A 144,179-nucleotide genomic window follows, 5' to 3' on the forward strand; every position below is an offset into this window, starting at 1 on the left:
CCCGAGATCACTTGGTTATGATAATGCTGACCTACACATCCAGCTATATCTTTTACCCAAGTTAACGGACGTAATTAAGCTGCAATTTTACCTCATTTGCTATGTTTCTCGTTTGCAAAGTGGTTTGGATTTTATTATTTGTTATGCCTTTCGTTCTTGGCAGTTGGCATCATTGAAATATTAGAGCAAAGTTGAGCTTTTATACCTTAGATCTGAACCGCTGCCTTACTGGATCCAGATCAATTAAGAATCAAGTGGATGCTGCCAACCAGTTTTTATGCATAATTAAACAGGATATGTAAGAGTTTTTTTTTTTTTTGCCAAGCTGGGGTTGGCCCGATCCTGACCAGTTTACATATGACTTCACATTTGCTCACATGACAAATCTAAAGGAGATCAATGGGATGGTTTATCCTTCCAGCATCTATCAGCGCCAAGGTTCCTAACTCTGCTAACATTCTAGGAATGTAATTACATTCTTTAGAAAATTCATCCAATCATAATAGTCTTTGAGCGCATAGTCAGGAATAACTCTTCGGTGCTCTCTTCGCTCAATCGCTCTTTGAACCGTGTATACCACATTTCGCCTTGAGGATTCCACCTTCACTCTTAAATGCATCAATGCCTACAATGATATCAATCCACCACTTCCATTCTCTGCAATTCAATTCTCCCTGCCTCATCAAACAACCAGCTTCAGTGTAAAAACCATTATGGTTCCTCAAAGTGAATCCAATCTTACATGGAGGAGAGGAGCAACTGTATATTGATAACGTCACCCATCCCTAAAGAGAGGGGCACCATCTTCCTGCATAGATCCAGTTTAATGGTTCACCACATGATTTGTTGCCTTTAGGATGTGCATTAGACTTCTGCTAACGCCTGTAATGACTTCCAATATTACTTTTTTCTGTAGTGATGCTTTTGTTTTCAGAGATGATAATGTTTCTTCTTTTCTTTTTTTGACGGACGGGTTAGGCAGACCCCCCACCAGTTATACAACTCATACCATTGGGTTTCGAACTTGCAACGTCCCAACACAAGGTGACGTGCACTAACTGCTCCTACCAAACAAGTGGAGCCCCGGTTGGTAGATGATAATGTTTCTTATCTCCCATATCTTTGCACCACTAATTGAAAAGCAATGAGCCAGGTCTGTTAAAGGCAAGCTGGTGTTAGGCAGACCCCTATCAGTTGTACAACTATACCATTGGGTTTCACCCAAATGAGATTGTATAGAGAATATTTTATGCCTTTCTCTCTGATGGACTCCTATGCTAATCGAAGGTCCATGTATTGCATGCGCTTCTATTGAATATTATTAGGCAGCTGCACACTAAATAAAGACAAATAATGCGCAGTTAAAATACAATGCATGAAAATATTTCTCAAGGATTTGTAAAGATCTCTTGATAAGTTGCTCTCTAGGATATTAATGAGTGAAAATTGGCCAGCCTACGGCACAAACCAGAATTCAATAGAACTTGAGTCTCCCACTTGCCATATCACATTCTCTTTTATAATGTGAAAATTAAACTTGATCAATTTCTAACCCCATGATCCAGATATACCTCTCTATTCACTAATTAAAATATAGTTATTTACTCCGAAATCAAGGATGCCCACGGGTTACTTTATAACCCAGAATCCATCCCATCTTTGATAAGAGAGCCCTATTAACTTCCATTAATTTCTTTAGGCCCAAACCTCCTTTATCCTTTATGAGGAAGGCACTGAATCCCAACTAATAAGCAAGTGAATGTAACTTTCATTATTTACATCATCCTAAATTGGTTTGGCTACCAAACAGAGAAGGCCATCCCTCCCCAACTCCCTTCCATAATGGGACTATTCCAAGTCTCTTTTCTTTTTTTATTTATAACCCAAAGAAACCGCACTCAGCATGAAGACCTGATTGCGCTGGATCAGCTTGCTATACCTACGGTCATCGTGCCGGCAGCGTAAAACTCCAAGGCTAGGACCCCTACCCTGGGGCCAATGCTACATATTGGCTTGTGCAGAGAGGCAACTCCCATGAGAATCAAACCTTGACCGCCCTTCTAGCAGCCAAGGCCCCACCCCACTACACCTCCCTCCCTTGGGGCCTATTCCAAGTCCCTTGAAATGCAAACGGATGTGTTACACCGGTATATATATGTTATATTAGACTTCTCTTTCATTTGCTTGCCCCAATTCAAACCCTCATCTCTCTCTCTCTCTCAAAATATATATACATATTTATGTTTTGATTTCAAATTTGCCAAAATTTTCCAAAAAAAAGTTTGTTTTCTAAAAAATATCCTGAGTTATTTTTTATTTGCCAAGAATACCCAGAGAATAAGATTTGTGACTATGGTTCAAAGGACGTGTTTTATTTTATTTGTTTTGTAAAGAATTTTAGATAGCATGACCAGCTTAATCACGAAGAAAGTTGCTGCTGCCTGCAGTCAGGTTGACCTAGGAATAAAGATTGCAACTTTCAAACAACAACCATTCCCATGAGCATTGCTCCTCTGCGCAAGCCAACACATAGCATAGGTCCCGAGGGCAGGTCCTAGCCTATGACCATAGGTATGGCAGGCTGAGCCAGTGTGCCCATGTCTTCGTGTCGGGTGGCGGTTTCTTCGGGTTATACAACAAAACAACAACAACAACAACTACGCCTTCATCCCAAAACAATTGGGGTCAGCGATATGAACCAAAAAAGAAATTCATTTTGGGTCTTCCACATGAATCCTTTTCCTCCAATCATTTCTATCCAACGCCATGTCCTCGGTGAGGTTCAAAGCATTCATATCCTTTCCTATCATCTCCATCCAAGTCTTCCTAGGCCTACCCCTACCTCTTTTAACTAATATATTTTCCCATTTCTCCAACCTTCTAACTGGAGCATCATTAGGCCTTCGCCGAATATGTCCAAACCACCGTAAACGATTCTCTCGCATCTTATTCTCAATGGGTGCAACACCTACCTTCTTACGTATCTCTTCGTTCCGAATCTTATCTTTTATTGTATTTCCACACATCCATCTAAGCATCCGCATCTCAGCTACACTCATTTTTTGAATATGATGTCTCTTGGCAGCCCAACATTCCGTACCATATAGTAAAGCGGGTCTAATAGTCGTCCTATAAAACTTTTCCTTCAACCGCAATGGCATTCTACGATCGCACAGCACTCCAGTAGCACTTTTCCATTTCATCCACCCAACCTTTATCCTATGATTTACATCTCCATCAATTTCTCCATACTTTTGAATGATGGATCCCAAATATTTGAAATAATCATTCACCGGTATATCTTGCTCACCAAGCTTCACTACACTCCCATCACTACTTCGTTGCTTACTAAACCGACATTCCATATATTCAGTCTTACTCTTACTCAACTTAAAACCTCTAGCTTCCAATGTCTGTCTCCATAATTCTAACTTAGCATTAACCCCAGCTCTAGACTCATCAATCAAAACAATATCATCAGCAAACAACATACACCACGGTACATTTTCTTGAATTGATCTCGTAAGCTCATCCATCACTATCGCAAATAGGAAAGGGCTTAAAGCAGATCCTTGATGTAACCCAACCGTTATCGGAAAATTGGTTGTCACCCCTCCACAAGTGCGGACATTGGTTACTACTCCTTCATACATATCTTTAATTATACTAATGTACTTGAGAGAAACACCTTTCTTCATCATTGTCCACCAGAGAACGTCCCTAGGTACTCTATCGTATGCCTTCTCTAAATCAATAAAAACCATATGCAAATCTTTGTTCCTCTCTCTATATCTTTCAATAAGTTGTCTAAGAAGATGTATAGCTTCCATAGTTGATCTTCCAGGCATAAAACCAAATTGATTCTCCGATATCATGACAACCTTCCTCAACCTAGACTCAATCACCCTCTCCCAAAGTTTCATAGTATGACTCATGAGTTTTATACCACGATAGTTTGTGCAATCTTGTATATCACCCTTATTCTTATATAAAGGCACCAAAGTACTCTTCCTCCACTCATTAGGCATCTTATTTGTTCGCCAAATCAAGTTAAAAAGATTTGTCAACCATTCTAAACCTTTCTCTCCCAAGCATTTCCAAGCCTCGATAGGTATACCATCTGGGCCAACTGCCCTTCTTGACTTCATTTTCTTCAAAGCCTCTGCAATTTCTTTCTTTTGAATCTTGCGCATGAAGTCACGATTTATCTCATGAAAAGGAATGGAGAAGTCTCCAAGATCTTGAGCATGACTATCATTAAATAGCTTATCAAAATAATCTTTCCATCTCTCCTTAATCTCCTCATCTTTGACTAAAACCCTTTGCGTTTCATCTTTGATACATCTAACCATACCCAAATCCTTCGATTTCCTATCTCTCATCTTTGCAAGCCTATAAATATCCTTCTCGCCTTCTTTGGTATCCAACTTGTCATAAACCTCCTTATATACCTTAGCCCTCGCGTTTCGAACAACTTTTTTAGCTTCCTTCTTTGCTATCATATACTTCTCCAAATTCTCATTATCACGACTCTTACTTAGATTTCTATAACACTCTCTTTTAACCTTAATAGCTAATTTGACATCCTCGTTCCACCATGATGTATCCTTACCTAGTGGTGCACCGCCTTTAGACTCACCCAATACCTCCTTAGCTACTTTTCTCATACCACCCGCTATCTTATTCCACATTAATTCTGAATCCTCCTCGAGACACCAATCAACTTCCTTAACTACCTGCTCTACAAACATTCCTTGTTTAGCTCCTTTCAGTGCCCACCACTTAATTCTAGGATCTATCCTATGTCTATTCCTTTTGCGGCATTGTCTAATTCTAAGATCTAAAATTAAGACTCTATGTTGTGTAGCTACACTTTCTCCTGGTATAACCTTACAATCGATGCAACAACCCCTATCTCTCTTTCTAAGTAGGAAAAAATCTATCTGACTCGAATTAACCCCACTTTTAAATGTTACTAGGTGAGACTCCCTCTTCCTAAACCAAGTGTTTGCTAAGATCATATCATAGGACAAACAAAAATCTAAAATCCTTTCTCCACTTTCATTTCTTTCTCCTATACCATAGCCTCCATGGATATTCTCAAATCCATCCCTACTAATGCCTACATGTCCATTAAGGTCACCGCCGATGAAAAGCTTTTCTCCATAAGATGTCTCTTGTACTACTCCATCTAAATCTTCCCAAAATTGATGCTTAATGGAATCATCTAAACCTACTTGAGGTGCATAAACACTAATAATATTAATAATATCCGTACCTAATACTAATTTAATAAGTAAAATTCTATCACCCTTCCTACGGACCTCAACTACATTATCTATAAACTGACGACTCATAACAATCCCTACTCCATTCCTATTCCTATTTATTCCTGTATACCAAATCTTATATCCCCAAGGTTCTATCACTTTAGCTTTCTCACCTACCCATTTGGTCTCTTGAAGACATAAAATATCAATATTTCTCCTACACATAACATCTACTAACTCTACCAACTTACCAGTTAAAGACCCTATATTCCAAGTGGCTAACCTAATTTTATGGTCTTGGACTAACTTCTTTACCCCCACCCGTCCAACAAAGTGAGGGAACCCTTGCCTATTTGACACCACACCCGGGCGCCGGTGTGACGCGTCGCTTCTGGGCGACGACCTAGCAACCCTTACACATTTATCACTGCCTCCGAGCCTAGAGAGTACAGCGCGTCGCTCAGTAGGGAACGCCCCAACGAAATTCTCATATTGGTTCATTTTCATAGGATATGACAAAGTTTTTATGCTGGCTGTCACAGGCCTACCGCAACCCTCCTCCTTTATCCGGGCTTGGGACCGGCAGTGTATAACTACACAGGCGGAGTTAAAATTAAAAACGATAGAAACTTTGGGTTATAAATCCAAAAAAAAAAAAACAACCAGCCAAAACATGATTTTTGTTTTTAAGATAAAAAACATTTAAACAAAACAGCAACCCAAAGATCTCATTGAAAACTCATAACAGCTTTGCCAAACATAAGAGTTTATATTCACTGAAAATACATATAAGAAAATGCTAGAGTCAAATCAGGTCAGATCAGATATTGGATAAAAATAAAAAACCAAACCTGACCTGAATATTACTTGGTTCGGGTTTAGGTAGACCCAAATAATACTTGGGTCGACATTTGTTATGCCCCATACTCGGTTATTGGGGTATGGGGTCAGATCAGGTGGGTACCCGATACAGACCCTACCTATTGACAGCCCTAGTTTTAGGTAATGCGGCACTGACAGAGAGTTCCCCTATAATATCCTTTTGCAATTTGTTAATTTCGCAAGTATTTCTATTGGTATACATATGGCGATATGACAGGTCACCATATCATTGCCAGTGTGGCAATTTTATCCTCAGGCTTTTCTCCACAGGGAAAATCTAGTGATATTTTTTTCAAAAAGGTTAAGAAAACCTTGACCAAATTTAAAATAATACTAAGAAAAGCTGATGTATTCAATTTATTTTCTTAGGATCAAAACCCAAACCTAAATTTAAGTCCAATTCCAAAGCCAAAGCCAAATCCAAATCCACGGTCTCTAGTTTGAAGTTCAAAATTCAATTGATATGATCGTGGGCCTTGCCTATAAATGCAACTCTATACTATTTAAAGCCAAGTGAAGTTCTAACACTCTTCAATGTAGGACTAAACTTTTGAAAGGTTTATAAATACACAAACTTAGGTAATCGTAGGACAATGAGTAGGCTACTACACTAGATTCTAACATAATAGTTTTGAGACAAAACCCCAACAATCCCCTCACATGGATCAAAACTATGAAAAACTCAAATGACTATTCACAAAGATCCAGTGCATAAACGAAGATACTTTTCGGGTTTTAACCTTCACATTACCATTACTTAATTATAGTTATTTTGGGACCCTAATAGCATTAACTTTGAATTGAAAATTTTAATCGATTCACTTTAGGTGATCATTGTGTATCTATCAGTATATAGAAGCCACACATTAAAGGTCATGTGTTGTATTTCAATTTCATGAGTGTTGTAAAGACAAAGCTCAAGTCTCATAGAATGTAACCCCTACCTTCACACTCATATAGGTAATTCCATCAAGAGTATAAACACGTTTGAAACATCTGAACTATAAAGCCTATGGATCTCATTAAGGGTTCAGTTTGAACTCAATACACAGGCTTGACATCAGGAATGAAAAAATATTATAGCTCAACCTAATCACCCAGTGATTTTGTTCTTCTCATTGAACTACTATACTTGGTTTGACTCATATTATGTGGTTGAGTTCTCATCAATGTTGATTATTTTTATAGGCTTTAACTCCATTACTCTCGATGTTTTGAAGACAATTTCTAAAAAAAGTTTATTTTTCAGCGAATCAGCTAAGTTTTGACAAGATTTCATATACTCAATAAATATTACTCATTGATTGAGTAAACTATTCATATATGCGTACTTTAGATTGATATGTCTAGATTTTTTACCATAAATATTACTTCTCGTTTTATATATAGATGCTTAACTATGACAATGCATAGTTATCGAAGGTATCAACTTATCTCCTTATGGTATCTCTATCAAGAGATTTTTCATCCATTCAACTTACATACTAGTTGAGGCTAGTGCTATCAACTATTTTTCTATTGTAGAACGGATTATCACAATTTGCTTCTTAGATCTCCAAGCAACTTCTCCAGATCCAAGAGTAAATATTTATCCACTTATAGATAATGACTCATTGGAATCAAAATTTTACTTTGCATTATTGTACCCTTCAAGCACAATGACTTCTCACGTATAAAATATCTCATAGTCTCGAATGCATCCCAATGCTCTTGTCCTAAATTGCTTATATATCAGCTTAACTTGCTTATGCAAAAGGCTATGGTTCTATTCATGACATAGATGAGACTGCCAATAATACTTGCATACTCTAGTTGAGATATACTTCTTTCAGTGTTAATTGATAATTTAACACTAGGGTCAAATGGAGTAACAACAAATTTACAATCATACTAATTATATTTTCTCAAAATTTTCTCAACGCATTGAGATTTAGTTAATGATATTTATTCTCATGCCTAATCAATTTAATATCAATAACACATAATAAGCTCATGTCTTTCACATCAAATTTAGATGTCGTCTCGTTTGAAAAGATCAACCATGCAACTGTAGTGCTCTAACTTGGGTGAAATGCTATATCTGTTCTTCATGAAATTAAAATACTACCACCACCCCTGCTTCACCAACCCCCATGGGTGCATGCACATTAAACACCAACAAATGTGATATCATTTACAATGAAACCTCGACTTTGCATATCCTCAAAGAAAGAAAGAGGTTCTTTCCATTTACCATGCATGATGCATGTTGTTGTGTCCCACAAGACATGCTTAGAATAGATCCAGTTTGCGGGGCTCACGGTCCAAATATAACACACCATGTTGTGCATCTCGAGAAGATTACATTGCATTTGACCAACTATGAATGAGATTACCATTCCCAAAGAAGATTGCATGGCTTTTAACTGTTAAATATGATAGATCTAGATTGATAGAAAATCTTATTTTGGTCATAACTTTGAATTTGGGCATCTGTTTGAGGTGATTTTTGGTTTTTTAGAAAAGCTTATGATGTCTTCTTCAATTTTTCTTTTAGATGAAAGCTTGAAAACATCATTTTCTAGACTAACAATTTATTTGAAATAGATCTAATAATTTTTGATAAGAAATGTCAGTGTTAAAAAAAAACTATTTGGATAAGATCCATGAAATAATGATTGCTCAAAATTGGGGTGTCTACAGGTCCTTCATGAGCTTAAGTTATTTATGCATTCTACATTATTTCTCATAATTAGCATGTCATCCACATATAAGCAAATAAATATAACATTTTTATTCTCTACTTTGCTATATATGCATTTATCAAAATCATGAATCTTGAATCCGTTTGATATAATTACATTATCAAAATTTTCATGCTATTGTTTAGGTGATTGTTTTAAACCATATGAAGACATTAGCAATCTACAAATGTTCTTCTCTTGGCCTTGTAGTAAATAACCTTCAAACTATATCATATAAATCTCCTCTTCTAAGGCACAATTTAAAACACAATTTTAACATTCATTTGGTGAATCCCAAGTTTGAAAATCTATGCCAAAGCAATCATAGTTCTAATAGATGCAGTCCAAATAACAATATCATAAGTGTCAAAATAATCAAGTTCAAGTTTCTGTCTAAAACCTTTAGCAACAAGTCTAGCCTTAAATTTCTTAATAGAATCATCAGGTCAAAGTTTTCTTTTGAAAATCCAATTACATACCAAAGGTTTAAAACCAAGTGTAGGACTAACAAAATCCAAATTCTATTTTCAAGGATAGAATCTATTTCACTCTCAATAGCCTCTTTTTAAGAAGGGGCATATGGAGAGGCCATAGCTTCTGAAAAAAAAATTGTCTCTATCTATCATGTTGAGATGAAAATTGAGACCAATTTTTTTTGGTTTTCTCAATCTTTTACTTTCTTCAATTTCAGGATTTTTAGGCTCACAAATTTTTCTTGAAATTGGCTCATTTTTAATATCTTTTAAAAACTTAAGAGATTTTAAAGTTAAATCTTCTCTAAATTTGACTTGGATGGATTCTAAAATCATTTTGGTTTCAATATTCATAAATCTATACATTTTGTTGTTTTGAAAATATCTAACAAAAATACATGTTCAATTTCATAGACTAAGTTTGATTAATTTTGGCTCAGTGAACTTTATATAAGCAATGCAACCCCAAACTTTTAAATAACTTAAATTTGGTTTTTGACCTTTTTAAAGTTCATAAGGTGTTGTATTTGAATAAGAATATAAAACTTTATTTAGGATATGACACAAACAAAGCAAAGCAACACCCCAAAGATTATATTCAATTCTGGAACTAATAAGCATTGCATTAACCATATCAATCAGAGCCATATTCTTTTGTTCAGCTACACCCTTATGCTGAGGAATATATAGATCAATATTTTGTGTGTCCTATGAATTTCACAAAAAATGCTAAACTCATTTCAAAGATATTCACCACCTTGATCATATTTAAAAAAATTTATATTATAATTATGAAAATTTTCAATATCTGCTTTAAAAATCTTAATTTTTTTTAAAAGATTCATCTTTAGTTTCCATGTGATATATAAGAATATTTTAAAAAATCATCAATAAATGTTATAAAATAGTTGTTAGTATAATGACCCAAACTCATCCTCGTTGAAAAGTAATTTTTTTTTTAAATAATTGCAGAAATAATCCCAGAGACCCTAGAGTCTTACAGTCATAATACAACCACGCCACAAGGGATCTTACACCACGATTATCCAAACCAAAATAACTTTACTCATTAATCAATAGAGTTTAAGAACAATAAGTAAAAGAAAGTTAAGACAAAATATAGAGCCACTCTATCTCAAAGTAGAATGTCAAGTAGTCCCATGATCCTCGTAGATCACACTAGCAGTTCGTCTCATCACTAGGCATTAGAGTCTGTGAAAAACATAAGAAATATGGTATCAGAATCATAAATCTTGTGTATGAATTCCTCTAATGAATCAAATAAGCAAGAGGAACATAAATTAGATTTATGCAATATTTTAGAAGAAATATGACAACTACCTCATAATCTAAATAATCATTCATGCATTTTAAGAACAAGAATCACGTAACAAGAATATATCACAAGTAGAAAATAGTAAAAATGCATGATCTAATACAAAATAGTAAATATGCATGAAATCAATGCACATACATGAATAACTTATTAAGTTATTATCAGAGTTTTCTTTTGTATGCATGTCTCTATTAAATGCACACAATTTTAGTTTCACTTTCATTAAAACCTGCAAATACTAAAAAACATGCACAATAAATTTTTGAGTTCAAGTTAGGTTCCGAGTTGCAGCTTAACACATAATTTGTATTTTATTACTAGGTTCCACACTTGGCCCTCGACCAACATCAGTAATCAGCACCATCTATCAAAACATTAGAAATCAATATCTAATGTTGAGACATTAGGAAAACTAACATCTATTGATGCCACTATCTTAGTATACCAATAACAACAATAATGTCTATACACCACTCTCAGGCAAAGTGTTAGAATCTTTCTAAAACCGTAGCCGGTGGGTGAACCACCTAGTTGGGTTCAAAGATACAATTGCACACAAAGTTTTAGTATCCTCACGGTTCTCCAAAACCATAATCTAGGATTCTCACACTGTGGAAGGAGGATCTAGAAAAAAACATTAATTACACTATTTTCTTTATTTTATCTTTTTATCAAAAGACAAGTTCTTTACACAATATTTGATTTGCAAATCAACATGCAAAACATCACACAAGACCTCAACCCGTTACGATATTTAATAATGTAATTTGTTTAGAAACCAATAATTTTTTATGGAATTTGCAATGCATTCAATAAAAACTTAGAACAACACTTTTTCATGGCCCACATGGCCTACAGTAGTTCACATTACACCACTGATACATATCATGAAAAAACCACAATGAGCATGCCCCTTATGCAATCATTCAACATGCTCTCACATGCACATTCATATACACAAAATAACAACGTACATGAATAAATTTCATATGCATATGAACACATCATGTTTTATCCTATGCATGTTATTCAAGTACGCACATGACTATATGTTGATGCAACATTCAACTAACTAACTGCAGAATTAATATGTCATGATATGCACATATATACCAACATGATATTCAATTTCATGATCATGCATAACCAATAAACATCTTTACAATTTTAAGCATTATCAGGGTGTAACACATACCCACCGAGTCCAAGTCATTGCTGCCTGCACACATGACAACATTGGCGGTCACAAGAATATAATTCAAATGTTCATATGCAATGTGAAAAAACAGCCCGGTTATCAACATGCAAAAATCTGAACATGTACAAGCAACCAATTTGCATGACACCTGTATATTTCTACAATCAACATATATCAAACCTTTACTTTTGACCTATGTAATTCAGTCTATAAATGTGGTCGTTTTAGCGTATAGATCTGAACTCAACTATGAGCATTCTACGTATGTGAATCTGGACAAAACCATAAGCATCCAACATGTAGTCATCATGAATATATAACTCTAATCATACTAGAACAGTTAAATCAGAACATACATCATAGGCAAACATTAACACATTTAACTAGTATGAATATGCATAGATTTCGCTTAGTGTCTGACATCTCTTTTTTATCAAATCTGCTTAGTTTATGTACCAATTTTACATATATTATTTTTTTCCTGATTATGCCCAGCCGATGCAGTCGGTTGGGCTCATTAGCTTAAGAATCTGCCCATCGGCTGGGCTCAACGATTTATGAATCTGCCCAGCCAAACTGCTGTCGGCTGAGCTTAACAGTAACATGAAAACTGCTCAGCCGATGCAGTCGGCTGGGCTTGTCAGCATATAAACCTGCCTAGCCGACTACAGTCGGCTAGGCTTAATAAAGCCCCTTTAACTTATATATATATATATATATATATATATATATATATATATATATATATATATATATATATATATATATATATATACATGTTAAAAAAAAAGTCAAATTGAGTGAATTAATTTTAGATTCAAATCATACTTAACAATGACTCAGTTCTAGGTATTAAATTCCAGATTTAACATATACTTAAAACTTCTTGTTTAATAAATCCATTCCAGACCCAATGTGTATTAAGAAGATAATAAGATTGAGTTCCAAAAAAACAATCAAGAAAACGTTCAGACGTTACTTAGTTTAGCAAGACGATCATATTGTAAAGGTAACCACAAATAAAACAAAAAGTTGGATCATAAGAGTTGCAAAAGAATTCAGATCCTTTAGGGACAATAATAACAAGAAAACCCAGATCATAAGGTAGACACGATAATAGGAATATTCTGAACAAAACAAAGCTAATACTATCAGGTAAATAAAACAACTCAAGTTCTTGGATTTAGTCCAAAACAAATCTGTACACAACCCTAAAAAAAATCTATTCCTGATCCAGTCCAAAACAAATCTGATTTTAACCCACATGAACTAATTTTTCCCTCTTTTCTTTTCCTTACTCTTTTAATCTTTTTCCATCCAAAAACATCACATGAAACTAATTTATGCTATTTCTTCTCCATTTGAATTAAGAGAGAAAATATGTACCTCTTTGAAGTTAAAAAAGGATGGAGAAAAAAACATCTTCTTCTTCTCCTTTTCTTCTCGTACCACTACTAAACAAAAAGAATCACTACAGAGCCATCACGTCTTTACTGTTAAAGGAAAATCAAATGGAGTTTTACTTAGTGCAAACTTGAAAAGCTGACTTAAGACTGTCTGAAAACAACCTAACGTGAAGGCTCAAGATTGTTCAAGCTTGAGCTCATAAATGTGTATATAGAAATTTATATGTCTTGCTGGATTCATTTTCATATGAGTACTAAGATTGTACCCTGCAATGCTCTTCTTTATACAATTGGTTGCATGTTTGGATATTACTATGCACTTTTACCTATTATCTAACTTTGGTTTAAAACATGATAGTGATAGATATAACAATTATAATAGTAGTGGTAGTTATAGTAGGAGTGGCAAAGGAAGGTCCAAAATCTACAACTATATATATATATATATATATATATATATATATATATATATATAGAGAGAGAGAGAGAGAGAGAGAGAGAGAGAGAGAGAGAGAGAGAGAGAGTAATGGGTCTGTGCTAAATCAAATGTGCTTTCATATTTATATTTACTATCACGTTAAGCTACTTGTCTTCTCGAGAAACAATTATGTGTGAAATAATGTTACCTAATTTGAGAATAGAACTAATTTTTTAAATACTCTTATTTACTTATTTATTTTTTATGGCATTCTTGTTCAATTGATAAATAAGCCACATTTTTCTCAAGGCATGTTCAACTTTGACTACAAGGTAAAGCCTCTATCAAGTGTTTTGTTGGTATATATTAAATTCTTATTAATGTATAGCAAGTGAATAATATTTTGGTGTGTTTTTCTTTTACTTTGGCATCACAAAATTCCATCTTTGAGATGGTAAAACATCAAAGCCTCACATTTACTTGAGTGTTTGCGATTTTGAGCATTATGTTCTTAATAGTTGTCATAGGTACTAATATGTTGTTTTATTTTTTTTATGGTAGGGAAGCAAAGAGAAGTAGGATTAGTTCATTGGCACATGAAACTGATTGGTTGATCAATTCACTATTGAGTGATTCCATTGGGCCAATGATGAGAGAGATTCCAGCCAATCATGTCAATGATTGGGTAACTTGAAATTTTGTTTTTGTTAATGAATATTAAAAGCTATATACTTTCATTTGAGTGTGTAATTGTTATTGTTTGAGTGATTTCATTTGCATTGTTATTGTTTGAATTTTGTTGAATGTAATGTTTTAAGATGAATATGTGTTTCATATTCAAATTCAATAAAAAATAAATTAAAACTAATATTAAAACTTATTTGTGCAGGTTTAAGGCCTATAACAGTGACATTCTTGTGTCACCGTTATAGGTCTTAACCCCATTAAAGCCTATAACAGTGACTTTATGCTTACCGTTACCGGCTATAACAAAATTTAATTCTCATTATCTCCTATAATGGTGACTATGAAGTCGTTGTTAAAGGCTAGTCATTGTTATAGGCTAAGTCGCCGCTATTGGGATGTATCCTTTAACGACAACATATAATTGTTGTCATTATTACGTAACAATGGACTAAACTAGATGGTCACTTTTTGTTGTTGTTATAGGTATATAACAGTGACAAAGAGAGCAATAGCAGTGACTTTCATTGCCATCATTCACCCTCATCCTTGTAGTATTATGTTCTAATTTATTTCTATAATCTTTCTGAGATGGAGGTAATGTACTAATAATCACAACCACTTGAAATGATTCATCAAGGTGAATACCCTCAGACTTCATTTGATTAGCCAAAATTTGCATCTCATGGACTTGAGGCAGCAATGACTTATCATCGAAGAATATGAAATTCATAAATTTATTAATAAAAAACTTATGATTTTTTGTATCCTCCATCTTTCGAGTGCATGCCACAACTTATTAGTCATATTGACTTGCAAATATAGGTTGAACAAGGAGTCCAAGAGTGCATTTAAGATGTGATCGCAACACAAAGTTATCGTCCTTCTATTTCCTCCTTTTTTTATTCTCAACAATGGTCTTGTTCTCCCATTCTTTTGGACATGCCTCTATGAGCACGTACACCACATTTGCAATTCTAAGAAAAATGTGAACCTTATGCTGCTACTATCATCGAACTGAGATAACCTGATTTTCAACCTTCATTGTTGCTATTTTACATAATTATCGCTTGAAAATTATTGAGAAATTAATTGACTTAGTGGATAAGGCAATTGAGCTTGAACCAGGTGCACTTTGAGGCACATGTTATGTGCACTATCTTTCAAGTGATAGTTGCTCCCACTTAGGATCAAATCCTTGGTGCAATGGTTATTCATGCAACTTCTTTTCCCGAATAACACAGGAGAGAGAGAGAGAGAGAGCAAACTCGTGGGAGAGAGAATATAGAGGAGAGTAGGGATGTACAAGAGACGAGTTCAAGTTGAGCCTGGGCTGTTCGAACTCAGCTCAGTTCAAAATGTCTTTGTTCAAGCTCAGCTCAAGCTTGGAGCCTAGCTTGTATGGCATTGCCTAGACTCGGCTCAGTTTCAAGCTTGAGTCGAGTCCAGCTTCAATGATATTTTATAAAGAATCTCATAAAAAGATAGCCAGAGCACACTTTTTGACTATTGTCACTGAAAAATGTATACATGTTAAAAATTCTTTAGATCAACGTACAATGAAAAAGGCAAAAGACAGGATTCAAACCCAACACCTTTTGAAGAAAAGTCTAACGCCCTACTCATTACAGTAACCATGACCATTTGGTTTTATTTGCAAACATATTTTATATATTGGGTTTACAATAGACCAAGCCTTATCGGGCTCGACAAGTCGTTCAAGCTTGGCTCAATAGCTCGTTTGAGCTTCATACACCAGTTCAAGCTTGACTCATTTACAAAGCGTGTGAGCTCAAGCCGAGCTCGAGCAGGCGAGCCCAAGCAAAGCTCGAGCGGGCGAGCCCAAGCCGAGCTGGGTCGATTTAGTGTGCATCCCTAGAGGAGAACTGAGTGATGATTAAAATGGGAGGGGGTTGGGTATATATAGGCCCCAACCCAACAACTAGCAATAAATAAAATGGCCAGCAAGGACCAAGGGCAAATAGTCTTGATCAACTGGACTGAAACGGCCTTGTCGAGGTAAAAAACATCCAGAAATAGGGGCAAAGTCAATGGTCAATGTTTTTGGGTGGCTAAGGAATGTTGGACTATAAATGGGATGCATGCAGGAATGTTATAGTCAAAGGGGGGTAGGAATGGTCCACTGTGATCAGGTCAAGGCCCTAAAATGGTTGGTCAACATAAAGAACATTGCAGGTCAAAGACTTGGAGATAAAATCATCTCAAGTTCCAAAAAAATTGTTCAAGGTTCAAGCATGACCATAACCATAACCAAGACCAAACCAAGCCGAAATAGATCTAAACCTAAACATAAACCCAAATCCAAAGCCTAGTCCAAGTCCAAGGTCCAAAATGGAAAGTTTAAAATCAATTGATATGCCTCTAATGGAACTTGCCCATAAATACAACTCTACACTATTTAAAGCTAAGTGAAGTTCTCATACTCTTTAATGTAGAACTAAACTTTTAAAGTGTTTAATAAACACACAAACTTAAGCTACACTGGGTTCTAAACAAATAGTTTTGAGACAAAACCCCAACAGTCCCTACCAAATGATCAGATCCCTTGTGGGCGTGGAGGCATATTTTCAAACAGGAAAATATTGACTACCCTACTTGAAACTCACAGGGGAGGTCATTTTGACCAAAATCTGCCTTCACGGATGTGTTCTACATGGTCAAAATAGTAGGAATCTTCTTCTAATTTACATTTTTTTTACATAAAGATATGATTTTTTTGAAGGTTGAAAATTTAGTATATTATAAGCCATTAAATTTTCAATCCCTGAAACATCTGATGTATATGCCTGAAAAACACAAATCAAGGGCTGATTTCTATTAGTGTTCACATCATATGCAGTGTTCAGCACCACTGCCAGCCACCCATCTTGGCATTTTTGGAGATGGGCGTGGTCTCCATCTGGAGAAATGTTGAGATGGGTGGCCGTCAGTGGTGACAATGGCGCTGCATAAAATATGCCCTCTTTCTATTAAATCAAACATGTAGATCATATGTAAACGGACATGCTTGTTAAGATTTGATAAATAACAAAGTTGGTTCCATTGAACTCTACATGAAAGGAGCCTTTAGTGGCATTAAAAAATGCCACTTAAGACCTAAAAAATCGTTGCCAATTGTGGAGTGGTGAGCACGCATTTGCCACTGTAAGTATGTAGCGACAATTAAAACAGATGTAGCGCAATCAAAACTGCCACTTTTCACAACAACATTTAGTGGCAATTTTGCAATGCCATTAAACCTATAAATATGAGTGGCCCATCCAGAACAATAGTGACACTGGAAAATTGCCACTACATATTCAGTGGCATATCTAAATGCTGCTAAATATGAAGCACCGGTTCACATTGAACACAATTGTTGGACTATAGTGGCAGTTGATAATTGCCACTATAGGTTATTAATGGCAATATAAAACACCACATGGTTTAGTAAATTTTTGTAATTGTTTTACTGTACAATTTCGATGGCATTATAATCCTTACACATGTAATAAAATATACAAAATATGCATTTTATATTGATTGTGGCATTCCATTTAAACTAGGATAATTTGAATGATTCAAAATCAAACCATCAAACGTAAATAGTTTTGTGTAAACTTCGCAATATACACTTGCTATCTAGACAAAGAAATATTGTATGTTAATTTTAGTTGTTCAAATGAACCAAATTTTATATATATATATATATATATATATATATATATATATATATATATATATATATATATATATATATATATATATACATGGGTGCTTCTATGGTGGCACTGGTACAAACTTGTTTTACATAGATCTAAGCACCAAAAGCAAAACCTAACCATGGGTCATGTTTAGCATATTCTATTTAATATTTTCATGTGTTAAAGTTGACTCCAATATGATGTTTTATACCATTTTTAAACCACCCTTATTTTCATGAATTGTGGGTTGTTGATTTTCACTGTCAAAAATGAAATCTTATGGTATATTAAACATGATAAAATCTTATAATATACTAAATAATTCATGCTAAGCACGTCTGTATGGTTGAAATTATCATTTGATGGCTAGATCTATGCAAACAAGAGTGTATCACCGTATGGTATTATGGTATCACATGCACGTGATGGATGCTCAACACTTAAAAACGCAAAACACCCTTTTAACAGCACTTTTGAAGCTAAAATACATTTCTTTAATACCGAGCATGTCCCTGCAGGGGCCTTTAGCAGCGTTTTTGAGTGCTGCTAAAGGGTATTTTTTGCATTTTAAGCATTGAGCGTCCATCACATGTGTGCGATGGACGACCCAGCGTGAGTGCATTTAGTTTATTAAGCAGTTATATATATATATATATATATATATATATATATATATATATATATATATATTAGCCCCACCAAAGCTCTCTCTCATTCAACTTTTATGGAGGTATAGGTCCACGGCAATATCGGCAATAGAAGAGATGCCCCTTTGGCGACTTTCTCGGAATCTTATCATATAATCCCTGCCTCAAGAACATCATCATTGTGGACACATTTTCACGACAAAATCAGCAACAAAGGAATCCTATAACACCTGAAAGTAAGAAATGAAAAATTTAAGTCTAAACTAGGCTGAAATTGCTCAATTAAAGAAGGTAACAAAATAAAGAAAAAATAGATGCATTTTACAATCTAATAAATACTAGTTGATAGGTATGATTAACTCAAAGATATCACGACATGGAAATCCCTTGTACACGTTATCACAGTCTAGCTTGTCCTGCCATATTCATCTGTCATCCTACTTGTCCCCTCCCATACCTTCTGCAAACAAGAGGAGAAGGGTCTCCCCTCCACCTCATTGGTTGCCATGGCGTAGGCAGCTAGCACAGCGTTTCCAGCATACTCCATTGGATAGCCACCACAAAAAGTTTGGCTTTAGAGTGCAAGTCTAGCAGATGCCCAACCTAGCATATGAATGAAAGGTAGTCGTCATATAGTATTGATACAATGAAGGTAACACGAAGAGGAGTTGTTAATTAGTGTAATAGTAACAACAACAAAAGCCTCACAAACTTGGGGGGGGGGGGGGTAATTCTATATTTTTACCCTAGATTTGCAACGCTAGTAGACTCCATGTAAAGTTTGTATACTCCTATTTAAGGAGGCATTCTCCTTTGTATTGGATATCTCAATCAATAAAGAAGAAGGCTCAGTGTGGTTGTAGACGTAGGAATTTATTATCAAACTACATAAAATTTTTGTTCTTCGTGTGTGGCCCTCTTTGTTGTTTGTGCACTTGACTCGCTTTGTCGTTTGCGTACACATGGAATTGTGCATTGAACCAGAATATATCAGCACTAAGATAGACAATTGACCCATTCTACTTAGCACTCTCATCGTTTGTGGTATCTCCACACCGGCTAGTGCATGGTATGAAATCTTCATAACCTCCTTTAGAACGTCAGCACCCTGGGCAAACAACTCGGCCTCGATGGTCTCGCCATCCTCAGCTTCACTATCACATAAGATTCATGACCTTACACTTGTGGTCCCTTGTCTATACCTCATTGCAATAATAATAGAGGTCCTTTTGGAGGGCGCTTATCCGTATGATCACGAGAGAGCCACTTTACCTGAACCTTAGGGTGTGATTCCAGCTTTCGCCCTAGTTGTAGAGGGTGATCCATCTCCAGATCTGTAGGCCTTTGAGGAACAATCACGTCCCTACTAGGGGATGGTAGGAGATGGGCTTACCTAGTGCATGAACCTTTGGTTGGACATCTCACTAGTACGGGTCCACCGTGACCGCATCCTAGAGAGTTTCTCCTCAACCACATGTGTCAATTTGAAACCCTGCATCAGGGAGATGAGTCTCGCGACCTGAACTCAATCTACAGATCTGGCTTGAGATCCACAATAAGTCTTAATCAATAATTCTTGGGACCATCCGGTAATGAGGTTGCTCAACCTCTTGAACTCTGTCTGGTAGTCAATGATGCTGCCCTGCTGGCAGATCTTCGACAACATAACATGATGGTTGATGTAGGCAGGCGATACAAACCTTATCATCAAGGCTCTAAAAAAAGCCTCCCAAGAAGGCATCCTCAACTGAGTTTCTAACTAGTGGAACCAACAAATAGCCTTTTCCTCTACGTAGATCGAGACAAAGGCAACTCGATCCTCCACAGGCATCTTTGGGATCCAAAAATATTGCTTGAACTAAAACAACCAGCTCATGGGTCCACTTCAAAAAAATTTGAAAACTCTAGCTTGGGTTGGTGGGCTTGATAGGGTCTCTTTGTGGAACCCGAAGACTGGCCACCTAAGATAGACTCTCTATTACAATTGTTTCAATCATTCATCTTGTTTTGGATAGCTTCCTTAACCGTGAGGAGTTGCTGGAAACACTTGTCCGGTTTCCCATTGAGTGAATCCACATGCTAGGCGATGCCACCTATGCCCACGTCAAGTGGGCCATTTGGGCATCCACTCGATCAGATCGAGTCTAAAACTCCGTACTTAGTTTTCCTACCATATCTCGAGCTCTCATCATGTCTTGGGTTTTGATGTAGGGATGCCTGGGGTTTTTTCCGGCGACGGCAACCAATTTGGCCTCCCATGTAGTGGTAGCCCTGCATAACAATCAGAAAAGCAGAGCTCACGTACATGAGGCGGCCATTACTGAAACTGCTGTGCTTGCCGGAGAGGGACGATCTTCAACTCAGCCAGTCTGCAGCCACTACAAGCGCAGGCCTCCGAATGCTACCGGTGAGTCGACCTCTTCCCTCCTAAAATTTATGTATTTGCGCTCTCTAAAAGGGTTGCTCATGAGACCCTTTTATAAGCACAAAATGGGAACGGTTGAGTAACTGTTCCCTCTGATTGCAGGTTTAACGAAAGTAACATATTCATGTGGGGAAGCGTTACCCACATCGTGGGTAACCACCACCAACGTGGTGGTTTAACCCAACATTCTCCCACTTGTTTCGACGATAAACCATTTTAACCAGAAAAACTTATGGGAATAACTTGATGAATAGAATAACCTTTTTATTCTATTCTAAAGGTCCTTAGTTGAATCTCTAATCCTTAGGAGATTGACAACAACCATAATGAGAATCAAATCTGAAAGTGATCACTTTATTTACATGTATATGTCAAAAATAGTTTAACAATCTCATCCTCATTACATGTTCGGAATATAATCTCGGTGCTAGCCCTTTAGTAAGAGGATCAACGATCATCTCTTTGGTACCAATATTGACAATATGCACTAAATGATTCTCCGTCCTTCTTTTAACAACAAAATACTTCAATTCCATATGCTTGCATGACGCAGTACTTTTGTTGTTGTTCGAAAAAGACACCGCAGCTTCATTATCACAGTAGACCTTCAGTGGCTTCCCAATGGAATTGACCACCATTAACTGTGATATGAAGTTCTTTAACCATATAGCCTGGGAAGTAGTCTCGTATAATGCAATGAATTCTGCCTCCATGGTGTGGGCAACAATGGTCGTCTGCTTTCCACTCCTCCAAGAGATCGCTCCCCCAGCAAGTAAGAAGACATACCCAGTAGTAGACTTTCTACTATCAAGACATCCTCCTAAATACGCATCTGAGTAGCCAATGACCTCGAGGTGATCAACTTTATGATACGTTAACATATAGTCTTTTGTCCCTTGCAAATACCGCAAGACTTTCTTGGCAGCCTTCCAATGGGGTAAACCTGGGTCAGACTGAAATCTGCCAAGTACCCCTACTGCAAAAGAAATATCTGGTCGAGAACATGTCTGCGCGTACTGCAAGCTGCCAACAACTGATGCATATGGATAAGCACTCATCTGTTCTTTGTCAATATCGCTCTGTGGAAAATCCTTTAGGCTCAGCTTATCACCTTTTGATATGGGTGTAGAAGTAGGAGAACAATTCTCCATCTCATATCGCTTTAACACCTTTTCTATATAGGATCTTTGAGAGAGGCCTAGAACACCTTTTGCTCTGTCTCGACGAATCTCAATGCCAAGAACATAAGCAGCCTCACCCATATCTTTCATATCAAAATGTGATGCAAGAAACAATTTAGTCTCTGAAAGTAACTTTATATCGTTGGTTGCAAGTAAGATGTCATCCACATACAACATCAATATAATGAACTTACTCCCACTTTCCTTAAGGTATATACATTGATCAATAATGTTTTCTGTAAACCCGAAAGTCACAATGACTTGGGAAAATTTAATATACCACTGTCGGGAGGCCTGTTTAAGTCCATATATTGATTTGTTAAGCTTACAAACCAAACGATCATTTTCAGAGAAACCAAGAGGTTGTTCCATGTATACCTCTTCATTCAGATCCCCGTTGAAGAATGTTGTTTTCACATCCATCTGATGTAGCTCTAAGTTATAATGAGCTACGAGGGTCAGAATAATCCTCATTGACTCCTTAGTTGAGACAGAAGAAAATGTCTCATTATAGTCAATGCCCTCCATCTGGGTGAATCCTTTAGCAACCAATCTTGCTTTATGTCTCTCTATGTTACCTTTGGAGTCTTTTTTGGTCTTAAAGACCCATTTACACCCTACGGGCTTTACTCCTTTAGGTAACGTGACAAGATCCCACACTTGATTTTTAGCCATAGAGTCTAACTTTTCTTTCATGGCTTCAATCCAGTGCAAAGATTGTTTGCTTTCAACAGCTTCCATAAAAGTCAACGGGTTATCATCCATATCTATGAAATCACCAGGCTCCTGAAGGTACACCACATAATCAGGATGTATGACAGATCTCTTAATCCTTGTGGATCTCCAAACAGGTCGTTCCTCAGGCTCAGATGGAACCTGATCATCCTGCTCGTGCTCTTTCGCATTGTCCACAATAGGTTCACTTTGGATTTGTGCATTAACAATCGAATGATCAACCACACCATCATTAGGAATAACAATGTGGTATCTTTCAATGTTTTCCTTAACAGGTGATGATACTCGATCATGTATTTCCTTAAAACCAATGCTTTGAAGTGCACTTAATCCTACTGAACCATCTTTTAGGAATTTAGCCTTATACGTTTCAACAATCTGTGGTGAGTGAGATGGGCAATAAAACCTGTACCCTTTTGATCTTTCTGGATAACCAATGAAATATCCACTGATTGTTCTTGGATCAAAGGCTTTAATGTGGGGGTTATACAGTTTAGCCTCTGCAGAACATCCCCATATGTGCATATAAGACAATGATGGTTTCCTACCTGTCCACAGCTCGTAAGGAGTTTTAGGCACAGATTTCGTAGGAACCTTATTCAAAATATGCACAACAGTCCTTAAGGCTTTGCCCCACAACTTTATGGGAAGTGTTGAATAGTTCAACATAGTCCTGACCATTTCTTTAAGTGTACGATTTCTCCTTTTAGCTACATCATTCTGATAGGCACTACCAGGCATGGTATATTGAGACACAATGCCTTCCTCTTTAAGAAATCGCGCTAATGGTCCTTCCCTTTGCCCCATCTCAGTAAACCTACAATAATATTCGCCACCTCTATCAGACCTGACTATTTTAATAGCTTTATCGGTTTGTTTCTCTACTTCTTTCTTAAATTCCTTAAACATCTGAAAAACATCAAATTTTTCGAAAATCAAGTAGAGATACATATACCGAGAATAGTCATCAATAAAGGTGACGAAATATTTTTTGCCTGTGTAACAGGGAGAAAACGGTCCACATACATCCGTATGGACTATTTCTAATATCTCACTACTGCGTTTGGCACCCTCTTTATATGTGTTTGTATGCTTAGCCTTTATGCAATCAACACATGGGTCATTGTCAGTAAAATCTAGAGATTGCAAGATCCCTTCATTTACCAGTCTCTTTATTCTCTTTTCAGAGATATGACCCAACCTTCGATGCCAAAGCATGTAAGATTTATCATCTGTCATGCTACGTTTATTTCCAACCAATGCGTATTTAGAAGTTAAATACTCCTGAGTTTGGATCTTCACATTCAATCTATATAAACCATCATAAACTGATGCAGAACCAATTTCAATTGAATTTCTGAATATGAACAATTTGGAATTTTCAAACTTAAAACAATATCCAAATTTATCCAACTTTGAAATTGAAATTAAGTTTCTACTATACGATGGAATATAAAAGACATCATGAAGATCTAAAACTACGTCTGTATCCAGAGCAATCATGCAGGTTCCAACACCCTTCACATGTGAACGCATCTTGTTTCCCGAATAGATGCTTTTCTCATGTATTGTTGGTTCCCTTCTGCTCAGGAACAGCTGTAGACAGTTGAAAATATGAATAATAGCACCAGAATCAATCCACCAGCTATTTTCAGGAATTTGTAATAAATTACATTCATGAGAAACAAATGACAAATTACCTCTCTTTTCCAACCACTTTTTGTACTTTATGCAATCTGCCTTTATGTGTCCCTTCTTCTTGCAAAAGAAGCACTTTATGGGAGCAGAGTTAGATTGCTTGTCTTGGGATGACTTATCTCCAGTTGGCTTCTTCCTAGCATTTCTCTTAAATGCATTCTTCCTTGGTCCTACCTTAGACGTATGAGAAGCCATATGTGCACTCTGCACTTTCTCACCTTTCAGCCTCTCTTCTTCTTCAACACACTTGGATATGAGTTCATTAAATGTTCATTCATCATTATGTGTATTGTACGAGATTTTGAAAGCTCCATATTCCAAGGGTAAGGATGTTAGGACTAAATGCACTAGGAAAGAATCAGAGATAGTGAGCTTCATGTCATTCAGCTGAGACGCTATGTTTCTCATCTCCAAAATGTGCTGGCGAATGTTTCCCCCTCCAGTATATTTCATAGATATCAATTTTGACATCAGGGTACTGGCTCTGGCCTTGTTTGAACTCACAAACTGTGCCTCAATGGCATTCATGAATTCCCTCATTGTTCTGCATTGTGGGATATCACTTCGAATGTTCTTAGCTACTTTAGATTGCAAAAGCAACAAGCTAAGCCTATTCGAGCGCTCCCACTTCTCAAAAGCAATCTTTTGATCAACAGTACTCTGATCAGTGAGGGCAGCGGGTTCATCTATCCTTAGGGCCAGATCTAGATCCATATACCCTAATGCAAATAAAATAGTTTCTTTCCAATCACTAAAATTAGATCCATCTAGAAAAGGTATAGAGCTAGAGCCATCTAAAATCACAGAACTAGAAACTGCATGACAAAAGACACGTATCAGGAAGCATTCTTACGAGACTAAAACTTTAGTGGAAAAAGAAAAATAATAAAGGCCCTTGATATGCTTCTTTCCAGGCGAGTGAAAGGGGTCATCAGAGTCCTACTTTGGTAAGAGCTCCGACACGCGAAACCACTTCGCCTACCGACCATATTCGGTAAAACTAACGTTCTTATGAAGATAGACCATCAACACAAGGTACCTTTGGATACTCATGTGTGATGTATCTCGACACATTTACCTTATTCTACCCTACTTAAATTCCAAACACGATAAAACTACCTTTGGGTCGTCTATCGTTTCATGAATCTAAGTACAATATGCAAATCGACTTAGGAACTTTATGATAGTATAAAATTCATTTATGACTCACGTGTATTCAGTCACTTTGGTGACATGAAAAACACTGATTCATCTAACTATCTTTAATGCTAATATGCAAAATTATATTTTAAGATGGTTCGTAAATCGAATGGACCAGACATACTATAACGCCCCAAAATCGTGGACTTGAAACCTTTTATGAAAAAGGTTGAAAGCTTTGAAATCAATCATTTATCAGAGTTTAAAACAGAAGTTCAGTGGAAGATCAAGTTCAAAACAATAAGTCCCTAGACCTTGGGCACATTACAACCAAAAGCAGATTCCCCCTTACAAACAGATTTGCAGTTCAAATATATATTTTATTGAAATGAAAAAAAGAACCACATTTTGGTAATACAGTTTTAGAAATCCAGAGTTAAAATCAGGAGAGATGCTTTCAAGAAACCTTATACCACATCTATCAAAAGTATCCCCACGAGCGCAACGTCAGGAAAGGGCATTACCTTGAATGCATCGCGTCATCGTGCCATCGCAAGCTGTATATCCTGTTCACCACCTGCCCATGAAATGGGCCAGTCTCACAACAGACGAGTAGGGGTGCAAAGGACAAGAAAGAGCAAAGGCTACAATAAGCAAGACTAGCAGATCTAACCAAATGTGTTGTGGAGTAAGCAAAGCTCTAATAAAGCAAACAGCTACACACAAGAGCAGGAAGAATCAGAGTGCTAAACAAACAACTATAGCAATCCCACAGATATAATAGGTGAAGAGTAACTAACTCTATCCACCAGCCAAGCAAAACAATTGCATAAGACAAGTATTCATAACAACACTCGTAATACATATACAAGTACCATAGGATGGCTCACTCCATCGCCAAGTGATTACATTAATCGTGAGGCACAAGCTATTGCATCACAAGCAATTCATAAGCTACACAGGATAAGCAATCAACTAGTATGAGAAGCTAGTTATTACTAAGCAAGGAACTGCGTAAGCAGTTTAACCAATAAGGGTAACGCCTCGACAGACGTACCTTGCTCAACGAGTAGCATACCGAACTACCGAGCTAACAAGCAAGCAAGCAACGCACGTCACAACATGCATATTTCATGATCATGTGTAAGTTATATCTTGTCTCATTATTGAGCAGGCCGTTGTGGGTACGCACAAGGCAAAACGTAGAAACAGCCGAGATCGATTCGGTTGTCCATTATGCTATGTATTTTATTATACCCCGAATGACTGACTGAGTCCGCTTCCTAAGGGGATGGTCTGTGACCAAGAGAGTGAATCCCCAAAGGCAAACAAAGGCCCAATGGATGCGCATTCGTACTTCTGCAGAAGTGGCCCGAAGGATTTCCCCTAACCTCCAATGACTGGGGAAGGTCGGATTTTTGCCCGAGATTGACATTAATGACTGTCCATCGGAGTTTTGTACCATCCATCCTCTCTCTTGATGAACCGTCCCGAATGAGCACGATAGAGGGTTTCTTAACCGCCGTTCCATTCTCATGCTCTGGTCTTTCAACCCAATCGAGCATCTTACCTGTGAAGGCGCATGATTATTATTTAGGTGAGTTATACGCGCCATTGCGTGTTCGAGGTAACCATACAATTCACATCCTACTCACCGCAGTATGCATCGTATCTATTCAAATGTACAACCAAGATGAAAGTGGTCAATCCATAGTGAGGGTAGCAACATCACTCTTGTGATCTCAAATACATGTCATTGCAGGTTCGAGGCAGACATAGGCCTCTCATCCTACTCATCGTAGTACGCAACGTACCTGTTCAAAAGTACAACCACGATGAGAGGGGTATGGATCTCTCGCAGGAAATCCCAATGCTTCTACTTTATAGAAGCCCGCAGTGAACTCATTCCAGTACCAACTGATCGTGCTCGGGTCCTTTAGACAATCGCTAGCAATCAGCCTATTAGGCGAAAACAACATAACAGGATTAGCTTAATGTGTCAATACATGCTTAGAGGTTATTATAGACCTCTCATCCTGCTCTTCGTAGTCCAAACATATCGTACGTGACTAAGGGTACAACTACAAGAGAAGGAACATGGATCCTTTGTAAGAGATCCAACAATACCTTCACAAAGGAGGGAAGGCGCTACAATCTTGGTTGAACCAGAAAGCCTAGAAACTAGGTCTCGGATCAAAGGTGAGGTAACGCTTATCTAGCGATGGCCCAAGTACCTCGAAAGGATTCCCGTCCTACTCGTGCACAGGCTCCTAAACAAGGTTATCTGAGTCGTATCGAATAGGCGAACTGAGGTTGTAACACATGTATCCCAAATACATCGATTTGGGAGGTTCGACCGCTACCTCTGCTTTACAAGCTATACATCTTAAAAATAGGTTTGCACCTAAGACGATGTCTTTGGAGAACCGAAGTGCATAAGTGTGTGTCGTGGCTTATAAGACAAGTGAAACGATATACACTATACATTCGAAGCTGCACTCAGGTAGTGCAAGCTAGCAAGAGGCAAACTCATGCACTTACTAATACAAAGGCAAAACGAGGGACAAGACTCGTTGGGCGGAGCTGCACCGCGAGGGTAGATCGCTAGGGCTACTCACGAGCTATGATGATCATACCTCGATTATCGTGACGCACAAACAAGAAACTACGTAAGCAACTCGTGAGGTATGAGATCCTATACAGACTACGCCAGTGTAAAGGACGACTCACGAGGCATGGGGTTGCACCTTGATAGATCGATAAGCGTAAACAAGTAAAGAAGCATACGACAAAGATAGAATACATGGATGAGCAAGGCATATACACAAAGTGCGACAACAAGGTAAAGCCGAATACAAAGGATAAGGGCAAAAGCAAGCACGGCAACACAGGAAGGTAAAGCACGAGAAGTAAAGCAGAAGCAAGGCCATGGCGCATAAATCGCGGGGAAACAAGTAAATGCAGGAAGTAAAGTGCAAGAACGTAAAGGAGGACCAGGATGTCCTGGAGTAAAGACAGACATGTACAAGTAAAGGTCAGGGCGCGAAACCACGTCCTTGAGTTAAAAGACAAGAAATGTAAAGACAGGAATGAAAAGCCTAGGCATATATAATGCGACGGTGACAGAAAGGAAAGTGCAAGAAAGTAAAGAGGACAAGGATCGCGAAACCGCATCCTTGAAGGTAAAGACATATGTATATACATTATACGTATACATATATCGTCCTCTTTTAGTTATCTTTTTTATTTTAGCATTTATCAGTTCATTGTCCTTTCACGCAAGAATCCTCTACCTTAAGGGGTTGCGGGTCCTCGTACGCATGCAGCGTAGGCAAACAAGAGCTCGAGCCACAGAGGGCGAGCTAGATCCACCGTACAACCTGGAGAGCTTAGAACGTTAATATATGCTGAAGATAAACAAGAAGAAACAAGGCAGCAAGGCCTCCTGCCTGCAGGAGGCAGAGGCAAGAGCTCTGCATCCTGCAGACAAGGGTGCCAGAGGCAGGGGCCTCAACCCTCCTTGGCAACAACAACAGAGGCAGGGAGCAGAAGCTCCCTGTCTGCCAGGCATAAAGAAAGGCAAGGGAGGGAGTAAATGCTCCCTGCCACACCTGCCACAACAAGGCAGGGGGGGACACCCCCTGTCAGAACACGAGACAGGGGCGCAGCCCCCTGCCGGCAGCAAGAACAAGGCAAGGGGGCAAAGCCCCTTGTCGGATAACAATGAAATGCAGGGGGCAAGCCCCTGCTCAAAAACAAGAAAGCAGGGGGGCTTCGCCCCCTGCTGGCACAGCGCAAGAGGCAGGGGGACATTACCCCCTGCCGAAGAGCAACAGCGGGTGCAGGGGGCTCCGCCCTCTGCATGAGAGACAACAGAAGGCAAGGGAGGAGCCTCTCCCCCCTACCAGAAACAACAAGGGAGCACGGGGCTCGCCCTTTGCCAGAAAAGAAATGCAGTGGGCCTCTCCCCCTGCCAGAAAACAAATACAAGGGGCCTCACCCCTCTGCAGGCAAACACAAAAAGGAACAGGGGGAGAGGGACCCCCCTGTCAACAAAACAAACGGTAGGATGACAGAGCCCCCTACTCGCACAACAAGAATGGCAGGGGGAAGCAGAGCCCTCTGCAAACAAAACCAACAAAGCAAACGGCAGGGTGACAGAGCCCCGCCATCATCAAAGCAAAATAGGCAGGGGGGCGATCCCCCTGCCGAGAAGCAACGGAGGGCAGGGGGAGCTTCTCCCCCTACCCAAAAACGATAAGAGTGCAAGGGGGCTCGCCCTTTGCCGGGAAATAATCGCAAAGGTAGGGGGACCCCGCCCCCTACCGAGGAACAAGGAAAGAGTGACAGAGGGCGAAACCTCTTTCCACGAAAAGTCAACGACAGGGGGCTCACCCCCTATCGACCAACAACAAACAGGGAGGTAGGGGGGGTTCTAACCCCCTGTCAACAAGCGGTGACGACAGGGGGCTCAGCCCCCCTGTCGATCCATCCTGCACAAAGGAGAAAGAGAGGGGAGGGTTTACCTCCGAAGACGGCCGCAGCAGGGGAGTCGTCGGGGAACGAGGTCGTCGGCACGATGGAGGCCGAAAGCGGCAGCAGCAGGTTGATGACTAGAGGAAGACAAGAGGAGTCTGATAGAGAAGAGGCGCATTCGACAACAGACAAGGTCGGCGGTGAGTCACCGGCGGCAGCACTCACCGATGACAGTGAAACGAGGGAGAGGAGTGGAGATGGTCGCCTGAGCTCAAAGGCCGCCGTTGGCTGAAGACACCGATGACAGGGAGGTCGACAACAAAAAGGGGGAAATGCCGATGACTGCGATCGCCGGCGACGGGGAGGCAGCGAGGGATGCCTGCGTCGCTGGGAAGGCTGCCGGAACTCAGAGGGGAGGCGGCCTGACGGAATCGCTCGCCGGCGCCTCCGATCGTCGACGGCAGCGTGAGGGGGGAGGCGGAGCAGATGAGAGAGAAGGGGCGAGGGGTTTTGCCCCTCGCCCGAGACACCTGCGTCTTTTAAAAGACGCAGGTTCTCGAGGATTCGAGAACCCGGGTTCGGGTTAGGCTTGGGTCCGGTTCAGACCCGGCAAAGCAGCCCAGACCCCGACACGTGCGGGGCACGTGAATAACACGAGTCAGACACAAATTTTTTTTTTCAACGGGCTTTACATCCAACCTCCCTTAAAAGAATTTTGTGCTTGAAATTTCATAGGAAGGTGATCTGCCTAGATAGCAGCCTAAGGGAACTTGGTATAGATCAGGATGCATGTGCGCACACAAGGCCCCCAGACACATAAGCTTCTAAAGGGATCAGGACAACACATAATGAGTCCCAGAGAAATGTTCGAAGCCAACAACTTAATCGAACCAAACGTATGTGTGAATTCATTATAAACTTGTCTTCGCAAGAGTTTGCAAGAGTTCATATGGAGAGCCATAAAAGGAGCAGTTTAGCATAAGACTATAAGAATGCTTATTCTCTATCTTCAAGGATGAAGAGACACGACGAGTCATCAAAGAAAATGAGTCTAGTAGAAGACCATAGAAAAGGTTTAATCATTAACTTCTACTTGATGCGACAAGGGATGAAGAGATAAAACGAGACATTGCTCTAGCTTACGTTCCTTGAACGGGGTCTCTAAATCATCCTCAAGACGTCGTGTGTCACACTCGCAACTTCTAACAAACTCTGTGTCATGAGTAATCACAATCCATTCCTATCATGACTCACTTAAGGCGTCATACTTTCTTATAAAAGCTCACCCTTCCAATAGAAGGTCGAAAACATGATCGAGATCTAAAAATCAATAAATATCTAATTCTCACATCTGAGCTGGGCATATAATCATGCTAAAACAGAAAGCCAAATCTATAGATTCATAACAGGCTATACTCATCAATATCAGAAGATCAATACAGTTCACCATAACCTTTCATGGAAATCAAAGTCCACAAGTTCCTCGCCGGACCTCCTGATCTGGGAAACGTACGACCTCACAAGGGATTATCGCTCTAGATTATCGCTCACAGTTCACCGTCTTCGCGGCTCCCCGCTCTTGGATAGTGTATATCATCACAGAGATTCTACCACTCTAGCCGGGTTACCAGATCTTGGTCATACGAACCCTCACAGAAAACCCTTGGGAACCCAATCCTCAACAAAAGCCATAATCAAAGAAAATCATTGCGATACACGTATCAGCACAAATGACCGCTCACTGGGTTGATAGCCACTGATAATCAATAAGATACACGCCGAATCACCTGGTCTGGGAAAATGTACGACCTCACAAGGAATTACCGCCCTAGATGGTATACTTGGTCTTGGACCATACACTTCCTCACAGTTCACCGTCTTCGCGGCTACCTGATCTTGGATAGTGCACATCCTTACAGAAATCTACCACTCTAGTGGGTCACCTGATCTTGGTCATACACCCCCCTCGCAGATAATCCATTGGAGATCAGATTCTCAACAGATACCATACACAGTGATACATGCATCAAAACAATCGACTGCTCAGAACAATTGACCGCACTCGGGGTCAGCAACCACCAATATAGGCATAAGCATATATGTCAGCAATATGCATCGTATCATTTCTCATGGCAGAACAAAACACAAAATCACACATTCTTCCAACAAGGTTTCACGAACCATAATCATATATCGAATATAAACATTCATCGCATGCTCTCAACAATTTTATTCAGGTGGCATGATAAACACATCATATAGAAGATTTACACTACGCAACTCATCAATGCCACAAGAAACATTATATCCTCAAATAGGACCTCAAAGCATGCGCAATCAAAACATGAATTCTATACACAGAAACACACAGATAATGTATTATGAATCAACTTAACTTCAACTTACGTAACTCCTACGTAATTCAATAAATTCACAAGATTCAAGTTACATGTGCAATCAAGACAATTCAAATCTTTGCACCATCATATGCATCCATAATTCTTACCTCGAAGCACATCGCAATTGACCACTTCGGCGTAAAATACACGCACATATCTACAAGACATGTTAGTCCAATATTCATGATATTCGCCAATCATGCTATACAAGGATGATAAAAATCACACAACCAATCATAATGCGAATCTCTGCAACACAGTTACGTAGGCGTGATGTATCATCAAAAACTAATCGTTTGTAGTCGTGAGGTGTCATACATCTAAATGATCTAAACTAATGATTTGTAGGCGTACAAGTCAACCACCTAAAATAATCAGTTATAGGCGTGACACGTCATTCACCTAATAAGCATCATAATCATTAAGATCACAAAGACACCAAAGTCATACATAATTCCATCGATAAGCTTTGACTTAACAAAAATACACAACAACACACACAAAAAGCCTTAAACTAAGACTATCAAAGGTGTCTATTCGATGTTTTCTATGTGTTCTGTCATAAGAGAGTAGACATAGATTACTGCCTGAGTAGTTCATGTTGCTATTGCTGAGGAGGTTGGGGTATACTACCCACTCGCTGGAGCTCATCAACCTTCCTTATGCGACAATCACGAATAAAGTGGCCCATCCTGCCACAATAAAAACAGCCACCAGAGGCTCAGGGACATGCCTGTCCACGGTGAACACGATCGCATATTAGACATTTTGGGTTTAACGGTCGTTGAGGCTCATTTTCTTTGCTTAGTTTTTGTCTTTTAGCAGGTCGACGCTTGTTATCAGCACTATCTTCGGCAGTCTTTCTGTCGCAACGTTGCTTAAAGTGGCATACTTCAGCAGAATGACCCACCTTTCCGCAAAAATGACAATCAACGGGGTTCCGAAGGCACATCGGATCAGACAAAACATGAGGGTCAACACCTCGCTCTAGATTGGTGCTCGTGCAAAACAACCTATCAACCTTATGATCCAAGTTCTGGATCATCGCTTGGAGCTCCTCAACTGCTCTGGTTAATGCGTCAATAGATTTGATCAGTTTATGGAACGACATCTAAGCAAAAACACATTCTTTAATTACAATAAATACAAAATAAGTTAAGAGAAATAGATACTCACAGTGCGATGTAGATGTCGGATGATCAAGGTTTACCACTTTCCCTATTGCTCTGATACCAAAAGTTGTAACGCCCCAAAATCGTGGAATTGAAACCTTTTATGAAAAAGGTTGAAAGCTTTGAAATCAATCATTTATCAGAGTTTAAAACAGAAGTTCAGCGGAAGATCAAGTTCAAAATAACAAGTCCCTAGACCTTTGGCACATTACAACCAAAAACAGATTCCCCCTTACAAACCGATTTGCAGTTTAAATATATATTTTATTGAAATGAAAAGAAAAACCACATTTTGGTAATACCATTTTAGAAATCCAGAGTTAAAATCAGGAGAGATGCTTTCAAGAAACCTTATACCACATCTATCAAAGGTATCCCCAGGAGCGCAACGTCAGAAAAGGGCATTGCCTTGAATGCATCGCGTCATCGTGCCATCGCAAGCTGTATATCCTGTTCACCACCTGCCCATGAAATGGGTCAGTCTCACAACAGACTAGTAGGGGTGCAAAGGACAAGAAAGAGCAAAGGGTACAATAAGCAAGACTAGCAGATCTAACCAAATGTGTTGTGGAGTAAGCAAAGCTCTAGTAAAGCAAACAGCTACACACAAGAGCAGGAAGAATCAGAGTGCTAAACAAACAACTATAGCAATCCCACAGATATAATAGGTGAAGAGTAACTAACTCTATCCACCAGCCAAGCAAAGCAATTGCATAAGACAAGTATTCATAACAACACTCGTAATACATATACAAGTACCATAGGATGGCTCAATCCATCGCCAAGTGATTACATTAATCGTGAGGCACAAGCTATTACATCACAAGCAATTCATAAGCTACACAGGATAAGCAATCAACTAGTATGAGAAGCTAGTTATTACCAAGCAAGGAACTGCATAAGCAGTTTAACCAACAAGGGTAACGCCTCAACAGGCGTACCTAGCTCAACGAGTAGCATACCAAACTACTGAGCTAACAAGCAAGCAAGCAACGCACGTCACAACATGCATATCTCATGATCATGTGTAACTTATATCTTGTCTCATTATTGACCAGGCCGTGGTGGGTACGCACAAGGCAAAACGTAGAAAGAGCTGAGATCGATTCGGGGGTCCATTATGCTATGTATTTTATTATACCCCGAATGACTGACTGAGTCCGCTTCCTAAGGGGACGGTCTATGACCAAGAGAGTAAATCCCCAAAGGAAAACAAAGGCCCAATGGATGCGCATCTGTACTTCTGCAGAAGTGCCCCAAAGGATTTCCCCTAACCTCCGAGGACTGGGGAAGGTCGGATCTTTGCCCGAGATTGACATTAATGACTGTCCATCGGAGTTTTGTACCATCCATCCTCTCTCTTGATGAACCATCCCGAATGAGCACGACGGAGGGTTTCTTAACCGCCGTCCCATTCTCATGCTCTGGTCTTTCAACCCAATCGAGCATCTTGCCTGTGAAGGCACATGATTATTATTTAGGTGAGTTATACGCGCCATTGCGCGTTCGAGGTAACCATACAATTCAATCCTACTCACCGCAGTACGCATCGTACCTATTCAAATGTACAACCACGATGAAAGTGGTCAATCCATAGTGAGGGTAGCAACATTACTCTTATGATCTCAAATACATGCCATTGCATGTTCGAGGCAGACATAGGCCTCTCATCCTACTCATCGTAGTATGCAACGTACCTGTTCAAAAGTACAACCACGATGAGAGGGGTATGGATCTCTCGCAGGAAATCCCAATACTTCTACTTTGTAGAAGCCCGCAGTGAACTCATTCCAGTTCCAACTTATCGTGCTCGGGTCTTTTAGACAATCGCGAGCAATCGGCCTATTAGGCGAAAACAACATAACAAGATTAGCTTAATGTGTCAATACACGCTTAGAGGTTACTATAGACCTCTCGTCCTGCTCTTCGTAGTCCAAACATATCGTACGTGACTAAGGGTACAACTACAAGAGAAGAAACATGGATCCTTTGTAAGAGATCCAACAATACCTTCACGAAGGAGGGAAGGCGCTACAATCTTGGTTGAACCAGAAAGCCTAGAAACTAGGTCTCGCATCAAAGGTGAGGTAACGCTTATTTAGCGATGGCCCAAGTACCTCGAAAGGATTCTCGTCCTACTCGTGCACAGGCTCCTAAACAAGGTTATCTGAGTCATATCGAATAGGCGAACTGAGGTTGTAACACATCTATCCCAAATACATCGATTTGGGAGGTTCGGCCGCTACCTCTGCTTTACAAGCTATACATCTTAAAAATAGGTTTGCACCTAAGACGATGTCTTTGGAGAACCGAAGTGCGTAAGTGTGTGTCGTGACTTGTAAGACAAGTGAAACGATATACACTATACATTCGAAGCTGCACTCAGGGAGTGCAAGCTGACAAGTGGCAAACTCATGCACATACTAATACAAGGGCAAAACGAGGGGCAAGACTCGTTGGGCGGAGCTGCACCGCGAAGGTAGAACGCTAGGGCTACTCACGAGGTATGATGATCATACCTCGATCATCGTGACGCACAAGCAAGCAACTACGTAAGCAACTCGTGAGGTATGAGATCCTATACGGACTACGCCAGTGTAAAGGATGACTCACGAGGCATGGGGTTGCACCTCGATAGATCGATAAGCGTAAACAAGTAAAGAAGCATACGACAAAGATAGAATACATGGATGAGCAAGGCATATGCATGAAGTGCGGCAACAAGGTAAAGATGAACACATACAAAAGATAAGGGCAAAAGCATGCACGACACCACAGGAAGGTAAAGCACGAGAAGTAAAGCAGAAGCAAGGCCATGGCGCATAAATCGCGGGGCAACAAGTAAATGCAGGAAGTAAAGTGCAAGAATGTAAAGGAGGACCAGGATGTGCTGGAGTAAAGACAGACCTGTACAAGTAAATGACAGGCCGCAAAGCGCGAGGCAGCAGGAAAGTAAAGTGCGGGAAAGTAAAGAGGACAAGAATCGCGAAACCACGTTCTTGAGTTAAAAGACAGGAAATGTAAAGACAGGAATGAAAAGCCTAGGCACATATAGCGCGACGGTGACAGAAAGAAAAGTGCAAGAAAGTAAAGAGGACAAGGATCGCGAAACCGCATCCTTGAAGATAAAGACATATGTATATACATTATACGTATACATATATCGTCCTCTTTTAGTTATCTTTTTTATTTTAGCATTTATCAGTTCATTGTCCTTTCACGCAAGAATCCTCTACCTTAAGGGGTTGCGAGTCCTCGTACGCATGCAGCGTAGGCAAACAAGAGCTCGAGCCACAGAGGGCGAGCTAGATCCACCGTTCAATCTGGAGAGCTTAGAACGTTAGTATATGCTGAAGATAAATAAGAAGAAACAAGGCAGCAAGGCCTCCTGCCTGCAGGAGGCAGAGGCAAGAGCTCTGCATCCTGCAGACAAAGGTGCCAGAGGCAGGGGCCTCAACCCTCCTTGGCAACAGCAGCAGAGGCAGGGAGCAGGAGCTCCCTGACTGCCAGGCATAAAGAAAGGCAGGGGAGGGAGCAGAGGCTCCCTGCCACAACAAGGCAGGGGGGGACACCCCCTGTCAGAACACGAGACAGGGGCGCAACCCCCTGCCGGCAGCAAGAACAAGGCAAGGGGGCAAAGCCCCTTGCCGGAGAACAATGAAATGCAGGGGGCAAGCCTCTGCTCAAAAACAAGAAAGCAGGGGGGCTTCGCCCCTTGCTGGCACAACGCAGGAGGCAGGGGGACAAAACCCTCTGCCGAAGAGCAACAACGGGTGCAGTGGGCTCTGCCTCCTGCATGAGAGACAACAGAAGGCAAGGGAGGAGCCTCTCCCCCCTACCAGAAACAACAAGGGAGCAGGGGGGCTCGCCCCTTGCCAGAAAACAAATGCAGGGGGCCTCGCCCCCCTGCAGGCAAACACAAAAAGGAACAGGGGGAGAGGGACCCCCCTGTCAACAAAACAAAGGGTAGGGGGACAGAGCCCCCTACCCGCACAACAAGAATGGCAGGGGGAAGCGGAGCCCCTTGCGAACAAAGACAACAAAGCAAACGGCAAGGGGATAGAGCCCCCCATCGTCAAAGCAAAAGCGGCAGGGGGGCGATCCCCCTGTCGAGAAGCAACGGAGGGCAGGGGGAGCTTCTCCCCCTACCAGAAAACGATAAGAGTGCAAGGGGGCTCGCCCTCTGCCGGGAAATAATCGCAAAGGTAGGGGGACCCCGCCCCCTACCGAGGAACAAGGAAAGAGTGACAGGGGGCGGAACCCCTTGCCATGAAAAGTCAACGACAAGCGGCTCAGCCCCCTGTCGACCAACAACAAACAGGGAGGCAGGGGGGTTCTAACCCCCTGCCAACAAGTGATGATGACAGGGGGCTCAGCCCCCCTGTCGATCCATCCTGCACAAAAGAGAAAGAGAGGGGAGGGTTTACCTCCGAAGACGGCCGCAGCAGGGGCGTCGTCGGAGAACGAGGTCGTCAGCACAATGGAGGATGGAAGCGGCAGCAGCACGTTGATGGCTAGAGGAAGACAAGAAGAGTCTGATAGAGAAGAGGCGCAATCGACAGCAGACAAGGTCGGCGGCGAGTCGCCGGCGGCAGCACTCACCGATGACAGTAAAACAAGGGAGAGGAGTGGAGATGGTCGCCTGAGCTCAAAGGCCACCGTCGACTGAGGACACCGATGACGGGGAGGTCAGCAACAAAAAGGGGGAAATGTCGATGACTGCGATCGCCGGCGACGGGGAGGCAGCGAGGGATGCTTGCGTTGCCGGGAAGGCTGCCGGAACTCAGAGGGGAGGTGGCGTGACAGAATCGCTCGTTGGCGCCTCCGATCGTTGACGGCAGCGTGAGGGGGGAGGCAGAGCAGATGAGAGAGAAGGGGCGAGGGGTTCTGCCCCTCGCCCGAGACACCTGCGTCTTTTAAAAGACGCAGGTTCTCGAGGATTCGAGAACCTGGGTCCGGGTTAAGCTCGGGTCCGGGTTAAGCTCGGGTCCGGTTTGGACCCGGATCCGGGCCCGACAAAGTAGCCCAGACCCCGACACGTGCGGGGCACGTGTCTGACACGAGTCGGACATGATTTTTTTTTCAACGGGCTTTACACATATGAGTTTCGAAATGGTTCTAAAACTGAATGAACCTGTCATATGTTCCACGAACCGGTCTTAAAGCACTCTGAACCAGTATGAAACAGTCCCGAACCAGTCATTCAAGGGTCCGGACCGGTTCTAAAACTTTATGAACCGGGTCAAGTATGAACAAAAGTTCATAAAAACCCTATAACCGTAAGCCAAAATCCCTATATTTTCTTATATTTAAGAAAATAGGGTCTTAGCATCTCGGAACCGGTGAGAAACTGGAAGGAACCGGCCAAAAATGGCTCTGAACCGGTCCCAAAAAGGAGTTGAGTCAGTACCAGATCCGGTTCTGGCCAAATAGTGCCTGGACCCTCCTGGATCTGGGCCAGACCCAACTGCAAACTGGATCCGGGTCAGACCCGGGGTTATCCGGATCCGTGTCGGACCCGGTACAGTTCGGATCCAGGTCGGACCCGGTATGGTCTGGATCCGGGTCAGACCCTGGGTGGTCTGGATTCGGGTCAGACCCGGGGTTATCCGGATCCGGGTCGGACCCGATACAGTTCGGATCCGGGTCAGACCCGGTATAGTCTGGATCTGGGTCAGACCCGGTAAGGACCGGATCCGGGTCAGACCCGATATGGTCTCGATCCGGGTCAGACCCGGGGTTATTCGGATCCGGGTCGGACCCGATACAGTCCAGATTCGTGTCGGACCCGGTATAGTCTGGATCCGGGTCAAACCCGGTAAGGACCGGATCTGGGTCAGACCCGATATGGTCTGGATCCGGGTCAGACCCGGTTAATACCCTTATCTAGGTCGGACCCGGTACTTACCGGATCCGGGTCTGACTCGGGGTTCTTTGATACGGGTCGGACCCGGGGCATACCAGATCCGATAAATGGATCCCGATAAAACACATGAAATACGAAATAGGGTTTTTCAAAAAACCCTATTTCGCAGTTTCACTCACCGCCGCCGCCTGCCGACAACCAACGTCGGCGCCTGTCGGCAACCAATGTCGCCGTCCGTCGGCGACCAAACGCCGCCGCTTGATGGCGCTTCTTCTCTGGCAAAAGCAGCCATCCGTCGGCCAAAAATGAAGCTGCAGAAACCTTTAGAAATCCGGCGACTCAATAGTCGCCGGCGACGGCTCCTGCAGTCTTCTAATGGCGGATGGAGAAGTAGACGCCGACGGGGTCCTCGCCGACAGGAAAACCCCAAAAAATAGAGGTAAGCCCCTTTTTTTTTTAATCAGTCTGTCGCCCAACGGCGACAGTCGCCGGTGCCGGCGACAGGCGTCGGTGACCAGCAGCAGCGTCACCCCACGGTGACCTGCGTTGCTGGTCAAACCGAAGCACATCCCGCAGCGAAAGCGGGGTGTGGGCCCATAACCCAATGTAGGGATGCCTGGGTTTTTTTTTCGGCGACGGCAACCAATCCGGCCTCCCATGTAGTGGTAGCCCTGTATAACAATCAGAAAAGCAGAGCTCACGTACCTGAGGTGGCCATTACTGAAACTGATGTGCTTGTCGGAGAGGGACGATCTTCAACTCAGCCGGTCTGCAGCCACCACAAGCGCAGGCCTCTGAATGCTACCGGTGAGTCGACCTCTTCCCTCCTAAAATTTCTGTATTTGCGCTCTCTAAAAGGGTTGCTCATGAGACCCTTTTATAAGCACAAAATGGGAATGATTGAGTAGCCGTTCCCTCTGATTGCAGGTTTAACGGAAGGAACATATTCATGTGGGGAAGCATTACCCACATCGTGGGTAACCACCACCAACGTGGTGGTTTAACCCAACATTTGAGGGTTACAAATTCAAGAAGGGCTTGGGCCCTCACTATATAGGTTCAAAATAACAGGGGTTTTCATGGTCGTTGGGACCAGTCCCAGGAGAACACGACCTCAGATGAAACACACACTCAATGTGCATGTGACCGAGTAGGTGTGGGGCTCCTGCACATAAGCCAGACAAGTTCTGAGACAACTGTCAAATGTCTGGGTTGGTGAGACCCTCCAAAAATCATATAGGTTACACTGGAATATGAATCCAGACTTAGTGTGGGCTGGGAAAAAATTTAGCCACATCCATTACAAAAACTATGAATTGGGTCATCCTGGTAATTTAGAAGCATGACTTAGTATGCAAAAGTGGATACAAAGGGAGCCACATCCATTACAAAAAAATGCGGGTATCAAATGTTTTTCATAAAAAATTCACCATCAATAATCACACAAGGAACAAGTACAAATTTTAAAGTAGCATGTATCTAAGGCAAAATATACATAAAAAGTTGAGCAGTTTGTAGGCACAATCTTGTCTCTCATCCCGAAAGCATCTAAGCAGTGGGAGGGTGACTCATCAGCTGGCTATAAGGTTGTTTCTAACCTCAATGCCTAGATAAATGAAGTTGAAGATGCAACCACTTGTAGTGGCAGTGGTAAGAGGGCAGAGGAGGTACCTGACCAAGAGGCTGAGTTTAATGTGGACCCACCTCAAGAAGTAGATATAAGTAAAGGTCACGTCGTTGGGTCAGATGTTAACACCGCTCAAGAGTTCGATGATGCTCTCCATGCACAAAAGAAAGTGCATGCTCTGACGAAGAAGTCACAATAGGGAAGAAGGTCCAGTGCTTATGGACATGTATCTTATTCATTTATTATTTTGTAATAATCATTGATTAAATTAAAATTGCTACTATACATAAATATAATTGATTATTTTGTTATATATGTGTACAATATGTAGAAATTCATTGCAATTGACTAATTTCATTGATATATATATATATATATATATATATATATATATATATATATATATATATATATATATATATATATTGCTATTATACATAAATGCAATTGATTAGTTTGCCATGTATCTATGCAACATATAGAAATTCATCGCAATTGACTAATTTCATCGTGATTGACTAATTTGAGTAATATTAATTTGGATTGCTGGATTCTCAGTCAATTGATTCAGAAGAGCCAACATCTTGCATGCAACGGTTCTACTGGAACCAAGTATACCAATGGTTTTTAACACTGATGAAGGAAGCAAAGAAGTTGTTGGATCGAATGCATTTTCACAAATTCTTAGAGATCACACCATGGAACATCAGTCACTCTCTCTTAGAGGTTGTTATGCAATTTTGAAATCCGTCTACTAATACGTTTTAGTTCAAAGATCTTGAGATGACCATCACGTTGGAAGAATGACACGAATCACCTGACTGAAGTGCTATGGAGAGCCATTGAGTAGCACGAGGTGAAGAGATTTTAAGCAATTGTATGATATTTATTTGCAAGCAAATGATAATGCATTCAAATACGATAAAATCGAGTTTTCATAGCTTAGGAGCTATTATGACCCTAGTAAGGCAAGGAGGATGAAGGTGAAACTACCATGTGTTGGTGGGAAGGGCAATAGTAGGGTGAAAAAGATGGTGAGAGTATTTTTGCTATAGTTTTTTGGCTCATGCTTATTCGTTGATACTGGCGAGAAGTCGATCCATGCATTGTACATTAAACTATTGGAAGACTTGTATCATGTTAATCAATATGTATGGGGAGCAGCTGCACTTATACACCTCTATGCAAGTTTGAGTAGAACGAGGAGTGGAAGAAAAAAACTTCTTGAAATGTTGATATTGTTAGAGGTATTTATTCCTTCATTGTGCATAAATGTTTGATTTATAGTTATTTCTACACTTACATATTGTGTATTAATCTTTGTTAATAATTGATATGCATGTTTAGATATGGGAGAACATATCCATTGAAAGGCTCCAGATGCGTGATGTTGCCCATAAATTTTCATGTACCACAATGTGCAATGGATCATGCAACAAAAAGGGTTGTGATCGAAGATTAGTGGGTCCTTACATGTCATGTGCTGACTTCGTTGTATTGTTTTGCAGGCTGACTAGGACAAATGTAAGTATTATTGATATTTTGTATGTTTTTAATAAATGCATGTCTATAGGCCTAACCATAAAGGACATGTAGGTAAATTGGTCCCCATATGAAGGCACGTTGGAGAAGGAGGAGAATGCCAATGTGGTTGTGGGGGTGAAGAACATCACCAGGAAGGACATTTGGATATACACCATGAATGAAGTTGAGTGACAAATAGTCAGTCGAGTTGTTCGAGAGTTTGAGTTCAGCAACCAACTAATCATCCTCGCGCAATTAGCAAATCTCTATTGCATGCTACAAAGGATTAGACAAAGGATTACCCCACAATATTCCTACCCAAACTTCAAAACTGATGCAAGGGAAACAAATACATTGGCTTGTCATGCATGAAATGTACCACCAATGACGATTTTGTAGCAGCCAAGCACATTGCATGTCCTTCAACAACAAAGAGGGTCTTTCAGGGGTGAAGAATACAGGAGAGAAACATAAAAAGGGCATAAGTGGATCGGAGGGAGAGTTGGCTCTTGCACTTGAAAAAATCTGCATATTGAATAATATGGTACATACTCAAGAGAATACCTTCTGAAGAACACAAATAAGGTCATCGAGGATACCTTCATAGCTTAGGAGCTATTACGACCCTAGTAAGGCGAGGAGGATGAAGGCGAAACTACCATGTGTTGGTGGGAAGGGCAGTAGTAGGGTGAAAAAGATGGTGAGAGCATTTTTGCTATAGTTTTTTGGCTCATGCTTATTCGTTGATACTGGCGAGAAGTCGATCCATGCATTGTACATTGAATTGTTGGAAGACCTGTATCATGTTAATCAATATGCATGGGGAGCAGCTGCACTTATACACATGTATGCAAGTTTGAGTAGCACGAGGAGAGGAAGAAAAAAACTTCTTGGAATATTGGTATTGTTAGAGGTATTTATTCCTTCATTGTACATTAATGTTTGATTTATAGTTATTTCTACACTTACATATTGCGTATTAATCTTTGTTAATCATTGATATGCAAGTTTAGATATTGGAGAACATATCCATTGAAAGGCACCAGATGCGTGATGTTGCCCATAAATTTTCATGTGCCACAATGTGCAATGGGTCATGCAACAAAAAGGGTTGTGATCGAAGATTAGTGGGTCCTTGCATGTCACGTGCCGACTGTGTTGTATTGCTTCGCAGGCTAACTAGGACAAATGTAAGTATTGTTGATATTTTGTATGTTTTTAATAAATGCATGTTTATAGGCCTAACCATAAAGGACATGTAAGTAAATTGGTGCCCCTATGAAGGCATGTTGGAGAAGGAGGAGAATGCCAATGTGGTTGTGGGGGTGAAGAACATCGCCAGGAAGGACATTTGGATATACACCATGAATGAAGTTGAGTGATAAATAGTCAGTCGAGTCGTTCGACAGTTTGAGTTCAACAACCAACCAGTCATCCTCACACAATTAACAAATCTCTATTGCATGCCATGAAGGATTAGACAAAGGATTACCCCACAATGTTTCTACCAAAACTTCAAAACTGATGCAAGGGCAGCAAAGACATCAGCTTGTCATCCATGAAATGTACCACCAATGATGATTTTGTAGCAACCAAGCATGTTGCATGTCCTTCAACAACAAAGAGGGTCTTTCAGGGAAGAAGAATATAGGAGAGAAACATAAAAAGAACATAAGTGGATCGGAGGGAGAGTTGGCTCTTGCAATTGAAAAAATCTGCATGTTGAATAATATGGTACATACTCAAGATGATACCTTCTGAAGAACACAAATAAGGTCATTGAGGACCTATGATCATGACAATCACAACATCCTCAACCATAGAAATTTATTTGATTATTTTTTGTTTTTTTGTATATATTCAAAGATCAACATTGTAACTCATTGATTTGTATATAATGTCATTTGAATATTTTTATGAATGAATTTTTATATAAAGTCATTTGTTTGTCATTGATTTGTAAATAATGTCATTAATTGAATATTTAAATTATTTGAATGTAAAACTAAAACCACTATTTAATGTTTAAATGATTTTAATGAAACTAAAACATTGTAGAATGTTTAAACTAAAACCAATATTGAATGTTTAAATGATTTGAATGTTCAAACTGAAAGCATTGTTGAATGATTTGTATATAACATTACTATTTATATGTTTTCAAATTATTTGAAAGTTTAAATGATTTAAGTGTATATTTGCTTACATTCATGGTTATTTGGGCTGTTAAATGCAAAAATTCACTTAAAAAACTTAAACTACTAAAATCGCAAATGTTTGTAGAAATTTATTTAAACATATGTTCACTTAAACTGAAACCACTAAAATTGCATATATCATACTTTTTTATATATTAATTCATAAATTCGCAAAAAAATATTTACGAAAATTCTATTGATTCACACGAATCCAACAATTTCACAATAATCCTATTTTTCACATAACCATTAAACAACTAAAATCACAAATAATGAATTTATTTATGAAACAAGAAGATTTTTGCGAAATAGTAGGATTTTCATAAATATGTTCATGCACAACCATGAATTATATCCAAAAATGAATTATATCCAAAAAGTATGATTTATGTGAAACAATATAATTTTAGTGATTTTAGTTTAAGTGGATTTTCACAAATATTTTTAGGTGAAATGTTGAGGTATATGTAAAAGAGTTGGATATTTGCAATTTTGGTGATTTCAGTTTCATAAAAAGTTTGCAAATAAATTTATGTGAGTTCGTAAAGTCTACATTTTCGCATAAAAAATGTAATTATGGATTTAAGTGAGAGTTGGAACTAACTGATGGAAAGTACAATTTATTGACAATAAGGCATAAATTCGCAGTTGCAAAAGGTAAAAGAGCCCTAACAATGTCAGATATTGCAATTTTGGACATCGAGAGAAATATCGGATGTACAATTTTTAGGAAATCAGGTCAAATTATCTGTAAAGTAGGATCATTTTTCATATATATATAATACAAAGCAAATCAATATATATTTAACATAACACATATGGTGTATGATCAGCTAAGATCAGGATCAGCTTTAATCTGACCAAAACCCGTATCGTGCTTAATTTCCACTGACCAAATCAACCTAAACACTGTAACCTTTGAAAACAAAATCTTTTACTGTTAAACGCAATTAAACTGGCACTCTGAAAAACCGAAGTTTTTCCAGCAACTCATAAAGCAAAAAGATTTAGACATGGTAAGGATACCTACATGTCCCAAATTAACTGTTTTGTTCAAATACACTTTCAAAAACAACAGTAGTGGTTTTCTATTGGTTAACTAGCCTTTTCCTTATGTGCATCGGATTTGTACATACAAGTAGAAACAAACTAGCCTTTTCATTATGTGCATCGGATTTGTACATACAAGTAGAATTCAAAATCATCGACAATCTTTATCAAGCCAATTATATTACAATGGTCAAAAGGACAGATGAACGGTAGAGCACAACTCGCAGCTGACCACCACACAGACACTCCTGCAGACTACTGATTCAATTCATCAAAAGAAGACACGAAAGAATTGTGCACAATGTCTCCATTGTACTTGGTGATTCTGGAGAAACAAAAAAGAATAAAGAATGAAGGGAATGAACTTCAAACAGACCATGGTTCTTCTCAATCTTCAACAAGAGCATCTGTACTTCTCTAACAGCAAATAGCCATCAGCAGGTTCTGAACAAGCTTCCCACAATGCAACTGGAAGATGAGCCAAGTGTGGGCACCTCAACTTAGCCATAAACAAAATTCCAGCTAGAAATTCTTGAAAATCCTTTAATCACTTCCCCGTCTCAACAGCCAGCAGCTTTAAGAAAATTATCATATGGGCTTGATGCTGGCAGCCTAAAGAAAGGAGCTGGATGCTGGTGTTTGGCTGAGCAAGAGAGTGAAGCAACATCACCATCTGATTTGTTTGGATCTACTGTGGAGATCTCATCGATAAAAGGATTCCCGTTCTGCAGAAGCAATTGCTCATACATAAATTAATTGAATAGGAGAGTAATGAGCAAAAATAAATGGATACACGCACCTTGTGAATGACCTGATCCACTTGCCAATAAGACAGGCTTGGTTCCTCAAAACCTTGCAGTGAGCTGAAAAGTGGAACTTCCACTATCTGATCGCTGTCCATGAAGCTGGACAATTTCTGCTGTTTTCCCAACATGACGGCCTCACACTTACTAGCCATCTCAGTGAACGGCACATCAGGCGCATACGATACAGAAAATCTTCCAACTTCATGTGCTGTCTCTAGAACCTGAAAACATTTCTAGTTGAGCATATATGAACCTGAATTCAGAAGTATTTATGTTCAAGGAGAACAAGATGGCTTTATATTTGTATAATGGCCACCTCACTAGGTCACTTTGTAGATAACCATCATCACATAAGCACCAAAATTCCTGGTTTGAGACTAAAGACTTTTATATGTAAAACTGAATCCAAACCTGAATACTAATTGGGTGCGAGTTCCCTTACCAAATCCAATGCTAGGCAAAATAAGTCATAAAAAGAAACAGAAATCACAATCTAATCACGATTTTATTGTGATTTCATGATAAAAACATGATAGTTGACCAAACGAATATACACTGGACATAATCACTATTTGCAACATAGACTAAAACATTATTTTTTCTTCGACACCTGTAATCTCCATGATAGTTGAATGCCAAGAAATATTGCTCCATAGATATTTGTATACGACACTTATCTAAAAACTTACTGAGTCTAGCAGTTGATTGACACTCAACAGAGATGGAGCCTGCAAAGATGAGTCCACATTGGACTCTCTTTGTCTTTCAAATGGTTCACAGATTGTGTCATCGTCCATTGAAACAGCTGAAGGTACAATCTGCATGAAAACTTATCCATAGTAAGTGTACATGAGTTTTTAACACAAAATCCCTGAAAACTTTTGTAGGGCATTAATCACCTCATCAAGACAATGATACTCTATTGGTTCAAATGGAGATCGCGGCCTTGGAGTGTCCAGAAATAACTGTGCCCCCAGTAGGCAAATGTCATCATGTGAGAACTCATCAAGCATCTGCTGCATCATTGAAGAGGACTCTGACTGCACAAGCAGATGCAGGTAAAAATAACTCAGACCTGCCAAAGTTACAGATTATAAACCAATAACCATCATTCTCAAAAAATCATTACATCTGATAATTTTCCCAAGGACTTCACTATTATAGAAGCCATGGATTCTTTTGTCTGATCATCTGAGATTGCAATTGCTGAGAGTGATTTCAATGCAAAAATATCATCTTCCTTTGATCCATAGCTTGGAATCCTGCAGTCGGTAGAGGCATTTACAGCCTGTAATCTGCCATCTTCAACTAAATGAAGAAATGGATCAACCTGATAAAAGCATCAAACAATTTAAAAACGGATTGTTCACATTGAACTAACAAAAGAAAAAATGTGCAATCATCAACTAGCACATTTCTTGTTGAACATGAACTAGAATGTGGAATAAGCATGAGAGCATAATGAGGAAATCAAAAAATGAGAATTAAATCTATGATAATAACGCATAATAATAGTAGCACCCAAGATAAGTCTTCACCGTTGTGTCCGTAAGGCAAGTCTTCACGCAAGGTATGAGTGATAGGATATTATATGCCCTTGCTAGAAACACAATCATAGATGTAGCCAGTGTAAATAGAGATCGCCGTCGAGATGGCTGCAGTGAGCCTGAAAATGTTCTAAAGAGATCAATCACTTGAATAGAGTTATTAGATGTTAAATTTTGCATTGTAGAATGAATGAAAAAAGAAAACAACAAAAGGGCTTATAACATGCTATGAAATCATATAGTGGAAGAAGATATACACTTGTTTTCGATACTGGATATACATAAATACATATAAAAGAACATATTAAAAGAGTCATGGTTGCCCAAAATACAAATTCAAGAAAAAAGCAAAGCAAATCATGCAAAGAAAATAGAAAGTAATCAAAGTATACATTACCAATAAGAAAAGTGACTAAAATCCATGTGCATAAGATTAAAAAAAGAAAAGCAGCCAGATTCCTGCAGTTATTTCATTGCCCAAAACTACAAAAGTACAAATCTATCCTAGCATGTAAATTTTCAAGAACACTAGTTTTAAATTTTCCAAAATAGTATTGAGCATTGTTAAACAAAGTTGGAGCTATGGTTCAGTAGATTGGAAACAATGACTTTGGTTGCAAATTAAAACATTGAAAACCCTTCAGAATGGTTAGTACTAGAAGGTGTCTTCTACTATGCAAATGACCAAGTCTGCTAAGTATAGCATGTTTCAACCTGCAGAAGTGACAGATAAAAGAAAATTTATGCTACATAATGCTCACGAAATCTGCTATTTTAAGTTGATGAATGCAAGTTGATAGTAAGGTTATTTGTGCTTAGTTACCACTAGTTTCTTTTTTTCTTACATATAGGAATATAATCAATTCTCATAAGCCTGACACACAAGGTAAGAGACAGGACACTGGCCACAAAGTTTAGCAATGAAATATCAAAAGTAAAACATTGATTTGTAAATAATGTCATTAATTGAATATTTAAATTATTTGAATGTAAAACTAAAACCACTATTTAATGTTTAAATGATTTTAATGAAACTAAAACATTGTAGAATGTTTAAACTAAAACCAATATTGAATGTTTAAATGATTTGAATGTTCAAACTGAAAGCATTGTTGAATGATTTGTATATAACATTACTATTTATATGTTTTCAAATTATTTGAAAGTTTAAATGATTTAAGTGTATATTTGCTTACATTCATGGTTATTTGGGCTGTTAAATGCAAAAATTCACTTAAAAAACTTAAACTACTAAAATCGCAAATGTTTGTAGAAATTTATTTAAACATATGTTCACTTAAACTGAAACCACTAAAATTGCATATATCATACTTTTTTATATATTAATTCATAAATTCGCAAAAAAATATTTACGAAAATTCTATTGATTCACACGAATCCAACAATTTCACAATAATCCTATTTTTCACATAACCATTAAACAACTAAAATCACAAATAATGAATTTATTTATGAAACAAGAAGATTTTTGCGAAATAGTAGGATTTTCATAAATATGTTCATGCACAACCATGAATTATATCCAAAAATGAATTATATCCAAAAAGTATGATTTATGTGAAACAATATAATTTTAGTGATTTTAGTTTAAGTGGATTTTCACAAATATTTTTAGGTGAAATGTTGAGGTATATGTAAAAGAGTTGGATATTTGCAATTTTGGTGATTTCAGTTTCATAAAAAGTTTGCAAATAAATTTATGTGAGTTCGTAAAGTCTACATTTTCGCATAAAAAATGTAATTATGGATTTAAGTGAGAGTTGGAACTAACTGATGGAAAGTACAATTTATTGACAATAAGGCATAAATTCGCAGTTGCAAAAGGTAAAAGAGCCCTAACAATGTCAGATATTGCAATTTTGGACATCGAGAGAAATATCGGATGTACAATTTTTAGGAAATCAGGTCAAATTATCTGTAAAGTAGGATCATTTTTCATATATATATAATACAAAGCAAATCAATATATATTTAACATAACACATATGGTGTATGATCAGCTAAGATCAGGATCAGCTTTAATCTGACCAAAACCCGTATCGTGCTTAATTTCCACTGACCAAATCAACCTAAACACTGTAACCTTTGAAAACAAAATCTTTTACTGTTAAACGCAATTAAACTGGCACTCTGAAAAACCGAAGTTTTTCCAGCAACTCATAAAGCAAAAAGATTTAGACATGGTAAGGATACCTACATGTCCCAAATTAACTGTTTTGTTCAAATACACTTTCAAAAACAACAGTAGTGGTTTTCTATTGGTTAACTAGCCTTTTCCTTATGTGCATCGGATTTGTACATACAAGTAGAAACAAACTAGCCTTTTCATTATGTGCATCGGATTTGTACATACAAGTAGAATTCAAAATCATCGACAATCTTTATCAAGCCAATTATATTACAATGGTCAAAAGGACAGATGAACGGTAGAGCACAACTCGCAGCTGACCACCACACAGACACTCCTGCAGACTACTGATTCAATTCATCAAAAGAAGACACGAAAGAATTGTGCACAATGTCTCCATTGTACTTGGTGATTCTGGAGAAACAAAAAAGAATAAAGAATGAAGGGAATGAACTTCAAACAGACCATGGTTCTTCTCAATCTTCAACAAGAGCATCTGTACTTCTCTAACAGCAAATAGCCATCAGCAGGTTCTGAACAAGCTTCCCACAATGCAACTGGAAGATGAGCCAAGTGTGGGCACCTCAACTTAGCCATAAACAAAATTCCAGCTAGAAATTCTTGAAAATCCTTTAATCACTTCCCCGTCTCAACAGCCAGCAGCTTTAAGAAAATTATCATATGGGCTTGATGCTGGCAGCCTAAAGAAAGGAGCTGGATGCTGGTGTTTGGCTGAGCAAGAGAGTGAAGCAACATCACCATCTGATTTGTTTGGATCTACTGTGGAGATCTCATCGATAAAAGGATTCCCGTTCTGCAGAAGCAATTGCTCATACATAAATTAATTGAATAGGAGAGTAATGAGCAAAAATAAATGGATACACGCACCTTGTGAATGACCTGATCCACTTGCCAATAAGACAGGCTTGGTTCCTCAAAACCTTGCAGTGAGCTGAAAAGTGGAACTTCCACTATCTGATCGCTGTCCATGAAGCTGGACAATTTCTGCTGTTTTCCCAACATGACGGCCTCACACTTACTAGCCATCTCAGTGAACGGCACATCAGGCGCATACGATACAGAAAATCTTCCAACTTCATGTGCTGTCTCTAGAACCTGAAAACATTTCTAGTTGAGCATATATGAACCTGAATTCAGAAGTATTTATGTTCAAGGAGAACAAGATGGCTTTATATTTGTATAATGGCCACCTCACTAGGTCACTTTGTAGATAACCATCATCACATAAGCACCAAAATTCCTGGTTTGAGACTAAAGACTTTTATATGTAAAACTGAATCCAAACCTGAATACTAATTGGGTGCGAGTTCCCTTACCAAATCCAATGCTAGGCAAAATAAGTCATAAAAAGAAACAGAAATCACAATCTAATCACGATTTTATTGTGATTTCATGATAAAAACATGATAGTTGACCAAACGAATATACACTGGACATAATCACTATTTGCAACATAGACTAAAACATTATTTTTTCTTCGACACCTGTAATCTCCATGATAGTTGAATGCCAAGAAATATTGCTCCATAGATATTTGTATACGACACTTATCTAAAAACTTACTGAGTCTAGCAGTTGATTGACACTCAACAGAGATGGAGCCTGCAAAGATGAGTCCACATTGGACTCTCTTTGTCTTTCAAATGGTTCACAGATTGTGTCATCGTCCATTGAAACAGCTGAAGGTACAATCTGCATGAAAACTTATCCATAGTAAGTGTACATGAGTTTTTAACACAAAATCCCTGAAAACTTTTGTAGGGCATTAATCACCTCATCAAGACAATGATACTCTATTGGTTCAAATGGAGATCGCGGCCTTGGAGTGTCCAGAAATAACTGTGCCCCCAGTAGGCAAATGTCATCATGTGAGAACTCATCAAGCATCTGCTGCATCATTGAAGAGGACTCTGACTGCACAAGCAGATGCAGGTAAAAATAACTCAGACCTGCCAAAGTTACAGATTATAAACCAATAACCATCATTCTCAAAAAATCATTACATCTGATAATTTTCCCAAGGACTTCACTATTATAGAAGCCATGGATTCTTTTGTCTGATCATCTGAGATTGCAATTGCTGAGAGTGATTTCAATGCAAAAATATCATCTTCCTTTGATCCATAGCTTGGAATCCTGCAGTCGGTAGAGGCATTTACAGCCTGTAATCTGCCATCTTCAACTAAATGAAGAAATGGATCAACCTGATAAAAGCATCAAACAATTTAAAAACGGATTGTTCACATTGAACTAACAAAAGAAAAAATGTGCAATCATCAACTAGCACATTTCTTGTTGAACATGAACTAGAATGTGGAATAAGCATGAGAGCATAATGAGGAAATCAAAAAATGAGAATTAAATCTATGATAATAACGCATAATAATAGTAGCACCCAAGATAAGTCTTCACCGTTGTGTCCGTAAGGCAAGTCTTCACGCAAGGTATGAGTGATAGGATATTATATGCCCTTGCTAGAAACACAATCATAGATGTAGCCAGTGTAAATAGAGATCGCCGTCGAGATGGCTGCAGTGAGCCTGAAAATGTTCTAAAGAGATCAATCACTTGAATAGAGTTATTAGATGTTAAATTTTGCATTGTAGAATGAATGAAAAAAGAAAACAACAAAAGGGCTTATAACATGCTATGAAATCATATAGTGGAAGAAGATATACACTTGTTTTCGATACTGGATATACATAAATACATATAAAAGAACATATTAAAAGAGTCATGGTTGCCCAAAATACAAATTCAAGAAAAAAGCAAAGCAAATCATGCAAAGAAAATAGAAAGTAATCAAAGTATACATTACCAATAAGAAAAGTGACTAAAATCCATGTGCATAAGATTAAAAAAAGAAAAGCAGCCAGATTCCTGCAGTTATTTCATTGCCCAAAACTACAAAAGTACAAATCTATCCTAGCATGTAAATTTTCAAGAACACTAGTTTTAAATTTTCCAAAATAGTATTGAGCATTGTTAAACAAAGTTGGAGCTATGGTTCAGTAGATTGGAAACAATGACTTTGGTTGCAAATTAAAACATTGAAAAACCCTTCAGAATGGTTAGTACTAGAAGGTGTCTTCTACTATGCAAATGACCAAGTCTGCTAAGTATAGCATGTTTCAACCTGCAGAAGTGACAGATAAAAGAAAATTTATGCTACATAATGCTCACGAAATCTGCTATTTTAAGTTGATGAATGCAAGTTGATAGTAAGGTTATTTGTGCTTAGTTACCACTAGTTTCTTTTTTTCTTACATATAGGAATATAATCAATTCTCATAAGCCTGACACACAAGGTAAGAGACAGGACACTGGCCACAAAGTTTAGCAATGAAATATCAAAAGTTGGTGAGGTAATGTCAGTCCTGACAGTACAAAATGTGATTCCTAAGTGAGTCAAACTAGTGTAAATAATGAAATCATACTCTTTAAATGCATAGTAATTTTCACAGGAATACCTTCTTCAAGAGAAATGCTTCTCAATGAAAATGCAAGCTGGAAGCTGTGAATGAGGGCTTCATGATTTGATGTCTGTAACACAACATGAATTAGAAGATATGGACAACATAATAAACATATTAAAGAAGGCAAAAGCGAAAATGCTCTCTCTCATTCATATATACGTGCGTGTGCATGTATGTATGTATGTATGTGTGCATGTATGTATATGTCACATAGGTATTAGTGCTGGTATTCAGTAGAACATGAGGATCACTGATTGATGCAGTTGCCTTGCAAGATAAGGATGCAAGGGTACGGCTGGGTTACGCCTGTTGCACATGTACATGCATAATACATAATATACATGCTACAAATCTGTTACTTGGACACTGACATGGGTGTCAATGTTGATGTCAGACATGAGTACGAAGCATCAGACAGTGGGTTTTGAGAAACTAGATACGTGAATGCGGCTGCATATATATAGGGGTTGAGAGAGAGAGAGAGAAGTAATTAAGTAAAAAACAAAAGAATTATTTCAAAAGAAAAAAGGAGACATTCTCAGTTCTCTCTTCCCTGTATGTGGCACCACACAATTCACCAAAATTTTGAAAAGGAGAGTTAGTTCTTAAATGGAGCTGAGAGGGGTTCAACTGTAGTAACAACCAGAGTCATTTTATCAACTAACTTGACTCCATCACCTGAGAGAGAGAGAGAGAGAGAGACCAAGTCATTTCTGTATAGTAAAGGGGCATGCCAACTCATTTTCATGGAATTAGAAAACCCAATAAAATATATGGAGAGAAAATAGGCCTTAAAGTTTAAACAAGGTTGACACAAAGTGTCTGACATCGAACACCTCATGTTTAAGACACTCAAAAGTGTCAGACGCGCAACACCAAGTGTTCATTTTTTCCTTGGACACTTCTATGTTGAAAAATGAAGTATCCACGAAGTGTCCAAAAGTACTGGTGTTGGTGTCCAAGTGTTGGACATTGACACGTAAGCCCTCTAGAAGTGTCAAGTTAAATAGCTACTAATGAATAACTACAATGAAATGCATAAAAAAAATTACGAAAGATTTATGAAATATGTCCACATGTGGCAGCACCTAGAAACACCTAGCACCGGCACCCGAAAGTACCAACATCTACATAGGCATGCTGCTATGTATGGGCAAGTCTATTGTGGTATGTGAACTACCATAACTTATGGTAGTACACAATTGACTTACATAGATCTAATATCCAAAAGAAAAAAATAACCTTTGAATCATGTTTAACATGTCCTATTTACTATTTTCATGTGTTAAAGTTGACTCCAATATGATGTTTTGGGCCATGTTTAAACCATCTTTATCTTCATAAGTTGTAAGCCCTTGGTTTTTTACCATCATAGAAATTAAATCTTTTGTCATATTAGATATGATTAAAGCTCCTAAAATCGAAAATTAAACTATGTTAAACAAATCTATGGGGCTATATATAACATTTGGTTGCTAGATCCATACAAAGGTATGTAACACCGAATAGTATCGTGAACCACCATATACTCTCTCTCTCTCTCCATATAAATGTCTGTCTGTCTGTATGTATGTATGCATATATGTATGTATAAAGAGAGAGAAAGACAGAAGAGTCATAGATATCCACAGGTTATAGCAAATACTAACAAATTCAGATATCAATACCCCCAGCATATTTTAAATTTCTCTATTGGTAGCTTGCATTACTTTCTGCCACCAATGTGCATTTGTAAACTAGTAATAAAAGTACAACACTTTTATAGAGTTGCATGTAATGAAATATGCAGAAATACAAAACAAGGGCCCCTAAGGGCTTACAAGAGGGACAATACAAGAGCACAAAGGCACTACACAAGCAAGCATGAATGCTTAAGAGAAGCATTAAAGAATAAGAGGGGGGTTCACCCCTATTTATACACAAGAGGTAGTCTCAAATAGAGTTGTTGGACTGTTCCAACAACTATAAATATAACTGTTGGACTGTTCCAACAGCTCTATTGACTAGTCAACTCTATGTTGACTAATCCAAAAAGAACCCAATAGCTCTATTTGGTCTTTGACCAAATAGTCCCTATAAAAACAAAAAAGGACAAAAAGAATAAAATAAAGTAAAGGTACTAATGTGACCCTAATGGGCACAACCTATTACAATGATTGAAATGACCAAAATACCCCTAATAGGTATTTACCTATTACATCATTATATATATATATATATATATATATAACTTAACATTGCATACTTCCAAAACATGAAAACCTTTTGAAAGAGACGAACTGGATTTCCTATAAGATCTACAAAAATAGTAAATAAAATTGTTCATAATACCAACCAGCATAAGATGCCACCACAGAATTTTCGAATCCTCAAGGACAATAGGAGTTAGTGAACTAGATAATATCCACTAGAAGATTAGATACTGGAGAAAATGACCACTGCCGACAATTTGTTGGTTGATTATTCCTGTAAAAGAACAATAATTCTTCCCATACCTATCACTATACACATCTTGCTAGCCACATTTTTTCTTTTGCATTCTTGTATTTTGATGTACAATATGACAGCTAAATATTCCTAGCTCTTCCTTTTTCACAAAGCTTTAAACTTCTAAATTTCATATTATCGTTATATATTAAAAACTTAAAACGGTGAAATATTATGATATTTCCAAAACATCACTATTTTGAGACAAACCGTAAGTTTGCAAAATTGATGCAATATTGTAATATTTTCATGTTATCTCTTATTTTATATTTATGTAATTTAAATATGACTCCATTTCTTATTACCTATTCTTGGTTACATTAATAACTTTCATATAACTGTGAAAGTATCTAACCAAAATCTAGGTTTTACATATTCTTTTGCATTATTCTTAACTTTTTTTACAACACTGCCAGATAGGGAAACTTATAATATCATGATAAAATGGCTTTCCAAGATATTATTGAGACCGAGGTCAATGACTGTAACTAATTTCATTTTTATAAGAAATTCAGAATAATGTGGAACTCTGATTTTTCTTTCGTGGATTAGGACGCTTATGTTTGTCAAGAATGTAACCAACTGTCCTAGGCCTTTTCCATGCCTTTTCACGTGTGACCGTTCCACGCCTTTTCCAGCCTTTTCACGTGTTCCAGACCATAACCAATTGCCCTAGGCCTCTGCACACATCCTTAGGTAGATCCTAGAGCCCCTGGTTTAGTCCCAAACCCCTCGGATTCTGGATCACAAAGATCCAAACTGCTGGTTCCCGCCTACAGCTTGTGCATGCAGCCCATAACCCACAGGTCCCAGGATCACAAATTGAGTGCCTGAAATTCGGGATACAACAATTCCCAAACAACTCGACAAAAGAGACATGATCCATCAATATTTTCCTAGGGAAAGCAATTCTTCTTTTCCATTAGTTACATTATTTTGACTCATTGAGACTCCGCATATTTGTTTCTCATGTTTCTGTTCCATTTTTTTTTACTAGTGTCACTTTAGGAAACCAGAAAAATCAACTTGATAGAAGACATTTAGTTTAAAATAGTAAAACTTTTAATTTTTCCTGTATTTTGGTTATCCTAACCTCCTTTTCGTTGATTTGGACCAGAGTTACCGGAAGCGCCTAAGCAAAAGGGGAAGCGCGCTTCCCCGAAGCGCGCTTCGGAAGCGCGAAACGCCGCGCTTCCGAAGCGTGAGGGGAAGTGTCCCCCTTTTATGGGATGTGTGCTTCCCTTTTATGGGAAACGTGCTTCCCATTTATGGGAAGCGCGCTTCCCCCACGCTTCCCCATTTTTTCATTTTTTCGCTTCTCCCTCGCTTCCGAGACGGTTCGGAATTTTCTTCTAAGTGGTCCCCCGCTTCCCCGCTTCCTAAATTTTTGAAAGTGCCTCCCTTCCCGCTCCCGCTTCCCGTTTCGCTTCCCGCTCCCGCTTCCTCGACTGGTAACTTTGATTTGGACCCACTATTAGGAACAACCGTAGGTCGAAATTAGAATTTACTCAAGTTGCAAAGTCTCAAAACCTAATACATTTGTCTCAATAGGTATAGTGGGGCAAATAATTCAATCAAAGTAGTTGCTGAATTGTACTAGATAGTTCCAACAACAATAAAAGTTACAAAAAGCACAACACTAGTGCTACTAGAAAGCACATTACAACATTTCCCATACACAATCTGTTGAGAGTGTTGAGAAGCAGTCACCGTACATATGCATATGGGTAGTTTGGTAACTACTTAAGAGGTCAGGGGCATTATTGTAAACAATGTTTTAGTCTAATCTCTCTATTTAAGTGAGGTTAGACCTAATGAGAATTAACGATTCTTCCTCCCTCTCTCTCTCTCTTCTCTCTCTCTCTCCCTCTTTCTTTTTCCTGATTTGCTAGAAACCCTAGCCGGCTTCAACATGGTATCAGAGCAGGATGTAGCTCTGGGCATCTGACGTGATCGATCCATACGCTGATCGGGTGGTGCTGTGCACATCGTGAAGAGTGATTCGAACAACGTCAAAACTGATCGCTATGTGCAATGATTACAACGATTGTTGTGTACAGGGTGTACCGCAATCTGGAACTTCTCTAGCCAGCAGGAACATGATCTGAACAGTGTGGCGCTCTGTGATTTTAACAACGATTAACCTCTCCAGCAGGAACGTTGATCGGGCGTGCGCTGTGTGTAGTAGCAAGTATGTGCGCGTAGCAGCAAGGAGACCCTGACCGTATCGATGGTGGCTGATGATGGTTGTGTGAATGTCAAAAAGGCTTGTAGTCTCCATCATGATGCAGTCGTGGGACGCAGGTTGTCAGATTTTTTTTGTGGCAGTCGTGGTATGCAAGTTGTTGCAGTTTTCTTTTAAGATGAATAGTTTAGATTTTATTAGGGTGATTAAAATCTGGTAGAGTCTGCTTCCTAGTTGGATGTTGATGTACACGTTAGTGTTGGATCTGAACAGCGTATTACAAGTTTATATATATATATATCAGTTTTTATCAGTATGATTAAAATATGATAGAGTCGGCTTCTCAATTGTTTGTTGGTGTGCTCGTCAGATCCAAATTTTCAGCAGCTGGTAGTTGCGAGTGGTTATATCTCCATGGCTGAAAATGCAGAAGTCAGACATGAAGACCGAAATCGTGTCTGATTATAAAGCCTTTGCAAACCCTTTTTCATATGGATGATCTGTAAAGTTGGATGAGACTAACTATGCTAGATGGTCGCGTACGTTCATGATGTCTGTTTCAGGGCATCGTAGAAAACATATTTTGTTGGAAAATGAGCCTATGGACAAAACTGGGAAGTATGCTACATGGGAAGAAGACAATGATATTGTCATGTCTTGGATTATGAATAGTATGCAACCTCACATAGCTGACAGGCTTATTTATTACACCTCTGCAAAACAAATGTGGGATAATTTGCAAGATACTTATTCTCAAGAAACTAATATTAGTTGTATTCTTCAAGTAGAACATGAGATCTATAAATTGCAGCAAGGAGAGCAAACTCTAGCGCGGTATTATGCCTTCGTGAAGGCAGCTTCTGAGAGACTGGATGCTCATAGACCGTTATGTTGTGACAAACAAAAACTACACCAAAAGCATACCATGGTAGCACGGTTCCCGACTGGCTTGTCAGCTGAATTCTCCATTGACAAAGTTCAGATGTTGACAGGCTCAGATGTTCCCACTCTGGCTGAGGCATATAATCGTTTGAGCAGGCTTGCTATGTCCCTTCCTTCATCTCAATCAAAATCACAAACCTCTGCTCTGTCTGTCTCTTATGGCCGAGGCCGAGGTTTTCTTCCTAATTCTCGAGGTCGTGGACATGGTCGAGGCACGGGAGGACGAGGCAAGCTCCAGTGTACCTATTGTGGGAGATTTGGGAATTTAGAAGATAGATGTTTTGACAAGAATGGTCGACCTCCTCCATCTTCAGCTAAAGTTGCTCCTACAACACAAGTGGCCAAACCCAAGTCCCCCACTGTTCCTCCTAGTGATTCAGTCACTCTCACTCGTGCTGAGTATGATGATTTGTTGGCACATCTTCCATCTAGTTCCCCCGTAGCTGATATTGCATGCTCTGCATGTGATGAATTTTCTTGCCAAGGTAGTCGTTGGATTATTGATTCAGGGGCATCCAGCCATTTATGTGGAAATAAATGTGATTTTTCGAACTTGCATAGTGTTGCTAATCATAAAAAGGTGGTTCTTGCCGATGGGAGTTCCTCTCCCATTGTTGGTCAGGGAAATATCTCCATCTCCCCTATTCTTCAATTATCAAATGTTCTCCATGCTCCTTCATTCTCTCAAAATTTGTTATCAGTTAGTCATGTTGCAAAAGAGTTGAATTGTCGAGTAATATTTGATCCTGCATGTTACACTTTTCAGGACTTGCTGACGGGGAAGACGATTGGTGGAGGCTATGAGGAAGGTGGAGTCTATTATCTACACCAAACAGTTGGCTCTGTTCATTCAGTAGTTGAGTCCTCTTCTAGTCCACTGCTTTGGCATCATCGTCTTGGTCATCTTCCGTTGCTTAAATTGCGTAGAGTTATTCCTCATATCTCGCCGTCCACTACTCTGCTGTGTGAAGCATGTCAACTTGGAAAGCATCATAGGAGTTCATTTCTGTCTAGTCAGAGTCCTTCAAGTCAAAATTTGTTTGATCTTCTTCATGTTGATGTTTGGGGTCCAAGTAGAATTCTTAGTCGTTCTAAGTGTCATTATTTAGTCATTGTAGATGATTTTTCCAGATTATCTTGGGTATTCTTGTTAAAAGATAGGGCTGAAGCCCCTATTATTCTTAAATCCTTGATTATTGAAATAAAAACTCAATTTAATTCTTGTGTCAAAATTGTTCGCACTGACAATGCTCTTGAATTCAAATCATCTGAATTATTACAATTTTACAAAAATCTTAGGATCCAACCTCAGACTTCTTGTCCTCATACCTCACAACAGAATGGAGTAGCGGAGCGCCGACATAGACACATTTTAAATGTTGCCCGTTGTCTTATGATTCAATCTAATATGCCTGCGTCTTACTGGGGAGATGCGGTTCTAACTGCGGGATACCTAATAAACCGTATGCCTTCAACCCCTGTGAGGGATCGTATTCCCATTCAAATTCTCAGACCTGAAGCTCCTCTTTTTCCTATCTCTCCAAAGGTGTTTGGTTGTGTGTGCTTTGTTCATAAACTTGATCTCAACCGCGATAAATTGTCATCCCAATCTATCAAATGCGTTTTTATTGGGTATCCCAAGCACCAAAAATGATATCGGTGTTATGATCTCATATCCCAGAGAGAGTATGTCAGTGCGGATGTTTCCTTTTTTGAGTTTATCCCATATTTTTCTAGTACCTCTCCGAGAATACATGATAGTCAAGGTGATTCATTCCCTCTTCTTGTTCCTCCTTTTCCATTAGAATCTTTCAATTTTGAGCCTCTTGTTTCCGGTCTGACTCTGTCTCGTTACAAAAATCCTCCTATGGTGTACACACATCGAGCTCCACCCAACTCTATGCCTGTGCCATCAGCTTCTCTGTTCCTGACCCTACTGACGATCCTCTTGTTGATGATGATTTACCTATTGCTCTTCGGAAAGGAAAAAGGCAATGTACACTTCATCCTATTTCTCAGTTTGTTTTCGAGGCACGACTTGGTGAAAATATGAAGAATTTTGTATTCGCCTTATCTGCTGCATCAGTTCCTCTCAATCATCATCACGCCCTTCTAGACCCCAAATGGGCGACGGCCATGCAGGATGAAATGGACGCACTGCTTTCTCGCAGAACATGGGACTTAGTTGATCCTCCACTTGAGGCTGATATTGTTGGTTGTAAATGGGTCTATACTATTAAGTATAACTCTAATGGATCCATTGAAATGTTTAAAGCTCGCCTGGTTGCAAAAGACTATACTCAAACTTATGGGGTGGACTTCTTTGAAACCTTCTCTCTTGTTGCTCGTCTTGGGACTATTCGTCTTGTTTTGTCCGTCGCAGTGCACCATGGTTGGTCTCTATGTCAGCTTGATGTGAAAAATGCCTTTATGTATGGAGACTTGGAGGAGACAGTTTATATGCAGCAACCTCTGGGGTTTGAGGTTCAGGGAGAGTGTCAGAAGGTATGCAAGTTGAACAATGCAATCTATGGTCTCAAACAGAGTCCCCATGCGTGGTTCTCCAAGCTGGCTGAGGTCATGTCAGCATTTGGGTTTGTCTGATTTGCTTCTGACCACTCTCTTTTTATTAAAAAAACTTGCACAGGGATTGTGGTCATGATAGTATATGTTGATGACATTATAGTCACAGGAAGCAGTGAAAAAGACATTTCTGAGACAAAGTCCCATCTTCAGAAACACTTTGCGACTAAGGATCTGGGACCACTCAGATATTTCTTAGGCATAGAGGTTGCAAGGAGTAAAGAAGGATTGGTTCTGTCACAACAGAAATATGTCTTGGACCTGTTGAAGGAGACAAGGATGTTAGGTGCCAAACCTGCAAAGATTCCTATGGATCCCAAGTCTCATCTGTTTCATGAACAATCAGAGTATGTAGACTGTAGCAGTTATCGCTCCTTGGTCGGCAAGCTATTATATGTGATTGTGACCAGACCTGACATATCCTTAGAGCAAGATAAGTCAATTTATGGACAAACCCACAAAGGCTCACTGGGAGGCTGCAATGATGATTCTTAAATATCTAAAGTTCTCCCCTAGCAAAGGACTATGGTTTAAACAAAATCCCTCTTTAGATGTTACTGCCTATTCAGATGCAGATTATGCAGGGTCGATTATTGATAGAAAGTCCACAACTGGATTCTGTGTGTTTGTTAGAGGGAATCTTGTTACTTGGAGAAGTAAGAAACAAACTGTTGTTGCTAGGTCGAGCGCTGAGTCAGAGTATCGGGCTATGACTCAAACTACTGCTGAGATGATGTGGGTTAAATCTGTGTTGACTGATCTCCAAGTGAAAGTCTCATTACCTATGGAGATGATATGTGATAATAGAGATGCTACTTATATTGCAAATAACCCAGTGTTTCATGAACGGACAAAGCATATTGAAGTGGATTGTCACTATGTACATGACCTAGTCCAGACTGGGTACATTTGCACCAAGCACATATCTTCAGAGAACCAAATTGCCGATGTCTTCACAAAACCCCTAGCAAGTTCAAATTTTTCAAAATGTTGTGACAAGCCGAGCCTTATTGATATATATGCTCCAGCTTGAGGGGAAGTGTTGAGAAGTAGTGACCGTACATATGTATATGGGTAGTTTGGTAACTACTTAAGAGGTCAGGGGCATTATTGTAAACAATGTTTTAGTCTAATCTCTCTATTTAAGTGAGATTAGAGCTAATGAGAATTAACGATTCTTCCTCCCTCTCTCTCTCTCCCTCTTTCTTTTTCCTGATTTGCTAGAAACCCTAGCCGACTTCAACACAATCATTTGTATAAAGATACAAACACTAAGATGAAATGGATGCTTGCTACAACACGATCATGTCATTGACATGATATTCTCCTCTAAACAAAAGGATCAAAACCTTCTGTTCAACTTGAGCCATAGGCCTCAAGTTGTGAAATATATCATCACTTATGATGCAATCAACCGGAAGAGAACTAATAAATCTTTTTATGGAGAAATTGATTCTTCCTGAATGTGGCATACAACCCTATGTTGTAATACAGTCTCAGAGTGCCCTTGTTTCCCCTTATTCCTTACCAATGAATGGCAAGTCCATATAAATAATTTTTGGCAAATTTTACATGTTTTGCTTCTAAAGCAAGGTTGTCAGACTAGGAAGTGGAAGCGAGAAACGATACAGGAAGCGGAAGCGAAAACGAGAAGCAATGCATTTTAAAATGTATAAGAAGCGGGAAGCAAGAAATAAAAATATATATATAAGAATTGAATGGGAATAAAAAATGAAACACAAATAAAAACTAAAATAAAAGTGACTAATGTTAAATTTCATGGATTTTTAGTGTAAGAATTAAATTTTTAACAAAATCTAAAAATGATGACTACCAATTTAGAGAAAGCACATGGAAGTGAGTGAGAAGAGAGAGAAAACACATAAAAAATATGAAAAGTCGAGTAAGAGAACATATAAGAAGAATAGATGAAGTGTGTGGAAAGCATAGGAGAAGCATGGGGGAATCGAGGTTCTCATCAAGTTTCGGAAGTGAGGAGTATCCCGCTTCAGAAATAGGTTTCCGGAAAGCAAGCTTCCCACCTATCTAAGAAGCTTCCGGTAATTGTCTTCTAAAGTCATTCTTGAAGTAAATGCAATCTATGATTCTACCTACAAATTGGTACTTTGATTTGCATTTCCCTTATGTAGTTCCTAGACATAATAGGAGTCAACTATGACTTTGTTGGGCACCTAATGATGCCAATATCGACACCAACATTATATATGTATTTTCTCCTACACCTCCAAGAGATATGTTCTACAGTTAGGATCTAATATTAGATATCCAAGATCCGACTTTGAAGATCCAAATAAATTATCCGAGATCTAATATCAGGTATCCCAATAAGATATCCAAGATCCGATATAAATCAATTTAAAAATAAAAAATATTCTCATATAACATTTTTCCCATGAAAATTCAAGTTTATTTAAGTGACCAAATCCACAAGCGTTACACACAAAGACCAGCATCCACAAACTTCAAGCCAAATAATTTCTCCTTTGATGAAAGTATCTTCAACCCTTTCTCGCTCATATGCCCAAGTCTACGATGCCAGATTTCAGAGTCAAAGGATGAATTAGTGATTGCCACAGTGCTTCTCGAATCCGTGGCTATGTAATGGGTACCCATCTTGTTGCCTCTTGCCATAACCATAGCACCTTTGACAATTTTCCAAGACCCACCCTCAAAGGTCGTAACATACCCTTCATCATCAAGTTGTCCCACAGATATTAGATTTCTCTTTAAGCCTGGAACATGCTTGACGTTATGCAACTTTCACAGATTATCATTATTCATTAGAAGCTTTAATTATATCACCCTTTCCCATAAGATCTAAAAGTTCATCATTAGCAAGATAAACCTTTTCAAAATTTCTAGCAACATAATTTCTCATACCTTCTCTGCATGAGGTCGAACAAAAGGATGCTCCAAAATCCAAGATCCAAGATTCAATGGGGCTGTCAACACTCAAGATTAGTGTATTAAGAATTGCCTTTGTTGTTGTTGCATTGGCAGATTCTTCATTCTGCTTCTGATTTTGTTTCTTAGGCACTCTATAATCTCTCTTTAGGTGTCCTTTCTTCTCACAGTTCCAGCAACAACTGGGTTCCTCCTGCTTATTTTGGGGTCTAGACTAACTCCTCACATACTTAAACCTGCCACGATCTTGGCCTTGCCGATTTGTTCTTCCTCTACCTTGAAAGTTCAAGGGATAACCCGAGGATTCACCTGATTCTCTTTTGTGAATATCTTCACTTAGAATCAAATCTCGAACTTCATCTAACTTTAATTTGTTTGAACCAGAAGAACTGCTCATAGCAGTCATAGTTTCACCCCAACTCTCCAGTAGAGAGGACAACAAAATCGATGCCCGAACCTCATTTTCAAAGTTGATCTCCAACGAACTCAACTGACTCGTAATGATGTTGAATTCGTTGATGTGATCCGCAACAGAGGCACCTTCGGCCATCTTTAGATTAAACAAACGGCGGATTAGAAATACCTTATCTGACGCTAACAGTTTCTCGTACATATTTGAGAGCGCCTTCAATAGACCAATCGTGGTCCTCTCATTTTTTATATTAGACATGACTTTTCAGGCCAACGTCAATTGAATAGCTCCCCGCATTTGTTTGTCAATAAATCCTAATCGTCATGCTTCATATCTGCTGGCTTGATTCCAAGAAGGAGCTGATGCAACTTCTTCTGGTACAGATAAACTTTGATCTGCATCTTCCAAAAACTGAAGTCCTTGCCATCAAACTTATCGATCTTCACCTTTCCTTTGTCAACTGCCATTGCTCCCACTCTTCCCTCTGAACCGAGGCTCTGATACTAGTTGTTAGGAAACAACCCTTCGACCTACCGATGAATCGAAGAAACAAGCACAGAAAAAACAAAAGGTGAAAACAACCACATACAAAAGCAAGGATTTTACGTGGTTCGGCAAAACTGCCTACGTCCACGACTGCACTGAGCCTTCTTTTTTTGTTGATTGGGATACATAATACATATGAGGATGCCTCCTTAAACAGGAGTCTATAAATTTTACATGGAGTCTACTAGTGTTGCTGGATAGGACAAGGAGTCTAGGGTAAAATTACATATAACTACTTGCGAAAATTTAGGATTTATATTCAAGTAGGAAACAAGCTCCACACTCCAACAGCCATTATGTGTATGGTTGGATGTGTGTGTGCACAGTAATTAAAAACTCCAGATATTTATAATTGTACCATTAACCCAAAAAAAAAGTGGAAGGGGTTACTGTTCTATTTGGAGATTCATCATTTCAACCAGTCTATCATTGTCAAAATGAGTTAGTGACCAGATATATTGGAGGAATAAGAAACACTAGTGGAGGAATTGAAAGTCTGTCTGAAGGGCAGCACATATCATTCTTTCTTTATAGACAGAATGTGATAAGATTACAACTGCTACAACAGTCACAACCTTAATCCAAATGCGCATTAGCATCCATCTAAAACTAATTCCCATCCAACTGCACAAAACAAATCGACATTTATTCAAAGGTGCCATCCATATGCAGAAATAAAGCCATAACTAATCTGGATCTGGTGACTGACTGGATCTGAAACTGGTAACTGTATCTGGATCTGCTAGCTGAGTGCAGATCCAGATTTTAAATTTCCAGCACTTAGGAAAGTCCAACAAATAGTCATAACTGTATAGAACTTTCTCCCCAATGATTATCAATCTTGAAATTCCACTAATGGAAAAAGTACAAGGGCGAAGAGGTAAAGTTAAAAGTATCAGCACTAACAGGAAGGGGTGTAAGCATGTCTTACATTTGCTCGAGAAAACAATAAAGCCAAGCTGTAAGTATGAGCGATTGCTTCAAAGTTTTCTGGAGTGTTTTCAGGGGAGGTTGCCTGGGCCCAGATGGATGAGAACAGTAGAGTGATTTGATGACTGCTCAGCCGAAGAGAAATGAAGTCCTAAATTTTCAGTAAGGAAATAATCAGCTGATGTATAAGTAGGAATTATCAACATTAGTCAAACACACTATAAACGCCCAGCTAAGGAATTAATAAGTTAATACCAGTTCCTTGTAATCGCTCACACTTTTTCTATCCATTGCAGATGTGAGTGGTGTCTCTTTCATGCTGAAAACCCGACTAGATGATTGCCATGAATAAGATTTTGCTTCATTTTCACTTCTTTGTGGCCCATCCATAGCATTACTCTCTGAATGGGCACTTTCTCTTAAGGAACACTTTTCTTTCCTTAGCTTATTAAAAAGAGCAGAAGAAGAAGAAAACACTGAAACAGTTCTAGATAGTGTCCTTTGAAGATCTGGTGGATCTGAAGAAACTGCATGGGGTCGAGGATGAACAGAAGATGGAACAAGAACAACAGAAAAAATGCGGTGAGCACCCACACGTATCTCATGATCTGGGTGAGCCATTGCTACGAGCAACTGATGAAATAAAGCTTCGGGAAAATCCTGTGCAACAAGAAATTTGTCAGGTGCAGTATAAAGCTCAAACAAGTGAAGGCTTTATCAGTAGTGACAAAAAGAAAATTAAATGAAAAGCAAGTTAGCACCTTATTATGAAGTGACAAACTTGGTATGGATGCCACTATTTGTGCAGTGCGATAAACAACAGAAATTGTTGTTCTGGCAACGACTGCAGCAATTGAAATATTCTCCAGCATCACAGCCATCATATCCAACAAAGGCCCTGCATCACCAACCTGTGAAGCACAGTAAACATTTTCCTTTATGTACCAATGTCAATTTCCTTCAAAACTGGAAAAATGCATGTAAACATTTTCCTTTATGTACCAATGTCAATTTCCTTCAAAACTGGAAAAATGCATCCAAATAGAAACACGGTTCCTAATTTTATATCAAATTAAGGTAAGAATAGTAACTAATTGCAAATGGAAGATATTGCAGCAGAAATAAAGAATGCATAACCGAGACCCTGATGCTTATGAACAATACACAATCTTATACCACCATGGAGAGGCTTCAGAATGTGACCTAGAATTAGGTAAGTGCAATTATTACCTTGTTAGATAGTTGTACAAGGCATTCTTCTACTGTTGACCGGAATTCCTTGTTCCACTTAATTATATCATCACCAAGGTTTTCAGATTCAACAGAGCAATGCATGGTTTTACGCAAATGCCTCATCAGATCACTTACTGCACCAATTATAGCTACAGAAGGCTGAACCTTTGCATGTCGAGCAAGGCATATTGTCACATTTACAATGTCAACCTGCATGATGTGTTGCTTCAAGACATTCTTGTGATCAAGATGCTTGATTAAGATAGCCAACAAAAGATGTGTATTTTGTCCTACAAGTTTAATAAATCATCAGCAGAAAATACAAACATCAGATGTAAACATCCATTACAAATGTGGGAAAAAGTTAAAAGCAACAAAGATAAACAAATAAAAAATTAGAACTACCAGATTTTTCCATCAAGAACTGCATATCCAACAAAATAGACAGGGAAAGACCATGCTGAGGTGACCAGAGGTTTCCACTGTCAAAATAGCGAAATAGAGATTCAAGGACACGTCTTGTAGTGGTCCCCTCCTTAGCTAGCCTAGCCATGTTATGCAGGCAAACTCTGGACCAAATTTTAGGATCCTTGGCCTCCTCTCTATCACATTCGAGCAAGAAGTCAAATGAGCATGCCATCTCACAACTTCAAAATGCATGATATATAAATTACTCACGTAGTGAGATTGAGTTCGCCTTTGTCATTAATAATCCTATTCCAAGAAGGAACCCTCGTCTCAACATCCAGTGAAGGAAAAACATGACCTTCAACTTTAAGCACTTCTTTTACCCATCGATTGTTGGAGGATTGGTCATCTTGATTGAGATTCTCACTCTTTGATTTTGGACTTCCGTAATTCTCCAAGACTACCGAAGCAACCTATTAATGGACACAACAAAAACAGTTGGCATTTCAATGTTTGTGAGATAGAAAAATGCTGCAAATCATAAAGAAAGCATAGCAGAAAAGCAGGGTGTTTTATATGCGAAGAGACTCCAATTGAACTGAAAAACAAAAGACAGGAAATTAAACTTATCTTACATCATCAAATTCTGCACAGATGTGAGAGTGGTCACCCATGAACCAAATCTGAACATGGGGAGAGGAGAAACAATGTTAATGCCTAAAAACAACTCTATTTCAATATGTTGTGAATGAGGCAATCAATACTTCAACAACCAAGGAGAACACACAAATGGCATGAATAAAAACAGTTGGCACATAGGGACATGATCAGCTTGACTAGTGTATGTTGCAATCTCTTGTAAGAAAAAGCATCAAATAGATGGTCATATCAAAATAAACAAAACTGCAACATTTTTAGTAATTAAAAGGCTAAGGTCATGAAAATCATGCAGAAGAGTGTAATAAAAGTATATATGATGTGCCATCCAAGATCAAGGGAAAAAATCATGAAAAAGTGAAGCCTAGTAATGAAGCACTTAATCCTGAACTTGAAAAGTAACTAATAAGATGTAATACATCAAAGGTTGCCTATCAAATTACAACAAATTTTGGACTGTAAATTCACTATTACAAAGTTTCATTTCCAAAATAAAATTTTCCGAACTTTCAACAGTTTGCAGAATATCATTTTCAAAGTTCTCAAGTTTTTCAGTCTCAGCAAAACAAAAGGTTGAAGTTCTCTAGAGCTTCATATATTCATTTTTATGCCCTTTTGAAAAGGACCATTGAGAATAACACAGCCAATTGGTGGGGGGAGATTGTTCAATCAAAGTGATGCAACTCTCACTGATTACTGTGTCTCTCGCACCTGCCATATAGTGCTGGAAAGGCTTTGTAAATGCTTTATCATATGACGGTCTGCAGACGGACAGACATACCATATTCATATGTACATAAAACATGCACACACACACACACCCATGCACAAATATATATGTGTGTGTGTGTGTGTGCATGTATCTATAAGCATGTGTGTGTGCATGGGGCAAATATTTGCTACAGTAGTTTGTACAAGTAATCTAGCAGAAAACATCATCTTTATTTCAATTTCTTTTTTGGATCTAACCTTACAGATGTGATCTACATGGTTTGTTTAGTAGAAAGCAGGTTTTGGATATGTGTTCGCAACATTGCAGATGTCTTTCAAGTGCTTCGAAATTCAATGGCCCACAATGTACTAAAATTCATAAAAAGTCATAATTTTTCATCCAAAAAAAAAATAGTCCAAGGTGCAATCCCCAGCAAACAAACCATGATGAACACATCTATGAGGTTGGATCGAATGGTTACAATACAACTTGCACCCATGATTTCGTTAAAATGGATTTTTATGTATGTGTATATAATATAGTGTAAGACTCGGGTTTTTCTAAAAAAAAAAAAAATTGTTTGGATCCAGGTTGGATCCGACCGGATCTGGGTCACCCCCCCCCCCCCCCCGTTAGCCTGTTTAAACCCCCAAGGGAGGTTTCTTTTTAACGCCTCACCCTCTCGTCTCTCTCTCCCTTCTATTATCTCTCTCACGGTGACTCCCTTTTTTTCCTAACTTTCTTTCCCTCCACTGTCACGCAGGACCCCGTCGTGTCCGAACCCTAACGGACTTCCCTGGAGCCACCTCTCCTCGGTGAGCTCTCCCTCCAACCTCCATAGCATCCCTCTCTAGGACCACTGAGCAGGAAGCCCCCTTCCATGTAAGTCCCTCTCTTTCTCGATCTCTCACTCGTTCCCTCTTCTCCTTCTGTTTTCTCAAAGGACAACAACAGTCGTTGGCGACTGTTGTGGCCGTTGGGTGCTGAGAAGGTGGGGCAGCCGAAGCCACCACCCACCTTCTCCTTGATTTTTTTTATTCTCTCGTCGGCAACCCAGAGCCACCAACGGTGGTGGCTCTGGCTTGCCAGAAGGGAGGGTGCCGAGCACCCTCCCCTTTTTTTTTCCTTCTCTGTGCTGCCGACAGACCAGAGCCGCCTGCGATGGTGGCTCTGGCTCACCAAGAGGGAGGGTGTAAGACTCGTGGTTTTTACAAAAAAAAAATGTTTTGGATCCAGGTTGGATCCGAGCGCCCCCCCCACCCCCCACCCCCTCGCCCCTCGTGTTCTTTTAAAAAACCCTTCAGTGGCGTTTTTTCTTTTTTAAACCCTCGAAGCTCGACCTCGACCCTCTTGTTTCTCTCTCTCTCTCACGCCCAACCTCGACCCTCTCGTCTCTCTCTCTCTCGCACGCCCAACCTCGACCCTCTCGTCTCTCTCTCGCACGCCCGACCCTCTCATCTCTCTCCCCTAGTCTCCCTCTCTCTCTCAGTGACTCCCTCCCCCCCGTCGCTTTTCTTGTTTCTCCTACACCAAAACACGACCCGACCCACCCTCACCTGAGCCCCCCACCTCTTTCCCCTCACCGAGATATCTTGCACCCCCAGCGCAACCCGACACCCCTCGCCGAAGCCTCTCCTCACCGGGACTTTTCCTCATTGGAGCAAGTACGACCCTCTCCTCTTCCTTTTCTTCCCTATCTCACCGGCAGACTAGAGCCACCTTGGTGGCTCTGGCTCGCTCGGAGGGAGGTTGTCCAGCACCCTGATGCAACGGGGCGGGAGGATCGACTCTTTGATGCAGCGTTCACGTGTCTTGCTGATGGCAGTGAAGGCACGACCACCTGACGTAGTCTTCAGCCCTCACGTATCCTTGCTGGTGGTTGTGAGAAAAACAACCCACACAGTGATGCACTTTCACAATCGTTGACAGGGGCTGACAAAGGCAACGTGCAGAAGTAGAGAATAATGCCCACCATAACTCGGTGAGGCTTGTTTTCTTTTTATTATTTCAATGCAAACTCATAAGAACAATGAATAAGGAACTGACAGTAAACTGAATAAGCATAAAGGACAAGGAAACATGCAATAGAAACAAAAAAGAAACAGGAAAAGGATTGTTGCTGAAAGGGAACAAAGCTGTCAGAAGAAAGGCTGCAGACAAAATAAAGAATAAAGGTAACAACAATAGACGTCAGATTGTAAAGGAAAACAATAAAAAAATAAGGAAAAGGAAACTGCTGAAGAAAGGAAAACTGCGGCTGTGCTTTCTGAAAATTCTTTGTGCGCACGCAACCCTAAGAGGGTCTATTTAAAAGTGTTTGGCAGCAGTTGGATCCGGGCCTCGGGTCCGGTCCCGAACCCGAGACGACTTCTGAGTGTTGCTGGATATGGGGGGGGGGGGGCATCCCAACTTGTACTTTCTATGCTCGTGGATGTTCCGAACCTGTTCTGCATCATTCTCCCCTGGTTGAGAAGAAGTCGGCTCTGACGACTTGTCACCACGGTACACATAAATCGGACACATTGACGATAGGCAACATGCATCGATATTCTTGGACGGTTCCAAATTAAAGCCTGTAGATTGGTTTTGAAGTTGACCGTCTATACCATCTGCTATGGCACCCCATGGAAGCACAAGCTGAATGTTTGTCCCTCCAGCACGCGGTCTTAAGGGTTTGGCTAGAATCCCAACAATACAAGCATGCTTACCAAAAACTAGACCACCTGCTGAAAACTTCACTATATCTGCCTCAAATGCATAGTGGCTCTGCTCACCGTCCATAGAGAAATCCCCGTTCAGGATCTTGTTCCCAAAAGCAAACCCAAACAGCTTCAAAAGATCAATTATTGCTGGAATGTTCAATGTTCCGTAAAGAGGCCCATCATTCTCCATTGCAGAAACCATAATAATATTATTTGCAGTCAATTCCCAAACTGTTTCGACCAATGGAAGGTCTAAGTAATCAGGTCCCTTTGAATCAGTATCTTCAAGAAGACGCATCAGAGATTGTGTCACACCCCCAGACTTGATATTATTTTCAGGATAGGCATTCACACCCTTATTATCCATTTTTGGCAACTCAAGATGGTCTACTGTGTGAGTATCATTCTCCTTTCCTTCATTTACCTTTGAACTGTGGAGCAGGGCATGGTTATCTGTTGTTAGGTAGGATTCACGTTGAGGGTGTATCGGCTGACCTGTTTTCGCGAAGATGGGATTCACGCGAGCCGCTGCGCTGTCAACAGGATCTGCTACCGACGTTGGCGTTGGAAATGTGCGTTGTTCCATCGTTGATTCAAGAACGACCAACCGATCTTCGATTCCATCCATTCATTTTTGACAGACCGGCTACCTCCTTCTCTAGGCGTAGCATATCTTCTTGCATCTTTGTCACCATGTCGAGCATCTGCTTCATGATCTTCTCTCGTGCCTTTCCGTTTGTAGGATCGTTTCTCGCCCCTTGCGTCATGTCGTTGACGAAGAAGGAGGGGTTGGGCTCTGATACCATTTGATGCAGCGGGGCGAGAGGATCGACTCTTTGATGCAGTGTTCACGTGTCTTGCTGATGGCAGTGAAGGCACGACCACCTGACGCAGTCTTCAGCCCTCACGTATCCTTGCTGGTGGTTGTGAGAAAAACAACCCACACAGTGGTGCACTTTCACAATCGTTGACAGGGGCTGACAAAGGCATGATGCTCACGATCATGCAATGTGCAGAAGTAGAGAATAATGCCCACCCATAACTCGGTGAGGCTTGTTTTCTTTTTACTATTTCAATGCAAACTCATAAGAACAATGAATAAGGAACTGACAGTAAACTGAATAAGCATAAAGGACAAGGAAACATGCAATAGAAACAAAAAAGAAACAGGAAAAGGACTGATGTTGAAAGGGAACAAAGCTGTCAGAAGAAAGGCTGTAGACAAAATAAAGAATAAAGGTAACAACAATAGACGTCAGACTGTAAAGGAAAACAATAAAAAAATAAGGAAAAGGAAACTGCTGAAGAAAGGAAAATTGCGGCTGTGCTTTCTGAAAATTCTCTGTGTGCACGCAACCCTAAGAGGGTCTATTTAAAAGTGTTTGGCAGCAGTTGGATCCGGGTATCGGGTCCGGTCCCGAACCCGAGATGACTTCTGAGTGTTGCTGGATATGGGGGGGGGGCGTCCCAGCTTGTACTTTCTATGCTCGTCGACGTTCCGAACCTAGTCTGCATCACACCCTCTCCTCTCCTCTCTATCTTTGTCATCTCTCTCCCTCTATCGTCTACCTCCCTCTCGGTTTCCCTTTGCCGAGACTGACACCCTCATCGGGCCTCCTTTGGTAGCCACCCCCAAGCTGGGCCTCACCATACGACGCCACCACCGTCTGAACCCCTCCAACCATCTCCCTTTCAAAGCCTATCACCTCTCTCCGGTGTGGTATGGATTATGGGGATACCCCACTTCTTCCACCGTGTGGCACAACCACCTGCCTGAGAGTCCATCGCCAAAACCACTTTCGACCAACCACCCTCTCAGTTTTGTTTTGCCGACTGGCACCACCGAGCCGCCCGCTGGGTCGTTGGGTCACCTCCGGACACCACCCGAGCTCTCTCTCTCTCTCTCTCTCTCTCTCTCTCTCTCTCTCTCTCTCTCTCTCTCTCTCTCTTGCCTCTTGTGGTTAACGGGACCCACCCAAATCCTCCCCTCTCCTTCCCTGTCTGTCGCTGGCAGACCAAAGCTCGACAGGAGGAAGGGTGTCGAGCACCCTCTCCATTTTTTTTCTGTGTATGTTGTCGGCAAACCAGGGCTCGCCAGGAGAGAAGGGTGTCGAGCACCCCTCTTCACTTTTCTTCCCTTGTTGACGTATTTATGGCCTTCTTGAACCCGAGCCAAGCTCGGGTTTTGCCGCTCTGTCATGCCATAAGTGGCGGGCAGGGGCCTTCGGTCCTCGACAACCGTGACAGTCGCGGCATCCACTACCTCCGGTTGTCTGACCTTCCCACCTGTTGCAGTTGTCCCCTGGAACGATCTACCGAGCCCAGCTTGGTTCTCTCAACAAAAGGATCACGCCTAGGCTCGATCCTGTCTTGTTTGGGAGCCAGACCCAGCTCGGCTATCACTGAGCGCAACCCTAGTCAGCCCCGTAACCCGAGCCGACTCGTGTGCGGCGAGTCTGACTCAAGCCCGGCTTGATCCGGTCTGTTCAAACTGGATTCAAGTTCGACCCCTGCGACACAAACATCACTTATTCTGTTAAATTAAGTCGTTGCATCGTTCTTTTCGTAGCACGATAAAATATCTTTTAGCGCACCACATCAGTGCAACGGACGAGACACGCTTACTATGGCATGAGACCTTAAGAACCAACGCTCGGAATCGTTAGCGAGTCAGACCATCTTCGAGGTAGGGGAAAGTTGCATACGAGAACAAATGACGAAATACCTCTAACTTTATATATATATATATGCCTTTAACTTAAGGACACAGTTTTGCATATTCTTGTCCATTTAAATTATATCATTTACTTTGTCGCCGAGCTGTAATGTGCACAGGCTACTGCTTACGCAATTTATTTAGTTGATGTACGGTTTCATGAATCACTTATGCAGTTTATTTAGCTGATGTATGGTTTCGTACATCGCGCATCGCTTACGCAATTTATTTAGCCGATGTATGGTTTTATACATCTCGCATCGCTTACGTAGTTTATTTAGCCGTTGTACGGTTTCCTACATCGTACATCGCTTATGCAATTTGTTTAGCTCGATATGTGGTTTCCCATATCGGGCCTTGCTTTATATCATTTACTTTGCCGCCGCGCTGTAATGTGAACAAGCTTATGCTTTAATATATATGTATCCTATATACATATATATAACTTTACAAAGTATGCAGTTTTGCGTACTCTTGCCTGCTTTATATTACGTCTGCATGTTTTTAAGGATGCAGATTTGTGCATCCTCGCCAAGTCTTTGTTTTAAACAAAAGGATTTCACATGCGAGATTTCAAGCTTATATTATTCGATGTCTCGAAAAGAAAAACAAGAATTTAGTGTTTGCATTTTCGCAACTGAGTTTTTCCCTCAAATCTGCATAACAGAAAGGCTTCGACTATGTAGCCCTAGGTGGTACATACGTCTGGTCCTTCTCTTTGGTATTCGAAATAACTCGGATATTCGCCGGTCTAAAGCACAGAATATTGAAATTTATAAATAAATGTTGGGGTTTCTTTCTGAGAAGCCGATATCTCTCCCATCATAGTGATACTATCAGACATGCACGCCATGTTAGTACCACTGTAATATCGCGTATTTTTTGCACTTAGTCACTTTATGATTTTGTTGAAAATTTGGCTAAGTATAGAAGAAAAATTGTTTAAACCTCGATATTAGACCAATGCTTTTGAGTCTGGGCTTGGCCCAGGTCTCATCAACTAGGTCTAAACGATCCACTTAAAATGTAGGAAAGAGTTTTATTTTTTACCTTTAAATTCAAGTGAAATTCGAGCGAAATTTGAATTATTTTTTAGCAAATTTTAGAATTTATATTCATGTGATATATCGTTGGATGCGTCTCAGAATGTTGAGCACAACAATATATTATTTTTCTGAATTCGAGTTCCGGTTGGCCCAAAAATCACGTTTTTTCAAAAAAGGAGCAGTTTGTCGGTTCAGATCTGGATTTGGATTGGACTGGATCTGATGGATTTAATCTAAATTAATATGGATTTGGACTTCATTCAAGACCCATATTAATCTAGATTTGGTCCAGTCCAAAACCCATTTGGATTTTTAGAGATGGATTTAGATCTTAAATACAAATCCAAATCCATGCCTAGCGATTTTCTAGCTTTAAATTCAATAAAAAGCTTTAAATTGGAGTTAATTAGTGTTAATAATCCTCCCAATTTAATTTAGCAATTTTTGGAAGCTTCTAGATATTTATTAATTATTTAATATTTAATAATTAATTAATTAATTTTATTTAATTCTGAATTTTATTTTTATGGTTGTCTAGGACTTCTAAATAGAGTCCTTATACATACCTAAAGAGAATTAAGAAGGTTTGAGAAAAAGACTTAAAAATTGGAAACTTTGAAAAAGTCAAAAGAAGAGAGTTTTAAAATTTTGGAAAGGGAGAGAGAGAGTCCTCAAAGGAAGAAACTCCCCATCTCCAGCCCATCTAGAAAGGGCTGGAGAAGGGGGGGTCGTCACCCCCTCTTTGGATATTTAAACCTTAAAAAAAAAGAAAGGAAAGAAAGAAAAAGAGAAAGAGAAAAAGAAAGAGGAGAGAGAAGGAGAGGAAAAGAGAGGAAGAAGAAGAGGGAGATCAACCGATCTCTAGCCATCCAACGTTCTCACCATCAAAACCCTATTTATTTTCGACTCGCGGTTAAGGTACGGGTTCCTCTCTTGAAATCAAGTGAGAAATCGAATATAGATGGGATTTTCATGCAAGATTTTGATGAAAACCCATGGAAAAGAGTAAATCTCTATGTTTACTCTAAAATACATGGAGGATTTATAAAGAGTAAATCTCTATGTTTACTCTAAAATACATGAAGGAGGATTTATGGATCCTCTTCCATGGATTTGTTTTTATTTTATTCATCTTTTCAATAATAAAATAAATTTTCTATATATGCTTCTTTGGTAAAACAGAATTTTTGTTTATGATGAAAGTGCTTATTCATACTGAATAATGATCTCCATGGATGATCCATGATATGTATTGTTAGATGCATGAGTGTGATAAAATATCGAATATACATGTATTCTTCGTTGAAAGTTTGTATAACGATGTATGAATCAGAATAGTTTTTTTTAATGTATTAGCATGCTCATACTTGCATATTAGTTCTTATACATGCATAATACATATGCTTGAAGGCATGTATGCAAATAAATGCACTCGGAGACTCTTAAAGCTGAATGTGCTTGAATACAAATATTACCAAAAAAAATCTATAAACATAACAGGGATTTTAAAAAAGTTCCAAACGATAGTTAACATTTTAAGTTACCATCAGCTTAGCATATTATTAGCATGCCGTGAGCTCCATGTAAGGAAGCTTGGACAGAATTTGTTCAAAATGTTTTCACGCATGTCATCTTCTCAATCTACTTGAAGTACAATGCTGGAATTGATTACGTGAAAGGGATAGATCTCGTGAGGAACAAGATGCCTGATTGGAAACATTTTAAAATCTGCCAATTTACACATTTGATTTGGCAAAGTACAATGGTAGTTCAGATTATGTCCACTTGTTATCCAGTAAAGTTTGATTTCAAAATTTGGGAGTTATGTCTCATCCTCTTGAGAGGAGTTTTGAATGCACCAGTTTGCCTAACTGCAAAATCTCCCAGCTTAACCAGTTGGGTAGGTACCCCTCAAGAGCATAAACACAAACCGTTGGCTTTCAGCCAGCTTGGTACAGTGGTAGCCGTAGGGTCCCAGCCGAGTGGGGCTCGGCTGGACCAGTTCTTTTAAAAAAAAACAGATTCTTCTTTTTCTGAGCTAACTGGCAGTCAGCCGAGCATGCACAGGCCTGGTATGGGCTTGTGTGTTGGCTGCCAGGCCCAGCCGACTAAACTCGGCTGGACTGGAGCCGATCCCAGCCGACCCGGTTGGCAGGGGCTTTTCAAAAAAAAAAAAAAATGGTAATCAAGCCAGACCTGGGCAGCACCCAAACAGGTGTTGGCAGGCCTGTTTACCAGGCTTGTCGGGCCTTTTAGGTCCAGCCGAGTGGGCTCGGCTGGGCAGGTGGGTTTTTATGAAGAAAAAAAATATAATATGATAAATTTTAATACAATGGTGGTTGCTTAAATCTGGAGTGTTAATTTGAACAGGTATGCATATTTCCAGATTTCGTTATGTGCTTGAACATTGGCTTTAATGTGTGTAAGAGTAGAGTTTTTCATGTGCCCTGACTTGCTACGATATGTTTGAGCAATATATGATTTCAACGTTGTATTAAGTGCATGTGCATACATAAAATGAGTGTGCTCAGTTATGAAGTTAAATGTCCAGATTTGTTATTTGTATTAGACTTGTTTATGATAATAACATTGGCCCTATGTGTGCTAAGCACGAAGTTCTACTCGTTAGACTTGAGTATACCATGCTTAATTCAAGGTGTAATTACAAAGTTTGTTTCAACTGCATGTGCTGCATGTGCATACATGTGATAGATATGTTTTGCATGTACAAAATCGCATGCATGCGCACATATTTTATGAGAATGATCCATGAATAAAAGAATGCATGTGACATGAGTATGTGTATTGAATGGAAGCATACACCTAACCTGAGTGTGTGAACTCATGCACTTGCATATAACTATTGTTGTTTCATGCACATTCTTAAGTTGGCATTTATGAATGGGTATTGGAAAGCATGTAACATCATTGCATATATGACATCTTGTTATGATTTTTGCATATGATGCATCGATGATTAAATACTAGATCATTGTGCGTTTGCCCTTTCCTTATTTTAATGCATCGCAAAAGTCACATTGATATTGTTTCACTATATTGCATTGTTCTATGTTTTTCTGCGGGATGTGGTCATGTGATGAGCCTTGCATTTGAATATGCGAACTTGTGTTACTAATTTGGCATACTGAATTGCAAATAAATAGAATAATTATTAATAAAAAGATAAAGAAAGATAACAATGTAATATACGTTTTGAGATATCTCATCGTTAGAATAAGACTCTTAAAATTATGGTTTTGGAAAACCGTGAGAATACAAAAACTCCATGTGCATGGTTGTTACCCCTGAACCCGATATTGAGGTTTTTTCTCTTGGCCACGGTTTTAGGAAGAATCTATCACTTTACCTAGAGCCAGTGTGTAGACACAGTTGTTGTTTTGGTATAACAAGAAAGTGATATTTGTGGATGCGGAGGTCTATGGTTTTCCAACATTAGATATGGAAGTCTAATGTTCTGAAGATTGATTCGTCGAGGGCTAAGTTTGAAACTCAGTAATAAAATACAACTTGTGTGCTAAGTTACCTTGGAAACCCTACCTGACCTCAAGAATTTTTACCCGTTTGGTGCAGCCGCGGGCAAAGGTAATAAAAAAAGAAACTTAAATTGTGTGCATTTAATAGTGACATGCTTATGAAAAGAATATTCTGATAAAAGATAATAATTTATTTATGCATGTATATAGAAATCATGCATATTCCTACTATGCATTAGATCATGCATATTTACTTTTTTCCTGGTGATATATGGGTGATTACATGATGTGTGATCCCTAGTGCATGATAATATGTCTTTATTGCAGAAGTAATATTTGTTGTTGATAATAATTGTTTCATCTTGCTTTGTAATTGTTTTTTGTTGCTTAAATTATACTTAAATTATGAATTTGTTATAATGGCATCCCTCTAAAATATTGTATGAATATTATCTGTATTCCTTATGTTTATTTGTTTTATTAGAGGGGATTCGTACATAGAATTCTTTAGATTTCTGACACCCCTACTTTTGTGTTTTTTGCAGCCTCAGATGCCCAGTGAGGCGACTTGCTCATGAGAGGAGCTACGAGGAGATTACATGACTTCTTGATAGGCTCTCTTGGATAGCGTGTCTCTTTTCTTTTCATTTAATTTTTATGCACTGATATTTTGAAATTGTCTCATAACTCTATTATTTCTACATTAATAAAGTTGGTTTGGCTTGGTATGGTGTGGACAATGGGTGTAAAATCCCTTGTGGTTCTTCAAGTTTCCCAGTTGTGTTAAAACTAGAAAGACCCCGAGTTTCTAGAAGGATTTCCGTAATGGTTTAAAAAAAATCACACTTTTTCTTGGGTATGAGTTGGGGTCGTTACAGGTTTGGTATCAGAGCGACCACAAAATCATATATTTTTACCATCTTCTTAGCATTAAAGTTTTTAATTTTGATAAGACATGTCCTGAAGTGTAAGTAAGTTGTGCCTCATGCTCCAGAGCAGTCTCCTTCACTGGTAAAGGTTATTTAATACATTTATTAAGGCATATGAATTTATTATGCTAGATTGCATTCATAGTTTAATTCTCTTTTGGTGTGAATTAATAATCTTTGGTGTGACTGTATGAATGTAATTGTTCGGGATCAATCCTAAGGAGGTAGGATCGTTTGGGGTATAATTTTTCAAAATTTTCATGTTTTATATGTATCGATGCAAGGGCACTTCGACTTCTTCTGGTGCTCCTGCGGATTGGCAAGAGCAGAGGGATTTCATGATGAATTCCCTCCACACATTAACCGAGATAGTGACGACATAGGCGGTGCAGGTGACGCAAGCAACTACTTATGTCCACCCTACCGAGGTTGTTCCAAACCCCGGTGGCATTACCTACAAGCAATTCCTGAAGTTGAATCCGTCAATTTTCGCAGGCAAGGCCAACTCAGAGGCAGTTGAGAGTTGGGTCAAGGATACTAAGCGAGCGTTCGATGTCCTACCTGACACTGAAAACAAGAAGACTGCTTTTGGCACGTACCGTCTGAAGGAAGATGCCAAGAAGTGGTGGGACACCCTGCGAAGGGTAAAGTATGATGGCATCGACGTGATTCCTTGGGAGGTGTTCGAGGAGGAGTTCTTGGACACATACTTCCTTTCCTTCACTCGGGAGCAGATGCAGCAACGGTTCCTTGAGCTTACTCAGGAGAGCATAAGTTTGGTGGACTATGCTACCAAATTCAGGAGCTTAGAGCGATACTGTCCGAACTTGTTCGATGGTGAGAAGGCGAGGGTGACCAAGTTCGTGTGTAGGCTGAAGGACGGACTTCGGGTCCGCGTGATGATAAGTCGGCCTACTACTTTGGCCGATGCGATAGAGTCAACTACAATCCTGACAGAGGAGTGGGAGAAGTCTAGGAACGAACCTTAGAAGAAGAGCGGCAACAGCGGTGGCACCTCGGGCGGAGCGAGAAAAAACACACTTGCGGGCGGCAAGGCACAGAGGGGCAAGAGACAACAGACTCAACAGGGAGCCCAACAGGGTCGACCCTAGCAGAGGCCGCAGCAGGGGAAGGCACAGTCAGTATGTCGCAAGTGCAACAAAAGCCATCCTCTGAGCTTTTGTCCGATGTTCAAGGGAGTTCGCTACCAGTGCTAGCAGCCTGGGCACATTGCTCTATATTGTCTGAAAAAGCCAGCAGCTCAGGGAGGACAAATGCTCTAATACCATTGTTAGAAGACAGACTCCTGTGGAAGATGGTTCTGCGAATCTGGGCACACGAAGCGGGGCAGCACTTGGAAGAAAGATGCGTGCACGGGGGAATCGCACCACGGAAAGGGAGCATGCAGGGCGCGTGTCCAAAGTCAAGGGACAAGGTCACAGCTAGATTGCCTAGGGCGTATGAGGAGTGTGTCCCAATGGAGGACACAATCAGAAAGAATCGGCAAGGAGAAAGAGTCTCTCCTGGCCGGCTCACACAGACGTGGGGGATACAGGGGGCGTCGGCTAGGAGGAGGGTGGAAGAGAAAAAGGAGTTCCTGACTGGCCAGCGACGAACGGGGATAGACGGGTGAGGGAGAAGAAACGTGTCCACGGAAGGAAGACTCTCACACGAACAAAGAATTGAGAGAATACTCTAAAACTTCATTCAAAATAAACTGAACATGCTACACCTATTTATAGAGTTTACAAAGGGCAAGGAGGTAAAAATACAAGCACAGTCCCACCTTAGATGGGATTCTAGGGGGGGTGTCCCATCATAGTCCCAGCCTAGATAGGATTACAGGCTGGGCGGGTTTCCCTAGAATGGATCTGTGGTTGGGCGGCTCATCCAGATTGGATCCTGACTGGGGCGGATCCTCTAGTTCGTAACAGATTTATGTCGCTGATCGCAACGAGTTTTTAGCGGCGGTCCAAAAACACTCTTAAAAACCCCGTTTTCAAATTTTTTTGGATGTGTGACATGGAGTCGCACGTCCGACCTCGTCCAACACCCAGGGGTGTCCAATGACACTTCCTTTCCTGTATATATATGTATATATGTATGTATGTGTCTATGTATGTATGCATGTATGTATGTGTATATATAATGGTGGGATAACTCGTACCATTGTTGAAAGGGCTTGCAACCCAGCTGAACACAGAAGCAGTGACCTTTCATTTTCTCTCATTTCTTGGGCTAGTTGACAAAGTTTTGGTACAAGATTCTCTACGTTGAACATGTGAGTGCTGTCAACCTGGCATAGTTCAAAAACAGGACAGAAATTAGAAATTTATTGAAGCAAAATGGAGCCTAAGTAGAGCCAGAAAATGAAAAAGGGGTTATATAGATCTTAAATGCTTGCAGATTCAATGAAAACCTGAAGCCTGAATAGAAGGATTAGAAGATGGTACCTGATTCGCAGCAAAATCAGCAAGAGTCTGGCATCCCAAAATCTGCATCTCATCCTGCCGTGTTTGATCCAAAAGAGCGTGTATGATGTTCAACAGGCTACTTGCAAAAAGTGGCCTGCAAATGTGTGGGACTGTTCAAGACATAATACATGAATCAAGGTAGCCTCAAAATGATACATTGAGAAACATAAAGATTCTAATGTGGGTCATCCTATATAACATCAAAATTCTAAGCTTTGTCATCCTAATAGCAACAGAAATTTATATGCAAAACAATTCTATCCACCTCAGCTACCCATAGACCATGCACCTAAAATTTTAAACAGAAACAACATATTGATGATTGGATACAGAAAATAATTGGAAACCAGACTACTGAAAAAGTATGAAAAACAGAAATCAAGTAAATTAGGAGCATCAGCTTTAGAACTAAAAAGTGGGAGTTAATTTATCTAAACACCATGCCAATGAATTGAGCAGTTCCATCAGTGATGGTGATATATCAATAAGATAAAACAAAAATCACTGATATGGATGAAAGTCATCAGGTTTTTACATGAAATGAAGCACCTTCATCCAGAAATCCAAAAGAGTTCAACATAAAATAATAAATAAAGTGAAACTGAGTCAAAGCAAGCTCCTCCTCCAATTGAGATACAAAAACAATGCCACCAATAATCCTCCACCTCTTAACAAACCACTAATGGAAGCATATCACAACGAGGGCAAGAACAAGGACCACAGTTCTTTATATAGCCAAAACCATCTCAAAATCAAAAGATAAGACTAACGGGTCCCTTAAAACATCATAATAACAGCTTTATTCTCAAATGTATCCAAAATAAACTATACAACCATAACATATGCCGAAACATCAACATTATCACATTTAATGTTCTTTAAGGACAAAAAAGGGACTCTAAAATCATAATCTGAAATCAAAATCAAGGAATCAATAAAGTTACATAACCGACCACTATGAAAAAATTATAAAGTTACTAGAGAAGTCAAAACCTAAGAATGCCCAAAAAGAAAACATAAATGTGTGTGAGTTCTGCCCTAGGACTGGGCAATGAGTTCGCAAAACCCAGCCGGGGCCTAGTTTTCTGGACGGGCCAGTGGCCCATTGATGGGATGGGCTGAAGGCCAAAATCCTAGCTCAGGATTTGCCCCAAATGAGCGGAGCACAGGCCATCTGTAGCACTGACCAATTTCTAAAAGATAAAGATATGGGTTAGGCTCAGCCAGCCCTACCCGTCAATGCTGTAATTACCATATCGTATGAGCTTGAGATACGGGTGTACCGTACCATATCGCATTGTATCGTAAGACACAGGAAAAAACTCGAATTAAAAATCATAAAAAATAAAAAAAAATAAAAAATTTATAGAATGCAATTGAACAAAAAATGAATATATGCATTATGAGAAGTTAAACATAAACATGCAATAGTAAAACATTCGAAACGAAACTGATAACACTAACTAACAAACATTAACAAAAGTCACAACTCACAAGCATGAACGTTTGATATCAAAGTTATTTATTACGTAACAAAACAAAAAAAGCACACTAATCTATCAATCATAACAAAAACGATATTCAAATGATGGATCTTCTTCTTCTGAGTTGTCATTTTCTCCACCTTCCCCTACATGATGTAATATTATGTGTTTTTACACTTAGTTAAATTTAGAGATTTTTGAAAATTTTGTCTAAGTGTTGAAAAATTGATAAATCCTCGATTTTAGGTGGCATCAATTGAGTTTGGGTTTGGCCCAAAGCTCATCCACAAGACTTAAATGAGCCAAACAAGATATTATAAAGACTTTTATTTTTTACCTTTAAAATCAAGTGAAAATCGAGCAAAATTTGGGTTAAATTCAGGCAAAATTCAAGTTATATATCGTTAGATGCGGCTCAAAATTCTGAGTTTAACGATATTTTATTTTTCTGAATTCGAACTATGGTTGGCCCGAAAATCACATTTTTTCAAAAAAGGCCCGCCCCGATGGGACTGGGTCTAGGTTGGATCAGACCGGATCCGATTTGTATAATCCAAGTTAATATGGATCTGGACTCGATCCAAGACCCATATTAATTAAGAGTTGATACAGTCCAAGATCCATATGAATTTTGGATATAGATTTGAATATTGGATCCAGATCTAACGAAATGAAAGCTTTAAATTCAATATATAGGTTGAAATTAAAGAATTTTAAAGTTAAGAAGACTCCCAGAGGGATAAGATACCCTCTGAAACTTTCTGGATATTTCTTATTTAATAAATAATTGATAAATAATTATTTAAATATTAAATAATAATTAATTCTGAAATTTTATTTTTGATATGGCAGAGTTCTACATTTGTGTAACTCTACCCAGAAAAGGGATTCTAGAGGGGGCGTCACCCTCTAGAAGAGCACATATATAGTTAGAAAAAGTAAAAATAATAAAAATTCTAATTTGTTGAAAAAGTAGAAAGGAGGTTAGGGATAGAGTTCTACATTGGTAGAACTCTATCTCTAAACCAGATTTGGACTCTAGAGGGGTGTCACCCTCTAGAGCAGCCAACCTCTATTTAAACCCAAAAAAAATCATGTGCAAAAAAGAGGAAAAGAGAGAAAGAAAGAAAGAGAGAGAGATTGGTGTGGAGAGGGGCAACTACAACTCCATCAATGTCTCCTACTTTCTTTGAGGTTTAACCCACAACAAGGAAAAAGGTACGGGTTTCTCTTTTTATTCGGATGGAGGAAAAGAGCCTAAATAGGATTTAGGTGATATTTTTGAAGGAATCCATGAATTTGGTTTTGGTTTCACATTTCAACTTATGAAAAAACGATATATGTATGGCTGGTAATATGTATTTCAAATTTAAACTTTTATTTCATGTCAAGAGCATGTTTTATATGTGATCAATGCATTCATTCCTTATGAGATTTCAAGAAAATGCATAAAGATTATTTATTTTCATTGATCTCATGTTAATCATGTGCACACATGCACTTTACATTGATCCTATGTTTATGACAATATATATGTGTATGTGTATGTGTATGTGTATGTGTATGTGTATGTGTATGTGTATGTGTGTGTGTGTGTGTTAATCCCGGTGAAGAAATCGAGAACGGACTGGGGTCGGCTCGACCTCGGATGTAATAACCAAAAAAAATATTTAGATTTGGGTCGGATCCGGACCCGGACCCAACTGAGGCACCGCCTCCCTCGCTGTCTTTTAAAGACAACGAGGAAAAGGGGGGGGGTTCTCGAAACCTTCCTTTCTCCTTTTCCGCTCTCTCGTCTCTCTCTCCCCTGACCGCCTCTCGCACTCCCTCGTTTCTGCTCGCCGACAAACCACTGCCACTAGCGAGCCTCTCCGGCGAGCCAGCCCGGAGACCCCTGTCAACCCGCCACCACCTGTGACCTCCCGTCCGACCGCCAACAGCCCGAAGTTCCTCCGGCGACCACCAGGTACGCCTCTTCTTCCCTCTGTTTTCTCCTTTTCCCCTCTCGCACCCTCATCTTCTTCTCCGTGTTCAGTCGACCGACAGGGGGGCGGAGCCCCCTGTCGTTGCCTCTCGTGGGCAGGGGGACTCCCCCCCCCTACCTCTCTCTCTAGGTCGATCGACAGGGGGGCGGAGCCCCCTGTCGTCGCCTCTCGTGGACAGGGGGACTCCCCCCTGCCTCTCACTCAGTAGTCAGCACGAATAGTGTTGCTGCAATAAACTTCCACTTAAAAAAAAATGTTAAATCTGATAGAGATCGGATCCACACTATGCAGATCCACTACGATGATGGGTCTTCACCACGACATCAGATCTGCGATCAGATCTGAACCAACCAGAACAAATGATCTGATAAAAAAAACACAACTATTTAATATAAATTGTTCTTCACAACAACCAGATATGAGTGAACCAAAATAAAAGTATGCAGGTCCACGACTGAAAAGTATATCCAATCTTCACCACACTCAGATGAGTCAGATCTGTAATCAGATCACAAAAGAAATCCACAACTATGTAATATAAAGTATTTTTGTTTTTGTTTTTTTTTTCGACACCCAAATATGAAGGACCCAAAAACAGAAGTATGCAGGTCCACGACTGAAAAGTAGATTTAATCTTCACCACACTCAGATCTGTGAGCAGATCTCTAGAAAAAAAATTGCAGATCCACGACTATTTAATATGAATATTTCTTCACGACAACCAGATTTGAACGAACCAAACCCAAAATATCCATGTCCACAACTGAAAACTATATTTAATCTTCACTACATTCAGATTTGTGATCAGATCTGAACTACCCAGAGCATACGGTAAAAAAAAACACAGATCCACAATGGACTGCATTTAACCTCCACAAAAAAATTTTACCGTCACCCACTTCACGACTTTAGCACAATACCCATACCTGTATCCACTCAGTTTGGTCGACAGAGACCCATAGATCCACGCGACTTTTAGATCTGAGTCAGGACTCTTGTCAGACCTCAGATATGTACCACTCATTAAAAAAAACACCACCTTTTATCTGATTCTCTTCACGTGAACCTTTTTATCTGATCCTCTTCACGTGATCTAATACCCTTTACTCGAACTTTGACGCAGAACTTGAGATCGCGCTCCCCAGATCGACGACTTTGTTACCATGTAGAAGAAAAAACTTAGAAAATACTCAAAAACGAGAGAGAGAAAGAAAGAACTTAGAAAACTTCATTAGGTCTAATCTCCTTTAGTTTAAATAGAGATTAGCCAAGAGAGCAAATTTACATTAGAGTCCATCATTATTTATAAAATACCAAAAAACAACTTTAAGAATAAATAAACTTTACTTTAGTGTGGTCGACTTAACTTATCTTAACAGCAGGAATATAGGACCTCCCGTAGTGACCAGTCCAGTCGACCCAAGTCGAGTTTCCCAACCAGAGGAGGGAGCTCCCCTAGGAAAAAAGACTCAAAGTCCAACCCTAGAGTAAATCCTAGCAAACCCAACCAGTCCGGACCCGCGTACCATACCAAATCCAAGGCCAAGCCTAGTGAGTCTACCATTCGTTGTTTTAGGTGTCAGGAGTTAGGTCATGTCACGTCCAAGTGCCCCACCGTGAGCAAGAACACCCATTTTGTCGAGGGTAATGTTGAGTCAGCATCTGATAGTGAAAGTGAGGGTGAGTCATTGGTTAAAGGAGATGACGAGAGGGAAGTCATAGAGTTCGATGACAATGTCGAAAATTTATTGTCTATTCGTCATGTTTTGACCGCACCCCGAGAGTCGACCCCTGCAAAATGTTTGCGAAATAACATTTTTAGAACCCGGTGCAACTGTGAGAGGCATGCATGTGATGTTATAATTGATACTGGGGCGTATGAGAATATGGTGTCCGAGAGTGTCGTGTCCACCTTGAACCTGAAAACGGAGAAATTATCTCAATCATACAAGATGGCATGGTTCAAAAGAGGAAACGAGGTTCCTATCACCCAACGTTGTTTAGTTCGGTTCTCCATGGGGGAGCATTACCACAATGAGGTGCGGTGTGATGTAGCCCCTATGAGTGCGTGTTACATTCTTTTGGGACGTCCCTGTCAGTTTGATCGCAAGACCATTCACGATGGTCGTAAGAGCACATACTCATTTATTTTTAAGGGTCATAAAATAGTCTTTCTCCCTATCAAGAAGACCGGTTTTTCCACTGTGGATAAGCCTGAGCGAGTTCCTCGGCTCACGGGCTTATCTTACCGGTCTTTCTTGAGCCATTGTCGGGAAGATGGTTATTGTTATGCCCGGGTGGTTAAGCCGTCCATGAGTACGTCGTTGCCCGTTCCCGCAGACATCGCGCCCCTTGTTGAGGAGTTTCGCGACATTATGCCTGACGACCTTCCTGATGGTCTACCTTCGACGCAGGTGGTGCAGCATGCCATTGATTTTGTCCCGGGGTCGAGTCTCCCTAACCTCCCCGCGTATCGCATGAACTCATCCAAGCATGCCGAGTTGTTGAGGCAAGTTCAAGAGTTACTGCAAAAGGGGTTTATTCGTGAGAGTGTGAGCCCTTGCGCAGTACCTGCCCTACTCACCCCTAAGAAAGATGGGTCCATGTGCATGTGTGTTAATAGTCGAGCGATCAATCGCATCACTGTCAAATACCATTTTCCCATTCCTCGTTTGGATGATATGTTTGATATGTTGGTCGGTGCCTCTATGTTCTCTAAAATTGATTTAAAAAGTGGGTACCATTAAATCCGTATCCGGGAGGAGGATGAGTGAAAGACGACATTCAAGACACGTGATGGATTGTATGAGTGGTTAGTCACGCCATTTGGGTTATCAAATGCCCCAAGTACTTTCATGAATATGATGACCCAAGTGTTGCATCCTTGTATAGGGAAGTTTGTCGTTGTATATTTTGATGACATTTTGGTTTATAGTTCTTCTTTGTCTGATCATTTGAGTCATTTGCATCTGGTCTTAGAGATTTTAAGGAGGGAAAAGTTGTATGTCAATGCCAAAAAGTGTGAATTTATGACGTCAATTGTTGTGTTTTGGGGTTTCATTGTGTCGTCTGATAGAGTTAAGGCGGATCCCACCAAAATCCGTGCAATTGTAGAATGGCCTACCCCAAAGGCTATAGGAGAGATTCGTAGTTTTCACGGGTTAGCCACTTTCTATCATCGTTTTGTGAGAAACTTCAACACCCGCATGGCCCCTATCACGAAGTGCCTAAAGAGTACTAGTTTCTATTGGATGTCTGTGGCGGGAAAGGCCTTCACGCTCATCAAAGAGAAAATGACTAGTACCCCCGTCTTAGCCCTTCATGATTTTAGCGCAGTCTTTGAGGTTGAGTGTGATGCCTCTAAAGTGAGAATTGGTGCAGTCTTGAGTCAGAACCGCATGCCCATTGCTTTCTTTAGTGAAAAACTGACTCAAGTCAGGTGTCAGTACTCCACTTATGATGCCGAGTTCTATGCCGTTGTACAAACCCTTCGTTATTAGAGGCATTATCTCATTTATAAGGAGTTCGTCTTGTACACGGATCATGAGGCGTTGAAGTATTTGAATAGTTAAAAGAAGTTGAGTGCTAGACATGCAAAGTGGGTCAGCTTCTTGCAAGAGTACACCTTCACTATTCGCCATCAATCAGGTACTCTAAACAAGGTAGCTGACGCACTTAACAGGAAGAATAGACTTTTGATGACTATGTCAGTGCAGGTCATTAGGTTCAAGCAGTGCAAGGAGTTGTACCCAACGGACCCTGATTTTCAACAAGTCTGGGAAAGGTGCCTCTCCCCTGATAGCACAGCTGACCCACGGTTCAGTATACATAACGGTTATCTCTTTCGAGGTAATAAGTTATGTGTGTCTGCCTTCTCTCTTAGACTTCAATTGATTTCCGAGTTACATGAAGGGGGGATTAGTTGAGCATTTTTGACATGATAAGACGTTCGCTCTATTAGATGAACGCTACTTTTGGCCCAAAATGCGCAAAGATGTTGTCAAGTTTGTTCAAAGTTGTCGAGTGTGTCAAGTGTCCAAGGGTAGACGTCAGAATAGTGATTTGTATACTCTGTTGCCCATCCCTGAGCGGCCCTGGGAACATGTGTCTATAGATTTAATTGTGGGTCTTCCCAGAACCTCATGTCGTTTTGATTCCATCTTAGTTGTGGTTGACTGATTTTCCAAGATGGCTATCTTTGTCCCGTGTAAGCGAACCACCGATGCCTCGTTAGTAGCCTCGTACTACTTCAAGGATGTGGCCCGCTTTCATGGATTGCCCCACACGATCACCTCAGATCGTGACACGCGCTTTATGAGCCATTTTTGGAAATCGTTATGGACCTTATTGAAAACCAAGCTCCAGTTCAGCAGTGCATACCACCCACAAACCGATGGCCAAACGGAAGTTATGAACCTCACCCTAGGGAACTTGCTAAGGAGTCTAGTTGGGGAAAATATCAAAACATGGGACCTAGTCTTGCCTCAAGACGAGTTCGCATATAACAGTTTCATCAACCGGTCTACGGGCAAGTCTCCTTTTCAAGTAGTTTATGGGCGGTCACCAACCCATGTAGTAGATCTAGCACCTGTGTCTAGTCTTTCGGACCCAGCCCCATACACATTTGATGCCGTTGAGTACACGCGTGATATCCACAGACAGGTCCGAGTCAAACTTGTTGAAAGCTATGAAGCCTACAAAGCTTTCGTAGACCAAGGTTGTCGTGATGTTCAAGTTCAAGTTGGTCAGTTAGTATGGGTTTACCTGCGTTCAGAGCGTTTCCCAGTGGGTACTTATGGTAAATTGAGTCCTAAGAAATATGGCCCCTTCAAGATCCTTCGGCGATTAGGTCTAAATGCCTACCTCCTTGAATTGCCTAAAGATTGGAACATCTCGCCTATCTTCATTGTGTCTGATCTATATGCTAACTGTGGAGACAACAAGTCGTCAGAGCCGACTTCTTCCCAACCAGGGGAGAATGATGTAGAGCAGGACCGAATCGGGTCTGTACCGCATGACCAAGGCATGGTCAAGGAACCCGATCCAAAGGGGATGGACGATCGGACCCAGGAGTTGGATCCGATCGCAGGTAAGGTGCATCAGTGCAAGGATGTGACCCTACGTACCTACTCCAGAGGAAAAACAACCCAGAACGTCACCAATCCAGCTCCAGAATGAAGACGTCTCGGGTCCAGGATCGGACCCGAGACCCGGGTTCACTTGCAACCTTTAAATAGGTCATTCTAGGGTTGCGTGCAGGGAGAACTATTGAGAATTACCGCAGCCTTTCTTTCTGAGTTTTTTTTTCTTGTTTTCAGCAGTTTTCGCTTGGATTCTGATTCTCTTCACTTTGTTGATTTATTTTCTCAGTTACTTTTTTCATTCGATTGTTGATTCAAGTCTTCATTGAAATAAAAAGGAAACAAGCACCATCATTTTCGGTGCTCATTCATCGTGTTTTTGCACATTACACGATCATGGAAGTCGTGTTCTCCATTTCCGCACCCTAGTGCCCACGAAAGACGATCCCCTCGCTGCATCAGGACCGAGCTAGCCTCGGTTCCTGTGCAAAAGAGGAAGGAGGGCAGGCTTGGTAATAGGGGAAGGAGAGCAACGATCTATCATCCTCCCACTGACAAGAGCGAGAAAAATGCACGATCGAGCCAAGCTTAGTTTTTACCAACTGAGCTGACTCGGTCTGAAAGCATGGACCTGTTAGGATATATATATATATATACCCATCAAGAGTATTTTGGTCTTTTCACAGTAATAGGCATCAGCTCATTAGGGTCTAACCACCTTTTATTTTTAGTTCTTTTTTATTTTCTTTATTTTTTTTATCTTCTTACTTTTTCAGATTTGATGAGACAGCTCCAACAGGCTGTTGGAGCTGCTCCCAACAGCCCAAGAGCCACTTGGAGCTGCCCCTTTGTATTATAAACACCTTTGTATATTTCACTCTTCTAAGAGTTCTCCTATGCAATAACAAAGATATTTTTGACCCTTGTGAGTTGTGAGGGTGGTGGGGTGTGTTCTTGCATGTCCATAAGCGACATATTTTGGATTTATTCCATTTCATTACGGGACCAAGCTGAGCTCGGTTCCAGTCAGGTTCAGCTCGGCAGGCTGTGCAAACCGAGGGAGGGGATGGGCTTGGTGGTCAGGCCGAGCCCGGACTGGTCCCATTTAGTGACAAGACCGAGTCTTGCTCGGTCCACCAAGGGAGAGGCGAGAAGGCCTGACAGCCCGGTAGAGACGGTAGGAGCAGAGGCAGGGGCGGAAGGTGGATAGCGGTTTCGGCTGCCCCACCTGGTCGGCATCCAAAGGCCACAACAGCAGCCAGCGGCTGCTGCTGTCCTCTGAGAAAACAGGGGAGAGGAGAGGAACAGGGCCGAAGGCTGCTGCCCACCACTGGTGGCATGGCTGAGAGGGTTCGAGAAGACCGGACACCACCGTCAGGGTGGTTCAGCCGTGCCCTCCAGAAGCTCTGCCTCCAGCAGAGGTAGAGACGAAGGAAAGGGGGCGACAGGGGGAGTGGCCTCAACCACCCCCTTCTGGTCGCCCCACCAAAATGGCAGCAGCAGCCTAAGGCTGCTGCTAAAGACGAGAAGTCAAGGGAGGGGTGCTAGGCACCCTCTCACCTAACAAGCCAGAGCCACCACCGCTGGTGGTTCTGGTTTGCCGTCGAGCTAGCAAGGAAGAAGAGAGGGGCAAGAGAGTAATACCCTCCTACTGAGAGTAATACCCTCCTACTGAGAGTAAAAACAAAAGAGGGAAGGTGGTCGGTGGCCAACAGAGAGCACAGGGAAGGGAAAAGGGTCAGGCCCTGGCTGTCGTGGGCAACCGAGGTGGAAGGAGAGAGAGAGAGAGGCTCAGTGAGCCTGCGAGAAGGAGAGAGGGAGAGAGAGCAGCGAGCGTAGCTAAGGGGCAACGCCGGTCCGGGTGTGCCGGCGACAGGAAGAAGAAGAGGGGGGGAAGAGAGAGAGGAGTGGGAGGGGGTTCCGGTTTCAGGGAGTCGTCGGGGTTCGAGGTCAAGCAGGGCCTCAGCGAGGTGCAGGGAGGGGCGTCGGCGTGACTCAGGCGAGAGTCGGGAGGCTTCAGATCTTTTTAAAAAGAAAACTCCCATGTGTGTGTGTGTGTGTGTGTGTGGTGTGTGTGTGTGTGTGTGTGGGGGGGGGGGGGGGGTTGTTGTTGGCCCGGATCCGGGTTAGATCCGATCGGATCCAACCTGGATCCAAAACATCATTTTTTTAAAGCACGAGTATTACACGCACACCCATTCCGCCCCAAGTTCTTCTCTTTGAAATTCTATAAATGTGCTAAAAGTTGTCATGTTAGATACCATCAAGATCATAGCCCGAAATCTTTATAATACTTTTGAAGATTTTTCATTTTTCTATAAAAGAATGAGGAATGCTGATGTTAGAAGATAAAATCAGCACAAAAAGATAAAAGTGAAAAAGAAAAATCATATGCACATACTGGTGCAGACATGAAGAAAGAAAAGAAGCATGGACTGTAGTCCATAATCTTGAACATCCAATACCAAAATTGAAGGATAGTATGCAGAATGTAAAACTGACTTTGCCAGCTCGGCACAAAGCATATATATAGTGAGTGGTAGCTGCTTAATCCATAGGTCATTAACGAAAACTCACACTCGCTGTGTCCATTCAGCAAAATAAGCAAAAACAACAATTAGCAGCACTTTTGAGGAACTACTAAAGGTCCCAGTTTCACTAGGGCCTTTAGTGGTGCATCAAAATCACCACTAAATGCCTTTATGGGGGCACGCCCGGTATAAAAAATTTGTTTTTAGAGCGCTTGAAAAGTGCCGCTAATTATCGTTTTTGCTTCTTTTGCGTGCTCAGCTGAGTGTCCATCGCACGTGCGTGATGGAAGCTCAACGTGCGTCCGTTTTTGTTAAGCACAGATGTGTTAAGCAGCTACCACTCTCTCTCGAATATATATATATATATATAAGACGACCATATAATGAGATGTGGTAAAAAGAAACAAAATACCTTGACAGAAAAAGTAATACAACAATAAACAAATGAAAGAGAAAAACAAAGAAACTCCCCTTCCCATAAAAGAATGGATAAGAGAACTTCATACACCTACATAAGTTAACATGAAAATCACAATGAGAGTACAACAAAATTCTTTTATTATTGATTATTAGAGGCTATGAATGCCATAAGTGCTCTGAGCATGCAAGAGATTCCCTTCAATATGTCACGAAAAGAATCCCTAAGGCTTATGACACCTTCTACCACCCATGGGTTTTGATGCCCTTATTTTAACCCCCTTTTCATCATGCCCTTTGCCATGGTAATGTCCAAACCATCCATGCAAAACATCAACACATAGATCCATTAATATTTTATTTGCTTATCATGTCACCCTTATCTCTCGACCCAATTCATGCCACAATTTACACCAAAAACCATGTGGAAACTTGCTATAAAATTGATTAGGCATGAAATGTCCAGGAAAAAAGCTATGATTAACCATATTTCATTAGATTGAATAGATTTTTATGAAGAGTAAGAGTTATAGTTGTGAGAAATGGCCAAAAGAATCAAGGTTGTGCTCCCTATAAGAAGCTGGTTTTGCTATGGAAGTTTTGTGTTTGGGATTGGAATATGAATCCCTCACATATACTATGAAAGTTGGAATTTTGCAGCAGGAGATTAGTTTGGTGGGTGCAAACAAAGAGTCTTCTAGCGTTTTCAGAGGACAGATGATGGAATCCATGAAAAATGGAATGGTAGAAATTATTGAATATTATGTCACTACTTTCTCATATAAGTTTCACAGAATTGGTTCTCTTTTCTGCATAAAATACCTTAGTCTCAAAACCTCACTTTAAACTATATCAACTGCTTTAGTTTCATCAGAATAGCAACCTGAATATTAATTATATAATTTCAACAGAAAACCTTGAAGAAGCTAGCTTTCTATTACAGCATATTATCCATTTTCATGTGGAACAGAAAAAGAAAATGTAGAACCAAGATTGACAGAAGAAAACCATTCTATACTACAAAGGTTTTAGTTGAAAAATAAAGATGGTTATAATTGAGATTTAAAGCTGCAAACAAAGATGGCATGGTTCCATTAAATAGAATTTCAATTCACATGTAAGATGAAGACTAAGAAATCTCAGATATGCTCAACAAGCAATTAATGATCAACTATGATAAGATACTGCAATGACAATTTATGAGCTAAAAAATTAAGCACAACTGACTTTTGGCAAAGTAAGCATGATTTCTCAAAGAAAAGACATGTCATAGACAATAAAAATAACCATGAGTTATGAAAAAAAAATCAGATGTCACATGAATAAGGGATTACATTTGCCCCTTGCATGAAACTAACAGCTTCCTGTAAATACACAAGACAGTTCTTGCATATCCAAAACGCTCATTGCGCAATTCCTTGTAACATCTTTGCTCAAGATAATCTGCAATCTGTTCAATAAAAAAGCTAAGAAAGAAAAATATATATACAAAATGTGAAAGAACTTTATCAGGACATTGACATGGATTTCAAATCTAAATTATAGTAATTGAGAACTTAACAGAAATCAACAATTCCAAAAATATGTAGCAGTTGAAATCCTAGTAAAGAAAAAAATGTATGACTCCATGAAGCATCAAATGCAAAAACTAGGCACGCTATTGTGTTGTGCTCTCGACCAAGAACATCACACTTTTTGTTACTCAGTTGCATTTTTTCATAGTTTCACATTTATCATGGTTTTCTCCAGTAGGAAATAACAAGCTGACATGGATTTGGTGGCTAATGCATTTAAGTACAAATCTTGGCAACCCATTACAAGGTCCGTTTTTCATTGTGATAACAAAAGTATGGTTGTTTTATCCACTAAACTAGTCAAACATAACAAAACTAAACATATGAAGCTAGATGAACATTTGTAATGTTAGAAATGAAGTTTATATTTGGAGAATATCATGTAGCTAACACCTGTTTATTAAAGTCCACTTCCCAGTCAACGCCATTGGGAATTAAAAGCCAAGTTGTACATCATGCCCAGCTTGAAGGGGGATGTTAGACCTAACGTGGAGGTCCTCTCTGTAATCTCAGCTGGAACTTGTTTATCATATGTATTATTATCATATACTCATTTTGGATTGATATCCTTGTAACTATGTCACAGGGACATGCCATTTTGGCTGTATCCCTGGTGAGATGTGCAGACACGCTCGGACACGCCAACATGGACACCGACATACAGCATTATTTTAATATTTTTTAAATAATATTTTGTTACATTTTAATTTTATTTCAATAAAAAAACACGTGTCCTCATGTCCCATTTTTTTTAAAAAATCGAACTTCCGAGTCGAATCCAATCCCATGTCATCAAGTCCATGAATCATTATGGCATAGCCTTGTAATATGGTTTAGGGTATGGGGTATTTCTGTCACATGTATTATAAACCATGACACTCTCTATATATATAAGTGTGATAATGGATTTAGAGAAGCACTCTTCCCTTTGGTGGCCATCCCATCTTATTCCTTTTTTCTCCATCTTCTTCCTCACTCTCTTCTTCTTTCTCTAACACCTTGGTTGCAGGATTTACGTTACATTCATTTCACATTATCCACGTTCTTTTCTCATACTCTTCTCTCCTATTTAAAAGTTTGTTCGTACTTGGATATAGGTAAAAAATCCCAACTCCCAAGTTTCCAATTTGGAGTTTGTCACTGAAAAAATTATCCACATTCATAGAATGCATTAGCCATGGTTGTCCATTTGACCATGTCCTACCATAGTCCCAAGCATAGTTTAAACTCGTTGGGTCAACCGAGTGACTCGGTTCACTCAGCCCAGATCGCCCAGTCGCTGGGCCAAAAAGTGTAATATCGTGCTTTTTTACACATAGCCAAATTATGATTTTTTGAAAAATTGGCTAAGTCTGAGAGAAAAATCGGTTGGACCCCATTATTTAAACCGATGTTTTTTAGTCTGAACCTGACTTAGTTCTCATTTGCAAGGTCGAGACGAGTCAATCGAAGCGTAAGAAAGAGTTTTAAATTCGATCTTTAAATTCAAGCAAAAGTCGAGCGAAATTCAGGTTATTTTTGGGTAAAGTTCGGAATTTGATAGTAGTGTAATATGTCGTTGGATTCGTCTCGAAATGCCAAGCACAACGGTATGTTATTTTGCTTAATTCAAGTTTCGGTTAGCTCAAAAATTGCGTTTTTACAAAAAAGGGAGCAGTTTGTTAAACTGGATCCGGATTTAGATCAGATCGGATCCAATGAACTTGACCAAAATTAATATGGATCTAGACTCTATCCAAGACCCATATTAATCTGAATTAAGTCCAATCCAAAATCTACTGGGATTTATGGAGTTGGAGTTGGATGTTGGATATGGATCCATATCCAAATCCATGCTCAATATTTTTATAGCTTTAAATTCAGTTAGGAGCTTTAAATTGGAGTTAATTAAGTATAAAAAGTCTTCCTAGTCAATTTGACTATTTTTGAAAGCTTTTAAACAATTAATAATTAATAAATACTTAATAATTATTTTTTATTTATTTAATTTTTATTAATTCTGAGATGGTAATTAAGGCTTCCAAAAATGGGTCATCATGCTTACCTAAGAGGGCTTGAGAGTTTTTAAGAAAGGAGGTTTGGAAAAAAAAATATATAGAAACTTTCAAAGAAGTCAAGTTTTAGGAAATGGAAGTTTTTGAAAGAGAGCAAGAAAGGAGAAGGTCCAAGAGGAAACCCACCCTCTCCAGCCCATCTAAAGAGGGCTCGAGAAGGGGGGGGCATCACCCCCTCTTTGGCATCCCTTACACAAAAAGAAAAGAAAAGAAAAAAAGAGAGGAAGAAAGAAAGAAAAGAAAAAGAGAGGGAGAGAGAAAGAGAAGAGGAAGGAGGTAGAAGAAGAGGAGACCGGTGGATCTCCAACCATTCAACCATCCGTAAGGGGTTTTTCCTCGATTCTTATAAGGTACGGGTCTCCTCTTTTGAATCGGATGAGAAACTGAATATAGATGGGTTCTCATGCATGATTTAATGGGAATCCATGGGCAAAAGAGTCAAAAGAGTAGTTCTATATGTCTACTCTAGCATATGTCAAAAGGGCTGTACGGATCCCCTTCCATGGATTCAATTCTGATTCCTTATTCACCATTTCAAAGGAATGGATTTCTGTGTATGTTTTCTTTTATGCTGCAACGTAATCTATTTTCATGATAAAAATATAGTTGTTGTATGATGGTTTCGTTTGTTGTTTTTTTTGGATGATCCATGATTCTTGACTGTTAGATGCATATTGATGCAGGGCAGGCAGTACCAGTACCAGTACCATGTGACCCTGGCACGGCCAGGGAACCTGACCCACCAGTTGGAATGGACGATCGGACCCAGCAGCAGGGTCCGACCCCAGTTGAGTTGACTCGATGCAGGAAGATAACGTGCACCTACTCCAGAAAAAGGAAGACCCGGCTCAGCACCGATCCAGTCCCGAATTGAAGCCTTCTCGGGTCCGGGTCCGGGTCCGGGTCCGGACCTGGATCCAGTGACCATCTTTAAAAAGCACGACTTAGGGCTGCGTGAGGGCAGTCTTTAGAGAATCACTACAGTTTATTTTTCTTTTTTGAGCAGCCTTGTTTTCCTTTTCCCTATCATTCTTTCTTTTTTCCATTACAGTTCGTTGTTTACAATTTTTGTTCAACTTGTTTATCAGCAATCTGCTAGTAACATTGGGTATTTAATAAAATAAGTTCCAACTCACCATTTGGGTGAGATTGACTGTTTTTAAGCCTGTTCAGCATCCAACTATATCAGAGCCCAGGCATCCTCCGTCAGCAGCCGCATGGCTCAAGAGGCGAGGGACGACCCGGCACGCGGCAAGGAACGGGAAGAAGTTGTTACCGAGGACCCAATGATGCGCATGATGGAGATGATGACAAAGATGCAGGAGAATATGCTGCGCATGAACAGAGAGATGGCTGGAATCACAAAGAGGATGGATGGGATTGACTGTCGACTCGTCGCCATCGAATCGACCGCAGGATCGAACCCAACGACGACCCAACCAGTGGATACCACCGTGGGCGACGCTGGTATCCTCACGGCTGCAATGATCGACCCAGCCCAAGTGGGTCCTCAGCCTGCGGTATCTCAGGAGGGTTTTGGGGAAGGCCTGCGTCGGACTGTCTGTCGAGAAGCGCGTCAGCAAGGTACGCCCCCCCTGAACTCTGGTGCGACTGCGATGCAGCCGACCCCGGGGCCTTTTGGAGATCCTCCCCTCACTGGCGCAAACCCGCATGCCTGGCATCGACCCACGCACCTGGGAATGCAGGTTGGACTTAGCCTGCATGACCCGAGTTTGACGCTGATTCAGGCAGTGGGTGTGCCAGCGTCAACTCGTGCAGGGAGGGGTCTGTCAACCCTCCCGGCACCCGCGCGCGGGGTTGTGGTTGCCGGCAGCTCGAAGACTAAGGGGACCGATCCCCTGTGGTCCGGACCTGAACCCTCAGGGACCGGTCAGGAGATTATTTTATTCAGGTCCGGACCCGATTACCGAGGACCACCCTTTGGGTTCTCAGGAGCGGGTCCGGGTCTGGCAGCCCCATACCCAACCTACCCAATTGGGTTTGGTTTGCAGTTCGCTCTGAATCTGACCCAACCCGTGATTTTTGAACCCCAAAATGGATCCCATACCGACCCGAACTTGTATCGGACCCAGACGGAACTCCAGCTTGATCTTGAGCCGGGTCAAAACCAGACCCATACTCATATGGACCGTGGATCGAGATCAAACAAAACCTTTTATCCCCACAACTCGATCCCCGATCCGACCTACCCAAATCTGGGTCCGACGAGTAGTTTAGGATTAGGCCCGATCCATATCCAGTCGGGCGAACCATCCCAGTCCTACCCCAACCCAACTAGATACCCGAACTCTAACCAACCCAATAACCCCTTCCCGATCCAAAACCCAGTACCTCGCCCGACCCTACACCCTTATCATAACCCAAACCCTTATTACCCCTTTCCTACCCACTTAGAGCCAGAGACCCAACACAACCCCGACCTTTAGTAGGACCCCCTTACATACCAGTGCCCCAGCGACAGCCACAGACGGCCCCCGCCAGCGGGCAAACCCGGCCGCGACAATTTCAGCAGGGAGTGGCGCGACCTGAGCGTCGACCACCCCTCGAAGGAGTTCGTCAGCACCAGCATCCAGGCGAGCAGTACCGCATAGAGGATAATGAAGCAGCATGGGACAACAACACGTTCTGGAGCGAGTATCCTGCAGGAATGGTGGAGGCTCGCCAACAAAGAGCAGTGGAGCATCCCTCCACTTATGGGGTGAAAGCGGACCTTCCGGAGTTTGCAGGGCGGTTCGACGCAGAGCAGTTCTTCGACTGGTCTTATGCCGTGCAGTTTTTCTTTGACTACCACACTGTAGCCGAGCACCGTCGTGTCTCTTTAGCGTCTACTCGGTTGAGAGGATTAGCACAGACATGGTGGGTGGAGTTGCAGCGATCGAGGGAGCGGCAGGGGCTAGAGCGTGTACAGTCGTGGGAGGAGATGCAAAGATTGATGCAATCAAAATTCGTGCCTTCAGATCACGTTGAGAGAGCCTACAAGGAGTATCTAACCCCGCGTCAAGGCACTCGTACTGTGGTGGAGTACACTGCCGAGTTCCATCGTCTTTCTCTACAGGTGCAGATCGAGGAAACTGCCCGCCAACAGGTCACGAGGTACATCTCTGGTCTCCGTCCTGTTATTTCTGACGACTTTAGTTGTATCACGGTTGAGACATTAGATCAGGCCAGCAGTTATGCCATGAACGTCGAGGAAAAGTTGAAACAGAGACAGGAATATAGGACCTCCCGTAGTGAACAGTCCAGTCGACCCAAATCGAGTTTTCCAACCAGGGGAGCGAGCTCCCCTAGGAAGGAGGACTCAAAGTCTACCCCTAGAGCAGAAGTTAGCAGACCTGATCCGTCCGGACCCGCATTCAATACCCGGTCTAAAACCAAACCTAGTGAGTCTACGTTGTTTTAGGTGTCAGGAGCTAGGGCATGTCGCGTCTAGGTGCCCCACTGCGGGCAAAAACACCCATCTCGTCGAAGGTATTGTGGAGTCAGCATCTGAGAGTGAGAGTAAGTCTTTGATCGAGGATGAGGATGAGAGGGAAGTCGTAGAGTTCGACGGCAATGTCAACAATCTATTATCCATCTGTCATGTCTTGACCGCACCCCGAGAGTCGACCCTTGTCGAATGGCTACGGAACAACATTTTTAGAACCCGATGCAATTGTGAGGGTCACGCATGTGATGTTATTATCGACACCGGTGTTTGTGAGAACATGGTGTCCGAGAGTGTTGTGTCTACCTTGAATCTGAGAACCGAGAAACTGTCTCACCCCTACAAGATGGCGTGGTTCAAGAAAGGAAACGAGGTTCCCATCACCCAGTGTTGTTTAGTCCGATTCTCCATGGGGGAGCACTACCACGACGAGGTGTGGTGTGATGTAGCCCCTATGAATGCGTGTCACATCCTATTGGGACGTCCTTGGCAGTTTGATCGCAAAACCATTCATGATGGCCGTAGGAACACGTACTCGTTCATCTTTAAGGGTCATAAGATAATCCTTCTCCCCATCAAGGAGACGGGGTTTCCCACGATAGATAAGTCTGAGCGAGTTCCTCGGCTGACCGGACTATCCTACCGGTCTTTCTTGAACCAATGTCAGGAGGATGGTTATTGTTATGCTGTGGTGGCTAAACCCTCAGTGAGTACGTCGTTACCAGTTCCTACGGACATCAAACCCCTTATTGAAGAGTTTAGCGACATTATGCCAGATGGTCTTCCTTCCATGTGTGTCGTGCAACATGCTATTGATTTTGTGCCAGGGTTGAGTGTCCCCAATCTCCCCGCATATCGTATGAACCCCTCCGAGCATGCCGAGTTGTTGAGACAGGTCCAGGAGTAAATGCAAAAGGGCTTTATTCGTGAAAGCGTGAGCCCTTGCGCAGTACCCGCCTTGCTCACCCCTAAGAAAGATGGGTCCATGTGCATGTGTGTTGATAGTCGGGCCATAAACCGTATCACTGTCAAATACCGTTTTCCCATCCCTCGTTTGGATGATATGTTCGATATGTTGGCCGGTGCTTCCATTTTTTCCAAAATTGATTTAAAAAGTGGGTATCACCAGATTCGTATCCGAGAGGGGGACGAGTGGAAGACGGCATTCAAGACACGTGATGGGTTGTATGAGTGGTTAGTCATGCCATTTGGACTATCCAATGCCCCAAGTACTTTCATGAATATGATGACCCAAGTGCTACGCCCTTGTATAGGGAAGTTTGTCGTGGTATATTTTGATGATATTTTGATTTATAGTTCATCTTTGTCTGACCATTTGAGTCACCTGCGTCAGGTCTTAGAAATTTTAAGGAGAGAAAAATTGTATGTCAATGCGAAGAAGTGTGAGTTCATGACGTCCAGTGTCGTTTTCCTAGGCTTTATTGTGTCATCTGATGGAGTTAAGGCAGACCCCGCGAAAGTTCGTGCGATTGTTGATTGGCCTATCCCAAAGACTATTGGAGAGATCTGTAGTTTTCACGAATTAGCCACTTTTTACCGACGTTTCGTGAGAAACTTCAGCACCCTCATGGCCCCCATCACGGAGTGCCTCAAGGGTACTAGTTTTCAATGGACGCCTGCTGCGGGAAAAGCCTTTACGATCATCAAAGAGAAAATGACCAGTGCCCCTGTCTTAGCCCTTCCTGATTTTAGTGAAGTCTTTGAGGTTGAGTGTGATGCCTCCAAGGTGGGAATCGGCGCAGTCTTGAGTCAGAATCGCAGACCAGTTGCCTTCTTTAGTGAGAAGCTGACGCATGCCAGGTGTCAGTATTCCACTTATGATGTTGAGTTTTATGCAGTTGTACAAGCCCTTCGTTATTGGAGACATTATCTCATTTATAAGGAATTTGTCTTGTACACGGACCATGAGGCATTGTAGTATCTGAATAGTCAAAAGAAGTTGAGTGCTCGTCATGCTAAGTGGGTCAGCTTCTTGCAAGAGTACACCTTTTCAATTCGCCATCAATCTGGTACCCTGAACAAGGTGGTTGACGCTCTTAGCAGGAAGAACAGCCTCCTGATGACCATGTCAGTGCAGGTCGTTGGGTTCGAACAGTGCAAAGAATTATATCCCACGGACCCGAATTTTCAACAAGTCTGGGAGGGGTGCATCTCTTCATATTGCACCCTCGACCCCCGTTTTAGTATTCATAATGGTTACCTCTTCCGTGGGAACAAATTATGTGTGTCTGATTTCTCCCTTAGGCTTCAGTTGATTTCTAAATTACATGAAGGAGGGTTAGCAGGGCATTTCAGGCATGATAAGACGTTCACTCTGTTAGATGAACGATACTTTTGGCCCAAAATGCGCAAAGATGTTGTCAAGTTCATCCAAGGGTGTCATGTGTGTTAAGTGTCCAAGGGTCATCGTCAGAACAGTGGTCTGTATACTCCGTTACCCATTCCTGAACGGCCGTGGGAGCACGTATCCTTGGATTTTATCATGGGCCTCCCAAGAACGCCGCGTCGTTTTGATTCAATTTTAGTCGTTGTTGATCGATTCTCCAAAATGGTTATTTTTGTCCCGTGTAAGCGAACCACCGATGCCTCTTTAGTAGCGTCCTATTATTTCAAGGACGTCGCTCGCTTCCATGGTCTACCCCACACAATCACTTCTGATCGTGACATGCGTTTTATGAGCCACTTTTGAAAATCGTTATGGGCTTTATTGAAGACCAAGCTTCAGTTTAGTAGTGCGTACCACCCCCAAACCGATGGCCAAACCGAAGTTGTGAACTGCACCTTAGGAAACTTGTTACGGAACCTCGTAGGGGAAAATGTTAAAACCTGGGATCTAGTCTTGCCTCAAGCTGAGTTTGCATATAATAGTTTCATCAATAGGTCCACAGGCAAGTCTCCTTTTCAAGTGGTTTATGGTCGGTCGCCCACTCATGTCGTCGATCTAGCTCCAGTATCCAGTCTCCCTGACCTCGCCCCAGACGCCTTTGATGTCGTTGAATACATGCGTGATATACATAGGCAAGTCCGGGCCAAACTCATTGAGAGTTACGAAGCGTACAAAGCCTTCGTTGACCAAGGTCGTCGCGACATTCAGTTTCAAGTTGGTCAGTTTGTTTGGGTCTACCTGCGTCCTGAGCGTTTTCCCGTGGGCACTTATAATAAACTGAGTCCTAAGAAATATGGTCCCTTCCAGGTCCTACGACGTTTAGGTTTGAATGCCTACCTTATAGAACTGCCTCACGATTGGAACATTTCCCCGATTTTCAATGTGTCTGATCTATATGCTTACTGTGGAGACAACAAGTCGTCGGAGCCGACTTCTTCCCAACCCGGGGAGAATGATGCAAGGCAGGCGGTACCAGTACTAGTACCATGTGACCCTGGCACGGCCAGGGAACCCGACCCACCAGTTGGAATGGACGATCGGGCCCAGCAGCAGGGTCCGACCCCAGGTGAGTTGACTCGATGCAGGAAGATAACGCGCACCTACTCCAGAAAAGGGAAGACCCGGCTCAGCACCGATCCAGTCCCGAATTGAAGCCTTCTTGGGTCCGGGTCCGGACCCGAATCCAGTGACCATCTTTAAAAAACATGACTTAGGGCTGCGTGAGGGAAGTCTTTGGAGAATCACTACAGTTTATTTTTCTTTTCTGAGCAGCCTTGTTTTCCTTTTCCCTGTCATTCTTTCTTTTTTCCATTACAGTTCGTTGTTTACAATTTTTGTTCAACTTGTTTATCAGCAATCTGGCAGTAACATTGGGTATTTAATAAAATAAGTTCCAACTCACCATTTGGGTGATATTGATTGTTTTTAAGCCTGTTCAGCATCCGACTATACACAGTCGTGCCTACCCAGCCTTCATCAAGATCACGCGAGAACTGGAGTGCGCATCGACAGGCCGTGTCTTCACTGCTCGTATCACAGCCCTTTGAAGGCTGCATCACATATAAACTGGGGTTAAACCATCCAGTGTGCATGTAGTTAGAAAGAAAAATTTTCTGTGCACACTTGTTGTCAGGTTGAAACATAGGTTCTCTGTTAACTTATGTCCAGGTTAGGGCAGCACGTGTAGTTGAGCCGATTGGACACTCTAACTCGGCTTTCGTTAACTGAGTTGGGAACACTACTTTCTTACCCAATTCCTAATGCTTCATGTAACCGGAATTAATATGCCAGTCATTTATGGATTTTCATATGGTAGCTGTCAACTGTTCAGGAATCGTACCTAATTGTTGTCTGTGTTAATCTCTTGTTTCCTGAAGTGTAGCTTTTCTTCAAATTGTAACCTTAAGTAATGTGAAATTTTTATTATGCAAAATTATATAGAAACTTGATAACAAATAATGCTTGTATAGCTTGGCATAGTGGATGATTCTTTACTCATATTAACATTTTGTTTCCAGCAGTTGGTAACTAATTCATAATCAGATAACCAATATCTTAGAAGACTAACAAAGGTTTCACCTATATACTGACGCCCTGTCAGTCATGGCTGGGTTCTGGTCGTACTTGACCAGACCCAGTCTGGTTTTGGTTGGACAGCCGACAGCCAGCTGAGTTACTTAGCTGAGCTTGCCGGGTCTCGTCAGGCCAGTCCAGCCACTCGACTGGACTGTGTTAGCTGGCCAGATATGGCCAACACCCATCTAGGCGCTGACAGAAATTAATGTACTCACTGTAGTACACATATATACCTATGTTTGAAAATTCTTTACTATGATAAAAGATGGTATTCGATTGAATATACTTGTTTTGAAGCTCTGTCACCTAGTTTTACATAAAGCCGTATGGTATTGATTGCTCAGATATCATTTATTCAACGTGTACCATTAATAGATGCATTCTTATGCTCCTTTATTTTTGCTGCTTACCCTTCCCATTTGATCTGTTACTTATAAGGCCCTCCCAGCAATATAAATGAATCCACTACCCTTACTTTCTGACTAAGTTTTGACCCAGTTACTATTTACAAAATCTGTATCTTATTATGTCTTACAGTTTGACCCAGTTCTTTTTGTATGATACCCACAGACCATGTTTTATCTTAACTCTTGAGTATTGGAGGCTGGCGGGCAGTCAGCCGAGTAGGGCTCAGCTAACTGCCAGGCCCTGGCAGACCGTGGTACAGTCCCTGGCAGGGCCTGTACTCTAATTGTCAGACTCAGACCTGATCCGTCAGTCCCCTAATTGGGGTTGTGCCTAGTAGTCGTCACAAGAAAAAAATATATCTTTAGCAGACTCAGTATTGGCTCAAGTCTGGGAATGTTAAAGCTATAGGTATGCTAACTTTCAGATTGTGTGAAGTGTGTGCTAACATGCATACACAGACTTCATACGTGGAATGGTTACATTAGGTGTTTATGTGGGTTTGCATGTAGGCAGTTGCATGATTGTTCACATGTGGAAGGTTTCATTGACATGAATATGCGCATTTGGTGAATGTGTGTCCCTGTCATGAGTATATGAATTGCATACAAGCACATGCATGCATGACGAATACATGCATATGAATATTATTGTTGTTCATGCATATCTCTATATGGGCATGCGGGATAAATGCATAGTGGCATGCGATTCATGATCTTTGCATATAAATGCATAAATGATCAAAATGGATCATCGTAGGCCGTGTAAGCCTTGAGTGTATGTTGTTCTTCGTTTTATGCATTGCAAAAATCGAATGTGATATTGTGTTCTTGTTGCACAGTTCTATGTTGCCACGGGTTGTGACCCCGTGAAGAGCTTTGCATGTTGAATTGCGAGCTTATGTTATTAATTTTGCATGAGTAAATGGCAAGTTAAAAAGAAATAAATTAATATCAAGATAGAAGAAATTAAAGAACAGTGTAATTTATGTCTCATTGATGTCCGTTCTACAGTGTGAGAATCTTAGATATTGTGATTTTGTAGAAACCGTGAGCATACTAAAACTCTGTGTGTGTGTTGTGCCCTTGAACCTGATATTGAGGTTATTTTCCTGACCACGATTTTAGGGAGAGTCTGTCACTTTGCCTTGAGGTGGTGTGTAGACACAATTGTTGTTTTGGTATACCAAGAAAGTGACACTTGTAGATTTGGATGTCCATGGTGTCCCCGACATTAGATTTAGATGTCTAATGTTCTGAAGGTTGTTTCGGTCGAGAGTTAAGTTTGGAACCCAGTAATAAAATACAAATTGTGTGCTAAGTTACCCTAAAAACCCTACTTGACCTCAGAGATTTTACTCGTTTGTAGTATCCGCGGGCAACGATAATTAAAAAGAGAAATTTAAATTATGTGCATTTAATAGGGTCATATAAATGAAAAGAAAAATTCTAATTAAAAATAATAAATGACACATGCATATGCATCTAAATCATGCAATCTTCCTGTTATGCATTAGAACATGCATTTTATTTCATTTTTACTTGTTGGTGTGGTATAGATGGATACATCAGGTATGATTTCTATTTGTTTAATAACATGTATTCATGGCTTAGTAATGTTTCTTGTTAATGTAAAGATGATTCTGCTTGTTTAGCATTTGCCACGTTACTTAGATGATTGCTTAAAATTATGAAACTGTCATAATTATATTTCCTCCAAATTATTGTATGGATCTCATCTGTATTCTTTGTTCTTATTTGTTTCATTAGAGGAATTTGTACACATATTTCTTTGAATGTTTGACACCCTTACTGTTGTGGTTTTACAGTCTCTGATGATCAGTGAGGCGACCTGCTCACGAGTGAAGTCACGAGCGCGTTACTTGGTTACTTGACAGATTTTTTGGACAGTGTGGCTCTACTTCTTTTTTTTTCTTTGCATTTTGCTTATGTCCCGGACTCTTGTCTTTAAACCTTAAGCAATTCAATAAATAAAGTGATGATTGGTTTGGTATGAAAAGGTGAGTATAAGATCCCTTGTGGTGGTGGTGGTGTTTCAACTGTAAGGACCCGGGGTTTCTGGGAATGTTTTCACACTTGTAAAAAAAAACGCATTTTTTGGGGGTATGAGTCAGGGTTGTTACAAAAAGAGTGTTGAACAATACTCGGTTTGTACAAAACTCAGTCGAATCATGGGCAAGTCTCATATATATATATATATCATATGAAATATAATATATGTATATTATATATAAAAATATAGGTATACATGTATTAATAAAATTATACATTAAATATATTACAAAACATATCATATAATGCATATTATATATAATATATTGGTAAAATACTATAAAATATAGATAGTATATACATATATTTATATTTTATATAAAATATAAAGTTAACATGACCGGGCAAAATCACGAGTCACTCATGGAAGAGCCGAGTGATGAGTCACTAGGTTTTAAAACCATGGTCCCAAGTCACTAATGCCATATTTTACAAGTTTAACTTAGGAATTTAAGCAACTCAATTGTTAAAGTTGTTTCAAATTTGTAGGTGGGGGTTGGAGGGAAGGCTTGATGGTTGATGATACACCTGACATAGTTCTGCCGATAAATGCTCAATCAAGTCAAAAAAAAGTGCCAACGAAGTCAACAATGTTATACCTCACGAAGACTCTTGGTCAAAAAGTTGAATTTGAACAGATCAACATTCAATGAACTCAACCAGGTCGACACAAGGCTCATTGATTTGGTTATGTAACCAAGCCTAACCAAAATAGATAGAGTCTATATAGGATCGAAGAAAGCCACATTTCTGGGCTGCTCATAAACACCATGATAAAAGTCTAGTCCAGTCCCAATAATACACTTAATTCAAGAGCCTGGCAAGGTCAGTAAACCTAGTTTTTTTAGCCAAATCTGCAAACCGAGTCTTGAAGATATGGCCATGAGAAATTAGGAGATAAATGGTCAGTCATTTTCAAAACTAACTCTTAAACACCATTTAAACCAGAAATGGAGCCAGTGGCCATAAAATTAGAACACCTGATCATAATTCAACAACTTTGCATGACTATAAATTGGAAACTGAATAGGCATGCTGGTACTTTTAGAAGTTCGATTATCATCACTAAATTGCCTATAAAAGCAAAAAAGACAACTGTTAAGAACCATGGTAGCTTGTGCTATGACATAAGTTGCATAGTGTTAATCAACATGTATCAAGGATAAACATCTCAAACATATATCAAGTACTTCAAGAGTGAGAAGCAAGATTATGAAACTAAATATGGGGATGAAAACTATTTTAGAATAAACCATTATTACTTTAACCAATTAGGTAAACAAAAAGAAGATATAAAACACTGATTTAAAAATGGCATGCAATAAAAGAGAATGGTACCTTTGGGATACGCAGGGGATTTCTTAGAGCATATTCACATAGTTTACCAATCTTCCGATCATTTGGCTCTTCATCCTGTTAAAATATTTTCACAAATCCCAAAAAGATTAACTTTTCTATGTAAAATTAAAAAGGAAAAAGATGCAAACAGATGGATTTGCATCAAGCGCAATGAGCATGCTCAGTGACTCTAAATCATTTTTTTCCTCGGAATTAACAGATAAACTATACATATAAAATAAAAGAGAAAAAAATGAAAGAGAACAAAGCTTTTTTTTATCACTTTGTTTCCCAATCCATCAGCAATCTACCTCCTCCATGTTCGATAAATATAAGAGAAATGGCAACTGATTATGGCCAATACCAGGTATATAAGCAGTGATTTCAAATCTAGAGGTTAATCATACTTTGGCAACTTTACATAAGACAGAGTTTGGTCTTTTGGGATGATAGTGGAAAAGTTGACAGATAAGTCACCCTTACTGTTACTCTACAAAACCATATGAGCTTTTCACCTCATACAGCTCCTCATTCAATTCTCTCAAAGGAATTGGATCATTTTCCTCGTTCGAGAATCTCCTCCCTCATTCCACTCTGTCCCTAAGAGTAACTAGGACCAATTTAGTCATGTTTTAATGTTTCAATTGAACACTTTCCATTTTTTTCATCATCAAGGGAAAATATTATTCTTTTACCAAACATATGCATCCCCAGAAAAGAAAAAGGTAGAGCAAGAAGCTCTTCCCATTACTCGATGGATAGGCATTCACAAGTTGGTGCAATGAAAATCAATAAATCGTATTTGACTACATTGCATCAGATGATTAACAGCAATCACTCACATTGTAGAATCCAGAAGAATCACAACATAAGAAGTTGTCATCGAATAAGCAAAAGCATAGTTTCTCGCCCCTCCACAAATAAATATTAAAAGCAGGCAAAATGCAAGCAAATCCAATTGAAAAGGATGGGGGGGAACCCAAAAAAAGAAACTCCAATTAGTATATAACGAGAACTTCTAAGAACTGCAGATTCCCCCAAGTCACAAAGGTCATCACAAAACAACGAAGAACAAACAGGAGGTACCGACATTCGGAGACAAGTTACCTGTGATTTAGGGAAAATATCTGCAAGAAGCTTCTTGTACCGCTTGACCGGCTGCCTCGACCTCGCACGCAACGATGGGCAGAAGAAACACAGACTCCCGCAAACTGGCAGCACTCTCCTCGAGATAACCCCCATTTCTCACAGCTCCAACCCAAAAAAACAATTTTAGTCCCTTCTTCCAATATCAATCAAACCACAGAATTATCCACGAAGAATCCTAACACGACAAGAAAACAAAAAGCACAAACCACAAAAACGAAAAAAATAATCAACGATCACGATTGAAAAAACAAAAATTTGGACGAGCCAGGAACATTCAGAAACGGGAACCATCCGAAGTTCACCCCAATTAAATCAAAAGAAGAACCCGTTGAATTCATCCGAATCAAACGACGAAAAACAATCAAACGAATTGTAACCATCCCACTTCCACAGAAATAAGCTCAATCAACCCAAAAAAATAGAAGCAAAACCTAAGATACCAAGGATTTCCGCGAGGACCCAACGGATTCCGATCGAATTGCGGCGATCGCAACGGCGAGAGCTCGCAAAGAAGAATGAGAGCTCCCTTACCTCGAGAGGAAGAGGCCGGAGATCCACCGGAAATTCGAGAAGGTAGGCGCTGGATCTCCGCCACCCTCCACCGGAGAAAGAGAGGAGAGGGAATAGTTGCCGACGAAAACGCAGCGGCTTCCTCCGCAACGACTACTTTTACCGGCTCCGTTTAAATCGCGCGCTCTCAGCTGTCTTTATGTGTTTTCTTCTCCTCTAGAAATGAGAAGAAAAAGGAGAGGTCTAACATTTACCACTCCTTGTACAAGAAATTTCGGATGTGCCATTTTCTGTTTCACCCCAGCGTATCTCCTGTAGGGATGTAAACGGTTGGTATGGTGTATTATATCCAAATCCGTGTTTGGTTCCGAAATGGATCTGAATTTAACATAGATCCAAATCCAAATACATGCAAATGTTGGATCGGATTATCTATTCAAGCTAGTTGGATCAGGACTCAGTTTTAGCTTTTCCAATCCTAATCTGAGTTCGGATCCAATTAAGCTGGATTCAATGGTGCTTAGATCAGAAGTGACTCTGACAGATGCCTCCCAATTTCATCCATCCAAACTCCAAAGCCTCAAACCTCCTTTTTTTGCTAGGTTGGATGTGGGTCAGATAATGATGGATCAGAACCAGGATCCGAAACTTAATCAGATGGTCCATGTACAGTCAGATTGGGTCCAATTCGTCTGTGCTAAACACGAATCCAGTGGATCCATTTTGTGGCAATAGTGGATTCAGTGTGAAAAGTTTGGGAACAAGGCATTACGTGAATCTGGATTTAATCTGAATTTTTCTCTTTGATCGTTAAATTGAATTGAACACTTCCATGGTTTTACAACCCGAGTAACCGGATCTTTGGGTCTAGTGGGTCTCAGACCCAGGTCCAATTAAAGGGTATGGCATCTGGATCCTCATCTAGATCCTTACATACATTGACATCTCTATTTAGTAATTGAATTGAAAGGGCAGTTCAGTCTTGTGAAATAGGGTTAATTCAGTAATTGTCTTAGAATTCGCGTCATTTTTAAAATGTTTTTCAATGGGAGGTCCATTTATCTCTTTATGGTTCCCTTGTAAGTTCCGGTTGTTGTACCCATTGACTTTTATGGGACAATAGAGGTAGCCATGTCATTGTACAGCTAGGCGGATCCCAGAGGATCCATTTTAGAAAGGTCCATTTACGAGGAGAGGCTCATGTGGGACCGGTCACTGACGTCACCTATGAGGATTGCTTGGATTCTCTACTTTAGTCTATGACCCATAAACCATGATCCAATCTGCGAAGCTGATTCGATAGATGTGTAAACAGGTCGGATCCAGATTGAATTTGGGCGTTTACTGAATCCAACTTCATTGGATATTCCTTAATCGGTTTTGTGTTTGGATCCAGAAGCAAATGAGAACAAGGTAAAAGCTAAATGTGACAATTGGATGTTTTTCTTTCAAAAAAAAAAAGTGATAATTGGATGTTGTTTGCTATACTCAATCCTATTAATCGGATTCCATTTTTCTCCAATACTAGACTCAAATCCAAAGTCCAGCCTTTTGACATCCCTAGAGCTCGAGCCTAAACAAGTTGGGCTCAACTTCAGCTCACCTCGTGTGCAGTCCTTGCAGTCATCTTGGCTGGTAAACAAACCAAGCAGCTCATGACTCAGCTTGTCACAAACCCCGTTCATGATTGGTTTATATAGCTCATAAGCTGATACACGAGCAACTCATTTAGCTGTTTTAAGTGTAATATATGAAGAGAAGAATGAATAGAATATATACACTAAAATGGATGCATGAAAAATATATACAAAAAATATAAAGTACCCAATGTAATATATACAAATATATATATATATATATATATATATATATATATATATATATATATATATATATATATATATATATATATTCTATGTATAAATAACATGAAATTTGTTATATGAGCCAGCTCATGCTTGGCTCGGCTGATTCGAGGACAAGCCTAGTTCTTGCTGGCTAGACATATATTGCATTAGGTCAATGGCTTGTCCATGTATGAGTAGTTTGATAACATCCTTGGTTATTAGGGTTGTTTTTCATTGAACAATATTTTTATATGAGATTGAAACTATCTTGGGCCGATCTTTCAAATTGGGCATGTGCAGTACAGAGCTCTACTAAGTGAAAAATGCATCGAGTGTAGGAACACGTGGCATGTGTTTGCATGATCGGTGATGTGCGGTGATAGCACAGCATGCAATAGGCATCAGTGTTGTGAGAGGCGTACACCTCAGAGGCGAGGCGCACGCTCAAGGTACTGAGGTGTTGCTGTGATGCGCAAATTGCCCCTCATCAACCTCCGAAATCCCCTCCTTCATCCCCAAGTCTTCCTCCTCCGCCCGATTCGTCGGCTCTGCTAACCCCAAGTGTCGGTGGATCCACCACCACGTGCTAGCCAACTGCTCATTCGCTGCTCCCTGTCCCCCGTACATCCTCCTGTCCAACTCTGGCATCACCGGCGGCGGCCTCCTCTCTGATACGCTGTCACTTCCCGGGAAGCCCCCGGTGGCGAACTTTGTCGTTGGCTGCTCAGTCTTCTCCGACCACCGGACGACCGGCATAGCTGGTTTCGGACACGGCCCCCCTCGCTTCCGTACCAGCTGGGAGCGTGGTCCTTCTCCTACTGCCTCCCCTCCCACCGCTTCGCTTTCATATCAGTTGTGAGAGGCGTACGCCTCAGTACCTGAGGTGCACGCCTCAGAGGTGAAGCGCAGGCTCAACGCCTCGCTTCACCTCATCGCATTTAACAACCTTGATAAGCATCGGTATCGTCGTTAGTTCATCGTTGTGTGGCAGCACAGACGTGGAACGTGGTTCAGTTAAGCAGTATCAGCGGATCAGATGATGTTGCCTTTGAAGATTTGGTTAAAGACTGCTCGGCTTGCAAGAATGTCTCATGTGTAGCAGTTGGATGCACGGAGGTGCGTGTGGGTTAGGGCTAATTTCCTCAATGATCACTTTAGGTGATTCCAACCGAGTACAGTGACTCGAGACTAGGCGAGTGAATGCCTAGGCATCGATGAATGAGTCTGGGTGATGCTCTTGGTTACGGTGTTCAATCATTAATTGGTCTTCGAAGTGGGAGCCACAAGGTCTTGTTCCTTCATTGATGAGGTTTTGCTATGTTGTGCGCATGCAACTACAATATGCTTCATAGCACGCAAGGCTAAGGCAAAGTTTATGTATTTTTCTAAAGTGATAGCTTATATGGAATGACTATGCACTAACCGGCATGAACTACATAGAATGTGCATTTAAAAATGTGCTTGATCAGCTTCCGCTAGGCAGTTGCACACAAGGTAGTGCGTACGGCCACTGAAAATGATTCAACATATGAAAAGGTGTTGGTACGCGATCTTTGGCCGTTAGGCTGGTCAGCTTGGTACATCGCGGGTTTGTGAATCATTCCATGCTCGTAACATAGCGATAGAAAAGCTTATGACGGTAAGGAAGGACCGTCGTGCCACACTGGCTTATTGAAAAAAAGTAAGCCCGTGATAGAAACTATTCGCAACGTTAGTCAAATACTTGGTAATTATTTATTTGTGTATCTATGCTTTTGTGATAGTTTTAGTTTTGGACGCATTTTCTTTGCAATTTCACACCGTACATATTTATTCCCTCTAATGTGGAGTCAATTTGTGCTTCTACAAATTATATGCTCATTATTTTGAGGGAAGGTAAAACAGCTCCATTAATCTTAGAAAAAGATAACAGTCATACAATTTGAGTGCTCCTTGAAGATGTCCCAGACCTTAAACAAACCGCTACATTCCATTATGGCATGGGGGCAAGTCCAATCGACCACACATTAGATTATATTTGGATCCCAAAAGTTTGTTCTAAATTGAAGCTTCCTCATTAATCGGATCCCACCACCATTTTTTTTTAAAGGCAAGCTGTGGTTAGGCAGACTCCTACCATTTATACAACTATATCATTGGGTTTTGAACCTGCAACGTGCACTAGCTGCCCCTATCAGACAAAGAGTCCCCATTTGTAGATCTCACCACCATTTTTTTTTTTTTGAAAGACAAGATGGGGTTAGGCAGACCCCCACCCGTTGTACAACCATACCATTGGGATTTGAACTTGCAACTTCCCAACACAAAGTGACGTGCACTCAATTCTCCTACCAGACAACCGGAGCCCCTGTTGGTTGATCTCACCACCGTTTACAAATTAGCATTTCCTTAGTGTTGGCCAGATTTATAATTCCTAAGCCTCCTCTACCAATCGGATTGAGTTACTAAATCCCAACCCACCAAGTGCATCTTCTTCTCCTCTCCCACCCCGTACCACAAAAAATCATGAAAGATCATCTCCAATTGTTTGACCACATTAGGGGCATTATGTGAAAGGACATGAAACACCCAGCATTTTACAGGATCCGGCTCTCCGGTATGGCGAGAGCGGATCCTGTAAAACACCCAGCATTTTACAGGATCCGGCTCTCCGGTATGGCACTCAATACACTGATCTGTAAAATTACTTTTAGAAAAATGATTTGACATCCTCACCATCCACAATGTACACAAGGACCATGAAATACAGTTTGTTTGACTGTGATAATATGACTCTTATCAACCAATGGGACTATTTGTCTGGTAGGTGCAGCTAGTGCATGTCACCTTGTGTTGGGATGTTGCAGGTTCAAAACCCAATAGTATAGTTGTGTAACTAACAGGGGTCTGCCTAACCTCAGCTCACCTTTAAAAAAAAAAAAAACTATGCCTCTTACCAACAGGGGGCTCCGTGTGGTTGGTAGGAGCACGTCTTCTTGTGGTGGGATGTTGCAGGTTCAAAACCCAATGGTACTTTGAATAATAACTGATGGGGTCTGCCTAACACCAGCTTGTCTTTAAAAAAAACAAGAAACTATGAATCAGCTGGCATGCCAAAATCAAGCATTCTTGAACCTTTCTTTTGGGGATAAAGGCCCATTGAGAGTCGTCAATCAGCTTTGGAATTATTGTTTCGAGACAATAAGCCAAAACCTTGGTAATGATCATATATATATATATATATATATATATATATATATATATATATATATATATATATATATATATATATATATATATATATATATATATATATATATCCCATTAGTGAGACGGGCCTGAAGTCCTCAATCTGAATGACCCCAATTTTTTTAGGTTCAAGGGAATCTTGCAATTGCAGTGAAACTCACTCAACACCTTGAATAAATCATCTTTAACAGCCTCCTAAAACAACTTGAAAACCATCCAACCTCGGAGCCTTCCAACCAAAAAGAGACCATACGGTGTTGCAAATTTGGGTTAAGGAAAAGATTGACTGCATGCCCTGTGAGGGGTTGGCATAGTGGGGTGGGGCCTTGGATGCTTGACAGGGCAGTCACCTCTCTGCGCAAGCCAATGCGTAGTATAGGCCATGAGGGCAAGGGTCCTAGCCTCAGAGTTTTACGCTGCCGGTATAACAACCATAGGTATGGCAGGCTGAGTCAGTGTGATCAGGTCTTCCTGCTGGCTGCGGTTTCTTCGGGTTATAAATTCAAAAAAAAAAAAAGGCCCCAAAGCCTCATTAGCCAAAATACATCTAAGAGTACCCCACTACAGGAAGCCACCCCTATCCCTTGGTGATGAAAATGGGCATTGAAGTACCTCATAACAGCATACAAAACATCAGAATCCAAGAAGTTTCTCCTTTCTTTTTGATAGGCAAGCTGGGTTGGTCAGACCCCCACGGATTCGAACTTGCAACCTCCCAACACAAGGTGACATGCACTAACAGCCCGTTGGGCATAAAGATTTTATTAATCATAAGGATTTAAAGTTTCCCAAAATTTAATCATAAGGATTTTATTAATCCGCTTGCACTCCCATGCCGACAAGTGGATGAATCTGGTGTTCGAATCCCCTCATCCCAACCAGGATATTTTGGAATGTTGCTTCCATCGAACTCTTCCAAAACACGCCATTCTTTTATATTTTTGACTAATTCTTTTGTACGCACACATTGATCCTGCTAGAGTAACAAATCAATAGAAGAGCTACTGGAAGACAATTCTAATTTAAATAAATCTCAAAGCTCCACTGCCCACCCGTCAATGGAGGCAAACTTTTTTATGGATTTATAACCCGAAGAAACGTGCACGTGTTGGCTCAGCCTGCCCTACCTACAGCCAATGGAGGCGTACTTGGAAGCTTTGTTTTGACTGCACCAATGCTTGATAGCCTTCCCCACGATGGCCAATTTCTGTAGGACCAACCAATAAGCTTTTTTTGCAAGCTGGGGTTAGGTAGACCCTACAGTTATACAACTATATCATTGGATTTTGAACCTGCAACGTCCCAACACAAAGTGACATGAACCAGCTGTTCCAATCAGACAAGCGATTACAATGAAGTCAAGACTAGACTTGCTCATGTCATTGGGTTTTGAACCTGCAACGTCCTAACACAAAGTGACGTGCACAAGCTGCTCCTATCAGACAAGCGATGACAATGAAGTCAAAGACTATACTTGCTGCTAAATTAGGAGCTTTATACTTGAATGGTATGAGTAAACTACCAATGAACCAATCAACCATCCTCCATATCACTCTTGTATTTATTCAATACTTATATATTCACTCTCTTATTCTTGTATAAACTTTCCCAACAAAAGTTGATTAGATTTAATATTATTTCTTATATTGTCTTTATTTTCATTAAAAAAAAATCATTTGCTATATATATATATATATATAATCTAGTTATAATCAAATGATGAATTTTGTTTTGACTCAATCTCATGTCATAGATGTCTTTAGCATATTCATTTTGTGGGAATCAACCCTTGGATGATATTTCTTCAATGAAAAATCTTTTTTTAGTCAATAATGTAACGACCCCAATCCATACCCTTTGAAAATGCGGAATATATATTTTTTTTATGTAAGAATTGCGGAAACCTTCACAGAGATATGGGGTCCTCACAGTTCCAATTTCCATTGGATAGCCCAACCACCACAAACGAAGTTTAAGAACCAAACCAATTTCTTTTATTTATAAACCAATAAGAGTCTCATACACAACTCAAAAGTGAAGTAACAACTGCAGAAATTAAAAAGACTAAAAGAAACAAAACTAGAGTTACTCTGTCTCCTGTTGAAACTGACAAGCGCAAGTATGACTCTCATCCATCCCCAGTAGTCAGTCCAGCCTCACTGTTCACCATGTCCTGTGAAAAACCAACAAACTAGGGTGTCCGAACCGAAATTATGAGCACAGCTACTTCTAAAGAAACCAGGTGCGACAAAGAACATGGATAAGATTTCATGCAATGATTTGACTGAGTACATATATAAAATTTGCAGCATTCAAATATCCATACCTACCAACAATTACATATGCTCACCAGTCAAGAACAGTAAAGCAGTACCATATATCAAGAACTAAATAACCAAACCTTGCAGCATAATTTCAATAAGTAAATCCTATACTACCACCAAATCATGTCATGATATAGAGAATGATTCAAACAGGCATGATTTAATGCATAACAGGAAAATGCATGATTATGTGCAATGCATGATTTCTTCTGTTATCTTTCATTTAAGTTCCATCTTTTCATATGCATGCCCTATTAAATGCACGCAGCTTTAAGTTCCTCTTTTTAATTACCATTGCCCGCGAATACACCAAACGGGTACAATCCCCGAGGTCAAGTAGGTTCCCAGGCGACTGCGCCGCCACCCAATGTAAATACATCCTTCTATTTTCACTCTACAGCCGCATTAACAGCAGCAGGATCAAGATCAGTCTCAGAAATCGAAGGGCATTCGAGTTCTAAAACAAATAACAATTGTATAGTCGTGAACCAGATTTTCATGCGTTGTTGCATGCGCTTGAAATTCTTACCAACAAATTTTTCAGACATACTAGACATGTCTACTTTCGGTATAAAACCCGATGCAATCGACATACTTAGAATCTTCTCTAAGACTTATGGGGGTCAAGTTAGTCAACTAAGGTAGTGGTTTAAACTGGAAGGTACCATTACTGAAAGCATGATGTCTTGTTGCAGATTACTCCATCTTGCATCTTTGTTTTCTTCTGTTTTCATTCTTTGAATTTGTGAAGAATGTTGGATGTAGGAAAAGATGAAGATGCAATTCAAATAAAGAAAACAATTGAGGACCACTCCTTTATGGAGTGTGTTTGGACTTTGATGATGTGGAATAGTTCCATATTGAAGAATCTCAAAAAGGTTGTGGGATTTATAACCTACATGGAGATTCTAACACTTGTTCCAAAGAACAAAGGAATGGGATGGCTACCACACACACGTGCCCGTTGCGCCATGCCGAGCCGAACAGGTTCGGGTTCGGGTAATTGGGCCCTTAGGGCCATATGCATTCTAAGTCCAATGTTCTTTTTGAATGAAGAAGAAATTTCAAAAGAGCTTCTTCTCCTAAATGAACTGAATACTCTTTAAGAAATGAAAAAAGAAGCTTAGAGGCAGAGGTCCCGATGCAAATGGTTGAAAGAGGAAGACCATGACTCCTCATTCTTTCATTAACTGGTGAAGGACAATATCAAACAGAATCGCATCAGCTCCCTAACCTTAGATAATGGTGTGATTATGGAGGAGAAAGAGGAGATCTAAGAGGAAGCAATACAGTTTTTTACTGAGCTATTTAAAAAACCATATGCTTGTTGGATGTAGGAAGAGACGAGGAGGCAATTCAAATAAAGAAAACAATTGGGGACCACTCTTTCATAGAGTGTGTTTGGACTTTGATGATGTGGAATAGTCCCATATTGAAGAATCTAAAAAAGGTTGTGGGCTTTACAACCTACGTGGAGATTCTAACACTTGTTCCAAAGAACAAGAGAATGTGATGACTACCACACACACGCGCGCACCCGTCCATTGCATCATGTCGAGCCGGGCCGATTCGGGTTCGGGTAATTGGCCCTTTAGGGGCCATATGACTGTTAGAATCAAAACTAGAATCATGATATAAATCAGATTTTCATATAACATGACATGTAAATAAAACATTTGATTCACATCGTAACAGAGTTCATGCATGTCATGTCCGATTTGAAACCAAATTTCAGACAAAGATAGCAAATCAAATATATGCACGAAATAGAATAAGAACAATAAATAAAGCATGTTATTATTCTGCGAAAGGCTAAGGCGTATAAGAATACTCTCCTTAGAGAAGATTCACCCCCACATACGGTGCAAAAAAGGTCTGACGTCATTTCCTCAGGATATAATAGCCTCGACGATCTGAATCGATACACTTAGATGGTAGATCGTCATTCAAAGGACTGATGCAAAACTTCCTTTCCGAGAAACCCCCACAGATGAGCAAAAGAGAGAGAACAAAGAGAGAGAAAACTGAGTCACTTTTGTCTGCGTATATGCGTAATCGCAGCCCTCTAACCACGTTTTATAACCCTTGAACGGATACCAAAATATGGAAGAGACCTTTATTATTTACAAAGTAACGTGACCCATAACGAAAAGATCAGTTATCCATTTCTCTACATGGGAAACATTTAGCTCTGATAGTCCGCATTGATTAATCACAAAGTTACCAAAGTTGGGAGCCAAATCTTTCTGTCACACTTCTGGTACAGTTTGAATAACCTGCTAGAATCCAAGGGAAGTCTTCCGGATGCACCAAAATCTGAGACCATAGAGAGGTGTGGTTTCATGCCTCGTTATACCCATAGACTCTTGAGACTAAGAATAGAGAATTACCCTTCTCTACAAAGCAGTGTGAGCATTTGGGGGGATTTATATATGACATCAACTTTGATCAAGGTTGGATCCCAAACACAGACAATTTTTGTGTTAGGGTCCTCGTCATGGTTTCCCTACAACTTCATTCTAACAAACTCATGTTCCATCTTCTCAGGCAGATTTAATTTCCAAAAGGAATTCTAAATTAACATTGTTTCTTCTCATGATTTTTGAAATTTGTCGTCGGGCCTATACGCGACCCAAAACTCTAATGTTCCAAAAAAGAAACTTCATTGGAAACAGATGGGGGATAAGAAAAGGAGCCCAACTCACCTAGCTTTGCCGCTTTTGGTCCCGCCGCATCCTTCGTTTCCTTATGAAGGTTATGAAATATCACCTTCAGCTCTGTCAGATTTGGTCTGTCAACTACATCACTTGATTGCTCTAGTGGTGTGAAATCTTCAATTTCTCTGCGTAATCCCTTGCTAATAGCGAAGCTTTTCCTTTTATATGAGATGCAGCCCGTGACTGAACTCCTTTCAACCCGGACGATTGCCAAAATGCAATCGATGAGAACCTAAGGCGGCTTCTGGACTTGAATGAAGACTCCCCCATGGATTCCGATGAGTACATCTCAATGGGGTCTAATGGTGAAAAGGCTGGAAGAACGAAACTTGGAGGGAAAGAGGGTTCTAGAGACATTGAAACCTCCTGTTCCATTGAATTAATGATGATTGAGACTGGTGACTGCATCGGCAGTGATGCCTAGCCTCTAGCTGGCCCCAGGCAATGAATGTCTGATACCTAGTCCTGATAACCTTTTTTACCAAAATCCCATTACGTATAGGATAGGCATTGTGTACAGCTGATTACACTTACTATTTTAGTTGGAAATCATATGTGCCAACTGTATTAATTTAACTTGACACTTTGGATCATTTTTTTCAATGACTTTTGAATCTTGAAATGTGCATACTGTGGGATGTTGATTTTTAAAGCGCTTATAAAACCTGCACTTATCACAATCTTTTAATCCATAAGTAGTTTTCTGCTAACCGCACTAAGTAGATCATATGTAAAGGTTCATTTAAAAAGAATAGAAAAATAAAATAAAAAATATAATGTTTTCAACTGAATATATTTTTTAGTCAGCTATAAAAAATATATATCCTTAAATGCAGGGTTTCTAGGTCAAAAGTCAAATATAATAATCCTATGTCAAGAACATATATATCATTAAATAGATTTCAAGTAGGGGGGTAACTGGGTCGGGTATTCCCAACCCAACCCAATATCCTGAACCGATTATACCGACCTAAACCGATATTTGTGGACCCATGGGTTTGGGTCTGGTCTAAAATATAGACTCATAGTGAAAATGGGTTAGGTCTTGGAAATTGTAAATAAAGTCCTAAACCTGAATGGACCCAACCCAATTATGTACCCGAACCCAAATGGTCCTCCATATTATAAAACCAAACTGACCCGAATATTATCTGATTATGTACCTGAACCTGAACCGACCCCTACCTGACCCATTTATATATTTGGAAGCATTGGTTTGCACACAAGATTGGCTTCGACCTGCATTTTTATATATTTACACAGAGAACCCGCCCCTAGGATCAAAGATCATTTTGACCTGAATTTGAATGTAATTAATTAATTTTTGTTTATATTATTGTGATTTATTGCAATTATGACATGAATTAAATGATTAGGTTCAACTGCCAAAGAGTATGAACAAGGAGGAGATGATACAGGAGTAAGAGGAAATAACTAGAATAATTGGCAAATATTATATATTCAATTAAACCATTAAAGATGTTGAAAAACTTAGAATTAATATGCATTGCATTTTAGTAATCAAAACTTTAATTCATTTTTGCAAATGGTCTCTATTGCCCTCTTCATGTGAAATTTGTTGAATTGAAGTGAATCCTCATTGAATTTGATTGAATATGACATATCATTGTTTTTTTTGTTTCAACTTAAAATGTTTCATTGGCATGAATATATTTCTTTTATATTCAGATTTTGATATTATTTAAAATACTTAATAAGCTTCTAATTTGTTAGCATATAATATTATTAATAACTAGTTATTTCCATTAGTTTACATATTTTTTATAATGGCGGATAATTAGGTCTATAATAACAATCATATCAAGACTCGAGTTGAAACCCAAACCTTAACTTTTTTCATCCATACCCAAACCTGAATCAATACAGGTCCACTAAAGACCCAACCTGATGTATACCCAAACCCGTTAACTCATATGGGTCCACAGTTTCAAGTTGTACCTGAACCCAAATTAGGTTGGGCCGGGTTTGGGTCTTACTTTTAGATCCGATTCAGATTTGGGTATGATAAGACCCGGTCCGGTTACACCAATAAAAGCAAGCTTCACATATTCTAAAAGTGCACATTCTTAATGTTCCCTTGTGACTTACATTGTACAGTTGCGCTTAGAGTCTGATTTGCTTTTGTTGAGTCTGATGTAAGTTGCCCGGTTCAGGTGAATCAATACCCCGAAGGAGCAGCCCGTATACTTGAACTGTAGTAGCCTGCGGGTAAAATTATGAATGAAGTAAATGCATTGAGCTTTCTTTTGTCCACCCTCGTTGTGATTGCTTCTTGTGATTACAATTTCTCTCCCTCTATTCTCTCTTGCTCTCTTGCACTCTGATTACAAGCTTCCGCGATCGGCAAGCGAGCTGACTAGTAGGCTTGCGGCGGTGAGGAAGGATCGACGCTCCGTGCTGACTCATTGAAGAAAATAGGCCTGTGACAAGTGGTACCAGAGCCCATTCTCGTGTTGGGGAATGGGACTCCGAAGTCGGTGTTGACAGACACACTGACATGCTGCGATTTGTGAGCAAGACATCGTGGTGCCTTATCAAAACTTGCGCAACACCAAAGGCAAGGCATCAGAGGAGATGGGTTCACCTCGGGGGCCAAGAAGAGTTGGCTGCAACTGTTAACAAACTGGTGGAAGAGGTGACTTCGCATGAGGAAGCGATTTCACGCGCATTTGAATCATTTAATGGACTGAATGATGTGGTGGCGAGCCTGCAAGAGCAGATAACCTTATTAATGGGGCAGGTCACTTCGTTGACGACTATAGTGGCTGATTTCCAGACTGAAGTAGGGGAGATTCAGTTGAAGAATTGTACGTTGCAGCGGACAATGACCCTAAATGGCGAAAATGGTGAGAGGCCATCAAGGATTGATGTGCCAAGACCTGCAAAATTCAATGGTTCTCATGACAACAAGGCCATTGAGAATTTCGTGTTCCAAGTAGAAGACTATTTGGATATCCAGAATGTGACCTTTGAAGATCTGAGGATTAAGGCTGCAGCGGCCTTACTTGATGAAGATGCTATCGCTTGGTGGAGGCGGAAGCGTAATGAGATGGAGAGAAGTCAATGTGTGATAGACACCTTTGATGACTTCAAAATGGAGTTGCGCAACTACTTCATGCAAAGAAATGCGTAAAGACAGGCATACCGGATAGTTCGTGAGCTTAAACACTCTATTTCGTTGCAAGAATATATCAAAACATTCAAGAAGTTTATGTTGGAGTTACCCAACATGCCAGAAGACAACATGCTCAACTGGTTCATTGTGAGACTTCAGCCATGGGTACAGTTTGAAGTGGAAATGAGCAACCCCCGTATTTTGGAAGATGCATATGTAGCGGCTGAGCGCTTAGTTGACACTCAGCGTAAGCCTTTTACCCCATCAACCAAAGTCGGGAAGAAACCTGACCACGGAGGCAAGAAGGGTGAGCAGTGCAATGATAACGGTGAGGCATCGACACGCCATCAATACAAAAAGAAATAAAACTTCACAAAGCATAACAACAGCAACAAGGGTGCGGTTGTGACATGCTGGTTCTGCGGTGATAGACATATCGTCAGGCAGTGCCTAAAGCTCCTCGTAAAGGACGACAGGCAAGTCAATGTTGCACAAGAAGAATGCAACGATACTGAATGCAGTGATACTGAAGTGATGCAACCAAGGATGGGGGTCATGCGATCGATTAACGCAGCTAGAAGTTACGCGGCTAAGAACATGCATATTAGTAAGAAACTTATGTACGTAGAAGTCATTATGAATGGAAAGTCTACTTCAACAATGATAGACTCCGGGGCCACACATAACTTTGTCTCGCGGGAAGAGGCAGAACGGTTGGGCTTGAAAACTTGGTCAAAGCAAAGGACCATCAAAACTGTAAACTCTGAGGCCAAGCCCATCCTTGGTGAAACAAGAGATGTGGCTACTCAAGTGCGGAGTTCGGTCGGCAAAGTCAACTTCTTTGTGGTGCCTCTAGATGATTTCAAGGTAATTCTGGGTATGGAGTTTCTGCGAAGCCAGAATGTTATGATGCTGCTAAAGTTTAACACGTTGACGATCATGGGGTCAGACCTGTCCCACACAGTGCAGTGCCTTACGCAGAAAGGCAAGTCTTCAGTGTTTTCGGCAATGCAACTAAAGAAGGGTGTCAAGCATGGGGAGCAGACATTCTTAGTTGCAGTGCATGCAGATGAAGGGAAGGTAGAAGTAGCAGTGTCGCAGACCCTAGCCCCACTATTGGAGGAGTTTCGGGGGGTGATGCCTTCGGAATCGCCAAAGCGTCTTCCGCCAAGACGTGAGGTCGACCACAAGATTGAGTTGACCCCAGGAGCGAAGCCTCTCACAATGGTTTCATACCGTATGGGGTCAGCTGAAATGAAGGAGTTGTGCAGACAGCTAGACGAGATGTTGGACGCAGGCATTGTTCGTCCTTCAAAAGTCCCATTTGGTGCCTTAGTCCTTTTTCAGATGAAACATGATGGCTCCAAATGATTATGTGTGGATTACCGTGCTTTGAACAAATACCCACTGCCTCTGACAGCAGACTTGCTCGATCAGCTAGGCAGTGCTCGTATCTTTTCCAACCTAGATCTGCGATCAGGTTACTGGCAGGTCAGGATTGCTAAGGGTGATGAGCCAAAGACAACTTGCGTCACCCACTATGGTGCGTACGAATTTCTAGTAATGACATTGGGGTTGACAAATGCTCCAGTCACATTCACGACTGTAATAAACCAGATCTTCTACCCTTACTTAGACAAGTTTGTGGTAGTCTACCTATATGATATCATGATCTACTGCAGCAACATGGAGGAACATGTCGGGCACTTGCGAACAGTGTTTCAGGTGCTGAAGGAGAATGACCTATGTGTCAAACGAGAGAAGTGTCTCTTTGGGCAGGAGGAGATCAGCTTTCTTGGCCATGTTGTGGGGCGTGGTGTACTGCATATGGATGGGTAGAAGTAAGAGTCATCTAGGAATGGGTTCCACCAAGCAAAGTGTCAGAATTACGGTCATTCCTCAGTTTAACAAACTATTATCTGTGTTTCATCGAAGGTTATTCCCTCATTGTTGCACCCTTCATAGATTTGTTAAAGAAGAATCGGGTATGGTTTGAACAGGAGCGTGCCAAGATGCCTTCGATGACTTAAAGAAAGCCTTAGTGAGGGAGCTAGTGTTGTGACTGCGTGATCATTCGAGACCCTTTGAAGTCCACACGGATGCCTCAGACTTTGCCATTGGCGGAGTTATTATGAAGATGGTTATCCGATTGCATATGAGAGTCGCAAGCTGAAAGATGCAGAGATGCGTTATACAGTGCATGAACGTGAGATGACCACCATTGTGTATTGCCTTAGGACCTGGCGGCACTACCTTTTGGGTGCTGAGTTCATCGTCAAGACGGACAATGTGGCTACGAGCTATTTTCAGACGCAAAAGAAGTTAACGCCTAAACAAGCTCAATGACAGATGTTTTTGGTTGAGTTCAACTTTGCCTTAGAGTACAAGGTTGGAAAGGCCAATATTGTGGCGAATGCCCTGAGCCGTAGGGCTGAACTGGCAGTTGCGTGTGCGAAGCCTTCAGAAGTGCACTTGGAGAGCGCATTGTTGAGCCGCATCCGCAAAGGTACGCAGCAGGATCCGACTGCACAACACCTTGTTTCTCTAACACAGGCAGGGAAGACTCAGCGATTTTGCTACAGGATGGCTTCCTCGTAACAAAAAGGGGACTCGACTTCATGCCGCGGTGGGGAAGCCTTCATCGAGAACTACTAAAGGAGTGCCATGATACACTATGGATCAACCATCCTGGTCAGGAGCATACCTTATCACTCCTTGAGCGCGGCTACTATTGGTCGCAGATGAGAGACGATGTTGAGGGGTATGTGCAGACATGCCGCATCTGCCAGCAAGATAAGGGGACAAACCAGAAGGTTGTCGGTCTCCTTGAGCCTCTACCAATTCCAGAACGTCCTTGGGATAGCATATCCATGGACTTTATTGTTAGTCTGTCGAAGGTAGGGGGCCTTAGTTCTATTTTGGTTGTGGTGAATCGTTTCTCAAAATATGTCACCAGCTTCTAAGGAGTACATTGCAGAGAAGACTGCAGAGTTGTTCGTAAAGCATATGGTGAAGCACTGGCGCATACCAAAAAGCATTATGAGTGATCGTGATGCTCACTTCACGGGCAAGTTTTGGCGTAAAGTAATTCGACTACTTGGCTCTGATTTGCTATTTTTGACAAGCTTCCATCCGTAGACAAATGGGCAGACAGAGCGCATCAACGGGATACTTGAGCAGTACCTTAGGCACTTTGTTAGTGCCAATCAGAAAAATTGGGTGAAGCTCCTTGATGTGACACAATTTTGTTATAACCTGTAGAAAAGCGAGTTTTCAGGCCACAAAACGGTTGAGATAGCCACAGAGCAGCAACCACTGACCCCGCACAAGAAAAGAGAAGGCCATCCTTCTCCTATCAGTTTGTTCACGACTGACATGAGCAGAATGAGTTGGTAAAAGCATTCTTACATAAGGCGGCAAAGAGAATGAAGAAGTGGGCGGACAAGCATCGTCGGCCTGCGGGGTTCCAAGTCGGGGACCAAGTGTTGGTGAAGCTATATCCTGGTCGTACAAGCATCTTCTGTGGGCGACACCGCGGACCGCTCAAAAAGTATGAAGAACCCTTCACCATCACAAAGAAGGCATACAAGCTGGAGTTGCCCCCAAACTTTAAGGTGTACCTGGTGTTTCACGTGTGCAACTTCAAGCAGTTCCATCCGGATGATGGAGACCCGAAACGTAGCGTGCCACAACGAGCTCCCATTATGCAGAGGACCCCGACAGCACAACGGGCCGAAAAGCACCTCAGTCAGATCCTTTGTCACAAAGTCAACTACTTGGGGGAAGCGAAGAAATACTTGGTATAGTGGGAGGAAACAACAAAACCAACGTGGGAGCCCGCATTCCGAATGAACAGCCGCTACCCGGCTGAAGTCAGAGCTTACCATGAAACAGATGGCGCCGAGGACGACGCATGATTTGAAAGGGGAGCATGTTCCCTTGTGACTTACATTGTGCAGTTGTGCTTAGAGTCTGTTTTGCTTTTGTTGAGTCTGATGTAAGCTGCCCGATTCAGGTGAATCAATACCCCGAAGGGACAGCCTGTATACTTGAACTGTAATAGCCTGCGGGCAAAATTGTGAATGAAGTAAATGTGTTGAATTTTCTTTTGTTCACCCTTGTTGTGATTGCTTTTTGTGATTACAAATTCTCTTCCTCTGTTCTCTCTTGCTCTCTTGCACTCTGATTACAAGCTTCTGCGATCGGCAAGCAAGCTGACTAGTAGGCTTGCGACGGTGAGGAAGGACTGTCGCGCCGCGCTAGCCTATTGAAGAAAATAGGCCCGTGACACTTAAAGCTCTGGATGTATATGATATGAGGTTTTAAGAAGCTTTTAGTAGTTATGGCATGGCAATTAGGATTGAACTGGATGGTTTAGATTGTTAGGTCCAGTGTCACACTATCATAACTGAGGGTCTTTGGGTTTCAATCCCACATGGGTTATTCACCAGCTTTGTTTCTTGAAGGACGAGAAAACCACTCTCAGGATCAGAGACCTGATCGCGTTGGCTCAACTTGCCATACTTATGATTGTCTTCTTTCTCAACAGTGTAAACTTATGGCGCACCCCTTGCCCCCAAGGAGTCATGGGGCTTCAACTCATCCCTTGCCCTAATTAATGCAAGGGGTTTGACACTCACGAAAATCAAACCTTGACCACCCATCTAGTGGTCAAGCCCCTATGCCAAACACCTTAGGGTTGGGATATTTCCAAACTTGCCTATCAAAACAACTATGGATCACCATGGCTAGCAGTATAATGAGATTGGGTCATTCTCCACCCAATACTGACGGAGTAGATTAACTCATGCTTAATGAGAACCTCTTGAGTGGAACTTGGTTCCTCGAGTCCAAATTCAGTTGGATTCAGTCTAGGATAGTTAGATCTTAGGAGGCATTTATGTATTTAAGCATCAATGTATCTCGTCTTCACTTTCTAGAAAGTAGGCAAATATAGCATAATATGCATGAACTTAGTGGAAGTCTAAGGGTGTGTTTGGTTTCTGGGATCTTATATATGAGAGATCTATTAGTTTTGTTAAGTATCATGAATTGTGACCGTAAAAATTTTCAGACATGTTCATGGATGCATAAACTTAAATTTAAGAATCAAGAACGGTAAAAATATATGTGATCTATATGCTGAAATTTTTAAACATGTTCATAAATGCATAAACTTAGATTTAAACATCAAGAATGGTAAAAATATACCTCAAATGCATGTTAAAATTTTCAGATATGTTCATAGATGCATAAACTTGGATTTAATCATCAAGAATGATAAAAATATACATAATATGCATGTCAAAATTTTCAAACATGTTTATGAATGCATAAACTTAGATTTAGGCATCAAGAACGGTAAAGATATACGTGATATACGTGCTGGAATTTTCAGATATGTTCATGGATGCATAAACTTAAATTTAAGCATCAAGAATGATAAAAATATAGGTGATAATCATGTCAAAATTTGTAGATATGTTCATAGATGCATAAACTTGGATTTAAGCATCAAGAACGATAAAAAATATACATGATATGCATGTTAAAATTTTTAGACATGTTCATGGATGCATAAACTTAGATTTAAGCATCAAGAACGGTAAAAATATATGTGATATACATGCTGAAATTTTCAAACATATTCGTAGATGCATAAACTTGAATTTAAGCATCAAAAAACGGTAAAAATATATGTGATATGAATTTTCAGATATGTTCATAAACGTATAAACTTGAATTTAAGCATTAAGAACATAAAAAATGTACATGATATGCATGCTAAAAGTTTCAGTAGATGAAACCAAGAATGGCACATTTATATACCAGACCCAAAGGGGTTTGGGATAATGAAATGGGGGCATAAACCGTTTGATGGGAAGTCAGATTCAGATCCCATGGGCGTCACCCCCTTGTGTAAGTTAAAGCTTGGCGACTCTCTGAGGTGGAGGGGAAGCTCTCAGAATTTTACACTGACATGGGCAGAGAACGATGCAGTTTCTTCGAGTAAAAGTAAAAAAAAAAATGACATGCTCATAAACAATAGGTAATTTGGTGATAGGCGGGACAATAATGACTATTGAGTTTGGCGCATGGGGTTGTATCCATTGACTCACCATATCAACTTGGAATGTTAATGGATTGGATTTTATGATATCTGACTCCATTTAGTATGATTTGATAAGCCAAAAATATATTCGATTATACGCTGATGCAAATATGATTTTGCTACCAAATACAACGAATATCCAGATTTAACTAATATCCAAATCCATTTACAAGTAAAAAAACAGATTTGGTTTGAGCTTTTTACCATCCAAATCTCTATCGGAATTTCAATCCGTTTAGAAAACATTTGAATAGTCTGATATGGTATTCGGCTACATCCAATCCAAATCCAAACTATTTACATCTCTACTATCATCCATGCTTGACAGTAGGTCACAGATTCACACTCCAACCATTCAACCTGAAGTTTCTCCTTGTTTGAGAAACAACAAAGAGAGCATAACAAGATTGCATTCCAAATATGTTTCCAACATGCAGACATCTAAATCTGTACACCAATCTACATACTCCAATTCATACTTTTTTATTTCCTTTTCATTGGTTCATATGCCACTATGATTATTCCGTGTTAGTTAAAAGACAAGCATCTTATGAAAATCAAAAGGAGATTAGACATTAGAAAACACTCTCCCTACCATACTACCCTATGTTGCTAAAGACACTTGACATATATTGCATACCAAACCTCCTCAACCTCTCAGGCCATCTCCAACACCACTCCATCAATTGCCTTTCTGCACCTTGAGCTCCTCCCATTGCCAACTTCAAGCAAAGGAGGGCGCAGTGGGCGCCCCTCCTTTACCACCTTCACTCTGCTTTCATGGCTAGGTCCCTGCCTGCTACTTCTCTGCTTTGGGGTCTCCTTGACGCGACAGACCAGCACCCGCTTCTCCATTGCAGCATTCTCCTTGTCCCTCTGCGAGTCTGGAGCTGTGGGTTTCAATGAGCAATCTGCACTTTTTGGTGTTGATGGCTCTCGTCGCGCTCCCTCGATATCTGACCGGAGGTTGAGAATCTGTTTCTGCATTTCTGCTGCATTGCTCTCAGCATGGAGAGCCCTCTGCCTCCATTCTTCAGCCTGCAAATGCCATTTCCAATAAGCTAAGGGTCTGTACTCTGTGGATGGACCAATGTAAGTTGGGTTCCATCCCATCTGGACTGAATCAACCCATTTTTCCAGAATCTGATCCAATTCAACAACCAAGAAGCTGGATGATTTTACCTCAAAAAGCATGATCCAAGCTTTTTGACCCGACTGCAATTGGTGCATGCCTACCAATCACTCGTATATAAACATTCAATGTTTAAATGGAAAATTATGCCTTTTTGCTAGCCTTCGAAAAAAAGGTCATTCATATATATATATATATATATATATATATATATATATATATAGAGAGAGAGAGAGAGAGAGAGAGAGAGAGAGACCGTCCAACAGGAAGGTCCAAAATCTACAACCGATGATAATTCTCTAACGATCAAGTTTTCATTGATCAGACTTTACATGTTGGACTTTTATCATTCATTTAGTGAGCGATGTGTTTTGGATTATGAATTTTATGCTTAGATGTGTTTTTGAAAGTGTTAAAAATCAACAGCCCACAATACTTTGTATTGTAAAATTTTAAATGCATTGTGAGCAGTCGATTTTTTACATTTTGAAAAAACATGCCGATACGTCGGAAAGTCTTCATTTAAAGTATATTTCTTACTGAATAAATTATAAATAACAAATATATATGGTAGGATCGATGAAATGCTCAAGCATTGAAGAACGGGCCTATCGTCATTGGTTATAGATTTTGAACCTTCTTTTGGTTGGATGGCCCCCCCCTTCCCTATATATATACAAGCTCAAACAGCTTGGGTTCATGCTCATCATCAGTCCTAAACATGGTCTCTTAGAGGCACCGTTTCATTCAGGTCAAACCCCGGATATAGTCAACTCCAACCAAACATCCGACCAATTTAATGACTTGCCCGATGGAGCAAATGATACTGAATCAGGACCAAGTCAGGTTTACTGTGCCCAGCATTAAAACCTAGTTTCCCCTGTAAGCGGGCCATGACAATGATATTGTTGTAAGACCCATAAACTGCCGTAGAATTTGTTCCCAGCCCAGTATAATTGTAACAAGTCCTAACCCACACAAATGTTAGACACGCCCAGCTTCTTAGTTCATTGGACCCCAGTATCAGGCCCAGGCTAGGTCAGCTCAGTACCCAAATCCGTAAAATAAATCACCAATCACCACGTTGAGACCCTTGTTTTTTTTTTTATTCCTTATGTTTGAAAGAAAAATGTGCGGTTCTAAGTATGTACATTAAAAAAAAACAGTTGAAAATATTTCAATCTCATCATCATATCATACTTAATTTTACTTTTATTTCAAAACCTTTGAGATTTTCTCAAGATTAAAAGAATATGTATTCCAAAATTACCAATTAAAATACACTACCAATGTCATCTAGGGTTCGTACAGAGACCCACCTATAGAAAACAATGTTGTGGCCACGTACTATGACAAAAGGACAAGGACCGCCCTACCCATGTCAGTGTCCTTGCATTGGGCCTAGGGTTGCAAACGGATCGGATCTCGGATCTCAAAATACATTGGAAAGTGTGATTGGATCAGATCCGACCCGTTTACAACCCTAATTGGGCCATCAAAGAGGACCACAAAGAGCCCTTCTTTATGAGTGCGCATCAGGTCAAAGAGGGCTCTAGCTGATTGTAGTCAGACTTCACCTTGATCTCGTTCATTCAAGCGATGAAGGGCATCCAAAATGTCATATGTGGATTCTGTATCTCTTAATTGTGTCTTACATTTTTTTTCAGAGCAGATAAATGGCATCTAGAGTTTAAGAAATGAACGGCTGAAAACATAAGTTCATCCATGGCTGAAAACATAAGTTCATCCATTCAGAGCTCCCCCACTCACTTTTTATCCCCTCAAGTCCTAGTCACAATATGGGTGTGATTTATTTATTTTTTTTAAGGCAAGCTGGGATTATGCAAACCCCCCACCAGTTATACAACTATACCATTGGGTTTTGAACCTGGGTCCCAACACAAGGTGACGTGCACTAGCTGCTCCTACCAGATAAGCAGAACATCGCAAGACATTCATATTTCCTAACCGTAAAAGTCTTCAAGCCGGTTTACTTCAAGCTAGGGGTGTCAACTGGTCGGGTTTGGTTCGAACCTAGGTGGAACCAGACTTAGATACAGATTTTCGGATATGGTATCAGGTCCGGATCCAGTTTTAATCGGGTTCACTATAAAAATATATATACCCGGACCCGATAAGAACTACATGAACCAAAGCCGGACCATACCTGGTAAAACCATAGTTTTTATCATTTTTACATTGAAAATTTGTCGGTTTTAATGGAAACTCAGGTCGGGTATAAAATTTCACAAACTATAATCAGGTCCATGTATTAATCTGACCTTCGGATCCGAACCCGGGTCTTAATTGGGTCTTCTTATTTATCAACATACCTGGACCCTTTAGGGTTTGGTTCAGGCCAAGTCCAAGTACCCGTTGACACCACTACTTCAAGCAAAGTAGGTGGGGGAGAAGCTGATCTGGATAGAAAGTCCAGTCTTTTCTAGCCAGACCCTCAAATAAACACAAGGGAAATGGGGAAAGGAACAGGTCGAGGGTACCCCGACGTTATTATCATCAGAGGTGTACAGGGTGCCATGAATGGCATCCAACCACTGTGGTTGGATGGCTTAAGTTTCTGATAGAGCCCACAAAATTTTTGAGAGCCATTAATGGATTGCACACCTTGAGTGTGCCCCTGGCCGCCGGCCCTTGCATTAGTTGATAGGCTGTGTCCAAAAATAGAAGGCCGTCAAGTGCGGCGGCAATATTCAAAGTGTGCAATCCGATTGCCACCCTCTTCTCGTTAGAGGGTATCAAGTCAGGGTGGGATCTGACGGTAGCGCATGCTCTGATGCCGTTTGTCCATGTGATGAACGGCATCCCAAATACGATGTGGTGAACTGCCTTTCAGTCTTCATTTTGCAAATCCTCGATACCTCTCATCTGATGTCACATGGACACGAGACACGCTGTTTTTGTGCAATTTTTTATTAAGAAACAGTATACGAGGGGACACGACACCAGGACATGTTGAAGTGTCCTTTGTGACATTGCTCTCTCGTCTAGGGCATCTAAGGCTCGGAAAAAAATGTGGGACCCATCTAGAAGACACAGACCCGATTCATGGTATCTGGGATGCCGTTCATCGCATGGATGGACAGGATCAGATTGTAACCATCAGAGCGAGCTCTGACCTGATACGCTCTCCAGCGGATGGAACATGCTGAGACGACAGGAATGGGCTTAGGGATGGAAACTCCTGCACCTATCCTATCCCATCCCTTCAATAAACAAACGGGACCTAATAGTATCATAAGATTTTCAAAACCTCACTTACTTCCAATATATCATGTTTTTTATCATGATTTTTATGGGTTTTTTTATTTCTGAATTTTTTTCAAGTGCTTATAGGCACTCTGTGCTATCTAAAAGTCTGGTGGTGGGTGCTTCATGTGAGGGAGCAGAAGACTCGGATTCATAAAAGATCTATTTGACCAAACAGAATCTACCAAATCATAGGGGCAATGGAAGACGTTAAACTCACCTGAATCTGCAGGGACAGGAGTGTCCTGTCAGCGTCGAGAGCGCGGCTCTGCCACAGATCCCTCGATGCCTGCAGCTCCTCCATCTCCTCCTTCACTTGGTGGAGCATCCTTTGCATTTGGGACCATTGCTCCGTCTCTGCGTGAACGTGAGCAATGATCCTCCGTATCGTCTCTCTGCACCCTTCGGAGCACGCCTTCTCCACAGGGTAACACTCTCGTCCCTGAGACACAACATTGTTGAAATGAATGAAGGATCCACAGGTTAATGAAAAAAGGTAGAGGAATAAAGGAATTCAATTCCATGGAATTGGCTTTCCAAACACGGAACACGACACAAGGTCTAAAAAGTAGATGAGATTCTCAAAGTACCTTATTCTTGCCAACCCAGTGGGCATTGGGTGTTGTGGACAAGGTGAGAAGGGATCGGAACTCTGCCTCGGTCTGCAAGGCCCCCCTTCTGCTCTCTATCAACCCCATTGAAAGATTTTCCAGCTTCTGTTCCAGTAACGCCACCTACACAACATGTTTCAGCGCGTCATGCATGGGACTCAAGTTCTGTTAATAGAAAACATGCACTTGATTAATAGGTTTTTGAGTCGCAAATCTGATTTTAAGGATTTAAAAAACAATGACCAACAATGCCCCATTTTTGTTTCTAAGTATATCTGTATGATTTTATAATAAAAATAAATATCTGTATATCTCAACAATTAGATCAAAGGCATATTTCTTTCGGCAGACACATTTTCAATGTCTAATTTAACGGCCATTGATTCTTTAGATTGTCGAAATATCCTGCACACAGATGGATTTTAATAATTCAAATGTTAATCTTCACTAAATGGACGATATAGATCACATCTACGTACAGGGTCAGATTTGATAACAACTTGCAACAATGAGATGTCGATAGGTATCACTTTAGGTGGAGCTGGAAAAAGAGACGAGCAGCTTGTGTTGGCACAAAAATATCGTAACTGTTAAAACCATTAAAATAATATTAAAAATATTTATTAGTATTTTTTACATTTATTAAAAAATAACGGATTCAAAATTGCAGCCAGCTGACAGGTGTAACTGTTTCTGCCTTGAATCTCGTGAAAGCTAGTGACAAAGATTAACCTTCACAGCTGAACCCTAAGACTATATGAACTCTTGAGATAAAAAAAAATTAGAGAAACACATATCTCTAACACGATCCCCACTCCCACTCTTTTTATCAAGTCAGAGGTCCCGAACATACAGGGCTGTCTGAGGAGGTCAGCCTAAGGCCCACATGTATAGCAAAAAGAAGTAGATGGGGGGCGAGAGCCAGGATAAGGTGCCATCACATGGCACATTTTGAAGTGTGCCGTTGCACGTGATGCCCTCCATTTTTGGTTGACAGTCTGTCAGCTCAAATTAATGCAGATGAAGGCAGCCGGTGCAAAGACACTCAAAGCGTGCCATGTGATATGTGATGGCAGTTGATCCTGATCGGATCACAAAAAATGTATTAAGCACCTGATCGCCCTCCATCAGGTCTTGGGATCCACACCTGACAGGGCCTATCTTCAAGATGGAGGGTGATGAGGTGCTCTTAATGCACAAATTTTCGTGGAATCATATTGCACCTGATCTTCTGGAAAAGCACGAAGATTTTTTTCCTTTTTGAAGGAACAGGCACGAAGATTCGAAGGGTCCGTACGGGGGCTCGAACAAGGACCAAGGAGAAGGGAACATGCAAAGAGACAAACGAGAAAAATTTTCAAATTAAAGCGAGAAAGTTTCTGTACCGTAGCCATCCATTTCCCGAAAAAACAAAATGTAGCGTAGGAATTCATTTATTTAACGAACAAGAAAAAGGGAAACAAAGGAAGAAAATGATGATATTCAAAGGCCAAAAAAAGAAAATTTTAAGGAAAAAAACGTGGACATGATTAACGAACAGAAGAATCACCCGAGTTCCATGACAAAAAAAGAAACAATAAGAAAAATTTATCAAAGCGAAATAATTTATAAAAATTTCTATATTTCGTAAAAGAACGAACCCAACGCAAAATTCTGAAATAACCAGATTTAAAAAAAGGCAAACTTTTATATAAGACCGTGGCTTCGAATCTTTTAAAAAGCCGGTCTTTTAAAAAAAACAAGACAATGAGAGAGAGACAAGAGAATCGAAAAATTAAGAAACTTTTTTCAAGAAAACCTCCAAAAAGAACGAGCTCAACAGGAATTTCTGAAGAATCAAAATTCAGAAAAATAACTGAAATTAACTCAAAAAGGATTTCATTCGATAAACCGGAGAGAGAGAAGAAGAAGAAGAAGAAGAAGAAGAAGAAGATAGCAAAATCCTAGCAGAAAGGAGAGAGAACATACGTCCGTGAATCTGAACCGTTGATCCGAGAACGAAACCTGAGCCGTCTCTCGTATGGCTTCTTTTTCTTGCTCTTCGTCTTCTTCTCCCTCCACGTCTCCGTCCATGTCGAGCTCATCGAGACGACCTTGCAGCGAAGCAGCCTTGGAATCGAAATTGCAGAACTTTCTCCTCCCGTTGCTGCACTGCAACTCCTCGATCTTCTCCTCCAAAACCCTAACTTTCTTCCTCAACGCCCTCTTCGCCAGTATCCCCGAGCTCCTCTCCATGGTCTCATCCTTTCCCTAAAAAAGAAGCAGAGAAAACCGACGAAAATCACGGAGTAATCGCCGGATTAATTAACGCGAAATCCAAACGCTATCTACAAGAGAGAGAGAGATCGGATTTCGGATCATCTAATTCACCAAACAGAACGAAAATTGAAACTCCCATGTCGAACGGCAATGAACGCTCCAGCGAGCGAGGATCATCCAAATGGACGAAATCCAAAATTCAAAACCTAAATTTCTATGATAATGTTTCAATCTCTCTCGCCAGTTTCTGAGGGAGGGGCTCACCGAGTTGAGAGCGTCGACGGCGATCAGCAACCACCTTTCCATCTCCGACCTCGCTCTGGCGAGCTTCTTCTCCGCCACGTCCTTCTTCATCCTGAGGAGATTGCACTCGGCCCTCAGCATCTCCACCTGAAACCACCAGCCCTCCTCTGCCACCGACGAAGACGACGACGGCGCTCCTCCGTCCCAGCCAAGATTCCGGCCGTCTTCCTCCTCTTCGTCGTCGCGTCGCGAGCGGGGATGCACGAGAGGAGCCGTGCGCAAGGCGACGCGTTCTCGATCGAAGAGGGTCCCGAGCGTCCCCCGCGGAACCTCTTCCTCCTCCACAGACTCGCCGTCATTAGGGAACGGTTTTCCGGCGAACCTGATGAGGGTAAGGGGTCTCTGGTGCCTAGTTTTCAGGCACCTCCGCGGTAGATGGAGAATTCTGGGGCTCGGTGGCGGTGGGTGCCCATGGTGTTGGTGCCATCTCGTCCTTCTCGGCGACATTCTCTCTCTCCAACGATCCTTCGTGCGTGAAGGGTATTTCAGTTTTTTATCGGAGTATCTTTTACCTCTTTTTCAGAATTACCCTTATACTTTTTTTATATTACTACAACTAGGGTATCCTTGTGGCTATAGAAAAGAGAGAGTTGGTCAAGCTTAATATGGCAGTGGACCGGACCTCGCCCCGTGATGGATATGAAACGGGTATGGGTCGAGGATGAAAGTTAAAATTAAAACCCGTGCGGGATGTACTTACCTTTTTCCCCAGCCTGCCTTTATACCTGAGAATTGTTGTATTCGCATATGCCATATTTATTTTGGGTCTAATTATATAATCTGATAGCATTTGAGGTTAGTTTTTCTTATATTTATGTTATTGATTTGGGGTTTTGGCACTTAGTTTTTCATATTTATGTAAATTTAATAATAAAAAATATATATATAATTTGTACTCTTCTGTGCTAATTGAGAGATGGGAGTATAGTGAAGCTTGGTGAGCAAGAAATATCGGTGAATGGTATCTATCATTCAAAAGTATGAAAAAATTAATAGAGATGTAAATCATAGGATAAAGGTTGGGTGGATAAAATGGAAAAAATGCAACTGAAGTATTGTGCGATCGTAGAATGTCATTGTGGTTGAAGAAAAAGTTGTATAGGACAATAATTAAGCCCACTTTACTATATAGCATGAAATATTGGGCTGCCAAGAGACATCATATTCAAAAAATGAGTGCAGCTGAAATGCGTATGCTTAGATGGATGTGTGAAAATACAATAAAAGATAAGATTCGAAACAAGGAGATACGTAAGAAGGTAGGCGTTGCATCCATTGAAAATAAGACGAGAGAGAATCGTTTACGGCGGTTTAGACATATTCGGCGAAGGCCTAATGATGCTCCAGTTAGAAGAATGGAGAAATTAAAAAATATATTAGTTAAAAAAGGTCGGGTAGGGTTAAGAAGACTTGGATGGAGATATTAGGAAAGGATATGAATGCTTTGAACCTCACCGAAGACATGGCATTGGATAAAAATGATTGGAGGAGAAGGATTCATGTGGAAGACCCAGAATGATTTTCTTTTTTGGTTCACGTCACCGACCCTAATTATTTTGGGATGAAGGAGTTATTTTTGTTGTTGTGCCAATTGAGAGCATTGTATTTGTAACAGCTGAACCTTTACATGCAACTATTTTTTTAAAACACACGGGGATGGGACAATTATTTTGAGACAGGACAAAGTCTCTCCCCCATTATGATTGATCTGAAGGGCAAATTTTTCAGACGGGGCAAGGGTGGAGATGTTAGCCCCTGCCCTGCCTCTCCCTGGTCCACTGCCATCCCTAGTCAATTTCTTTATTTAAGTTTGGATTAAACATAAAACAGTAAGTCTGGATCCATGTTCATGTCCAAACCGTACAAGAAGGTGTGGGATTAGATTTTGGATTCAATTTTTTGTAATGGCCTTACAAACTAATATAAGGGCATGTTTGAAACCACTAAAATTCTAAAAATTCTTGCAGAAAAAATTTGCCTATGAGAAGTTTTTAAATAACTTTTTTAAATATATTTTTTTTTACTTGTTTGTGTAGCATAATAAAATAGAATGAAAATATGAGAAAAATAAGAGGGGGAGTTCCATAAGCTCCCTCAAAGAGAGATTGAAAATGATGGTTATGATAGTTCCGTTGGATGAGATGTATTGTTGGTGAATGGTTGTTGTTAAAAAAGAGTTTTTATAGAAAAAATTCTTCAACACGTCAGTTGAAAAAAAAAATTCTATCAAATATCATTGCTTTGGCTCGTTATTGAAAAAATTGTCAATTTTTGCTTTCCTGCTTGAATAAAAGGGCATTTGATTGAAGGAAAAGCACCCTTCCCAAGTCGTCACTATTTGGGCCTCACTCAAATGATGCAAACATCAGACGGACAGGATACTTTTAGGTGTTTCATGTTGTTCCACCCTCTCTTGGAGTAGTGGTGTATGGAACACTTAGACAAAAAAAAAATGTGAAACAGTTGGGACGAAAACTAAACTTGTCCAAAACACCTTTGCCCCTGGCCAATAGTATCCATACAGGACAGGACTGGTGTACATATTAGTTGGATCATCATAAATATAAATTCAGTCCATATTTTTTGTTAACACGTCTGAATCTGGATCCAATATGAACTAAAACTTGTGTATATCCATATTTTAGAATTTGATCACACTTGAATCAATTCATACAGGTTTTGAAAACAAGGGTTTAAACTTTAAACATGAAAAAAAAAATGAAAACAGATCGTATTTGAATCCTGTTCAAATATTGATCTAACGGAGTTTGAATCCGGTTCAAATATAGATCCGAATATCGTTTCCATATCCACATGCAAGAATGAAGTTACGGATCTCGGACGAGGTCCGATCATATCTGATCCATTTGCATCGCCACAGGTGGCAAGCATATTTTGGTCACCGCATTTTTCCTTCGATGATGATTCGGTAAAGGAATCTCTGTTGAGGATATTACTGTAATTTCAAAAACTTAAAACGGGCAAGCGTGCCCTTCACAGAGAGCTCTGGCACTTTTGTTCCCCAACGTTCAAATTCCACTTAAACAAACCTCACAATCTCCATAATACCCTCAATCATTTCAAAATATACCACCACGATGCCCCTCCTGACCGCCAAACGACCAGACCGTTATATCCCTGACCTTTTCATACCTCTTAAATGACGAAACTGCACATTTATTTCAAAACAATGACAATAATTCCCCATCGATAAGCAAAGCACCCGGAAACCACGTGCACCTAGGGGGACATACGTGTAATTAACGTAAAAAACCACGAATGCATCCGTAATCTCTCAATCCCCGCGCCGTCTCCGGTTGGACGTAACCCGACGCTTTTAGTCGTCTCGGAATTACAATCGGGAGTACATTTAATTATTTACCCATTAATTATCTCCAGACGAGAGCTCCGGTTATTTTATGATTAAATGGTGAAACGCGTGCCGTTAATTAATATCACTTCGATTTTAACGCGTCTTGGCTTTTAATTCAATTCCGTCTTTTACCAGTGCATGAAATTACCAAAATATCTCCCTCCTCACATCTTCTGCCGACACTGTTGGTTGGCAACTCAACCACTAGTTTTTCTTTTTTCTTTTTAAAGGCAAGCTGGGGTTAGGCAAACCCTACCAGTTATACAACTATACTATTGGGTTTTGAACCTGAGACGTCCCACCACAAGATAACGTGCACTAGCTTACCAGGGAACTCAACCACTCTTTAATGATAGAAAATCTGTTTGTAGCCTCTGAGCTTTATCTGATAAAAGCCTCACTGTAGTAGTAGAACTGTTGGTAGCCATAACTGCTAAAAAAATGTGGTCACTTATGTGATCAGCAGAGTCCTTTGTCAAGCCAAGGCCCAAGATCGAATCTCGCTGGTGCATGGAAGCTGTTGGTGCAAGGTTCGAATTCCTCTGCCATATGGAGCTTAAGAGATATCTGGTAGGGGTCTGCTTAACCCCAACTTACCAATAAAACAAAAACGCTTGAGAAATCCTTGTGGGCCACTCTCTTGAGGTTTCTTACTGTAACGTGGAGTCGGTTAGGACCGGTGTTGTCATTATCGGCCTGAATTAGCCTATCATATCACCAGAAAATCAATACGATACGGACCTGAATCGGTTATTTTTTAATAAATATAAAAAATAGCTTATAATTAGTTTTTTAATATTATTTAACTATTATTTTAATGGCTTTAACACGTGTCATGTTTTGATTGACACGTAATATTTCTAAATTATTTTTTGACCGATTCAGAACGATGCACTTCAGATTCCGTATCGACCTATTCACCTCACCTGAATCGTTGGCCAAACGATACAGGTCCGATTCCGATACTGACAACATTGGTTAGGACAGAAATGGTGATCAAGTTTGGACCCCATCAAGCGTAGATCCACATGTGGATTTTAAGTGGACTTAGTGGCCAGTTGGGCACCCGGATCGAGCCCGAGTCCCTCTCGATTTAATCGTCGTTAGGGTTAGTTTCGTAAATTTGAGTTTTTGGAGGTCAGAGTTACAGAGGTTGGTTGACCACAAGTCAACGCCCTCGAGAACGACGATATAGATGGGTCAAGGACGGAAAAGATCTTCTACGGCTTTGACTCTCTGCTCTTTGCTCAGAAGACGACAGAAATGCTCTTTGAGAACAATGGCGATGGAGATTCCTTTTTTGTTTAGAATATTTACTGGACCGGATCTCACCCAGATGTCCAGAATACGTATCCAAACTCGAGTCAGATTCGATTCGAGGCAATAAATATATTGTTGGGTCTGCTCAGATCCTTGTAGAATGTGGTCTACTCCGACCCGTTTTAGCTTGAAAGACCAGGAGATTTTACTAGTTTTCTGTGGATTCTGTACCACAGTGACTCGCATCCCAGCCAGATCCATGACCGTGCTTGAGATTAAAATCTGATATGGATGTGTAAGTGGGACTCACATTTCAAAAATTAGATCCAGCGTCATGTCATGCATTACCTGATCCATTCCCGACACATTCTGGACCTCTTAAATTTCTACCACAGTCGTTTGTACATGCAATCCAGTAGAAAACACTATTTTTTTCAACTCTTTTGCAATTTGTTTAGATCAAATCTGAC

At 40.5% G+C, this 144,179-nt stretch overlaps 2 protein-coding genes across 2 annotated transcripts; both read right to left on the bottom strand.

Moving 5' to 3' along the window:
* Nucleotides 1-46,321: 46,321 nt before the first annotated feature.
* On the bottom strand, nt 46,322-112,009 carry LOC149830297 (protein SEMI-ROLLED LEAF 2-like). Its single transcript, XM_090015418.1, has 25 exons — nt 111,589-112,009; nt 110,482-110,556; nt 96,445-96,560; nt 83,592-83,706; nt 83,306-83,434; nt 69,518-69,565; nt 69,153-69,355; nt 68,880-69,076; nt 68,472-68,764; nt 68,003-68,152; nt 67,497-67,901; nt 67,243-67,392; nt 54,226-54,298; nt 53,168-53,295; nt 52,759-52,959; nt 52,529-52,669; nt 52,319-52,447; nt 51,623-51,850; nt 51,389-51,548; nt 48,577-48,704; nt 48,168-48,368; nt 47,938-48,078; nt 47,728-47,856; nt 47,032-47,259; nt 46,322-46,957 (listed from the first exon to the last, which is right to left on the bottom strand). Exons 1-25 carry the CDS (start codon nt 111,721-111,723, stop codon nt 46,793-46,795), a joined length of 4,068 nt encoding a protein of 1,355 aa, XP_089871544.1. The 5' UTR covers nt 111,724-112,009; the 3' UTR covers nt 46,322-46,792.
* Nucleotides 112,010-131,971: 19,962 nt separating this feature from the next.
* LOC149830298 (uncharacterized) lies at nt 131,972-139,528 on the bottom strand. Its single transcript, XM_090015774.1, has 5 exons — nt 139,038-139,528; nt 138,483-138,764; nt 136,494-136,637; nt 136,124-136,345; nt 131,972-132,542 (listed from the first exon to the last, which is right to left on the bottom strand). Exons 1-5 carry the CDS (start codon nt 139,521-139,523, stop codon nt 132,162-132,164), a joined length of 1,515 nt encoding a protein of 504 aa, XP_089871900.1. The 5' UTR covers nt 139,524-139,528; the 3' UTR covers nt 131,972-132,161.
* Between the last annotated feature and the right edge of the window lie 4,651 nt (nt 139,529-144,179).

The sequence above is a fragment of the Nuphar pumila genome, chromosome 8 (assembly GCF_984573655.1).
Source record: "Nuphar pumila chromosome 8, dmNupPumi1.hap1.1, whole genome shotgun sequence".
Taxonomy (NCBI): Eukaryota; Viridiplantae; Streptophyta; class Magnoliopsida; order Nymphaeales; family Nymphaeaceae; genus Nuphar; species Nuphar pumila.

What these genes read in the sequence shown, in the direction of transcription:
- LOC149830297 (XM_090015418.1), bottom strand. Translation starts at nt 111,723, where the DNA reads ATGGGGGTTATCTCGAGGAGAGTGCTGCCAGTTTGCGGGAGTCTGTGT. An exon ending in TGCAAGCCCTTTCAACAATG is followed by an intron (nt 69,566 to 83,305) that starts GTACGAGTTATC and finishes CCCCATGTTCAG; the next exon opens with ATTTGGTTCATGGGTGACCA. An exon ending in GTTTGTCACTTCATAATAAG is followed by an intron (nt 67,902 to 68,002) that starts GTGCTAACTTGC and finishes CTTGTTGCACAG; the next exon opens with GATTTTCCCGAAGCTTTATT.
- LOC149830298 (XM_090015774.1), bottom strand. Translation starts at nt 139,523, where the DNA reads ATGTCGCCGAGAAGGACGAGATGGCACCAACACCATGGGCACCCACCG. An exon ending in CCGTCGACGCTCTCAACTCG is followed by an intron (nt 138,765 to 139,037) that starts GTGAGCCCCTCC and finishes CTTCTTTTTTAG; the next exon opens with GGAAAGGATGAGACCATGGA. An exon ending in AACGGTTCAGATTCACGGAC is followed by an intron (nt 136,638 to 138,482) that starts GTATGTTCTCTC and finishes CATGTTGTGTAG; the next exon opens with GTGGCGTTACTGGAACAGAA.